Source organism: Larus michahellis, chromosome 1 (genome assembly GCF_964199755.1).
Source record: "Larus michahellis chromosome 1, bLarMic1.1, whole genome shotgun sequence".
Lineage (NCBI taxonomy): Eukaryota > Metazoa > Chordata > Aves > Charadriiformes > Laridae > Larus > Larus michahellis.
Genome location: NC_133896.1, coordinates 128,679,925 through 128,824,103, shown reverse-complemented (window position 1 = coordinate 128,824,103; position 144,179 = coordinate 128,679,925). Strand labels below are relative to the sequence as shown.

Genomic DNA, 144,179 nt, shown 5'->3' with positions numbered 1-144,179 from the left:
TTTACTTTCTTCCAGGGAATTCAAGAGCAAAGCAGGACACAAGGCACGCCGCGCCGGCATGGATCCAGCCCTGCCTTGCAGCCACCCGCAGCAACGCTATCTAGAGGATCATGGCGCTACTGCCATGTCCCACCGGCCACATCTGCTGGTTAATAAAATAGAAGCCAAATCCCATCCGTGACCAAAACTTGAGAAAAGAGTTTGGAAAAGCTCCATATTCCCAGGGAATCTTTCTTGCTGAGTGCCCCGAAGAACATAAGCTCATTTTAATTGAAAAAAAAACACCCCACAATGGCAGGAAATCATCAAACTAGTTATGGAAATTAAAAAAAAAAAACAACAGTGAAGCTAAACCTCAGAGCAGGGCTTTGCTATAAACGGATGCATTGATCAAGCCCTGTACGTGTTTGGAGACAGATTCACAGCAGCTGTTACCTGCTGTGCTCCTGGCCAAGGGTGCAGCCAGGCTGCTGGGGAATTAGGTGAGATTTTGGGCAGGATGGCAACGATAGTGGGAGTGTAAGAGGTGGCTGTCTCTTGATTCAGCAGCACCTAGGCAAGTAGGCCCCTTGCATCCCAAAGAGCGGTGACCTACCCAAGGTAGGATGCCAGAACAGGCAAGTGCAGGGTCCCGTCCCCACTGCAATGAACCAGTAGCCCAGCTCCTGCCCTGCCTGGTGGGCTCAGCTTTGGGTGTGAGTGCAGCTTCTGTCCCAGCCTGTGAACCTTGGATACCCCCAGCTTCCCAGCCTCACGTAGTGACAGGGTGGTGAAGCTCTGGTCCTTGGTGGATGTCCAAGGCTTGGGGGCAGACAATGCTCTTGTGGCTGCCATCACCCCCATAAAAGGCACCGAACATGATGCCTCAGCATGTGGGAGAACAGAGTGAAGAGGTGATGCAGCTGTTTGTGGGGGGGCATTCTTAGGGATATAGAGTTTTGCTAGTTCCATGGGCCAAGGACAAGTTGAAGATAAGAGGAGTTAGCCTGGGAAAGGATCTGACTCAGGATCTTGACACATTTTGCCTTGCTTGAGTCTAACCAGTGTTTGGTAAATACGTTGAACCCTGCCCTCCCACCCCATCCTGTGCACTCAGGTACCACACAATCCTGCATGTGGCCTGTTACCGCTTTGCAACAAACCCATCACTATGCGTAGGCAAGGAGAAAAGCCCCTACACACAATCTGTGAGAATAACAGAGAGAGTAAATGCTCCCAGCATTATCGCATCCTTAAATCCCCACTTGGGGAGTTCTTCTCTGGGCTTTCGTTTTTACTGTAAATTGCTAGGGGCTGACTTTTTCAACACAAGGAGAAACACCATATAGACAAGGTACTGTGTAATGCATAAGATATAGGATATGGCAGGGTTATGAAGCATAGGTACATGAGAATAAAGAAAATATCTGCAGGATGTGGCCTCCAGGGTAAAGGTAGCCCTTCCTACCTCTCTTTACAGGGCGGCATCTTGACTGTAGTATCTGGCCCCTGTTAGAGCCGGACATACCCCTGAGTCCCAGTTAGCGCTGGCCTGTGTCATTTCAGATGCTCGATCCTGCCGTTCTTGAGCAAAACTGTCATTCAACTGCATGGGCATTTTTCCTGATTCACAGCAGGATTCACAGTTGGACCTCTTGGAGGTCGGATTGAGAAACAGTGGGGAAGAAAGCAAAGGTAGCACTCTCTACCTCCCAATGCACCAGACCCTCTCAGTTCTGCAGCCTGGCAGAGCTTAATATCTCATTTGTCAAAGCGACAGTCAAATCCCCATGATAGATCATATAATTATTAATTCTGTTCCCAGGTGACATGCACAATTTGGAAGTTTTCTGAATGCAAGGCAGTAAGATAACGCTTCAGGGAAAAAAAACCCAACCCCCCCCAAATTCCCAGTCCGCTAGAATTTCAGAGGTAAACAATAAAAGTTACAGCAAAAAGATACTGCACAGACCAAAATATTCCTCACCTCAGGTGAGACGATGGCCTGTTGTACAGAGACCTAATACAAACTGACCCAGGCAAAGACTAATTAAAAACTGTTGCATCTATTTGTATCCTCTGTAACTAGCTTGGCTGGTAACGGTTGGAGTTTAAACTGCAAATAGTTTAATTCCTCTCTTTGCACAAAAAGCTCCCCGCTTTTGAGAGGTTCAGCTTTCTGGCTGACATTATCCGTACTCAGAAGACAAGTGATTCTAGTCCAGAGCAATGTCACTCACATGGCTTTCTACTGGTTAACTATTCTCCAGCTAAACCGAAAAGCTCGACGCTTTTCTCACCGTTACAAAAGGGCTCTAATGACCCGTTTCCAACCTGGTTTCTGAAGGCTGGGTGAACTGTAGCAGAAACTTTGCAAGAAGGCGTAGGACTAGTCATATGCTGCAGTTTGGGAGGTGGTGAGAATTCAGAGATACGTGACAGGAAGAAATCCCCTGCCGAGCGTGTTCGCTGGGCATCGCTTTCTACCCTTTCTATGGCAAAACCAGCAAAAGCGATTAGGGGAAGGAAAAAACCTCCTCTGCAAACTTGCAGACACTTTCACATGAGCTCTTGCAAGGCTTGTGTTTTCCACCAACTTTCGGGCAAATGCAGTGGTATCACTTGTGCAAATACTGGTGAAAAACAACTATAGGCAAATCTTAGGGTTTTCTCTGAATGAATGTTCACAAATAATGTTTTGGAGAACTTTCGGCTGGAACAAAATCTATTTAGTCAGAATTTCCAGCACAGCTAGGGACACTAGAAGACTAAAACAGCAGATGAGTTGGAAAAAACACCACTCTACCTACAGAAATGTCATGGGGACCTTCCGTGACCCTCCCAGTGATAACGTAGCAGAAATAACTAAGCGCATAAACCCGTAAACTTCCATACTGGGAATTCTGTCTCCTTGAGCTCTTCCTTGAGAGCGCGTGCATAGGATATTGCTGTAAACGGGGCAGCGCTAATGCATTCGTTGATCAGGCAGGATGTACCCACTTAATACTGCAGTGCGGGCTTTCCATTTGTTTACCCTTTCCTACGTTTCAGTGGCGTTTTCATTTTAAGCAAATTTCAGCATAATCACTGTATTTGCTCAAACCTGCGCATGTGCGACAAAGCTGCTCCTAGCCCATCTGCTCTGGCAGCCTCTGCCATGTAAAATGGACACCTGTCTGTCTGTCCAAGGCGTTGGAAGCAGGAGGAGGGATGCCCCGTCACACGTGAACTGGGGACGGAGGCACTGGGGGGTTGTTATCACCAGACACGAAGAGGCACGTGCTTCGGAGCCAAGGTTTTACACCCCTCACGCATGCATATGTATTTTACCTCATTATTGGCTTCAGCTGTACTTATTGTTACCAATTTGTGTCACGATGCTCTTTTTCTAGGCAGCCTCGGTGGGAGAGACTTGAGTGCAGAGCAATATTTGCATTTCTGCAAGCCTTTACGGGTATACATATTGTTAATACGCACATAAACAGGATGCCATTCATATTTAAACAGTGCTTTTGGAGTCGGATGGCATCACAGCTGAGGGAATGGAAATGCTCTGATTTGTATCACTTATCTCAGTGGAGGTTGCTTCCCTCACATATTCTGACTTCTGCAGACCCGCTGTAATAAGGTAGTTATACTCGTATAGGATGAGACACTAGGCATTTAATAACCCCTACTTCCTCCCCCAAAAGCCTAATAAGCTTCCTTTGCCAGCTGATCTTTACAGTCACTCACCCCTCCGTTTTTTCCAGACTACTGTGCTGCCTTTATACTTCAGCTCTTTTTTTCATTTTCATTTGCATATATTCAAGGCCCTAAAGAAAAACAGCTCTGCATTAAAAGGCTATTACAGAAATATATGCTATTTAAGTAACAATAGAACATGTTTTTCATTGGGAAGGAAAAAAAAAGAGGATATTTCAGTTCCAAATAAGATTTAAAAGGATGTCACGTGATTGTTCAGCATACTTTGGCTCACAGAATTTGTCCTGCAGTTTGTTGCGGCTTCTGCTTCAGTCAGTTCATCTCTTTCTCAGCAACAGGACTGTAACAGGACTGTGTGTGCTCAGACATGCCACCTCCCTCTTCATCCCAGGCTTTCCCCAGGCGCAGAGGACCCGACGCTTCGCTGCACTGCAGCCTCTGCCGCTATTTGCTCTTGCACTCGAGGGGGGGGTGGGGGTGTAAAACAGCATTTCCCGCTGCCTTCAGCAGGCTGCAAGGAGCCTGGCTCAGCAGGTCTCATCCCTACGTATCAGTTCCAAAAGTTCTTTGTTCCTAGAAGTCACGGCCGTGTCAGGAGGGATGCTCCTCCACAAGATGAAGTGCCAAAAGGGTATGCGTTTGCAAAAACATGCGGTGAAAAAAGTTTGATTACACAAATACTCCTCCACCCCCAAATCTCATCAGTGCTTATGTGCGTGCCTTGCGGGGGGGTCTGTCTCATCATCCGTGATGGGTTTAATGGCCAGGACTGAGGCAGTTCTTGTCCCAGCTCTCCGCCGTGGCCTTCTGCTGGCAGTCACCGTCACTCAGGGGAACCCGCCAAGTGGGACAGGTGTCCTCTCCACAACTTTCTCAAGGCACAGCCCTGCAATTGGTCCAAAGATGACTTTGCCACCCAAAAGGATGATGGTGCCTTCCTCCAGCCCAGCTACATGTTCCTGGTGCCCCCCCTCACCGCTGCTGCTGACCCTGCAGCAGCACAGGCAGCGGGAGCTGAGCACTGACGGAATTGAAAGCTCACCCAGCAAAAGGAGAAAAAGATCCTTTTTTCCCCAAGTCTGCAAGGCGACCTGTCCCACCCTGCAATGAGATGGCTGGGAGAAGTGGGCCCTCTCCCTTTCGTTAGTCCATTTAGTCATTAGCTCAGCTAAGCTGACGGCAAAGTCGCAGTTTGAGTTTACAGCTCGAGCGCTCATTTCATCTGCTGTCTGTTTTCCTTTCGCCTCAGCAGCGGGGGCTGGCAGTGCCGCAGCCGCAGAGACTCGCCAGTGCCCCCTCGCATTTGGGTGTACAGATGCGGTGTTACCCATTCCCTTCAAGACTCAAGCTGGCTTTCAGGCAGGCGCTTTGCTTTTGCCCAGGCTCTGTGAAGGACTGAGCAGGATACATGAAAAATCTTAACCTTTTCCCCCGTGACAGAAGAACTAAAGAACTAACGCTCTAAATGGAAAAACAGTTTGGCTGTATTTTCAGTACATGTATGTATTTTTTTGTGCCAGCGAGTGAAGAGGGAGCTTCTTCACAGGTTTGAAAAAAAGAGGCAAAGGACAATGAACTTTTGCTTCCATCCCTGTATTTTAGAAAGCAGTAGACAAATCAAGCGGCTTTTGAATGCAGGACAAAAGGTCCTCCAAACAGAAATGTGCAGGGCCATGACTTTTTGGTGATATCCCCAGAGAGGATTCAAAAAAAAGAAACCCTAATGACATATTTGCTAAACTTGTGTGTGAAATAGCAGGAGCAACTAATTTCTCCACCTTTATGCAAGGATTTCTGTAGACCATTTTTACCGGGTATCCAGGGCAGAGTCACGGATAACCGCACTTCATCATTCCACCAGGAAGCTCATTCAGACTGAAAGTTGGACTATTGGTTTTTAATTTTAATGCAGTTTTTCATTTTGATAGCTCTTCCACTTGACATGGAATTTCCACGGTGCAAATTGAATACAATAAAATTGCTAATCAGCCCATTAGAATATGTTGATGGTATAACATCTATTAGTTGTTGAATAATGTCTTCCTCCAATGTACTTTGAATTAAGTCTGCATGATAACAAAATTAATCCAGATATGCGTACCTACCCATAAACACAGCGTGCACGTGCATGCGCAGCCTTCTCTTGGAAATCCATACAACTTGTTAACACGCTGACAATCCCATACAAATACCAGTGAAAAAAAATGTGTCTTCAAGTGGTGAAATAAGCAATTAAATACAAAGAAATTATCCGTGAAGTAAGGCCGGCTACAGCTGTTTGCTCTGAGCACGTCTTCCATGGGAACACAAAGCCTAGTACAGGCTCCAATCTGACATCATAGTGAATTTCTCTGACTTCAAGTGCTTCTTATCCCAGGAATACCTCCCACATTTTACCTCTCCAACAGTCAAACCGCTCTCCTGCATCAACATCTTCTTGCCCCGTTTTCTCCTGCTTTTTTCCAAGCTCTTGCTTGACAGGTTCTTAGGTCTTTAATTCTAATACCCAAAGGCTAGAAATTTTCTCAGCACCCAAAGAAAAAGAGCCCTTAGTCTGTTTCTGTTAAGGTCTCATTTAATTTTTCTACCCCAGTGCGAGTCTTCCCTTGCTCTACTATTGCAAAAACCCATAACACGAACTTCTTTTCTTGGCTGTCGCTTCCCGGGGAAAGATAATTTCCTACACCGGCAATTTCCCCTGTCAGCATCCTCTGGTGCTACATCCCGCGTGGCTGAAAGCTGCCACACCAAGAATGCCTTTGAAGCTGAAAATAGACGGAAAGTAGCAACGAATCCAAATTTTCTCTTATTTGTCTAATAGGCTCTGCCAAAAGCTCCTAATCATTATAAATTCATAATTGTTGAAGTTGTTAAGGGGAAATTTATCCCTGTCCACACAGAGGTTCTTTATATTCAGCAGAAACAGCCTTTATGGTAATCTTCTAAAAGAAACATAGCGGTCCTCTTGTAAAGCCCTATAATTTGGGGGAATTTATTTTCTGATAGGAATCTTGGCATTTTAAATGGGTCAAAATCCAGACTTGCCCAGTAATATGTAATAAGAATGCAATATCATAGTAACTTTCTCATAAAATGGTACAGCCCACTATGAGAGCAGCTGTGGTCAAAACCTTACTGACAGTTTGATTTTTGTATATTGGAAATGATAGTCCAGGAGGATTTGTAACTTTGGGCATTCGAGAAAAGCATCCCTTGGCATCTCTGCATCTTTATGCATCTGAATACCCGCAAGGATCAGGTTGTCAATGCACCTAAAGCTCGTACAAGCCAGCATCTGTGTCCCTTATGGCACGGGTTTGAGAGTAATCTACTTGCAAGAAATGTTAGGACGCTACCGCAGGCAGATAAGAAAAGGAACAATACCGTTGAAATGGGCAAAGATTATTCAGTTCAATCTGAGGAGAGTTGCTTTGTATTCCCAGACAGTTGAACAATCCTTTCATCTTTCAAGGAAATTATAACTGTGATTCATTGGGACAAAGTTAGCAACTTCTCTTTTTATCTAAGTCCTATTATTGGTGCTTGTCACAGCCATTCAAGGACCTCCTAGGAATCAAAATGGACAATTGCATCCTCCTCTCTCCGCCAGCAAGAGGCTGAGTATCATTAACAATGCTTAAATTAAGAGCGAATTTTGGAGGGAGTAAATGTACCCCTGCAGGAAACCACGGATGAAGAGACAGGATATACATTTCAGTTCAAAGTCCTGCCTGTGAGTGGAGGTCAGTGACATTTTCCCGTTCAAAATTAGACATTCATAAGTTCACGGCGGCAAGGTGCACATTATTGTTTTGGTCTATGGAATCAATAGCTGTGAGGAAGGGGGTGGAAGGTGGCTTTTTAAAAAAAGGGAGTGTTTTTCACAATGGAAAGAAATCCATAATGTGTAATAAGTGGCTGTAGGTGGTTCCCTGCCCTTGCGCTTTTTTGTGCAATATAGGTTTCAGGGCTCTGAAAGGAACTGGAACACAGGGTGAGGTCTTTTATCAAACTTTGTATTGCCGTGGATAACATAGCATCCAAATTTTGCCAGATTATGTGAGCAGAGGAGATGTGTAGAAGCAAAATAGCTTGAGCTTAGCTTAGGTAAGGTCAAAGCGGGGCTGGTAAGCGGAGGGGAAGCCTGGCTTGTGGCCAGCTGCAGCCCGCCAAACCTTTGTGTGCAGCCAGGCAGAGGGATTTCATATCTGCGGCCCAGAGCCAGCTGATCTCGGAGGCTGCGGTGATTCTCCTTGGTGGCATCGGACGAGGGGCCGTGCTGGGATGAGTGTCCTGGCACTCCAGGGTTGGAGCAATAAGCCGGTTCGAGCTGAACGTGGCCTCACCTCTGGAGTTACCAGAGCTCAGAGCATCCTGCAGCAGTGTGTTCCTGCCCCTCACTGCTCCTCCATCATCCCAGGTAGACTTTATCTGGCAGCGAGAAACCATTGCAGGGCTTGTTTCGTGGGTGCCACGGCACTGAGGCTTAGAGGACTCTGTGCTTCCATGGGGGACGGGAGGAGCGGGAGACGTCTAGCCCAACAGCCCCTTCTCGGGGGCCCAGGGGGCTGAATTGTCCTGAGGGCTGGGAGGTGTCAGACTGAGGTAGTGCTCACCCCCCGGCTGAACTCCGATCCAGAACAAACACAGAAAGTTTCTGAATTTATGTTGTTGCCACTGCATCAGATGATAGACAGAGAAGTACTTACTGCACTGCAAATTACTTTTGTTATATGACCCGCCCCGCGATGCTCCATCCACTAAATAAACAAAACTCTGTGAACAATTGGTCTTGGGGCAAATGCTAGAGTTATCCTTGCACCTCTTATAATGGACGTACATCCAGTCTGGGGGTACGATGGTGGCATCAAACAGAACCCACCACTGCTATGAGACCAAAAGCAGCAGTAGCAGTATTTAATGCCTTTTCTCACTTAAGGCGGGTCAAAGTTGTTATATTCATTCTTTTCTAAAGTGAACTAGAGTGGTATAATGTACATCTTTGTAATTTGGAGGCTATGTAACTGTAATACAGTCTGCCTAGTTTCAAGATCATAAACTGAGATAAAAGAGAACATTAGATAATCTGCTCCATCTTCCGTCCCTTGCAGCATCTTTCCCTCTTAAGTCCCACTAGTGCTTTGTTGTATATGTTTTAAGTGTCCAAAATGACAGAACTTCTACTCTTCAGAGACTCTCCAGAGGGAATTTTCTTGTTGTTGCTAGTTAGTCTTACATTTTGTCTTCTTAGAATTAACTCCAAGTCCCCGTTTCACCCTAAAAATGTTATTTTTTTGACCTTGGCTCCTTTCACAAGAACCAATGAGTTCTTATTAGCATCTTCAGAAGCTGAGAGTGACCTCAGCCAGGATGAGTCTAAGAAGGACTAAGTGTAGGAATGTGCATTGCTCTAAGCACCTGCCCCATTCCTTCTTCTCGGTCAGGAAACATCTAGCACAGCCTGCTACTGCTGCCAGCAAGCAAGCTGGCTGAACGTTAACAATACTGGCGAAATGACGGCGCATCATGTCAGGTCCTGATTTAAGTAAACTCACAATGACTGTTTTGAGCACATACCCGAATTAAACTGATTGCCAGGCTTCAGAATCTGGAATGGCAATGCTCCATCCGATTTGTGACTACCTGAGCAGTAGCAAAGTCCTCCCCGCCCAGCCCCACTCGTCACCCACCTCAGTGGCACCAGCAGGAAGTACTTGCCAGTACTTGCTAAACTGGTGCTTTTCTAGTTCCTCCGCGTTACCCTTCACTAGAGCATCTTGCACCGTGCCGGATTCACCTCTTTCCAGTGGTATTTACATATTTCAGAAGCGTGTTATTGGTTATTTTGTCACCCTCCTAGCTGTCACTTTGTTGAAATTTACATTTTTCTATTGTCTCCTCCAGTCCCAGCTGAACCGAGCTCAATTTGAGTGACCTTCAGCAGATATCACTGTAATTATAGCCTTCTCCTCCTGACCCTCTTTTCACACATTTTATCGCAGACTAACAACATTTACCCTTTCTTTAGCAGCTGAACACGCTGATGAGCTCAAAGCGTAAAAACAGAGGGTCTTCTCAGTGTACCTCAGCGAGAGGGGGTCTTGGAGGTAATAAGAAGGATGTAATGCATGGCTTTGCCCCCTCTCTGAAGAAAAAGCTAATTGAAAAACAGTTGTTTTCATGCTGTCAAAGAAACTCAATCAGTAACAGGCAAGAAATAATCCTCTTATATAACAGGTCAAATAATAATATGTCATCAAGGTGCTTTTAACTTCATTAAAATTTGTCCCTTGATAAGTGACATTTTAATTATGTGATCAGGTAATAAAATAATACATGCCTGAAAACTTATGTCCAACCCACACATCATTAATGGTCCTAAATTAACCCTGGATGATAGGGTAGAAGTTAATCTTAGATAGCAAATACTCTACAGGATATTTTTCACATGCCTGTTTTGGAGTTCTGAACTGATGGTTCAATTTGGCAAAATAACTGACATGGTGACATTAATCTAGCCCGTAAAATAAACAATAAAGGTAACAAATGCTTTTTAATCTACACTGGAATGGTGCCATAATCCAACAAAATGTCAGGAATTTGAGGATTAGACTTTTATATTGCTTTAGCACAAGTATTCCCCCAAGGGTTTTGGCAGGTCATCTAGGTCTCTAGCTGGGAGATGGGTCCCAAAATGGTGTATGTCTCTCATGAACCGAATAAGACGGCCACTCTCCTGAACTGAAGCACCCTTCTTTCAAGACCGGATGAATTTGTCTATACGATTCTGATTTCTGGCCCAAGGCAAGCCAGGCAGCTATTTCTCCTTCTTTTTGTTATTGAAGAAAAGACATCTTGTTTGCTATTTTTTGAACCACAGTCTTGCCCCGTGGTTTCTCCCTTACCGCTGCTCAGAGTACATGTGGTTCCTTGGCACACCCTTTGGCAGGGTGCTCTGCACCACCGGCAACCTGGAGCACGGCAGCCCCGGCAGGGGCAATACCCACCCGATAAATCTTTGCTGTTGGAGAAAATGCTATAAAACGTGGGGAAGCTGACTTACTAGGGGAGAGTCTAATGCAAAAGGAAGAGACTTATACTTCCCAGTAAAGATGAAGCTATGGTTGGGGTAGGGGTTGACCCAGAAACAAGGCCTTAAAATCCAAAGCCAAGACCTATTAGCAGAGCTGATTAGCCCTACAAGAGAGCAAAGCCAGCCTGGGGTGTGTGAATGCTTTGCTTGGGGGAAATTACAGCTGCAGCAGTTTCTCTCCTTGGAAGACCAGTGCTCACCTGGCTTTCCTTCCCTCTTCTGGTAGCCTGGCATAGGGAGGTCTCAGATATCAGAACTTTTAAAAAAGAGTGGAGGCCTGGGTGTTGGTTGGAGAGGGATTTGTTTCGCCTCCAGCAAGCCTGCTGCGTCACTGGCCGGATGGATTTTCAGCACCATGGGAGAAAAGGTACAAGATGTCCTCAGGGAGAAAGCAAACACCATTTTAACCTTGGGTACAGTTGGATGAAAGTTGCCTGGAGAGCATGTTTCAAAGGTCTAGACTTCAGTTATAAACTTGCTGCTAATTTGTGAAAAAGCAAACCAGGAGTGTTTTTTTCAAGCACTGCTCTGAAACAGAGATGTAGATTACATAGATTTAGGCATGAAGAGACTGATCTAAAGACAGTGTTTGTGTACTTTGATGTGTGTATCAAATATTTGAATATGCCTGTCTGATAGGAAAGTGATCTTAGATGATCTGAAGTTTTATTTAGTGACCTTTAGAAATAAAAAAAGGATTTAAGAAATAAAACCAATCTGTGCAGCAAAATCTTAATCCATGAACCTTTAAGACCGCTTGCTTTTAGAGCTATTTGTTGGAGCAAAATCCCTGAAAATAAAAAAGAATGAACTGCGCTGGTCAGAAAACTCGGTGCAAGTCCAAAGGCACAGCTCCAGAATTCAACCACTGTGTCCTAAATAACACAAGTCTCATCTAATGTATAAATGTCTCCAAAGCATTTATCACACTAATATCTGGGCCGTGCACATAGATTTTTGGATATAGTGGGGTCTGTCTCCAGAACTGACAATCAATTTCTCATTCATCTTCAGTGCTGCCCTTTGGCTTCACCATTACATTTAAAATAATGGAAGTTACTCTGTGATCACAAGCATGTAATTCACAAATGTGGTGTCCTGACATGATTTTGATGCCAGCATTCACATAAGATTTACTGGGGTTTAGATTTGCTTTTCTGCAGCTCCCCAAAGTTTTCCCAAGGGTAGAATCTCTGGCTACGTTGCTCCATTCATGTCCTGCTCCTCCCAAAGATCAAATTTGGGTATTAGCATCCCCAGGAGTAAAAACAAACTGGGACGAGATATGTATACTATTTCAAAAATGTCCAGGTGCATCTGTCTCCTCTTTTATCCTGGAGAACGGGAAGCTATAGAGGAGCTTTGATGTTCTGCAGGGAGACATAGACCAGACAGAATCACAGAATCACAGAATCTTCAGAGTTGGAAGGGACCTCTAGAGATCATCTAGTCCAACTCCCCTGCTAGAGCAGGATTGCCTAGAGCACATCCCTCAGGGCTGCATCCAGGCGAGTCTTGAAAATCTCCAGAGAAGGGGACTCCACACCCTCCCTGGGCAGCCTGCTCCAGTGCTCTGTCACCCTCACCGTAAAGAAGTTTTTCCGTGTATTTGAACGGAACTTCCTATGTTCCAACTTGTGCCCATTGCCCCTCGTCCTGTCACTGGGAACCAATGAAAAGAGTCTGGCGATGGGACGCTACTGGCCTGGCCTGGCCTGGGGGTTGATCTCTTTTATGCCTAAAGGGAGTATAAAAATTCCCGTACCACCTGGGAACCAGCAGAATCTGCTTTCTTCCAGCTTCCCCAACCCGTGATATTTCCTCTAATGGCCTGTCTCTGATACTGGGTGTAAGCAAATGCAATGTTCAGATGCTGAAAGATATGGAAATTACCCCCAAATATCCAGCCTCAAATGGCAACCTGTACGTGCAAGAAGACTAGGGTATACAACACAAGAAGGACATGGACCTGTTGGAGAGGGTCCAGAGAAGGGCCACTAAGATGATCTGAGGGCTGGAGCACCTCTCCTATGAGGACAGGCTGAGACAGTTGGGGTTGTTCAGCCTGGAGAAGAGAAGGCTCCGGGAAGACCTTATAGCAGCTTTCCAGTACCTGAAGGGGGCCTACAGGAGAGATGGGGAGGGACTTTTTACACAGGCATGTAGTGATAGGACAAGGGGTAATGGCTTCAAACTGGAAGAGGGGAGATTCAGCTTGGATATCAGGAAGAAATTCTTTCCTGTGAGGGTGGTGAGGCACTGGAACAGGTTGCCCAGGGAAGCTGTGGATGCCCCATCCCTGGAAGTGTTCAAGGCCAGGCTGGATGGGGCTTTGAGCAGCCTGGTCTAGTGGGAGGTGTCCCTGCCCAGGGCAGGGGGGTTGGAACTCGGTGGTCTTTAAGGTCCCTTCCAACCCGAACCATTCTATGATTCAATGATTCCAGGGTAAATTTATGCATTAGAAAGAGGGTCCCCAAGTGCCCATGTGCCACTCCTGTGGCAGTGCTCCTTCAAAAATGAAGCAAGCAAGCAGTGAGAATCAGAATGGTTCTGAAGTGCAAAGCATATAATATAAAGTGTTATTTATTAATAGCGCTGCAGGAAACTCCCTGGGAACCATATCTGCCAGCAGTGATATCTGCATGTCAGTCTAACTCTCTCTTTTTATTCTGTAGCAAAAAAGCTGCATCATTGCTCTTGCTGCTGTGATCCCCTCTCAGGCTGCTCTTATACATCCGTGCTTTTGGGATAAATCCCCTCCCATGCCATCTGTCTTACGCTCCAGTTCCTCTTCAGCATCCCCCTCTGCTTCCCACACACAGCCGGAACCAGAGGCTCCGTAGCACCTTGCTGAAGCCTGTGATGATTAGCCCTGTGCTGAGGGAGGTTTTGGAGGTCACCGACACTTCTGTTGGCCCAGAGGACCTAAGTGATGTGGCTGAGATAGTGAGGGACACTGATGGAGTGTGTCCACGTCATCCCTGTGGGCTCAGGCTTTGTCAAACATAACAGTATCCCACGGGTTTCCTCTCCCCCGTGCAGGGCTTGCCTGTCCAGAACAGCGCGCTCACCAACACTGGCATGGGATGCATCAGGAGGGTGTCAGGCAATGACAGGACCTGGTGTTTACTCCACACCGTACCCTGTGTTTGCCCCCCGCTGTTTTTGAGGACGCTGCCCACCAGTGAGCTAACGAGACCACTTTGACCTCAGGGGACTGGAAGAAAAAGGTTTCATTAGAGAGAGTGGCTGCAGAGCGGTGGCACATTTGGCAGGAGTGAGGAACATGGTACTGTCTCCAAAATCAACCAAGGTTATGGGGTAGCATCTTGTTAAAACCCTTACAGGAGGGCAGATAGAGTAGGATTTGCTGTTTTTCCAGTCAGCACCATCTAGCTGGTGGTAGGCCAGTTTGGTGCCCAGCTTATTTCCCTGTGCTTGAAGTTTTTTACTAGACAGCCTCTTCCAGGTGCTCTCATCCAGACACTGCTTTTGGATGCATTTCGCCAAATCAAGTTTCACACTTGGCTCTCCTCGGATATTAACTAGCAATCTGGTGTGCTCCCGCAGCCAACGGGCAGCGCAGGGGAAAAGGAGTTTCCATCAGAGCCTGCGTGATGAGAGCTGGATGCTGCGGAAAAGGAGCAGACCTCATGGAAAGCAGGATCAGAGCATCTCCAAGGTACAAAAGCCAGCAGGTAGCTCCCCGCACAATGGACGCAAGTGAGGAATGGAAAGGAGTAGGAAGTATGAGCCTGGGCCAGTGCGATACGACACCGGGGAACAGTGATAACTGCAAACGCTGCCCAGGTTTGGGTAGCAGGATCCTGCGGGTGAGGGGCACAGCGCAAATGAAAGCGTGTTTGATCTGGTTTCCTTTCAGACTGCAGCTCTTCGTCAAAGCCTGCCGAGGCTGGGGCTGTGTTTGGCAGGGTGTCCAGCGAGGAGCCAGCGCCTCGTCACACGCTCTGCCTTGGCAGGAGGTAGCCAGGCAGACGGCACAGTCACCAATTAATAGCAGACAGCAATATTTAAACTAATCATTACGGGGATCAGCATAAAACAAAACTCTTATTAAAATTAACAACACAGCCACTAAAACTGATAGCTGTTTCAAGCTATTCATTACAGCTAACAACTGAATCTAGCCAACAGCACTTGACGTGGGGCTGGTGTCGGTTTTAGTTTTGTGTCTTCTGGAGACAAGGCTCACCTGATTGCAAATGCTCTGCGGGCACATCGGCATAACCAACTGGCGTCATGCTGAGCGGGAAGGACTAGTTCATTTTGCTGCCTCCCATTATGCTTCCAAAACCACGTGTTCACATACATCACATCTTTACTAGCTATGAAGTCTGTGCCAGTGCGGTCTGTGGTGCAACGCACCACACAAATTCAGAGCACCAACAGCTGGCAGACCTCCTCTCTACTCTGCAAGTGCAGCACCCTGGGTGGCCCGTCAGTGCAGGACTCCAGCCTTGGGTCCAACAGGTGGGAAATGGTCCTGAGCTGGTCACTGCTGTGATCAGACGGATGCCTGGGTGCGACCGCAAGGCTCAAAGTAAGGACACACGGAGAATTCAGACCAAGAACCCCTCCAGCACACTAAGTTGCTGAGGTAGACGCCTGTTCCTAATAACTTTTGAGTACTTTGGCAGGGCATGAAAGGCTTTAAAGTTAGTCAGGCTTCAAAATGTCTATGTAAAGGGGCAGATAGAGCCTTATTAATGTCCCCACTGAAGGACAGGCTGCAATATGAACTTGCACCTCCTCTGGGAGGAGAGAATCCACACATGAGAGCACCCTCAAAACAAAGCTGCCCTGAGTGATCAAATTAGCACAGACCCATCCCTGGAAACATTCAAGGCCAGGCTGAACGGGGCTCTGACCAACCTGATCTAGTTGCAGATGTCCCTGCTCATTGCAGGGGGGTTGGACTAGATGACCTTTAAATGTCCCTTCCAAACCAAACTATTCTATAATTCTGTGATTCTGTAAGAAATGTTTGTCCACTAAAAGAGGGGGTTCCTGCTGCTCTTCCCTGCTGTTTGTATCAGCTGTCATGATACAAACCTCCTCTCCTGGTCTGAAAATACACAGGGAAACATGTGCTTGAAATGCTTTTATAATTTACCTTGCATTTGCAATGCTCTAGAAGTGCATGCACCATTGTTTACCATGTCTCTTAAGGGGAAAAACCTGCTCAAAAGTGATTTCCAAGAGACTGAGTTGGTACAACAGCAGATGCTAAACTGGCAAAGAAAACTGGCATCGGATTTTTTTTTTAACCTTTGTATCTTTCTATCTATACCCTTCATTTGACCTCCCGCTCTCCCTCCTGTATGCCCTTAGACTCTCCACTTTTTAATCCTAACTAGGTCGCACTTTTGCTTGGTGGTTTCAGACCCGGCACTCTCCCTGCTGACCTCCAGCCAGCTAATTGTTCCGCTCCTTCGCGTTCCCAAGGTCGCAGGATGTGTCACCGCCCCCCTGGCCTCCAGGCCACTTTCCATCTCTTATGAGTTGAAGCGAGCAGCCACCTCGGTCTGAAACCTCCTCCTCAGCTGTACTGCAGTAGCATCAGGAGGACCCAGCAAGGATCAAGGCCCCATTGTGCTCAGATCTGCATAAACACCCAGTGAGAGACAGCTCCTGCCCTCCTGAGGTGATGGGCTGAAAGGGAAAGCAGGCAGAGCAAGGCGAGCGGGACACATGTAAGCAGAGTATTCGCGGTGATGCTAGTCACATCTTTTTTTAGTCTCTCTCTCTTTTTTTTTTTTATCTCCCCCCCCGCCCAATGAAAATAAGTTGTTGGCTTGGTTTTGGGAGCGTTGTAAATGACTGTTTGCAAAAGCGATCATCTGTTTCCGTCCACCGTGGTTCCACGCCAACGCCGCTCCAGGCCGTGCTTCCTGAGGAGGTCCTGTGGCGCTGCGGGAATAGTGCAGCATGGAAGCACCAGAAGACGAAGGAAAAACACTTGGTCGCCCACCAGAGATGGCTGCACTCTAGCAATAAGCCCACCAATGGCAAGCCGAACACAATGTAGCCCCATGTGTCCCGTTAGCCACCAGCCTAGGGCTGGAGAGGAGGGAGGGACTACATCCCTTCACTTACCCCTCATTACGACACGAAAGGGAGGGAGCATCCCAGCCAGTTCACAGAACATAACACCTGCCAGGGGAGAAGGCAAGTTTTGAGAACTGGAAAAATTGCTCTGAAGTAGGGTACAACATCACTGCGGTCTAACCCTAAGGAGAATAAATTATTCTCCTCTTTCGCGGGCAGAAGAAGCGTACCAGCCTCGCAGAACCGCAAGGACAAAGGACAGCCTGTCCTGTCCTGATGCAAAAAAAGTCCTACCCTTAAAGTGAGGCTTCAGAATGGTGTGTGAGAGTTTGATTTGCATCCAGAGTGGAAACATGCTTGCCAGCCATCAGGCTGACGTGATTTGAAGCAGCTGAGATATTAAATGCACTAAACCAGAATGTATAATAGCCATGCTGGCAGACCTTTAATTATTGTCGTGCTTGTGGGCACTGATATCATTCAAATTAAAAGCTTTCCCCACTACTTGCATTTTTTTAATACGTTGATGTACTCTGCACTGATGGATTGTCCTCTCTTGTCCTTCTCTCACAAAATGCTTGGCACAATTTGCTTCAGTGCAGAAATAAAAATTATTGGCACCCACTTGCCACATTTTTGGTGCTCTTTTTGCTTTGTTTTAAAGCATGGACCCCCTAACGAGGAGAAAGGTTTGTCGAGTTTGGAGGGGCAGCGTTAATTGCTCAGTCACCAGTGCTCCTTTTCAGGAAAAGCACGTTATTAAAAGCGCCGTGAAGCGCCGGCGCAAGCTTCCCTAGAGCAGTGCCTTTGATGGTGCTGGCTGATGACATAGCAAAGTTTCCTTGCTGTGTGCTGCACAGATGCTCTAATTTTCCTCTCCCAGCTGGTCCAGAGACAGATATGTTGGGCCAGCCCAGTGCTCAGATACAGCAGCAGAAAGCTGGAGAAGCTCCTCTGAAGCAGCTTCTCTGTTTGTGCTGTTGTCACTGACAGCAGAATCAGGCTCCTTGTCCAGTACTGTGGTAAGGCTGCTCGCTTGCTCAGGGTAATTTTGGAACAAGTGGAACTGTTCTAAGCAGAATGAGCAAAGTACAAGCACAAAATATTTATCAGAAAAGTTGTTCACACCCTCTCCTGAGATGGAAAAAACATAAGACAGGCAGAGGAATATTCTTACTTATTCCTCTGGATGACAGGCATAACACGTCGTATCTCCATCGTATGGAGAACTCATTTGCAGGAGATGCGGCACTCGTGTCTTCCACGCTGCTTCCAAATTACGGCCCCTGATTTGCCACAGCTGCCACAAATCTCCTTTCAACTCTTGCTGCTTTCTGCAGCTCCCCTTGCTGTCCACGTTATGCAGCTGGTTTTAGCTTTGGGGCGGTGATGGAGCGCAGTTAGAAAGGGACCGGGGCTCAAACCAGGAATGGGAAAGGGCCTGCCTGGCCTGGCAGTGCTCGCCCCTAATTCACCCCTCCCTTGCTCTGAGCATCAGCCTCGCTGCAGACCCCAGAGCAACGCTATTGCTGCCGCGGAAGATCACGCCTGTAGCCTTTTTTATCCATTGGAGACTCGGCCTAGTTGCCTGCACGCAGAAGCAGGAGACAGAAAACTCCTGCGTTTACGTACTCTATACTTGACTGCAGCACTAAATCTTTCACTGGCCTTGAGCAATTCACTTCACCTTACTGCCTTAGTTTCCCCAGGTGTAAAAGTGAGATAACGCTTCCTTTCCTCCCAGGGATTTTGCAAGGATTAATTAGTTAACTGAGTTTGCTTGAAAGGTGAAGAACATTTTACACATGTTAAGTATTGTTTCTTTGGGACAAAAAAAGAACCCTCCTTCCACTTTATGGAAGTGATTTTAAAAGCTCAAAGCCAAAAAAAAGAAAAGCTGAGGATACCGGCTCACTCAAAACCAGCGGGATGTAGAATTGCTGAGGAAGGGAGATCATCCTAACATGGAAAGGTTTGCAAACATGAAACCTTTCGGCCCTTTGGAAGCCAGATGAGGTGAAAACGAGCAGCATGTAGTGGACAAGTAGGGTCTCTTCCTTGGTTCCCTGCTCAAGCCCAACGGAGTCAGCAGCCAGCTATCCTGACTGTCTGGTGGCCTCTGAATCCAGTCAGTCTGGCAGCTGGCATAGCATAGACCCTACTGGAGAACACAATATCCCAGCTGGGCTTCCAGAAGAATAAACAAGTTCAGCGCTGCCTCAGGTGTGCTTCTGAGACAGACCAAGGAAAGGCAAGGAAATTTGCACTTTCCCTGCCCAGGCTAGACCTAGCCGTTGGGATTAAGGGTAGGATCACGCAGCTATTCCTCCTGCTTCTCACCAGCATTAAATTAAATTAAAAGAATTCAAAAGTAAATGCCCACGACACAAAAGGAGCTGCTGCCACAAAGACAATGAGAATCTGCTCAGGAGATTTGGATGAGTAGCAGCACTAGCTCCTGACAGAAAAAAAAAAAAAAAAAAGGAGGGAGGAAGTAAATGAAAAGCATCAGGTCTCCTAAGGTGCCATTTAAAGAGGTAAACTTAGCAGGAAAAAATCAATTACACTAGTTACCCTTGGACGTGCTGTTCTGCAACTTCTCAAGATGCTGTAGCTGTTTCGGCATAAAGGCAGCATTAACCGGGTGTCTACAGCAACAACCAGCCAGTCTCTTCTGCATGTAGTAATGTCTCTGGGAGGCATCCTGACCCTCAGGCCCGCCTCCCCACCAGAGTGTGGTCTTTGCAGGTGTGCTGGAGGAGTAGCCCATGTGTACGTTTTCTATCCCACAGCAGGAAAGGTCAGACATAAATACTTATTTCGCCTAAAGTAAAATGGGGGACGTTTATGCAACCTGTTTTCCCGCCTGACCTGTCAAGAAGAGATTTAAAGTCTATCGGCTAGGTGCTAAAGAGTACTTGCTCACTGACACAACTGGATCCAAAAGGTGGCGTCTACTTATAGCCTGAGTGATGTGAGAGCTAGCAAAGGTGAGGCTATGTCATCTACAGCTGGCAAAAGAGGAGATGCGGGTGTTGCAGTGACGCTGCTGTTTTCTAAACGGCATAGCCCCTCGCATAGCTGCCACTCTGCTTCCTCACGTCCGTCCCATCCCCCTTCTCTCCTGTCCTGTATTTCTACCCACTGTGCCAAGATGTACTCGCACCTGAATTGCTACACACATTTTGGCTCTAAATGCAGTTAGTGGTCCTGTATCTTCTTGTTTTTATATCAGTATAAGTCAGGAGTAATCCTAAAGGAGATTCACAAGGGAAAAATCAGCGAAAAATGAGTGGAATCAAAAGGAGGTCCAATTTATAGAGGCTGAAAGCTGATTTTCTTTAGGATGGAGGCTAAGCCAGCCAAAAGTAAGAAGCTTCCAGATTTCAGGACTTCTAAGAAAGAAAGTTTTTAGATATAAAGAACCGATCATTCCTGGCTGTCACAGGTAGTGTAGATGATGAAAGCGATGGATGTATTGACTGGCTCCAGCTGAGGATCTGGCCAGGTGGAATTAACGCTGTTCTAAAGAACAGCCCTGCATGAGTTTACAGGCAGAGAAAAGTCCACGTGACAGGCCTTGGTGTAACCTTCCAGGGGAAGCGTGAGCCTGAGATGGGCTCCGTATTCACAGGCAGGAAGGGCAGACGGGCACTGGCTGTGAGGCATCTGCGCGATGTTCTCCCCATTCTGGTTTAGCCTAACAAACATAAGTGTTTGTGGACTCCCGTGTCACTGATATTAGCAAACAGTTCTTACTATTGCTCAGTGTGAAAGAAGGAGGAGAAGTTAAGGAGAAAAAAAAAAGAATATACATAGTATTAAGACGCTGCTGGAGCCTGAAGTCAATATTGCCTGCTGTTCACAGAGTTGCTGCTTCGTTTGAAGGACCCTGCACCTCTCTTCCTTTATCACTTTTGCAATTAGCTTTCCATACACATCTACTCCTGACCTTAAAATAATTTCCCCTCCATCTCCAAAGGAAAATGATTTTGAAAAGAAATTGCTTCCAGAATCACAGTTCTTTCCCCATCCTTCAGTGGCTTTGGCAGGCAGTCTCATACATCCCAGCTTACTCCAGAAAGCACCCGTGCCTTGCCGAGCGTCGCATTTTGTGGCCAAGATTTTGAAGAAAGAAAATGGGACCGAAACTTCAAGTCCATATTTAGGCACTTGTGTAAATGCCCTTTTTTTCAGCAGTGCGTAGTAGCTCCAGCTGACTTCCCTTCATTCTGCTCCTCTTTTTCACACCAAGTCCCAACATAACCATGGTGCTTTGATACAATGACAGGAGTACATGCTGCCTGGTAGACTCGGATCTGTATTTCTGCATCCCGTGATGGCACTTTTCTGGAAAGGCTGAAGGGCAAAAAAGTGAATATCCCTGGATCTCATGGCCATTTAACACAAACAGAAAGCCAGAGCCAAAGCAGAATATTTCCGTGGCATTGAATAACTTGTTTTGCTGCCTCCAGAGGTGCTTTCATTCACTCCTGGTTTTGTCCTATGCGCTAATCACATTCCGCTAAAATTCTCAGAAATGGGCTGTAAAGGGGACTCATGTAATGCAAAAGGCTCTTGCTGGTGTAGAGAAGTTTTTTTGCCAAGTAACAACGGGATCTTGGTTAGTCCTAGCGTAGACAGATGAGCTTTTAGTCTTGCTTACTGGATTTTTTTCACCCTGGTTTGTTCAGCACCTGCCCTGGTGTCCGGGTGCCCTCGGTGGCCGCAGAAGAACCCCTGCTACCCCGCAGTGCCCCACCGAGAAAGCCAGAGCTGCTGGAGGCATCGGGGACCGTGTGGCCAGGAGGGAGCCCCTCAATACGGGCACGGAGGGAGAGGACTCAGAAAAAAAGGCTGGGAAGATGGAAAAAACAGATTCAGGTTATCTAAAGGAAAGAGAAACTACAGAACGCTGATAGCAGAAGACACACTGGGCGACAGAAATTCATCCCCGATGTGACTTTTATTTCAGCTGGTTACCCAAGAGCTGGATTTGGCCTGCCTGGCAGAAATTGTTTGGTTTAGCCAGTAACGTTAATTGGAAAAAGTGAGCAGTATTACTTTAATAGCACAAAAGAGAGGGAGGACAGATCCCATTTCAAATTTCAGAGTAAGGCTTTTTTTTAAGGGGGGGATAAATATTAATACCGACGCTGGGTTGATGAGCTTTAGGGGGGTTGCTTAGCAACACGGCCCTTTGTCTATAGCCCAGGCGATGCTTGGGAGGGGACCGTGTAGGAATAAAATTCATATGGCTTCTATAGAAACACATTTTTGTAGCTTTTTTTAAACAAACAGAAACCCAAATCTGTCTCCCTGACTTACTTTTTTTTTCTTTTTTCACATGAAAGACTATCTGCTGAAAATGTAGTAACGGCTGCAATTGGAAAGCATGTATTTGCAGGATGTTGTGAGCCCGACAGCAAAGTTGGGGCAATGTGCACACGTTTTTAACACAACATCAATATTCACTCAATGTATCTCTAAATAGGATGTATTTTTATAAACTCTCAAACTCGGACCTGTGTACTAATTTGCCGTTTATGGCACCAACCATTACATTTTAGTCTGTCCATTATATTTTGTTTTTTCCAGGTCACCTTAAGGAATTTCATAAATGTATCCCAGCCTAGCACAGAAATGGAATAGCTAATAACATATTGTTACGTAACTGATAAAATAAAACTACACATTTCCAGATATTAAAATCATGTATGTGTTGGTCTAAGCCTTGTAGTAAAATTCAGCTCCACAATCCTTCGAATTCAATATGTTCATTTTTATTTAAAACTTAGAGCTCAGGAACAGCTTTTGATTTGAGACTCGCAGAGAGAAAATTATATTTTATTAAGTTAGTGAAAATGCTGACTGCAGACAAATTTTAAATAATTCATTTAAAAAAAAATGAAAGTATTCTTATGTTCTAATATGAAAGAAAAGCTAAAGCTTTGCTGTTTATATAAGGGACCAGAGGTGAAAAGGGGTAAACTCGGTGAACTGCTAATAGTCAGTGCCTTTCTTCTATGATTTGTCCTCCACAAAACATATACAGCACACATTTTTAACTACTGAAGCCATATTATTGCAGAAAAATATAAGGTGGACTGGAAGAGCCCACTGTGCTGGCAGGGAGGCTGTGGATTTGGTATTCACTCCATACAGCATATGCCATCGTGACATCCTCTACACATGGACGTCTCAGAGCAAGACGATGTCCCTACCCAGAGCAACAGGCTTGGGAAAAAAATACTGCTCTACTTTTACCTGAACCTCATGAAGAAAATGCTGGTTTTGAAAGAAAGGGAGCGTGCACCATTGCTTATTATTGCCTGTCCCAGGGACACAGCAGGGCACCTTGCCAAAGGTCCAATGGGAGCCAACTATGGATCCCAGCTTCTTCCCTTACATCCTGGGTCCCCAAAATCACAGACATCCGAGCCGCCTTGAAAGAGACAGGGGCCAAGGAAACAGCTTAGAGCTGCTACTTTGCTGTCCGCCGAGTGCTCCAGCTCCTTCCCTATTTACAGGTCAAGTTCTGGCCTGTATCACAGCCGTACGTTTGCTCCTAAGGATTTTCCTGTGGTGTAGGCAGAGCAAGCAGCTCACCCAGGCTTATTAGGGTAGCATGCAAAGAACGTTCTTCCTTTCCAAACCCACTGAGATTTGTAAGAGCCTGGTGCTTTTACAAGTGGAAGCTTATAGTAAAAGAGGAAGAGATGCAAACCTCAAATGAAAAGAGCTGTTACTTCATAGACAATTACTAAGACTCATAGAGAAATATAGAAAAAGAAACTGTTTCTCTGTTGATGTGGGTTTTGCCATTGAATCTACATGAGATCCAAAGGCAACCATAAGGAGGTTCTTCAGAGGATCATTGTCCATGTTGCCAGCACAACAGCTAATTTCACAAAACTCAAGGTGAGTCCACCACTGAGCATGCGGGAACCACTGGGGATATTAGTGCTGGTCATTTTGGTTTTTGTTTTTAAAACGAGAAGTTCTCCTTTACAACAAGCTGATCTCCCCTGCCTATAGGCCCACTGTGAAAGTCTGATATAAAAAAATTAAATGAGGTACTACTGGACTACCAACAAGGTGATGGATAGCCCCGTGCTTGAAGAAAATGTTGACTACAGACCAATACCAAATTTCTGATTTTCTCAGAGACAACCAGACATTGCTTTTTATGATCACTCTATGTAAAAATGTAATAATGGGGATATGGTCGTGCACGGCCTCATCAACAGCAATAGTCTGTCTACCTCAGTTTCGGGGACCGTGGACTTATATCAAATCTTCTGGTATCTGAGACAAATTCTCGTAAGATATATGTCCGATATCTCTGTTATGAGAATTCAGCTTCCTTTCTGCATACGTAACTTCCCTGGCTTCACTTTCCTCCTTTCCCATCTCCCTCTTCTGCTGTAGGCTGTAGCAGTATCAGAGAAGTCTTATGAGGCTTTTGAAACTCACAAGAGCATTTTTAAACGCATTGGGCTGGTGGAGGTGGCAGACTGGATCATGAAGCAGGTAATAATGTGCAGCCAGCTGCTGAAGAATAGCATTCCCAGAGGCTTGATGGCCTGTAGCCCCTCCCCAGAAGCAGCACAAGGCACTGGACAGGGAACATTTTGTCTTAGGATCCATCTCCAACATACAGCACCCAACAGCGAGCCAGACCCAGGCTGTCAGAGCTTGGCTTGGAATCCCTGCCAAAAACGACAGTGAGCCATGCTGTTCTCCTAGATCAGCCTACAAATTGGGAAAAAAAAAAGGGTTTGATCTGAGGATTGTCTGCTCAGACAGGCAAGCAATTGGCCTGGGGAGAACAACACTGGGTAACCTTTCCCTGTGTGCTGAGAACAAGAAAGAACAAATTTCCCAAGTACTTTTCAAAAGGAGGTAGACCTAGCATCTGCTTTTCGCTCCTACCTAGCAGGTATCTGCATCACTCAGTCTTCTGCCCCAGCATGGGACTTTGGAGGTGGTTCAGAGCATGTCTGTGAACACTTTTCCCAGCACCCATCTGTGCGTAGCTAGCCTCTTCTGAAATCTTTTTGACATGCATTCAGATCAAGCCAGTCAGTCTGGTCTGGTCGTGAGTCAGCTCTGCTTTCTTTGAGGTGTACTGCTCTTCAGCTCGGGGACGAGGGGGATGCCTGCAGATGCCAGGCCTAGGATGAAATAAGCAGTCTCTGTGCAACCCACAGGATACCGTGTATGCAAATATTAATTCTGTTTATCTTTTCTTACCTTTATGACTGCATTCATATATGTTAGCTATAGACAGCATTGTTGCATCATCAGAAACGGCTTAACAGAGCTGTGTTCTGCTGGTTGGTGAGGAAGAGGAGGGTACCAGCGCCTGTCATGGTAGCTGCTGCAGCCATGTTGTCATTGGGAAAATATATGCATGGGGCTAGTTGTCAAGGTACATTATGATTGGTCCTGAGTTTAGAGGTGGCTGGTTGCTGAGCACATTTTGGTTGCTCAGTGGTCCCAGTTGCAAAGTTTGCCAGTAAATAGTAGAGCAGGACTTTCAGGGGAACGGAGGACACACTGACTGTGAACACCAAATAGCCAAGCACTGCTGCAAAGTGCTATGGTTAGATCCCCCCTTCAAGGATTATAGTGGGCCTGGGGCAAGCCTTGTCTCCACAGGAGGCCAGCTGCATTTTCCCACCAGTGAGAATCTGTGGGATTCCTCTCTGGTTTTACACCCTGTCAGCTGGTGGTCATCCTGGTTTTGGCTGAGATAGAGTTGACTTTCTTACTAGCAGCTGGTATAGTGCTGTGTTTTGGCTTTGGGGTGAGAATAATGTTGATAACACACTAATATGTTAGTTGTTGCTAAGAAGTCAAAGCCTTCTCTGCTCCTCATACCTCCCTGCCAGTGAGCAGGCTGAGAGCGCACAAAAACTTGGGAGGAGACACAGGCGGGACAGTTGACCCCAACTGACCAAAGGGACATTCCATACCATGTGACGTCATGCTCAGCATATAAAGCTGAGAGAAGAAGAAAGAAAGGGTGGACATTCAGAGATATCATGCTTTGTCTTCCCAACTAACCATTACATGTGATGGAGCCCTGCTTTCCTGGAGATGGCTGAACACCTGCCTGCCGATGGGAAGTAGTGGATGAATTCCTTGTTTTGCTTTGCTTGTGTGTGCAGCTTTTGTTCTACCTATTAAACTGTCTTTATCTTAACTCATGAGTTTTCTCACTTTTATTATTCCAATTTATTCTATCCCAACCGGGGAGAGTGCGCGAGTGGCTGTGTGGTATAGAGCTGCCAGCTGGGGTTAAACCATGACAGTGAGACAAGAGGGTCTGCTCATGGCATAGGATAGGTCCTGTGTGTGCTGCGGAGCTCTTGGAAAGGTGCACTGGAGGTTGGGAAAGGAGAATGTGGGCCACATGGCAGCCCCACGTTGGGCTTGTGGGTCCTGTAAGTGAACGTCGGGGGCATCCTACAAGATCCGGGTAGCCCAAACATTTTGCTCTTGGCATTCTCCTGTTGCTGAGGGTGCCTAAGATATCACTCATGGCCAGGGACTGAGAAGATACTGAGTGCGTCATCAGGGTGTAGGTCCACAAAGTGGGTCCAGAGTGGGTCCACAGTAGGTCCAGTCAGCAAGCATGAAACGGACAAAATATCTCAAAAGGTCACGTGTGTCTTCAGGCTGCTGTACTGTTTTCCTCTTTATCCTTTTCACACGCTGGTATTCTCATTTAATCAAAACCAAATGGTAAGGTAATATAAAATAACATGGACTTCTGCTGGCAACAGCCCTTTACTTTGACATAATTCTCATTTAAGGTTGTCTAAACCAGCCCTGAAAACTGGACTTATTAGGACCTGTCCACATAAGGATGGGTACAGATCCAGCTAGAACCTATCTCCTTATAAATAAGAGCGACGGGGAACAAAATTTTGATTTTTGCACTCTGTGTGGCTAGTACAAAATCAGAGCTCTTCCATAGCAACATTATGGAATTTCATATCACAGTAAGTTATATGCAGAATCTGTGCATGGGAAAATTAGAATATGCACGTATTAAGGCTTTGAATTCAACTTACCTCAGGCAGAAGGGACTGCATTTTACATCGGAGCTCAGGGTGTGTTGTGTATATCAGCTGCAACGCACAATTCAAAACTGTGATAAACAAATGACAGGTGAAGAGCCAAAATATAAAGTGTTTTTCCCAGCGAAGATGTATCATGTGCTTTTCTTCCACCTATATATTATCTGCTCTACAAAAAATTCAAGAGTCTTCATTATACCAATTCAGATCATTTCCTTTCTTGTAGCAAAGACACTTGTTCAGAGAGGCACATCCCTCCTCGTCTCCCTTTTGACTTGTCTCAAAGGAGTTTTCTGCTAATGTTGTAATACTCCTGGGCCTGTCCAACAGCAAAGCGGACAGATGGTGAAAGTGGGAATCTTGCTCAGCAACCCCTGTCTAGAACACTGGCAGCTACCTGCTAAGGGACTTCCTACTAGTCAATGTGAAGAACTGTCCATGCTCTAAAACCCACTCAGGAGGAGGTATAAAAGAACATGCAAATGGTCTGCTGGGGCTGGAAAAGCTAAAGCAAAAAGACCTTGCAGTGAAGAGGTGAACCATTTCATCTGTATCCTGCCAGCCTCTGACATCACTTCACTGATGAGGAATCCTTTTTCAGTACTTTTGATCAACGATAAGAGGGAGAACTAAAGGTTTCTAGATGCAAATACAGCAGATTTTCATAATAAAAGCACATTTATTATCTTCCATTCTTGTCTTAAATACCTAGGGCAGATGCAGAATATTGTTGATTCATACTACCCACTTAAGCAATAACAACTGAGTCACGGGGCATTTCCTAGGGATTAACGAGTAGCTGGGAGAGTTGATGGCCCAAAGCAAACTGGAGGGCCATTAACCCCAGCCAGCCATTAATTCCCTGGGAAATGCCCTATGCCTCAACTGTTATTTGCTGCTATGACCTCCATCCCCTTCTTTATGCTGTTATACAGAGGAAAAATAGATCTTGAGCAGGGGCAATGCTAGATGCTGCTCCCACCGGAGATGGATATTTCTCGGCCCGGGGAATTCCTTGCCAGGCCAGGAGATACTAGCGGCACATTGTGCTCAGTTGTGTTCATGTGCTGCAGCTGCCAATCAAGAAATATTTCTCTAGATCTTTGCTGAAAAAGTGCTTGTCTGTCCAAAATACGCAGAGAGCAATGGAGTAAATTCTTCTGTTTTGAAAGACAAGCTTATGAGCTACAAGGAGTGCAACGGTCAGTGCTCTAAGAGCTGGGCAAGGACTACAGAGCCCACCTCACCTGAAGTGCAACAACATGCTTTCCAGAAGAGAGCCCTTAGACTTAGTTCTTGTTTCTCCTTTTTGGAGGTGCTGTGTATGTGTCCCACATTTGGAGACTCAGAAAAAACAAGGAGATGGGGACATCTTAGCGCTCCAAAGGTGAACGCAGCAGCAGCAATGGTAGTAGAAGAGATCCATAGCATCTTCCCTGCTGCACGAATACAGAATGCATGTCGTGCTGGGTAATACTAGCTGGAAGACAACTGCTCCTATAGGGCATGTAATGCTATGGATCACATGGTAACCTGCTGCACACAGTGTTTATTCAGAGCACAGCAGAGCATTTTCTGCCCCTCTTCCCCCTTTAGGCCCCATCCTCCCCCTGGGACACCACTCTGGAACAGTAAAATCCTTAGGTCGAAAATCTTCCAAAGCAGCTGTGGCCAGTTCCCTTCCCCATAAGTACTGGAGCTCAAAATACCCTCCTCCTTCTGGAGAACGAGGTTTCCAGGTCATTTTAATGCAGTTCGCTGTTTTTCAGAGCACAAATATTGTGCCAATTCACAACATGCATAATGAGTTAAATTAGGGGGCCTATCCAGAACGCCTCTGGATTTTCTACCCTCCCCGGTAGTTGACATAGTGGACAAACCCCCCAGTTGCTTAAAAACTAAACGACATTACATGAAATAAACACTTAAAAAATACACATATTTAAATTAAATGTGAAATTAAAACTATTCATATGAAGGCCTAAAATGATACCATTCATTAAAATAACATTCAGCAACATATTGCTACTGCTGAAGTTCTGGTCAGATGAGTTAGGTGGGTTCCGTGGGACAAATGTTTGATGAAGTAGAAAACCAGATTTGGAAGCAGTAGCCTCTTTGCGCATACAGAATATAGTTAGTTCCATTCAATAAGTTCATTTCAAGTTGAAAAAACCATAGAGAAGTTAAAAAAAAAGGAGGACTTGTTTTTCGTTCTCCAATCTATGAATAAAAATGCGTGCAATGAATTCTGCAATTTCTTGGCTATGACTTACTTCAGTGACTGATAAGTTACTTAATTGTTAATAGTAACAAACTGCTTAGTTACTTTTAAACTTAGAAAAGCATGTCTTTTTTTAAATTTTATTTTCTTATGAGATACTACTTAAGGTGGTTTATTTAAGTAACAAAGAGTAACATTAGGCTATTTTGGGAAATTTTGATTGAATTTTAGTTTTCATTCAAACATAGACTCATAAAAACAAGAAAAAAAATTGTAAATAAACGAACCATCTTTCATTTTCCAATTAAAAATATGGCAAAATTAAGAACTGCTAAAGTGATTCTTAATTTATCATAGATAAATACTTCTGGTTAACAAGAAGAAAGACCTCACTGAGTACTATCTCTTGTTATAAATCAAGCTGTTCTAATGGTTCCCAACCCATGAAAGCTAACTTTTCTTTCCAAAAATAACGAGCATAACTTACGACTGCAAAAAGAGATAAAATTATGTAAACCAAGATTTCTTGCGTGGTGGTTTAATTCTTGATTTAAATCAGTTCATCGTGGGTGTTGGAGTTGGCTTACAGCTTCAAATAATTGTAGGGAAGAAAAGGAACTGCTGAAACACATGCTATAAATGTAGTATTTGCTGGTATCTGAGATTTCAGTGACGTCTTTACATTCAGAACCTCTGGGTTATTGGCATTAGAAGACTGGGTAATCCCTCTGAATTGCACTAAAATAAGAGGCTGAGACTATGGAAAGCCACAGCAATTGGGTACTTGATTATTTTAACATTGACCTAAAATGGTGAGTATAGCTTTTGAACACTGTTTAACACCAATCTGTTGGTCAGTTACCTTCCAAATTTGTCTTTCAGTATAGGACAGATCCTGTGACGCCAAAGTTTCATGGGCAGCAGATGTAACCTCCAAATCATGAGACCAGCACCCATTAGAATTGCTGCGGGATAGCAAGAAGAGAAGAAGAGAAGCAGAACCATACACCATAAAAGAAAAGTATGGCTCCAGGCGCAGACAACTAGAGAAACCAGCAAAATGGCAGTTCATAAAGCATATATATAAAGACTGAAAACTGGCACTGGTAAAGTAAGGTGTTGTAATCTGCGTCTTATCATTTTCTTCAGTTCCTGCTGAGCTGACTCCAAAGAACAGTATTTTCTTCTCTCTTGCCTATGTCAGCAGCCTCCAAACCCACACAGACAGCAACACGCCTACAGCTGGCGTGTATGCTCAGGAATAGCTTCCCAGTTTATCCAGTTGCTTGAGTGCTTAGCCTGAATGCTTTGGATGGTTGGTGCTACGTCCTACATCTGTATTGGTCTGCTTTTTAAAAGCATCATGTCTTACTGTAGTTCTCAAACAAATCTTCGTCAGTGGTGTACAAAAGCTAAATGTTGGCTACAGGCGCGTTCAAATCCAGTTCAAGAATGGCTGGTATCCATTTAACTTAAACCAGCAATCACCGAGATTAAAAAATTTATTACTATGAATTGTTTTAAAACCAATTTAAGGGTTCACCGGAATTTACTTTCAAGTGGTATAAGACCAGCTGTGATTTACCAGATTTACCATGGGTTTAAAAGAGATACAGCATCAATACTATCTGGTGTAGTGCTAAATCCCAGTCTTGTGATGGTGAAAGGCTTCACAACTGCAGAATACTTCCCCTTGCTTCCCATTTTCCCCCAGTTAATGTAGGAGACCTGAAAAGCTCTACATTATCCTTACTGGGGTTACAGTTGTGTTGGTATCCAGATGTGATTCATTCTGGTAGAGATGTTTCCTTAGGGGACAAGGAACAGCTTACGCCACTTATTTACATATAACTACATCTACAATGGTATTTTTTACAGATATGACAACACTGGTGAAAAGTCACCCACACAACTGACATAGTTACTTGCGTACAACTTTTCAGCTCTGACAAGGGCAAAGAATGACCACATCCAGTCAAATACTACACAGGTACGATGCCTGAAGTGCAGTTTGTGAGGAAGCAGTCAATAACAGCTAGGGAATATGGTATCTGCCAGGGAGCACTCCTTCTCACAAAACTAAATCTGCTTTTCTCAAAATCAGATGGCAATCTGACTGTGGCTATACCGAATGCCAGGCATAGAGCAACATTCATATTACTCCATTCACCACGGAAGGAGAGATAAAACTTTTTCAGCTTTGCCTTTACATTGAAGCTTTGACAACTGTGGTACAGAAGTGATAAGGGTTTTTTTGTGTCTAAAGAAGTGGAATATTTGTTGATGCACAGCTTAATCAAGAAAAGAGCGTTCTTTCTTTTTAAAAATTCTGCACTGCTTGCACACATTTTATCAGTTGCACAAAACCATTCTTTGATGTAACTAAATATCCGTTTTACAAATGGGCGTGCTGTGATACAGGAGGAGACTCAGTCACACAGTTGCTGGTGCTAGATGACCTATAAAACACTTCAGGTTTGACACATGGATATTATTATAACTGCTCGACCAGGCTACCTACCATCTTAGGAATGCAAAGGTACATTTGCAAAGGGGTTTGAAAATACAGCACTCACTTGATATAACAGCTGAAGTCAATGGAATTTTTTAAGGTCAATAGACCCCAGAGCATCTCACAGGCTGCAGCCCATATTCATTGCTCCAGAGCTCCTCAGAAAGGCAGGTGGACTGTGCACGAGAAATGGATCTTCTCACTTTTCAGGTTTGCAGGAGGACTCAGTGGAATGGCCAAACACATTACTATTTGATGGGATCCACTTGGCTGGAAAAAGCTTCCTCTTCCTAAAGGCTTCTCTTTATAGCAATCTGCCTTGGCTGTGAAGGTCTGTAGGAGGCTCCCTATGGAGCTTATCTATGCTGCTTCTTGGCTGCTGCGTAGTGAAGTAGGCTTTCCAAGCCTTACAGAAACATGCTGCGAAAAAGTCCTTTACCAGACACTCGGAGCCCAGGTGACAGTGCTAACCCTTCTGGGTCAGCTCTACAGCTTATCCATTATTAAATTTCAATCCTTCATTGCTTGTGATAAAACAGAAGCCAGAGGGTGGATACACAATGAGCATTTTCGAGAGCCCTACTTGTGTGATAGTTTACTCTGTGGTGGCTTAAATACAGACCAGAATGAATGCTTAAATCAAAGCACAAACTTTTTTGGCCTCAGGGTAAAAAAAGGCATTTTAAACATTGCTGACCTCAAGGTATAAAAACAAATATTTGCTAAACTTCCAGACTTCAGAAAGTTGGCTTTTCTAAGGCAATTCCTTATTGCTGCTTCTCTGGGAGGGTTTTCCCTTTCTCTGCTTCCCACCCTTTGAGAAGAACACAGGCAAGGACAAGGAGCACAGCCTCTATCTGCAATTCCCTCTGCTCCTGTGGGATGACCACCTTGGTTCCACACGTGTCAGCCAACACTGAGAAGCAAAAGGAAAGCAAGATGAGACAAATACCATCCTCTACAGATGGTTTAGAGATGGCTTGCGTTGTTCTCATGGACTTAGTTCACTACACAGACCTCAAGGAAACACTGATCTCATCACATCTAACACAGGATGAGGAAGCTTGCTGGTACTATATGTATGCTTTTCTGTGCCTGGCACAGCACACCCTCTCACTCGGTGAGAGGGCATGTGTCTTGCAAGGTGTCAAGAATGTAAAAATGAGACTAAACAAAGACCGCCACCAGCACCTCTCTTATCTCCTACGTCAAGTCAAGACCCAGGATGGGATTAGGCATGACACAGAAGTTGCAATTTATTTATTTGTTGTCATCTTTTAGAGCCTTTCCAAAGTGTCAGCTTGATCATCAGTTCAAGTTAACCTTCCTCCACCTCCCTAAATATTATACAAACAACCTGCTGGGAATTTAACCTGCCAGTGCACCTTGGCACCTGGGCATGGGCTCAGGCATAAGCTTAGCAGCAGACTGCCCATTAACTCAGCATTTGACCCAGTCCCCTCATGGCTGGAGGCAAAGTCGGGAGAAAAGGAAACCCTTGTGTCCCGGTTTCCGCTGGGATAGAATTAACTTTCTTACTAGCAGCTGGTATAGTGCTGTGTTTTGGGTTTGGGATGAGAATAATGTTGACAACACCAATATTTTAGTTGTTGCTAAGCAGTCAAGGACTTTTCAGCTTCTTATACTGGCTTGCCAACAAGAAGGAGGGGTGTACCCAAGAAGCTGGGAGGGGACACAGGTGGCACAGCTGACCTCAACTGACCAAAGGGATATCCCATACCATGTGACGTCATGCTCAGTGCACAAAGCTGGGGCAAGAAGAAGGAAAAGGGGGACGTTTGGAGATATGACATTTGTCTTCCCAAGTCACTATTACGTGTGATGGAGCCCTGCTTTCCTGGAGGTGGCTGAACCTCTGCCTGCCGATGGGAAGTAATGAATGAATTCCTTGTTTTGCTTTGCTTGTGTGTGGCTTTTGCTCTACCTATTAAACTGTCTTTATCTCAACCCACGAGTTTTCTCACTTTTACTCTTCTGATTCTCCCCCCTCAACCAGCCATGGGGGCAGTGAGCAAGTGGCTGCGTGGTGCTTAGTTGCTGGCTGGGGTTAAGCCACGACACCTTGTCATAGTTTGATGACCATTTCCTTCAGCCTCAGTGACAATGAGGGCAGCCCCTGCGCCTTGCTGCTTGTTCCTACACCGTGCTACTCTTTGTGCCAGAACACGGAGCCATTCTGTGAACCAGACTGAAGAACTGGTGCGAGTTACAAACAACCAATGCAACAAAAAAAGAGGTAATTTTTAAACTAGAATGGTTCCCTGACCCAGCTGGGCCAGCACACATCATGCTGTTAACAGGCTGGCCAGGCCACACCTTCCACAGCGTAACGTGAGATGTGACATTGATTTTGCACTGCATCAGCCACCACAGCACTGCAAGGAGGTACAGACTGTCCCGCCAAGAGCCAAGCGGTTAACAGAGAATTTGAGCATCTGATACCTGATACATGTCCCATGGGGGACCACAGCTTGCCAGACAGATGGAGATTAATGTCACAGGGAATTAAGTGGCAACAGGTCCTCTTCCTTCACCAAGTGCAAACCAAGCATTTCAGACCAGGAATATCCCAACTTTTTGAGAGGAGAAATTAATTTCAGTTCAGTTTTCATCCTGAGTCCAAGTGAAAGCAGATTTTAAACATCTGAATAAATTTGAGCAAAAATTCTTATTTTCAGTGAAGTAAGGATTATATTTATACCAAGTATAAATGACAACAGAGACAAGTAGGGTTTGCACAATGTATGATGCACAAAGAGGATGAAAATCCAAGGATCAAAAAGGTATTACCATCTTTACACAAATCTTCTGTAAATGTAATAAAATAACATTGCAAAATGTAAAACACTTAACAATGGCTATACAATATAATACGTCGTCATACTATATTGTCATATAATAGTCATACAATGTACATGTAACAATTTAGAAATTGCACATATGCATATAAAATATTCACTACTTGCTCCTCTGATACTTCAGTATAATTCCAGTATTATTTTTATCATAAACACTCTGAAGTAGCTTTTGGGAAAGACTCCAGAATATGAGAAATGTTAAAGAAATAACTTAATTTAAAGAAAAGTGTATGTAAAGGGATTGGTTCTGCTACTGTAACGTAAAAAAGGATTTTGTTAATTTGGTCTTTTTAAAATGCTTTTTTAACAGACAAGTAGCTTAGAATTTTATTGCCAGTGATGGAAAGTCTCAAATATTTTACAAAAAAACAGAAATATCTCCAGAAAAGACAGACTTTCTTCTTTCTCTAACATATCTTGTCGTTCTCTTGATCAAAGATTTACTACTCACAGATATAAATGCTTTGTATGGGAAGTATTAGTGCTGTACAAGGATTTCTAATGAATCCATATGACTATACAGATACAGTCATTATGCCACAAACATATACTGAACAGTCGACAAGGTATTGAGGAAAAGCTAGGAAAAAAGAAGTTACAGCAGGTGAGAAGAAGCCAAGAAGAATTTCTGGATGAATTACAGATTTACAGAAAATAGGGCTGAGGAAAAGACCACAAGAGCTCTACACTTGGACCAGGAGGCAACACTACAAACATTTCTGACATGTTTGTTTATTCTCTCTTTAAGACCTACTTCCCTAAGTAATCTACCATAGTACTGTCAATTCTGCCCTCTTACTATGGGGCTGGGAGGAAGACTCTGCTGCTACAATGTGAGACCCTTGCATCCTGCCCACCCCAGCCCAGATTTGGTGAACACACTCTTCCTTTTTCTCTTTGCAACAGATTTTTCCACAGTATTCAGGGATTAAAAACTGGGAAGAAGGAAACTGTCATAGAGAGAAAAAAGGTCAAACGGGACAGACCTTTAGGGAAAGAATAGTTGAACGTTATTTATCCAAAATAAACAAAATGACTTTTGAGCGAAAGCCTGGTGAGTTACTGAAGGAATGAGTGGGGGAAATAGCAAAGAATCAGAAAGAAATAAGATCCAAGATATCATGGAATGTAACTTAAAAATTGATTGTGTGAGAGCAGGTGAAGCAAGTACCTCCCGAGCAAGAACGGAGGCATGATGGCATGCTGAAGCCTTTGCTGGAAGTGAGCAATTAATTATTTTTTTTAGCATCAGTGATTTTTTTCTCTTTGGCGTGCTTAGGATAAAAAGTGCTCAGATACGCGCACAGCATCTGCTTTGCCCCATTGTGCTCAGATGCAAAGGGAGAGTAAACATTAACCAAACTTGAGAGGCAAAAATTTACCTTAAAAAACCTCTGTCTGTGGGCCTGGGTTTAGAAATCTCTGCACTTACTAGATCTGTGGGAATGACCCATTTTTATGGAAACTACTCAGCGATGTTCACTGGACGGTTTCTTGACTAAAACACACGTGCCCAGAAAAATACTTTTTAATCAAAAAACCTGCTTTATCAGAGTCTGCAATAGGTAGGACTGCAATAAACTAAATTAATGGTATACAGTCCCAGTAATAAATACTGGTTTATGAAGAAGATGCCACACGTCTTATCTCTCAAGCTCTCTGAATTATGGATTTGTCTGTACTGTTGAGGGAACTCCTGGAAACTGATCCTTGCACGGGAAGGACAATGTGAGGAGCCCACGCGGCACAGCTTTTTCACTCAGAGTCTTTTGCACTGGGAGGATAATCCTTGCAAACTCTGAAGCTCAGAGCCTATAATCAATGGCTTGCCAGTGTTATTACCACCCTTTTGTGATCTGCTCTGGGAAAACAGTTGTTCCCGCAGCCCAGCTCCAGTGCTGCCCAAGTCCACCTATATACAGGAGCATGGAGCCAAAGGCAGAGACTGAACCCTGTCCAGGGCTCAGGACTGACATTTCGAGATGTCCCTTCCTCTCTTCACAGCAGTGTTCAATTCTCATAGAAGGTACAGAAACTGAACTTGAGGAAACTACACCTCCGCATTTCCCTGGATTTCCTCCTCTCTTCCTCCCTGTGGGTGTCACAAAAGTCTCAAAATTGCTTGTGACTTGCGGCACTTTTCCTGTACTGTCTATTGCAGGTATTTGAAAAGGGGGGAGGGAGGGAGGCTGAGATCTGCGGTAGTATTTATAAGCCTAGGGAAATCATTATAACGGTGCTAACCTAGCTCAGGACCAGCTGCCTCTTGGAACAAGAGGTCAGAGTTTTAACTCCACAGCTTCTCCTGATTTCACTGTTTCAGAAACGCACATCGTGTTAAGAAATTAGGAAGCCGTGTCTCCTTCTGTCTCAAGGGATTTGGCTTTGTTCACCATTCCGGCAGTCCTCTGTGTCCTTCAAAGAAAAAAACAACCCTCTCGTACCTGCCACTATTTTTAGTGTGTGTTTTTGAAGGAAGAACTCTGTCTATATCAAATAGATCCCTGAAGACAATCTCCAGTGCAGAACACATAGTGACACAGGAAAAGGAATATAATGCTCTGAATATCGTGCCTCTGCTTCATAGTCAAATTCTGCAAATCCACCACTATTTGTGATTCACAAAAGTTTACCTTGTCCTTTGACACAGAACTCTAATTCCCCTCATTCCTGCATCAACCCACTGAAACACCAATTCTTAAGGAATGTAATATTGTCTGTTTGCTGATGTAAAAGGCTCCTGGTATGAAAAAAAGCAGCTTTTCCTCTACTGCCATGCAGCAGGAAGCAGGCTTTGCAGAGCAAGGTGATGTATTATTATAACCAGCAAAATCCACAAAATTCCTTCATGAGATTGAAATAAATTCTGTTTTGTTTGTAACTGTGTTTGCTATTCTCGTTAAACTGCCCCCTCTCAGATCCTATCCCAAGAAGAAATCCTGTCAAGAAGGATTATTTTTGGCCAATTCTCCTTCAAAGAGCCACAATCAATAGTCTCTCTTATAGAAGGCAACCTTCGGGAACACAATAAAGGATGTTAATGGTAGTTCCTATGGACATCTCACTTTCTCTAAAGGCAACAAATGAAATATTAAAAACTAAGTAGCATTTAAACGAGTCACTCACCATGAAGTCTGTCTCAAAGCACACAGAGTAATCAAAACCAGAGCAACACAAGGGACCCTGGCTTTATAAAACTAATCTTTCCTCCTATATCATCAATTTCATAAAAGGCCTTCAAAATCCACAAGAGTAAAACTGTTTCTCACTTAGAGAGGAAAAAAATAAGTGTGTGAGCATTTCAGGCTTTTTAAAGGAAGTAATGTGGCAAATTGTAGCCTTGTGTAATTCCATTTAAGTAAGCCAAGTTAAATACATATGGCCTACAAGGTTGTGGGGTGGGAATATGGTAGGCTCTAGAAATTCAGAAACATTACAATCTCCTTACTGTCACCTGTAAGTGGGATATCACTCCATATTTTTTCAGCACTAAGTGGTTTATCAATACAGACTCTCAAAGAGGACCTTCAGATTTTGTTACATACCCTGAAAACCTTCACTTTGAAACAATGCGCGCTGTTTATCAGTCAGCATCATAACTACATATACAAATACATACGTGTGTTTTTGTTGAGAAAGCATAAACTGAAACACCCCATAATACCTTTCCTGCCAACATCTGCCTATAAAATTACTATGAACCTTGCGCAAATGTGGGTAGGTCTGTGATCTGTCAGGTATTAGAAGTAATAGCTGGGGTTGTTTGCCTCTGCGGCTGTAAGCAGTTACAGGAGAGGCTGGCAATGCTGGTTCTCAATACTTAGGCCACATATGAGACATGCTGCAGCAAACTGCCTTTTGCTCTCCTCATTCCCTTTCTCACCCCACAGTGAAAATACTGAGCTTCACTGAATCAGGAGCAGGCCTGCCTCTTTGCTGTGGGAGCCAAGGCACAACCTTTCCCGTTACAGTGGCTGCAGCACTGGCAGCCATACAATGAAGATCAACCAGAGCCAAATTTTGTCTCTTACTAGACAGCAAGGTACCACAGATCCACCTCTCTTTTACCTCAAAGAGATGGCAATGACTTTTCCTTCTCCCTGCTCCCCTTTGCTCCTGGCTGCCCTGCGTGGGTTTCTCTGCATCTGACATCTGTATAGTCCACGCTGTGTTAAAGTCACTAAAACTGCAGGCAGAAAAGCAAAGAACTACCCAAACAAGTACAAGGGACGGCAGCCTCCAGCGAGAGTCCCTCCTGTGCAGCACATCAAGTGCATCAAGTGATGGAGAGCCACTGTTGCACTGCATTTGTCAGCCAGAACAGGACTTTAAATACTCCAGACAGCTTAACTCAGACTACAGCTAGCTACAATTTCACTATAACGAGTGTTATATACATATATATATGCATATATATATATATCTCCTGCAGTCCCATAGTTGTGAAAATTGTTCCTATGCAACTGTGCTCTGGCATCTCTGTTTAGCTTTTAATTGTGCTTCTAGCTTTTTCATTGTGAGGACAACCTAAAACCCATAAGCTGAATGCAAACTGAGACAGCATCACTGTCAGAACCTGCAGGAAACCACAGCCATCAGTCTGAAAGGCCTGACCTGTCCCCCTGCCCTCCCTGGGCACTGTAGGACTGTAGCCCTTGGTGGCTGCCCCCAAACGCAGCCACGATCACGGCGTGCTCTCCCAGACTCTGGCTCTTCTTGTGCATGGCTGCTTCGCAGGTGAACCACAGAAGATGTGCAGAACGCTGTAGGCAGCCCAAAGGCAGCCTGTTCGGGTGTGTGCAAAGGGGTACCAGGACACCAATACCTGGAGATACGGTACTGTAGGGCACCCTCCCACTACATGGGAGGCTATGCTTCCACCTTCACCCTCAGCACTAACAGGCAAATCTGACCACGTGAGTTTGCACAGGGTCCCTTTCAAGAGGCAGCAAAGATATACCCAGTGAGGCCAGAGGCCATGCAGTGGTCACCCTTCCGGGTTTGGCTCAGAGCTCGCCACCCTGCTGGAGCTCACTGCTGGGACGTGCTGGGGCTCTCTCTTTCCCTGACCTGCCAGGTCCTTCCCACAGCTCCCTGCATCTCTATTTGCAGGCACAGACTGCTTTGCAGCATTTGCACTGCAAGGATGTGTGGCCTGAAGCAAGAGAGCTGCAGTCCACTTTGCCACAAAGATCAAGAGCAACAGAAGCAGGGGATGGCAAACTTCCTTGCCTTGAGGTTAGTGCAGCAGCTCTCTGCCACCTGGAGGGCAGGGGAGATGACTTCCTAAAGATGGCTATGAGCTTCCCACTTTCCTAGCAATGTGAGGAACACGTGGAGAACACTGATGAGCCCAAACCTGAAAGTCAGGAAGGTGCTTTGCTGAGAACAGGTACGCATTCTCCCTTTTCAAGGCATGGGGGTCTTTGGATGGGCACAGGGAATGAGTCCTCAACCCCTCTACTGTTCCTGATGGAGGGAAAAGGAAGCTTCCCCCCACTCCAGCAAACAAAGGAATTTACTGGACTCCTATGTCACCTGTTGGAATTAGGAAAGAATTATTTGCCTAGGACACTTGACGGTAGAACTTATACCCCTTTTAAGCCTAAGCATGAAAATGCTGTATTAAAGTTCAAAGCAAAACTAACCAGCAGCAAATTCCTCACTGACAAACCGTGGACCAAGAATTATTCACAAGAATCCTTCTGTTGGGACAATTTCAATAGAAACACTTTGCATTTGACTATTTGACTTGAATGGAAGCAGACCTCATCCTTTCCATCCAACTAATTAAACAGGCCAAGAATATAACAATCATATCAACAACGTGGGCACAAGGTTGGGTTGTTTAAAATTATTTTAAACAAACTCATCATTATTAAGGATGTGGAAACAAAATGTTCTGTTATCACAAACATCATAACATCAGAAGGAAAGACAAAATTAACATACAGCAAGTATTCTGGTACAGCTTTCCAGGTGAAATTTGAATGAGGTTGGAGACGATACCAAACGCGCTGTGCCCGCCAGCTATTTGCACATGTGTTCAAACGGTAAAGAAAGCAAGCAATTTGACTATATCATCTTTGCTGATGCTAGACAAACTGATCAATCATGGTTAAAACTCATTCATAATCCGGCATGTGAGTTGGTCTCAAGTCTCTGCATGCTGCAGAGATGTGTACGGCTCTTAAAGCATGTGTTGACCTTACTGCATACCTAACATTACTCACATTCTTAACTTTAAGCATGGGAATAATTCCTTTAATATGAAGTATTTGTGTGAGTATTTGCAGGACTGGATCCTAACTCCGAGCTGGTCTTCACAAAGATATTCCGGAAAATTAATCCAAATTAACTAAAGGCTTAATTTAAAGCAGATTAGTTTAAACGCATTTAACCCTGTAAAGACTTTTCAAAATTAAAGTAGTCTTAATTCAGCTTTGTATAAAGCTTAATCCATTTTCAATTTATATTTTAAGTGAATTTGTACTAATTAAGTTGAAAGCCCTATGTAAATGAGCCTGAGGCCCCCGTTCAGAACTGTGTCCAAGCACAGGTATAAAACTACCCCTATTCAGAAAAGCATATCCTTGAAATCAGCTGTTTTCAATAAGATGCATACGGGTACTTAAATACTTTCTCGAACCACACTCTTAACTATTTTATATTCTGAAATTATTTGAGAACTATAGTTTGACGGTAAGGAAAAATCATAGCCCAAAGGGTGGAAAGGCAGATAAATATATTTCATTTACTGTCCTCCAGATGATACCAGTTTCTCCAGTGTGTATGCAAGAAATCTTCAATCATTGTTTTCTGTAGGAAATCTCTGATCGACACAGAATTAAAAACTAGTTCTTCAGGCTGGAATTATTTTTTCATTAGAAGGGAAAAAGAAGATTAACCCTTCATTTTCTGGGAAGACTTCATAATGGAGTATTGTTTTCTCAACCCAAACTGGTAAAGCACCCTATCCATTCCCAATGGAAAAGATGAATTTCTGCAATTGTATTCATCTACAATTTTACATCTCAGATTTGACAACTCTTCTTTCAAAGCTCCCTTCCATGGAAGTGTACTCGAAGTGTTTGAATCTAGATTATTTTCTTGCTGGATATGCAGAAAGAAACTGAGAAAAAAAACAAGCTTTATAACAAGGTCTGAATAAGCACCTTACTTCATATGTAAGTTTAAATATTCAACATTAGTTACATACGAGCTTAACTACTTCACTGAAGAGAAGTAAAACTGTACAATAGTATTATCGCTAGTGACGTAGCACCAAAGGCGTATTAAGTGGCAAGTTGTCTGCTGGCTACCTAAAGTGAACTAAAAAAAAACCATTACCTCCAGAATAAAATGTGCCAACCAAAGTAGGCATAGAGCCAGAAAGGCTATTTACAGAGGCATGGAGCCTAGGCAGACATCCCACGTCTGCTTAGTCAGAGTGGGCTGGAGAAGTCAGCTCACACGTGATACAGCTCAGCTCCTGCTCCATCCAACTTATTGTCCAAATAGAAATTCCTTCAGCTCCCCCTGGTATTTGAATAGCCATATTCACACAGCGCAACAGAGCATAGGACAGCAATCTCTAAGATACTAAAGAACTGAGATGTTATGATGTATATATGATGTGCTGTATCCTAACTTAGAGAACCAGTACAGCTTCATGGCACTGTGCCCAAGCAAATATTCTTCACGTCTCAGCAAGACAATACCGTTTCTGGACAGAAGCTGGCACAGATACAGCGGACTCATGTATCTTCACCTGATCTCCCTCTACCAGAATGGGTATGGGTGGAAGTAGATTGAGTATGTCTGCACTACCACATACTCACAGTCCACCCAATGCAATGATGCAGTTACGAGTGATGGTCACCCGATGGCCACAACAAACCTGAGATTTGACAGCTCTGTACATCAAATTCACCAAATGTCTGTATTTTGGTTAGTCTTCCACAAAGGGAAGAGTCCAAAGAGATGACTTCATCTTTTTCTAACTCATGCAGTGAAAGAGAATTTTACCCTATGTAGGTTCTTCAAACATACTTATCACTATGTTAGCTGTGCACTGTTCAGAAAGAAGAAGAGGAGGTATTGCAAAGAGATCCAAGGGCAATTACTACCATCCTGCTCAATGACTACCTAATTCCTGCTGCCAGGAACAGCAACTTGTTTGGCCCTCCTTTTTTTTACTGCCTTTCCTTGCATTATTTTTCTACTTTCTGGCGAAGTTACTACTACCATCTTTCCCATTTTGATTTAAAAGGTGAAGAAAAAGATATTCACAAGAAAATGGACACGGTTACCTTCAATAATGCTTTGCAGAATGGCTGTGTTCTGAACATGGCAGTTAGTAGCATAATGTGGAGGGGGCACTGCTTGTAAATGGGACTTCTTTTTAATTTCACTATCATCGTTTTCAGAATTTCCATGGCTCACTTTTAGTTGAAGAGATGTTTCTGCCACACTGAGCTAAAAGAGCTTTTTAGATGTGTTTGAAGGCTGTTAGCCACCATCACATGCCAGCCATTCTCCCCTTGTGCTTTGTAGCTGCTTCACAACAAGCACCCAGTGGTCTCTGCACTTGCTGCTATCTCCTCTTGAACCAAAAGCTTCTAGTATTCTTCAGTTTGCAGATGTGGTCCAGATGAGGACCAGTGCCTAGCTGATGTGTGTACAGTAAAATAATCACTCCAGATACAGAAAAACAACTTTTCCTATGCACACATTAAGCTGGCAGCATTTAACTGGCACCTAGACAATAAGGACATCTACTTCATTGCAAAACATGGTCGGGACTCGCAGCCATGAAATGGACTTGATAGCCTTTAAATTCTGTTTTACTGTGCTGGCATACAGAGATGGCTTGGAGCCGATGTGGCAGCTCATTAACACTCAGTTAACACTTCTCTATATAGCACAGCACTGACTTTTACATTTTCTTATATTCAGGGGAGCAATGCATGTGGAATTAAAGGGAGGGCATGTGGAATTAAAGGGAGGGGTAATAGCTTAAGACACACAAAATATTATGAACAAATCAGTTTTAAAAACGTTGAAATAAAAAAGCTACGGGGGTGTGTGTGTCAGTACTGGGTCCAGTCCTCTTCAATATATTCATCAGTGACCTGGATGAGGGGACAGAGTGCACCCTCAGCCACTTTGCTGATGACACAAAACTGGGAGGGGTGACTGACACACCAGAAGGCTGTGCCGCCATACAGAGAGACCTGGAGAGGCTGGAGAGTTGGGCGGAGAGGAACCTAATGAAATTAAATAAGGGCAAGTGTAGGGTGCTGCACCTGGGGAGGAATAACCCCATGCACCAGTACACGTTGGGGGCTGACCTGCTGGAGAGCAGCTCGGTGGAAAGAGACCTGGGAGTCCTGGTGGACAACAGGATGACCATGAGCCAGCAATGTGCCCTTGTGGCCAAGAAGGCCAATGGCATCCTGGGGTGCATTAAGAAGAGTGTGGCGAGCAGGTCGAGGGAGGTCATCCTCCCCCTCTACTCTGCCCTGGTGAGGCCGCACCTGGAGTACTGTGTCCAGTTCTGGGCTCCCTGGTTCAAGAGGGACACGGAACTGCTGGAGAGGGTGCAACAAAGGGCTACCAAGATGATTAGGGGACTGGAACACCTCTCTTATGAAGAAAGGCTGAGGGATTTGGGTGTCTTCAGTCTGGAAAAAAGATGGCGAAGGGGGGACCTTATCAACACTTATAAATGCTTAGAGGGTGGGTGTCAGGAGGATGGGGCCAGGCTCTTTTCAGTGGTGCCCAGAGACAGGACAAGAGGTAACGGGCACAAACTTGAGCATAGGAAGTTCCACCTAAACATGAGGAGGAACTTCTTTACTTTCAGGGCGGCAGAGCACTGGAACAGGCTGCCCAGAGAGGTGGTGGAGTCTCCGTCTCTGGAGACATTCCAAACCCACCTGGATGTGTTCCTGTGCAACCTGCTGTAGGTGACCCTGCTCTGGCAGGGGGGTTGGACTAGATGATCTCCAGAGGTCCCTTCCAACCCTATGATTCTATGATTCTACTGAAAGTACCGCTTGTGAACATAGAGTCCAGTAGAAGCATTACTTTTATCTCACCAAGGTTCCAGTGCACATAATTTCTGAGAGTCACAGCTTCAGGTACTAGAGACAGACAGAGCGGCTTGTTATCCGAGAGAACATGCATCTAAATCAGCTTCTGTTTTCAACCTTATAGCAGTACCTGTTTTATTTAAAAAACCTATAACCGACTTTTAACTGTTAGGCTGCAAAACCTGGCAGAGTACAACTAACTTTCTTTGATGCTGTAGCCTTCAGCTCTGAAAGACAGAATCATCACTTCTTGCAAATAAAGCAGTAAAAGAGGCAGTAAAAATATCAGGCTGCGTTTGATTGCCAGAAAACTGTTTCCCATAACAAAAGAGAGCAATCCCCATGAGAAACGGGGATCTTGTCTACTTATTGTCTCAGACCTCAGACAGCACAGTGAGAGCATGCAGGAGATTAATAGGCAGATTATCTTCCAGCCCTCCCTACTGCAACATCTGTCTGTGCTAACCAGTGCCTTTGCACAGAATGCGCTGAAGTCCCACTTAGGTTGCTCTCCATCGGCATGAACCCTGGTCTAGCAGCCACCCAGCGTCTAACAAAGGATCGGCAAGCACCAACCTGCAAAGCGACTAATGCTAGCCAAGGAGGAGGAGAGCGTGCCAAAGGTGGCCAGTAGATTCACTGACAGCCTAAGCAGCTCCCCAGGGAAATCCCCTCTTCCCACCTCAATGACTTTGACCAGACATCCTCTCCTGGAGTGCTCAGCAGAAACAAAAGCTGCTTCTCTCTGCACAGGACTTTGGCAGGCGGCATTTCCACTCTTCCCCCGCCAAGTCAAGCCTGACAGGAGAGAACTGTACTTTTCTGACAGAAGGAGGTACCCCTCACACTCCCCACCACCTTCAGGAGGTCACGAGTCTTTCAAAGGTCCCTTTCTTGCTAAGCCAGGCACTCTGTGGACACCGGGGGCTTAAGTGTGCTGCACAACACCATGCCCCGCAGAGCTACCGAACTGGTTTTAAGAGACCTAGCATGGTAGTAGGGGCAATATAGCTGCGTTACTGCAAAGCTCCACCTGGCCCAATTAGCCCCACTGGAAACCACTTTGGGTGTCTCCATGTGGCTGTGCGTTGTGCCAAGTAAACAAATACATACAGAACGTTTGCAAAGACGGCCTTTACAACTATGCCAGAAATGTTACATGCACAGATTGAGTCATTAAGCAGATTTCAGCTGGATGGCCGTGCACGAACCCTGGCGTTTTGCACACGGAAGATGGCAGGCAACAACTGAAGAAGCAGCTCCTGGCCTCTGACGGGGGCTCACCTCTCAACAAAGTAGCAGTCCTACCTGTGGAAGCTAAAAGGCACTGAGCTTTCTTTTGGACATGTGATTGTCAACGGAGATGGAAAGCAGTAGAAGAAGCAGTGAGAGATGATATGTTCGGACAGCAACGTCCACAATGCCCAAGAGGAGCGCCTCCATGCAATGCAATAAATTCCTCTTTGGTGAGGGGGCAGATGGGACAAAGGCAAGCCCGATGCAACCTGCTCATGAGTTTTGCTCATATTTACAAATGAAGGAAGTGTAAAGAGGACTTTCGATGACCTTTACTCTTCCCTTTTCCTTTCTCCCCAGATAGCCCTAAAAACATTCAGCTGCAGTCATCTTCCTAGTTGAGCAGTGAATGCCGTGTCTCCTGAACGTTTTCTTCCCAGGTATTTGATAAACTGTAATTCATCATAATACCATCTTTGGTTTTATTTTTTTCAGATCTACCACTAATTCAGTGGGGTATATTCCATCCTTGAAAAGATGTAAAATCCTTCATATTTTTAAACAATAAATATTAAATGACACCTTATTTTCAAATATTACGTCACATATATTCAAACACTAATTTCAAGTATTGATCATGATGTAAGTTAAAAATTTGACATCTCTATATTCTACATTCTCTCTAATTCTCACCTACCTTATCTTCTGGACATCGAAGATGCAGAGTTTCCAGCAGGAAGAGAAAACATTTTACTTCCCCCAACCATAGAAAAAGCAAAGTAATTTCACTGAACATTTTACATGAAAAATACAGCTTTGCATCTCTTTTCACACTCCAGCACATCCCAGATCAGAAATACAAAATATTTAGGGGCTCATAAGTTGGACAAATATGACTCTTTGTTACAGCAAAATAAAAAAGCGCACCTTGCCACAGGAATGACCTCCCCCATTTAACATTGTGTCCCTGCTATGGAAGCATAGATGCACTGAATTTCTTATATAGCCTGAACGTAAGCTGTTTGGCATAGGGAAAAAAAAACACTTTTATAGCCAGCCTCATTTTGAAAAATGGCTAAAGTATCTTGTATGAAACCTCATCATCCCTGTCTCCCTCCCACACAAAAAAAATTATAATCAACTTGGGGTATGTGGAACAGAAAATTGCAACTACAACGGTTAAAGTTTGGTAAAAGGTCTGAAAAAAGGGTTACAGTGGGAAGCGTCAGGTGAGCTTAAGTGAAGGAGTTACTACCTGCTTCACCTGTAATGTCTTCATTATTGGGGCCTTGGATATTATGGTGATAGCTGCTACTAAAACATCTCAGACTAATATCTCTACATTAATCTCTTTTGGTGATATTGAAAAAATGCCTGTAAGCTAATAAGTGTTCAGCACATGGGAGGATCAGATTTGATATAAGTGAAATATTTTTTTCTGGGGCTTTGGCACTTAGCTACATACATAAGAAGCAGAAATAGGACAAAAACGCCAAAGTAATATGAAAGCACACGATGGTGGTTTATTAAAAGACTTACAGCTGAAGAATATGAATGCCCCCTTTTTGTCTCTACACATGATGTACCAGCCCCTCTCCCATCGCTCTTTCAAGGCAGAGAATCCAGAAGTAACAGCTGAATTCTCAAATCAAAAAAGCCAATGAGCTGGAATATTCCCCTCGAAAGAGATGATGGTGGCTTTATTGAAACGACTCTTCAAGAAGTGGCTGGCTCCCAGAGTGTGGGGGAGCCAGCCATCTCTTGGAACAGATTTGGCATAAATGAGGAATAATGCAAGGCAGTATCCATGCCAGGCCTCTTGTCATCAGCCGACGGTGCTGATGGGGTGTTTGGTCTCAGGACCCCTGACTCCAGGAACACAGCCTTCCCCTCGGCCAGCGGCTTCACTCCTTCTCACTCAGGACAAGGAATCAATAGTAGCACAACCAGGAGTTTCAAGAAGGTACTTGGTGGGGTGTAATGAAAGGGAGCCTGAGCCTCAGGGGAGAGACTACAAGGCAGCATTGCCAACTAATGCTGCTAGAAACAAAGCTCTTGCGATAGCATCTCCTCTGCCGGGAATGAGCATGACTACCAGCCAAGCTTACATTCCAGTAGACTGCAGGGGTATTTGAGCAAAAAAGCCATCATATACTCTGAATGGAAGATCATCTTGCTCTTGGCAATCTACCCAATGTAGGTGAGCTGCTATATTTACAGACGCCTTGGTTTAGAGAAAAATAAAATTACTACAAGTATCTGCAAAAGCACCACCACATTTACCCAGTATAAAATAACTAGTAACAAACACATCTTGCACACAAACTGTTGCGGTTCTTTAGCATGCAGTACTGTGGCTCATGACCTTATAGAACAAAAGAAAACAAGAGCACTTAAAAGGACCGTATGCTTGTTTCACTATACAGTATATATAACACAAACTTTGCATCCAAATTTAGCAATGAGCCTTTATTGCTTTCTGCCATGTAAATTGACAAGTTGCACATCCACAATTGCTTTAGTTTCAGAGAAAGTTGCACACAAGAGGTGGAATTATTTGCAAAATAAGATGAAGTGTTGATGATTGTGTCTTCCCATAGGAGAAAAGGATATTTCACTGAGCTTCAGGATGCAGAGTAACAGCATGGTCCCTCCTGTGATCTCGCTCAGGGAAAGGTCAGCTAGCTAGAGAAATTGTATTTACTTTTGGAGGATTCAGCTACATAAGCTACCAGCTGTGAAAAAAGTGTCGAGTGACTCAGAGGGAGATGCTTCTACACCCCCAACATGAATTGAAGTTACGAAGGGTTAACAATGAGAAATGGTGGAAGACGGTTCAATCAACTGATCTGTGCCCACTGTTCCAAAAAGAAAGCCCAAATATTCCCAAAGTGGGGAGGATTCTCCAAAGCATTTAAAGCCATTCTCTATTGCACAGATGAAAAGGTGCGTACACATCCATGTTACCATGGAGAAAACTACATCTTTGCTCTCCCCTACTTGCAGATTTCAGGCTTTGAGCTTTAGATTAATACAGGTCATTTTTTACCTTCACCTACCCTTCACCACAACACTGACGGTCTAGAAACTGAAAAGTAAAACCATTTACTAATGGACCCATAGGGTTAGATTCAAACCCCGAACATTACACTAAAGCTCTCAAACCTTTGGCATATTGAAACCTAGCACTGCATTTTGCATGGTACCTACTTTTTCTAACGCATTGGATCAAATTCTGAAGCTCGACCACTGGGGCCAGATTCAGATACCTTTCACAATGAGTAGCATTTTTTTCCCTTGAAGGCCCCAAACTAATAGAATTTGTATGGAGAGAGACAGGATTGTAACACTTGCTAGCATTAAAAATCTGGATTCAAATTCATATTTTACAGGTTGGGTCTAGCGCACAATCCAACTAATTTGGCAACAGTTTTTCTTCTAATTGAGATATATAGTTCAGCATGAATGAAATACTTCCTCAGTTAAAGATGACACTAAAAAGCCTTTTTCCAACAGTTAATTGAAATTAATTTTAAAGTAGTAAAAGTCTGATTATAGAATGATGTCATTTGCATGGACTAACTTCATTCTACCATTAGGCTAAGTCAAAAGAACAAAGCTAATGAAGGTAAGAAGAGTAGTAGTCGTTTTAGTTGAAACTAATACTTTTAGCACTGTATGTTAAAATAGGTAATATTCTCCTAATCTTTACTTTGATATGTGCTTTATTTCCATATACACATTAGTGACAGGACACCAGTTAATTAGTAAAACGAAAAGAAAGATCTCTTAGGCAATATTAATATTTAAAAATTCAAACATCATTGTTCCTTATGCTGTTCTCTTTAATCTTAAGTTTTACACTTGGAAACTGAACTTAACTTCCCCAATGTATATATTGCTCAGGGCCCCCTGATGCTAATCTGACTGATGCCATATCTGGGTTTCAAAAAAATGAGAACACCTCAAGTATAAAAGCAGTACAGAACAGACACTATGCAAAAACGGTACTTTCTCATTCCTCACGCACCAAACCAGCCAGGGCAAGGGAGCTTCCTGGCTGAAACACACACTGTGAATCATTCCCCAGCTGCTCCCAAGGGACCTTTTGGAGGGCACCATGAATGCACCCCTGCCCCATCACCCACAGAAGCCACGGCTCATGCAGGGCTCAAGAAGGGAGGGGAGCTTCCATGTCTCCCCCCAACATGTAGTCAAGGCATCATCAGGGTGCTCATTCAGAACCAGAATTTAGGACTTGCCCTTGGATCCCATGGTTTAGATGTAGCCTGCATCTACCCACTTTATAGACAAGAGCAGCTGCTCACCACTGCATCCCCAACGCGCTTCAGAAAATTCTGATCTGAAAAAATGAGCTAACTTGTATCCTGAGTCTTGCTCTATCAATAACATTTTCTGTTAATAACAGTGGAGCAGAAAAGATCTCATGGGTCATTGAATTTGAAGTCCTTTATCATAGAAACTACATCACAAAATCTCTTTCATAAAATTACCAAGCACAGTCTAATAATAACCTAAATGTTTTCCACCACCACTCTTCCTGGGACACTTTTCCAGAATCTCACAATTTGGATGACTGGAAACCTACGTTTATTTTCTAGCTTTAATTTATATACCCCTGGGGATTTTTACTACGAGTAATAATAAGCAAGCCAAAAAGAGCTTAGTTTAATTCTCAAAACCAGCATGAGCAGAGAAGAAAAGTCATCAGGAGAAAGTACCTCTTGGGAAGTAAGCAAATTAAAATTCGAAGGTATAAGAGAAAATAAGCATCCGCTGTTCTCATATTCACCACTGACAGGTCTTAATTTAATTTTCTGGACTTACATAAACTTTTATCTGGTTTGGTTTTACTACCAGGAACATGGTCCTATTATTTGGAACCGGGGGAGGCTGTACCTCCAACCCTCCTCTCAGCACCTAGCCAAGAACACGCACTTTGTATTTATGGATACCAAAGATCTGAATGATGTTTCTGAGGACCATTACAGAAAATCATAGATATGATCCAGCCTAGAAAATATTCTGATTAAAAATGTTTGTTTATTTACAACAGAAAGGGGCGCACACTTTCACAGATGAAAAGCGCCATTTTCTAGCCGCTTCTAATTGCAAGCAGGAAAGGATATAAAATCTTGAATTTAAGGTTAATTTCTGACTTTACAAGTAACTCAGCCTGTGCTCTCACACCAGCCCCTTATCCTCTCTCTGTCTCCATTTCCTCATCTTTAAAATATGGGTAATAATACTTCTGTATCCCTTGAGTGTTTCTTAAGCTTAATTAATTCAATGCTTTACTAAGTGCTTTCTGATCCAGAGATGGGAGCGCTACACATATCCAAAGGATTCTATTTTAGACCATTTGTAAATAAATAAAACTGTACTTTCTAGATCTTATTTTTAATACAGAATTGGAATGGCCTGGCCTCGAGCGATCTTCTCTCATGGAAAAGGCATTGGAAGCCAGGTCTGCAGCCAGCGTTTTCTCCCAGGTCAGTAGTCCTCCCTTGCCTGGGGAATGTGAGAACGTGGCTGCAGGCCAGGCCTCTCGTGCACGGAGGGAGGGAATTGGAGCACCAGGCCTCTGGCCAGCACTTGCCAACCGCGGCTGCGCTTTTCTCATAGAAAGCTAATGGGAAAATGCATGCGCGCGCCAACGGGTCTCGCTGGGCTGGGAGCTGTGCAGCTGTCCTGCTAGGAAATGGACGTGACACAGGGGCAGCGAGTTGTACAAGAGCTCAGGGGCCCCTTGTACCTCGAAGGAAGGGGAAGCAGAGGTCAAAAACCCTGGCTGGTTTCATACTTCATTAGGACTACGGCTCTGCAAATCAGATTGCTCGAGGTACAATACAATTTTTGGAGCTGATGCTCCACTGCAAGGCTGAAGATGGGAAACCTCGGATGGGACCGAGGTTTTTCAACCAGGGTTAAAGTGCTTACATGTATTAAGCTGCAAATGTACGTGGGCTAGGGAAGGAACAAGAATTATTGGCCTATTACTTCTTAGTCAGGAAGGGTCTATTACTCTCTAAACTAAAAGTAACCAGGGCAACTAGGATGCTTTTTCCTGCAACACATCTGTTAAAGTTGGTTTTGATCCTACACATTATGGTGAAAATTAATCAGAAGGTGGCTTCTGACTAGCTGTGATGTTTCTTTAAAATGAATGACTAATTTGTCATGGAAATAGCATGGTCAAGTGGTTAAGCAGCAAGTTCAGGCTCAGGAAGACCAAGGTCCATTCCTTACCCTACCAGAGGCATGAGAGTGCTATTTGTATTTTCTGCAGAACTCCTCATTGGGAATGCAAAGTGCCTCGCACTATTTTAAGTCACCCCATCTCTGTGTCTCAGTCCCCCATGTGTAAAATGGGAGACAATAGCAAAGAAGTCTCACAGGGACTGTGAGCTGCTCAGATGCTAAAGAAAGAGAGGCCATATGTGTTCCTAAAATAAGTAATAGCATGGATAGGGCTATTTTGGGACAATAGAGCTGCGCTAGCTTTGCATGCAACTGCCTCCACCACAGCAGAAATGAAATCTATAGGAGTTTAAAAAAACATGTATACACATATACACACTCCCATATGTTATGTTTCTAATGATTTGGGGTTTTAGACTGCTCAGGTGATAGCATTCAGAAATTCTGGGAGTCACTGAACTCCACTTTTAAAGTGATGTAGATAATGCTGTGAGCTAATGTCAGGTATCTCAAGAGTTACGGCATTACTGGTTGGTAGTTTTAAGGGTGACGTCCAGGGAAGGGGTCAGTGGTTTGGTGACTGCCTGGGGTGCCCGGTGTACCCTCTCTGCCCACACAGGCAGGGGGAGTGCCATGTGCAGGACCAGGGTGGTGCTGTGAATAAGCAGTGATGGTGTTAACGTCGTCTCATTTCAATAAGTTTCTGGCTGACGCTCTAAATACCAGAATTAATCACCTAATGTGCCTAGTGGTGGCTTATGCCCTCCTGCTGGGCTAACTTTTTATACCTACCTCTGAACGATAAAAGATAAAAGCTTTGAAATATATAACTATAAAAAAAAGAGCATGTGGGGTGCATATATAGCTTATGGCTGTTTGCCGTAATTAAGGTCTGCATAGATTTGCTTTTCCTTGTCAGGTACAGCCATGCCCCAGACTTTGCCAGAATCCAAGTAGCAGGGGGAAAAGAAGACGCCAGACAGCATCACTTGAGCTTGTAAACAGCCCTTCAGCAACTGGAGATGAGAGCAGGTCACAAGGGTTGCAGAATGTACGTCTGGCACCCAGGTACCCCATCACCCAGAAACAGTTTAGGTATTTATTTAGATACGGACCTAGCAATTTGGCTAGTGTTCAACATAGAGATTTAAGTCTGATTTGATCAAATATCCCAGAGTTTCACCTTATAAATTGGTCTTTTATATGTGTGTATTAATACATATACCCATATGATACATTTCTCGTCGTTTAAATCAGAAATGTCTCAGTGATATTCACTGCTTTTTAAATCCATGAACAGATGCAAAAACTAGAGGATTGTAAAAAATGTTGAAAATTAGCCATGTTTTCCCAAATCTCAAAAATACTCACATTTGTGTTAAACTGCTTTACATATTCTAATTTATTTGCTCTTATTTATGGGTAGTTCCCAGGCCTCTTTGCCAGCAAATAAAGTGTATAGGTATGTGTACATGCAAGATAAATTATTAGACTGAATTGCTACAATCATTGTAATTTTCACTCAGGGCTCAGCTCTGAAATGTGCTGAGCACCGTAGCCAGACGCACTTGAAGTCAAGAGAACAAATGGGCTCACAGAGATCAGTGTAATATACACTAAAGACAGAGATAACTGGAATGACTCACTATATTGGGCATAATTGCAAGGTTTTGATAGGAGAAAGGGCTGCAGGGGTGACCTATGTAGGAGGAGATGAGGGGCTGCCCTGTGCCGGTCACGGCTGTTCCCAGCTGGCTTTGCAATGGACAACACCGACCAGTTGTGCACCAAGACTGAACCAGTGAGAAGAGCATATGGTGCCTCTGCAAAAGCATATTTAAGAAAGGCAGTAACTACTAAACGAGAAGAGACACCAGAGAAGGAGGGATGCCAGAGCAGGCACACAACAAGAACAGGTGCCCAAGCAGGGGCAAGAGAGACACCAGAGCAGGGGAGACACTGGAGAAAAAAGAAAGATGAGAGGACCCCGGTCCAGGTCCAAGCAGGGGCAGAGCAAGAGGAGAGGCTCGAGCAGGGGTGAGGAGTCTCTGGAGCAGGTACGCCTCGGAGAGGACTGTGGCCCGTGGAGGTACCTCATTAGAGCATTTGAGTAAGAAACAAGGAGCAATGAAGGAAAACGAAAAACCACGCACTGACCTGGGATGCCCATTGCCTCATCAAAGGGACGAAGTGTGACATGCAGTGAGGGCACTGGGGATGAGGAAGGGGAGGAGAGGTCTCACAGAGGGAAGCGGTATTTGTCTTCTTTATTTCTCAATACTGGAATCAAGAATTAAAAGTTTACGTTAATTGCAATAAACTAAATTCCATGAAATTCCCCAACTCAAAACTGCTTTTTTGTCCACGACACTTAGATAACACAAGAATCATCCAAAACCTTTATTCCAAACCCGAAATAACTACCTACAGTTTAGCAAAAATGAGAACCTTCCCCTCTGCTGTCTTTCTTCGTGTTTTCACCGTACTTACCCCAGATCCAAACAGGCCTGCATTTTGTGAATTGGACAATGCCCAATAACTATGGGAATTAAAAGATAATAATGTGCTAAAACACTGACTGCCAGAGCTAGACAGACACAAGGGACAAGAAGAAATGTTTTTTTCCCGACTATCCAGCTGCTTTGAATTCAGCTGAAACACAGCCTCTCTCTCTGAGAAACCAAGCGAAAATGGCTCGCGCTGTGCGAAGCTGACCCGCCTGCTCACTCGGGAGGGACTCAGCCAAGCCAGGACATGGAAGAAGTGACATGAGCTTTCTGAGGAGGGGGCCAGATTGCTCCCCATGCCAAGATATGCTGAGCCCAGGAGAATGGATGGGATGCTAGGGAGCCCATACTGATTCTCAGATGATGCTGGCCCTCGCCCAGGCTCTCTCATCACGGGGCCCTTGAACTTGTGAGAGCTGGACAGGATTCCCTGCAGGGCTGGAGCCAGAAAAGCCCCAAGAGAATGGATTTTCTCCCCTTCTCCAGCTTCGTTTCCCTTGGCGTGGTGAGAATTCCCCATTGCTGGACTGACCAGCCCAAAAGCGATGAGGAGTTTGAGAACGATCTCTGATTGTTGTTTAGCACTCACAACAGTTAGATAGACCTTGGAGCTTCCCACTTTTTCCATCCTAACTGCAGGAGTACTGCAAATGTTAGAGTTAAGGTAAACTCGTATTTTAACCAGAGCCCCTGCAATTCTTCCCCATATAACCCATTTCTACCAAACAGGTTCAAACTTCTGTATTTTGTGGACAGAAGCTAGAAAGGACCAGGAACTTTGCAGAAAGCTCCTATGGATGATTTATGGGCAAACCACTGCTAATTCATAAAGGATGTCCAATTTTTAAGTATGATTGACTTTTCAGTCACTCCACACAGCTCCAGACGGAACAAAGGCTGGGATTAGCACTTTAGGGAATGTATAATCAACAATCAGCAAGGCTGAGGTATGCAGACACTATTTATCTCAATGAAACTCTTTTTACATTATGATGACCTGAATTTAATTACATCAGCTTCATCCATCAGCTGACATGCAGTCTCTCCAGCTATGTTGTCTCTCAGAGCATTGAACTTGCAGCATAACCAAGAAGACATCAGCCTTTAAATCATCTTCTCTAAAACGTGGAAACACAGAAGTTCTTTTAGGTAACAAAATATTTTTTTTTCTTTAGTAGGGCCTCTTTGTTAGGCATGTTGAGTCTAGTATACCCATGTCCTGTAAAACTTTACTGGCTTATTTGTTTTGTGCAAAGTAGCACAACACAGCTGCTCTTTATGGACTGAAACTTTTACCTGGCACTGAAACGATCCTTGGCTTCATTTTATAAAGCTGTGGAAAACCTCAACCTGTGATTATTTTGTTAGCTTTAAAAATGACTTTTGTTTTCACATGCCTCTAGTACTCTCTAATTGTGCTAGGGAGTTAGCTGCATAATTTCCCTGTGTTGATTTGGAAACTATTCTTTCTGCCATAAGATCCATGTGTGTGTTTGTAGCATGGAAAGTTCCAGTTTGTGATTCAAAAGCTGCCATTCAATTAGATATGGACATTTCAACTTCAGTCTGGCAAAAACAATACAGTGATTTCCCAACATCACAGATGCTTTATCTGCACACAAACCCTCCAGATGCTCATGCTGTGACATACATACCATTGAAGGCCATCCAACAATGCTCCAAGATCCTAAAAGCATTTACAAAATCAAGCTCAACTGCACTCACCAATGGAGAAATCACACTGAAGTGTGATGAGAGTGAGGACATTGCAATAAAAGCAATGACCACGATGGCCAGGCACCAGCAGGAGCTGAGCACCTCTGGACAATTAGCTCTGGGTGGAAAGGGACCTCCAAAAGTCCCAGTTGTTTTGTTCTTCATTTTGACGACCAATCCTTCATGTGATTTTAAAACAGACAAGAACAGGCTCAAAGCATTTAGGGCACAATACAGAATCGGAAAGAAAATGCCATTGCTGTAGGGGTTGGTGGTGTAGGTCTGTGATGTGCCTTTGAGAAAACATCAATTAAAAGATTATAAAATACAACAAACTGCCTAATTTCATGTGGAAAACTGTTTTCTAAAGCTTTATTTTTCATGAGAGTTTTAATTTTGCTTGTAGCCCTTTCTATTTGTTTGAAATTTTGCTGCGTGTATCCATGACCTAGACCTTAGAGCTGAGCATCATTACGCTCAGCTGCAAGGAACATCCATCACAGACAAGCCCCCAGCATTGCCCAAATCAAACTCTGTGTTTCTTAGGCCCCTCAGAGAAAGACCACAGCCTCACCCTTGTAAGTAAAGAGGAAAAAAGCACTTGCCATCGTGATGACAGTTCAGAGCAAGATACAAGGAAGAAAAAAAAAAAGTTGCCTGTTTCCTGAACCCATCCATGGGGAACAGGCAGTTTCTGCTGGGGTTCTCTGCAAGGAAGGTCACCACCACCATGGGGATTTCCCCTACAGCAAAAGAAATAATCCCCAAACCCTCCCCATTGAGACTGCACTTCTGTTAAAGGCATCTCCCAGCGGAGGAATGGAGCAGCTCATTGCCTCACTCAATACCAACTAAAGGGAGACAAGAATTGTCACTCGTTAGTTCCTAAGCTCTATTTCTGTCAGGGAAAAGGGCTCTGGAGCATTCTCTGGGCCATCAGTAAAGGAGGGTGGGGTTTGCTGCGAAAAGGAAGCAACGAACAATCAAAATCAGTCAAATCACATAAGAACAGTCTTTGGAGGAGTTTTCGGAATTATGAGTGGTTTGTTTCAAAATTCCTTTCAATGCAATGTGTTGAGAGAGAAATAATATCTGATGGAAACACCAGTTCAGCAAAACTTTAAAAGGGTACTTAATGTAAAGTTAAATATAAAATAAAAATTAATTGAAGGCAAGTATAATCCATAAACTTCCCATGACTCCTTTCAGCTACTTCTTTGCATGGATTTATTGCTTTCTTGACCCAAGAAACCACCATATCCAATCTATTCCCATTTTTCTTTCCTAGGAATGGGCAAAAACCGTTTTTCTTTTCCTTCCCTAGAAAATTACATTAGTAAAAAAAGAAATATTCCCCACCCTCCTGCTTATGGAGAAGATTTTGGGGTTATACCATGGACTTCAACAGATGCTTATAATCACACAAGTGTTTTCCTGAACCAGAGTTTGGAAAAGAAAATGGTATAGAGCAGTAGAATGCTAATTATAACATACTGAAGTCACTAGAGAAGGCCTGGCACTCCCATGGCTGAATTTGGTTGGGCATACACATATGTCAAGGGTTTGTTTTAAAAGCACAATATTACACAATGTCATAAGGACAAAATTAGTATACTTAGATATATTCTTGTCTCAGAATGCTATGCACAGGTTATGCAGTAATGAGTTTGATAAAATCCCTCAGGTTCATCTGTGGCATCCTGTACTCTTTAGAAGCACAGGGAAAAATATTTTCCAAAGCAAGAGTAATAAATTTTGGATCTGAAAAACATTTCGCTTACAGGACAGTAACTATACATGCAGATATGAAGTAGAACTGAGACCCAGGTCAATCTGATCAACTTCATGTCAGCCCCAGGGTGGGAAACCTTTTCCTTGTTGAGGGTCAAAGAGACCCGTCTAGCCCCACTACCACTTACCTTATCTAAAAATGAAAAGAAGCCCACAACATGAAATTAAGTCACAGGTCACAGCCAGCTAACAGCCAGTATTTCCCATCCTTGCCCTAGATGAAGCTTTGTGGAGCATGAACCTTATCTTCTTGTCTGTAGCTGTAAGCACATATATATCACACTGTAAAAATTGTAATTTCCATAGTGTGACACAAAAGGTTCTGAAATGGCCCACGCTTTTATAACTGCTGTTCTGTTCATAGCCCTGTTTACAGAATGCAATGTGTAAAGATAGAATCATAGAACCTTCATGGTTGGAAAGGACCTTTGAGATCATCGAGTCCAACCATACACACACACAAAAAAAACCCCAAACCCAAATAAAAACCCTACAATCTCCGTCACTAGAGCATGCCCTGAAGTGCCACATCTAGATGTTTCTTAAATACCTCTAGGGATGGTGACTCAACCACCTCCCTGGGCAGGCTGTTCTAGCTCCTGACCACGCTTTCAGTAAAGTAATTCTTCCTAATGTCTAATCTAAACCTCCCCTGCTGCAACTTCAGACCATTTCCTCTGGTCCTGTCATTATTCACCTGGGAGAAGAGGCCAACACCCACCTCTCTACAACCTCCTTTCAGGTAGTTGTAGAGGGCAATGAGGTCTCCCCTCAGCCTCCTCTTCTCCAGACTAAACATGCCCAGCTCCCTCAGCCTCTCCTCATATGACCTGGTCTCCAGACCCCTCACCAGCCTGGTAGCTCTCCTCTGGACACGCTCCAGCACTTCAGTGTCCCTCTTGTACAGAGGGGCCCAGAACTGAACACAGTACTCGAGGTGAGGCCTCACCAGTGCCGAGTACAGAGGCACGATCACTTCCCTGCTCCTGCTGGCCACGCTATTCCTGATACAAGCCAGAATGCTGTTGGCCTTCTTGGCCACCTGGGCCCACTGCTGGCTCCTGTTAAGCTGGCCGTCCACCAGCATCCCCAGGTCCTTTTCTGCTGGGCAGCTTTCCAGCCACTCTTCCCAAGCCTGTAGCGTTGTTTGGGGTTGTTGTGACTGAAATGCAGGACCCGGCACTTGGCCTTATTAAACCTCATCCCATTGGCCTTGGCCCATTGATCCAGCCTGTCCAGGTCCCTCTGTAGAGCCTTCCTACCCTCAAGCAGATCAACACTCCCACCTAGTTTGGTGTCATCTGCAAACTTACTGAGGGTGCACTCAATCCCCTTGTCCATATAATTGATAAAGATATTAAACAAAACTGGCCCCAAAACTGAGCCCTGAGGGACACCACTGGTGACCGGCTGCCAAGAGGATTTCACCCCATTAATCACAACTCTCTGGGCACGGCCATCCAGCCAGTTTTTTACCCAGCGAAGAGTACACTTGTCTATGCCATGATTCACCAGCTTCTCCAGGAGAATGCTGTGGGGGATGGTGTCAAAGGCCTTACCAAAGTCCAGATAGACAATGTCCACAGCCTTCCCTGCATCCAGAAGGCGGGTCACATGGTCATAGAAAGAGATCAGGTTGGTTAAGCAGGACCTCCCTTTCCTAAACCCATGCTGGCTGGCCCTGATCCCTTGGCTGTCCTGCACTTGCCGTGAGACCTTACTCAAGATGATCCTCTCCATGATCTTTCCCGGTACCGAGGTGAGGCTGACACGCCTGTAGTTCCCCGGATCCTCCTTCTGACCCTTCTTGCAGACGGGCGTCACATTAGCCACCCTCCAGTCATCTGGTACCTCCCCTGTTGACCAAGATTGTTGATAAATGATGGAGAGAGGCTTGGTGAGCTCTCCCGCCAGCTCCCTGAGTACTCTTGGATGAATCCCATCCGGCCCCATAGATTTATGTGCGTCTAGGTGCAGAAGCAGATCATTGACTACTTCCTCCTGGATTATGGGTGGGTTGTCCTGCTCTCCATCCTTGCCTTCCAGCTCAGGAGGCTGAACACCCTGGGGATAACTGGTCTGACTATTGAAGACGGAGGCAAAGGCGGCATTAAGTATCTCAGCCTTTTCCTCGTCCTTGGTTACAACTTTCCCCCCCGCATCCAGTAAGGGATGGAGATTCTCCCTGTCTCTCTTTTTGTTGACATATTTATAAAAGCTTTTTTTGTTGTCCTTTATGTTAGTGGCTAAGTTGAGCTCCAGCTGGGCTTTTGCCTTCCTAATTTTCTCTCTGTATAACCTAACGAGATCTCTGTACTCCTCCTAAGTTGCCTATCCCTTCTTCCAAAGGTGGTAAACCCTCCTTTTATTCCTAAATCCCATCAGAAGTTCCTTATTCATCCAGACTGGCCATTTTCCCCGCCCTTTAAACTTGCGACATTTGGGGACAGCCTGCTCCTGGGCCTTTAAGATTTCCTTCTTGAAGAGTGTCTAGCCTTCCTGGACCCCTTTGCCCTTCAGGACTATCTCCCAAGGGACACTCTCAACCAGTGTTCTGAACAGGTCAAAGTCTGCCCTCCGGAAGTCCAAGGTGGAGGTTTTGCTAACCCCCCTCCTTACATCACTACGAATTGAAAACTTGACCATTTCATGATCACTAAACCCAAGACGACCTCCGACCACCACATCTCCCACTAGTCCTTCTCTGTTTGTGAACAGTAGGTCTAGCGAGGCACCTCCCCTGGTAGGCTCACCTACCAGTTGTGTCAGGAAGTTATCTTCCATGCACTCCAGGAACCTCCTAGCCTGCCTGCTCTCTGCTGTGTTATATTTCCAGCAGATACCTGGCAGGTTGAAGTCCCCAACCAGAGCAAGGGCTAGCGATTCCGAGACTTCAGACAGCTGCTTACAGAATACTTCATCTGTCTCCTCATCCTGGTTGGGTGGTCTATAGCATACTCCCAGCACAAGATCTCCCTTATTTGCCTTCCCCTTCATCCTTACCCATAAGCACTCGACTTTATCATCACTGGAATCTAGCTCTATACAATCAAAACATTCCCTAATGTACAGAGCCACACCGCGCCTCTCCTTCCTTGCCTATCCCTTCTGAAGAACTTATAGCCATTCATCGCAGCATTCCAGTCATGACAGTCATCCCACCATGTTTCCGTGATGGCAACTACATCATAGCTGTCCTACTGCACAATGGCTTCCAGCTCATCCTGTTTGTTGCCCATGCTACGTGCATTCATGTAGATGCACTTGAGCTGGGCTACCGATTTCACGCCCATCCTTCCTTGGCCCTTTATCCCTAGGCTCATTACTAGTGGGCCTGGTTTTATCCCCTTCCCCCTTCGATTCTAGTTTAAAGCCCTGTCCATGGGCCTTGCTAACTCTTGGCCTAGTACCCTTTTCCCCTTTCGGGATAGGGTTTTCCCATTCTTAGCGAGCAGGCCCGGTGTTTGAGAAACCCATACTAATTTATTGTCTATTATTCTATCACCTGATCATCCCTCCCCACCCAAGAAGGGGAATCGTGAAAAAAAAAAGGAAACCCGAGGGTTGAAATATAAACTGATTTAATAGGATAAGACTAAATAATTAACATTAATAATACTAAAGAACCAGTATTGATCCCGACACCAATATAAGATATACAAGGATTATACCCAGCCAGTTCTATCAGCAGGAAGCTGTGCACTCCCAGTGGGGGACAGCAAATGTCAGACACTGCGAGTGCTACGTCTTCGAGAGAAAGGGAAGGGCTCAGGGGTCTGGCACCGGGGCAAGAAGTTCTCAGGATTGCAGCCATCATAGAAGAGGAAAAATCTTCAGCAAATTTATATTTATATTGAATGCAACGTTCATGGTATGAAATAATCCCATTGGCCAGCCTGGGTCAAGTGCCCAGGTCTCACTCCTCCTCATCCCTGCACCTGGCAAGGCTCAAAAACACCAAGACCTTGAATCCTACATAACATGTCTGGCTATAAAGTATATATTTTCACAAATTCAGAGACTAGAGTCTTCTAAAAATGCAGTTTTCCCAAGCATTAGAAGAGAAATTAGTCCTGTGTCATTCAAACCAGGACAAAAGACTTTCTGCAGACTTAGAAAAAAAAAGAAAAAGCATGACTTAAACATTTAACTAGCATAAAGATTTCAGAATGAGGCGAGAATTCTTCCAGTCTTCCTGATGTAATTCCTTTATTTGCCTGATCTACAAAATAAGAAAATTAATGCTCACTCTTCCTTTATACTTCACTAGGCTGCTATGAAGCCCATACACACAGTACACAATATGCAAAATAGTATTTAACTGTGATATTTGATCTCGCATTCAGTAATCAGAAAAATATGTTCCTTTAAATTCCATCTAATTTTATTGGAAAATTATTTGCTTCAGAAAATTTGTTTCTGGCACTTTCAAAAACTGTATTGTGTGATAACTTTGTTTTATTCTCATCATTTATTGGCTTGTTAAGCCATTTCATTTAGTGTTAATGATGCAAACCATCTTGTTTAATGCTTTGATGCTGCCCAACATATTATTGCTTTGGTCTGCAGAATAGGGCACTTTTAATACCTCTCTTTTAAAAAACATTATCATTATTTAATTTTTATTACATAAGTTTTGCAAAAATGCCATCTCAGAACAAGTAATTTATAGATTAACTAATACCACAACAGCTTTTAAAAATCACTGCAGTGTTCCAGAGCATTGGCCTAAGACATCATAGCAAGAATTTTATGAGCTCTTGTGTTTGGGACAAGTACTGTGATTTATCCACACTACAATGTCCCTTTTTAACAGCCAAATGCAGTACAGTGCAATGCAGTGTCACCGCAGCATCACTATGCTGGAATGCTGTGTTTATTGACACAAGAATGTTCTTGGCAGAAGTTTTCCAATGAAAGAGGCAGCGTAGCTTTGCGGGCAACCTTTACCTGAACAAAGGTCCTTGTTCTATGTTAAGAGAACGTGACTTTTCTGATTCTTAAGAGACTGTTGACACTAAAAACACAAGCTGGAGCAAGCAGCAGTGGCAAGCTGAGCTGCTTCAGGGAGATACTGCAAAGCTTTTTTATGACTACTACCAACCTGCTGGTGGGGCATCAGCTGGACCACACTGAGATCTCAGCAACAGAATCACCAAAGAATACAGTCCTCTCTCTGTTATTACACATAAGACTAAAATCCCTTGCAAACCTACATGGGAGAAAGAAATGGGAACAGGTTGAAAATCCAGAACTCCTGCATGGTGGCCTAGAAACATAGCAGAGGTACCTTGCTATACTCTATGTACTCAGGCTGTACTGTCCCAGCCACCCCTCACAACATCACCACATAAGTTAACTTCAGCTAGAAATTTCTTGTTACTTGAGTAGTTCTTCAACTTCAGCAGGTAATTACAAAACCTCTTTGGCACCAGAATTACTGTGACACGCTTCAGACCCGTTGTTCTGACCTCGTTTATTCCTTTCAGGCAAGTGCCTATGGCATCATAGACTGTCAGCCCTGGATTAACAATGCTGCTGACATTTCTACCCTGTTCCTAATGGATGTAGCAGTTCTTTGGGCTTCATTTATGTTTTGAATGGTTTATAAGGAGGTAAATGTTTTTAATGGGCTCCAAGAACAGACAGTATCAAGATTCAAGAAGAAAAAAAGACACTGAATTCTGCAAATGCAAGTGCAACAGACATTCTCTATTAGACGATTAGTATACATAAAAATATGTGTGTGCAGCATACACAGGTGCAGCATGGGTGCCTGTGCAGCAGGGTCCCCAAAAAAGGAACTTTCTATCAGCAAGGTCCTTGTTTTTATAGTTCTTACTGTATTTTTTTTTCAAGAAATAGGATAAGCAAATTTAATCAGAGGAGACAGTTTAAAGCATGTTTTACCCACCCTCAAAGTAGGTTGTATGTTTCTTTTGGTGCTTTGTTTTGTTTTTTTTTTTTTTAATCCCTTCCCCCACTATTCCAGGTTACAACTTTTTCTTTTCCATTCCAATTGTTCCAGTAACCGAATTGTTTACTTCAAGGCTCTATTTCTTCCCGCATGATTCTCCGCTTTTGTTGCACCATTATATGAAAGATATTTTTGTTTGAGATTTCACAGAGGCTTATGAGAATAATGCACTTCATGCATCACCTTTGTATTCCATTTCAAGCAACTAAAAGGTAAACTTCATTCAACCCCATTGAGGTTATCTGTCTTATCCGAAGTCCACGCTGGCTAGGAGAGCTCTTTCACACAACTGCTCAGGCAAAGCCCTGCATTTTCCATTGCTAAGGCTGCTTCCTCACCCACAGCTCACAGCCCTTTTGACCAGTTTCTCTCTTTCACTATATGAACATATATTTTTTTCTTTTTTTAACCACAGGGGACCCCCACAATGGTTATTTCAAATCTGACAACAGCTCTCCAATAACAGACAGAAAACCTTGAGATGGAAATCAGCTGAACAAGTCTATAATCAGTTTGGGAGACCACTAGGGAAAGTACTCAAAGCAAGCACCAAAACTCACTTATAAAAATTGTTAAATGAGACAAAGATATTGTAAGCTTGAAAAGCCTTTCTGTGGCTTACAGTTCAAATGCTGAATCCTTCTTTACCCTCCCAAAGGTGTATGTAGCTACATTGCGGTTTCAAATTCCATGAGGTAAGACGCAATGGGAAAAAGGTCATTTTCTCATATGGTATATTACCAAACCCATTCTTATTATGTCCCTTAAGTTCACTGTTTGGCCTTACAGATGTTAACTATTATGCTGCCATCCCTTCATCTCTGAAGCATGCTATCTCCTCCCACAACAAGTATCAGTAACAAACGAGACCCAGGACGCAGTGCAACTGTGTATGAGTAGAACTGCCCTGATTTTCCCAAACATTAAGTCACTGCTAAAGAAAGTGTGATGAATAGGAAAATGGTCAGCATGTTTGTATTTAGGTATCTCATTTGGAAGCCTGATTTGAAGAGCACAGAAAAGAAAAATCTGGCTTAAAGCTATGGATACATAGTCACTTAATTCAGGTATGAATCCGCACTGGTCCTGAGATGGTCCCACCTCCAGCCAGTGGCTCCTGCCTCACTACTCGAGCATTGTGGATGTTCAGATGGCCACACCACGACCTGATGGTGATCTCACTGAGGAGTGACCCACCCCAGAGGAAGAAAAGCTGCTTCAACTTGAGCTTCAGCACGAGGGAGACAGCACAAACAAGGGGAAGGAACTGGGAATTTTTCTGGCAACAGCAGCAACTGGATGAAAATGACTGTTTAATCATGGCCCCTGACCTAAGACATAAGGCCAAGAGACGCAATGCAGCCTGCACTAATCAAATGCTATCAGAGCACTGAACCACAGAGGACCCCACTTTCCCCGATCCTATCCACGCACTCCTGCCTCTTCCCTTGCCCTGACTTTGATACTCATCTCGCCTCCCAACAAGTCAGTTCAGCTTCCTGAGGTTTAAGAAAACTGACTCCACAAAAGAGCTGGGTCAGAATAACTACACAGTAAACTGAGAGTGGACCCACAGTAAATACAATACAGTGCAGAGGATAACCAAACTTGGGGGAGAATAGAAACATCATCACCCCTTTCAAAAGCAAGAAGCTATAATCTTAGCTCAGCAATCTTTACACTAATGGTTGCAATTATTACCTTCAAAATATAGGACATATCTAAAGCACCTGGACTCTTCAACAGGAGCTTCTATGGAGCTCAGGATGGAGATAACATAAAAGCTTAATGACAACAAATTATACTTTAAGTTTTAACTACTCCATTGTTAACCATTTTATTAGAAACAGCAAGCTAAGGTGTTTATCTGCTGGTAGTGACTTCTCCCCTGTGTGAACTTCAATTAAATCTCTTCAAGCATAGGGGGAAGAATGTCAAATTTAACTCTCTCTCTCTCACCGCATCCTAAATCTTCTCAAACTGGAAGAAGAGGTGCACTTCCAGAACGGCTGAGTAGTCACAACAGGATATTAGGTTTGTGGGGCTGCAAAACACAAGAGGTGAGAGTGGAGAGGCCACATTAACCAAAAGTATAAAAGATCATGTTTGTCCTTCTCAGCTGGAGAAGAGATCAAGGTAGATTTCAGAAGCCAACTGTTAAACCTGCTAGCTAGGGAAAAAGCGTAAAATAGCTTTACCCTTCACCAAAAGGGAGCCAAAGCACCCTGCCCTGCTTCACAACTGTAGGTACTGCTGAGTTGCTGACCTGCTGGAGAGTCACTCCCCAACTTACTGTGTGACAAGTGGCTGACATGCCTACACCTATGAGCTCAGGTTGGGGTTTGATGTTAGTATTAGGCAGTTGTGCAAGAGAAGGGATAATGCTCTTGGTACATTCTGTATATTCTGCATTTAGACAGGATGGAGGAATGCCATTTCACAGTACCTGGTAACCCAATACCCCAATGTCTCCTCTCTAGCTGGTTAGCTTCTCTGGTTTCTTGGAAATTGGGGGAAATCGTAGAAACGAAACCAAGTATCAAAGTTGCAGGTGGGAGACCAGGTAGAGAAAGAATTGGAGTAGGACAGAGACTTTTGGGGAGAAGAGAATTAGCAGCATTTCCCTATTGCATATGACCAAGCCCTCATTCCTGCTTTATGGCCTTCCCTCTCCAGACCTCAGAGCCATGATTGAAACGATGTAGGAAGGATTTAAGGTCTTTCTAGAAGGTGCTAAGAACCTATATGAATGGCTGTATGTCAAATAAAAACAGTCTAATTTATTCTTTTAACTTTTGGATGACTAAGGTACCAGCTTCGGTCTTTAACAAGAATTAGGAATAGAGATGCTTTAAGCATTGTCAGCTAAAATGTGTGAAGCTCCCTGCGGTGCAGCTTATGAGATTTTGCAGATTGTCAGTAAAATTTAGCCTTGCACTATTGAAGGCAAGTTCCCCCTAATAAGCTAATAAATTGTTGTGAATGGCCTTCTTACCTCTTATGAAACCATGTAGACTCAAACAAGTGAGATAGAATAACTTAAATTCTCCACTGACCTGGAAGGAAGCAGTGAACACTTATTTCATCCCAGTTCCCACCAAACGTTTGTGTTTCCTTGTTCTGACTCACTTTCTGACATCCGCTTCAGTGATGCTCTTAGCCGCTGTTTACTAGAAAGGCTGGGCAGTGGGACAGAACAGGAACCTATAGAGGGGACACCAAACGAAGTACCCCCGAGAAGCTGCGGTTCATTTAACTTTTGGTTGGAGCATGAGAACGCAAAGCCAGCGAGGCTGCAGCTGTATTTTCGACCACCAGATGGTGCCAAGAGTGCTCACGATCTAGGGATGCTCGTTCAAAATGCTTACCAAGGGCCGATGGCAAATCTTTGCTTTGCTTAAGTCCTTACTGATAAAATTATTAAGAAAAGTTGAATGCAAATGTAATGCACAAATCAACTACAATTCATAGGCACCACACAGACACACACCTTAATTTCTCTACACAATTTCAGGAAAAGACTGAGTTTCTTTCTCCTGTGTTGCCTTCCTCATTAGTGCTACAACCTCAACATACAGAAGCTGTGAACTTTTAATTATATCGAATATCCTTAAAACCATAGTCTCCCCCTACTTTCAAAGACATTAAAATAAAACATTAAAAATATGTTTTGATTAAGCTGACTTAATTAAAAGATAGTGATTAATGTGACTTTGAAACTACTTAAACTAAGTAATCTCTTCTGTGTGGATTACAGATGATCATCTTCCTCAGAACTATTACGTCAAAATTGTATTCCTAGCGGACTGCAGTGTCGTGTACGGGAACAAAATGTTTGTAAAACACATTTCTAAAAATTGACTATGATCACTGAAGGCTGAGAGATCCCTCAGGGGCTGAGAGGGCAGCACAGGCTAAAGCACAGGCAAGAGAGGCAAGGTCCTCCTCATCCTTCCACTGATCTGCTGTAGGAGCTTAGGCGAGTCAATCACCTCATCGATACCCTGCTCCAGCCACTACCGCTACTCAGACTGCAAACTCCATGGGACGGGGACCTCCTTCTGCAAAACACGTGTATGGTGGCACTCTTGCCTTCAGTGAGCCTGGAGGTGCTGGCAAAGTCATAAACAAGCCCATGGAGAGAACTGTTAGAAAATGTCAAGAGTCCACAGGAGCTGCATTGCAAGATCACAATTCTGACATTGCGACATTTTTACTGATACACAAAAGAGATGTACAGTTGTCTTTATATGATGTGCTTATAGAATCTAGCAAAAAGAACCTGAAAATGGGCTTCTCATGCATATTTGGAGGCCTTAACTGTAGCTCAGTCCCACAGATGAGAAAGCCAGCAATCTTCTTTAAGCCTACAAAGTCATCCATTGACTGACAGAAGTAAAAGAGAAAGGCATTTTTCCCTCCTTTCACAAAGAGGTATAGAAGACATCTCCACCTTTTAGAGAGGGCAGCACTTATATTTTGCTTACGATTTGAGTCTTCATGAAGTTGGCTCTGACACAGCCTAAGATTTATCTCAGTGACAAGTTTTTGTTTTTTTTTTCTTTTGTTCTTGTTTTCAGTGTTTTTTTTTCAGTAATTCAGAAATTATTTGAGTTGTCTTTGATTAATTTAGACTTGGTGTTCACATTTGTAGGAATGACAACTGTGTCTGCTTACATAGATGGAGTCTGCAAACAGGGACAGGAGAGCTGAGACCACAAAGCAATTCAGCGGCAAGGACTAACAACTTTTCACGAGACCCATCTGTCAAGTTGCAACTAGTATAAATAGCCAAGCCACGCACAATTGTCTCCAGTCTCTCACCTCCCAGTTTCCTGGTATGCCAGGAGCCCTGAAACTAACTGCCCAACAGAGAGTCATTCAAACTTGTCCCGTTACCCCACCACTAACCGTACCATGTTAAACACATGTTCCATTAGCGTGTCAAGGTCAGAAAGCATCACAGAAAGAGTTTTATCTTCTCAATTTAATTTTAGAAGTGTACGCTTAGCTTCTGTGCATAAATTTGCTGTGAGACTGGAAAGCCTACTACCAAAGGGGATATTGCTCACTCCATGTATTTCTGGACCTGGTAACTCCAAATGGTACCTGGCACCGGGAATTCATTCTTTCCCGTAGGATATGACTGGCTTGGTGTTTGCAGCATCTAGGCAAATATTCTCCAGTTAAAGCCCCATTTTGGAAATAATGGTTGAGACAATTACTCCTGCTAGCAACTACACTCGATTTAGTAGTGATAGAATGAAACCAAATGACAACGCAGAAGTCCAGTACAAATGGCTGGCTCTTTGACTTAGCCTTTTCCTCACATTCCCTCTTCTACCATCATTTCATCCGCAATGCTGTTAGTACAGACAGGGCTCTAGGCAAAGGCAGCATCCAAACACCACATGAGCAATTCCTGCCCAAGACATTTTTGCACAGCACACTGCTAAAAGAGCCAGTGAATACTGGTATTTTGCCTACAGCTGGCACTTTGATTTTGTGACTGCTACTAGCAGTATATGGCTTTATAAAAATTATTTCTGACCTAATGTGCATGTTGTCTCATTTTTTTACTTGCCCTGAGCGGAAGCTCAGAATGAAATCAGTTTAACAGAATTTTACTGCGTGTAGATTTTGTCACAAGTATTGCTTACAGGATTACAAAACTCACTCTCTTCAAAGCACAGCTGGGATCTAAATTAAGCCTAGAGAAAATAGCTAGAACTCTGCCAGCCTGTAAACTGATGGTATTATTCTCTTATACTGGGCTTCACTGACATACAGATATACCCAGTGGGCACTGAAAACCAGTGTACAGAGTTAGTGAGACTTGACTGTTTCATAATAAAATTTATTGCTTCTATTTATTATTTTCCCAAAGAAGAAACCAAGATGAGAACAGGAAAACATAAGATAGAAGACAGAATTCTTCACAAACCATGTTTCTACTGCGATTTCAAGAAGAAAAGCAATTCAAGTAGCAGAGAAGGAATATAAGAATATCCAAATGCAGAACTCTAGTTTCTCTTCTGTTTCTAGAATTAAATTATAGTATTGCCAGCACGAAGAGTTCGGGAAAAAGAAGTGGAATGTGAACCCTACATTCCCGAAAATACAGTTCCTGCAGCGAATCCAAAAAATAAGATGACACTCTTTGGTTGTTGCATGACTTCCAGAGTGAATGCTTTATGGAAAACAGTGTCAAGACAATAAAAAAAATTTGAAATGATTGCTAACGGGCATAGATATGAAACACAGACACAGTAACAGATACAAGAGAAACAACTTCTTTGAAACAGTCTTATTCATCCTGCCCTCTTCTTTTACACATCATATTTGTAAGAAATCTGTGATTTAGATGGAGAAACTTCTTCCCTTGCAAGCTCCTTTCCCTGTTCTGCACTTTCTGCTACATTCCCATCTAAAACACCACCACATCCACCTAATGCCCTCTAGCAGTTTCACAAACTTACTGCTTTGAGCCACCCTTCTTATTTCTATGAACATTTTGGGTGTAGACCCAATCTGCAGAGGGGAGTGGGGGTAAGGAGGAGGATGCAGCTGTACAGCTCCTACTGTGAGAAGGCAACGCAGTGTATACCCATATTTGATGTCCTATGATCACCTACTTCAGACTACAAGTATCTTGGTGCGGGAACCATATTTTCCCAGATAGATAAAACTTTGTGAAATGTTGCTAAAATACACACAGTAAATAGCACACTACACTCGTCAAGTGAAGCGCCCAAGAGCCAGTAAATCCCAAAAATAAGGTAACTCACATAACCTTAATCCAGAACCCATGGGCATACATGTTGTGATATCATTGTCAGTTTACAGGATAGGATACTTTTTTTTTTTAATATCGTCCTGCCTTCCTCAGTGCACAAACATGCTGGGCTCATTGAAAAAGCAATCATTCAATATCTTTGTTGTTCAGTGATCCAGGCCTTGTCTCTTGTATGCTCTTCTAATCCTACTCTGAAGGCAGAAAAGCCGATACGGAAACAACTATTTTGATCATACTCTTTGCTACAGTATCCAGGTAATCTCACAAACCTTTGTTTGCATTTATTTTACAAAAGTTGTTATGTAGTGCTGGTTTTGTAATGCACAATACAGAGTAAACAATAAGTGAGTATTAATTTGAAGTGCTCATACCTTGCCTGGCTGATGAATTCGAGAGTACTCTACATATTTGGCATGGTTTTCATATTCAAAGTATAGTTTCCACCTGAGAACAGTGGGAGCAGTAGCTCCTCTTCATTTATGCAAATCATCTCACAGACAAGGAGCAGACTATTATTGCCACCTATGAAAAGCTGGGTATGAGTGATTTGCCCATCGTCACACACTATCACGTGGCAGATGCAGGGATATAACTTTACTGTCTCAAATACCATTCTGATTGTTGTACGCACATTTTACTACCTGCCATTCTCCAACTCATTCACCGATTCTGAAATATGCAGCCCCTTTTTTTGGTACAGAAACCGTGCTCAGGAAGATTTTCAGAGTATTTCTATAGTTGGCTGGAATTTCTAAATACATGGCAGAATAACTGGTCAGATAGCTGCATGGCTAGTAATCTCTGGCACATTCAGCACATAAATACAGTCTTACCATGTGGATGTGACAGAGTTGCTGTGTTCCAGCAAAGCAGGTAAAATACTCCCTAGCACTGCTGGATTTCCTGTGAACTTACACACGTTACTTTCTGAGGAATCCAGGACAGAAATAAAGACAGTTTTAATTATAGATGTTCTCCACAATAAATGGAGGTCTTAACCACCTATGCTACATGACAATTCACCCTCCAAGCCCAGTTTTCTCTGCCTCAACTTGCAGAAAATCTCCTCAAGATCCCTGAACCTAAAAATGTAAAAAGACCCCAAGGAATACTCTCAATTGTTCATGGCATATTACAGGAATACTACACATACACTGAACAGCATGCACCCAGCTGCCTGCTTCTGTTACCAGAAAAAACAGCTGAAGTGAGATGAGCATGACTGCGGCAGCAAGTACGTATGTTACTGTAACTGATCTCAACAACAAACCTTCAGGGAAATGGGCAGGAACTTTCCAAACACTTCATCTCAAGTTGCACCAGGGGAGGTTTAGACTGCCTATTAGGAAAAATTTTTACACCGAAAGGGTTATTAAGAATTGGAACAGGCTGCTCAGGGAAGTGGTTGAGGCACTATTCCTGGAGGTGTTTAAAAGACAGGTAGACATACTGCTTAGAGATATAGTTTAGATTAGTGACAGTTTTTGTCAGAGTTAGGTTGATGGCTGGACTCGATGATCTGAAAGGTCCCTTCCAACCTAGCAATTCTATAATTCTATCTTGGCCCCTCTCCTCCACCAGTTTAGTAAACCCTCACCAGTTTAATGGACCCAATCGAGACCTTGAAGGCTGCTTCCCCCATGAATATCAAAACCACATACTATACGGCAGTGCCCAACTCACGGATTCAGCTCCGTTGCTTGCCTTTCAGGGGTGAAGTGCTGAGGCACGCATCAGGCATAAACGCAAAAACTTATTTTTTTTTTCCCCATTATTTCAAACCCCATTGAAAAGAGAAACAAAAAGGAAAGCCAACAACGACCACTCTTCCCCCCAAAACAAGCCCCCTCCCCCCCTTAACATGGATTCTTGTCGTCCCCTCTGTGCCTCCTCAGGTACATCCAGGATGAGGGCGAGGGCGAGTGCAAGACGAAGGGCCAGGGCCAGGGCCAGGGCCTACCTCACGGCCAAAGCCTCACAGCCACACCCGGCGCTACGGAGGTGCGAAGAAGGGGGAGCAGACGCCCTTGCTCTCTGAATGGTGCATTTAACTGTCAATCAGAGCTCCTTCCCTCCTCCCCCCTCCAACCGCGCGTCCCGTCGCCGTCATGCTGATGAGCGGTGCGAGGGACAAGGCCCCGATCCCTCGCACTCCGATTGGCCGAATCAGCCGTCAACTCACTCCGGGGAGGCTCCGCCTCCTCACCGGTCCCCGCTGAATCTACGGTGCGGCCAGGAAAATGATGCAGAGATCTCTCACGATCCGATTGGCCAAGCGGGAACGCCACTCAAGTCAAGACCCCGCCCTCCCGGCGGGACGGCGCCTCAGCTGACCGGTCAGCCCCGTGACAGGGCGGGGGCGGGCCTCACTGCCGAATGGTCGGTTCTGTCAGTCACTCCTGCAGCGTCCCGCCCAGCCGCCCTGAATCTCACCTGCCGATTGGCTGCGGCCGTTGTCTGTCACCACTGCCTGGTGGGCGGGGCGCTCTGGCTTCTCTGTCCGACGGTGCGGCCGCCGGCCCGGCGTTTTCCCAGGCGGGCGTCTCCTCAGTGCGGCGGCCTGCCCGGCAGCGCGGCGAACATGGGGCGGCGCGGCGGGGCTTCCTGGGCCCTGGAGGTGGCGGTGCTGCTGCTGGCATCGGCTTGCTTCGCCGGTGAGCCGGGGCGGGGGGCGTGGGGGAGCCCTGCCGCAGGGGGCGGGCGGGGGCAGGGGGGCTGCGGAGGGACGTTGGGCGCCTCAGCGGGCCCGGCCGCAACGGTTGGCGAGGGGCGCGCGAGGCATTGCGGGCGGGGGCGGGGGGCGCGGGCCTTGCGGAGCCGGGAGTGGGGGGGATGGTGACCGGGGAGCGGGGTGTGTTTGTGTGTAGATACACGCCGTTTTGTTACCTTGTACGAATTCTGCCACCTTTTACGAATTTTGCCATGGCTGGAGGCTTTTCTGTCAGACGTTGCGAGTCAGGCTCCCGCTCTGAGCTTCAGGCGGCTAGGCCGCCTATGTAGTTTTCGGTCAGCCTACCTCAGTTCTTCGGCGCAGGCCCGCAGAGGCTTTTGAGAGCCGAAGCTCTCCCGAGAGACCGCTTCGGTATGGTCAAAGTTTGATTAAGTTTTTTCTGTAGGTGGCTGGGCAGCAGTACACAGGATGAATTGCGTCTTGGAATTTAGTCTCTGGACTTCACTGAATATGCGTCCCAGTGGGATATTGTGGTCAAGGAGTTATAGCGTGTCTGAGGAAAAGGCTTGTGTTCCCAACTTCAGATTTAGCTTTGCTCATTGAGAACTTGCAAGGCAAATTTAGTAAAAAAGGGTGACGCTCTGATTTTATCCACCTGAGCAACCTTGTCCCAACTAAGCCAATAAATAACATGTGTGACTGTCTTACAAGCCTTGTGGAAAATTAAAGCAATGTGTGAAATCCTGCACACTAAGCAAAAATGTTTGTAGCAATTTTGTAAATTCCTTCATAAGCAAATTGGTCTAGAAACACTTCTGTTCTCCAAATATGGGTTGGTACACCGTTAAAATTGGTAGTAGGCCATCCAATGAACACATATCAATTTAAAACAAAAAAACACCGCTTGAATCTGCTCCATATAGGTCAGTTGGTTTGGCCTGTTTCCTTCCGTTTGCCACTGTTCCCCAACCTGCATCTCAGGACTTTGTTCCTTTAGTATGTTTGTCATAATATAGCTCAGGTTTACTGTCAACATGTGTATGCATGATCATGATCCAGGCATTAAAACAGCATTTTCAAGGTCAGATTGGTTAAATTCATGTTAGGGAAGATTATAGCTGCACAATACATCAGTTTACTATTGCATTATTTTTGTAAATAGCCTTTAGATTTGCAGATGCCCTGGAAAACTATTTTTATATACCTGCTTGAATTGTTAACTAATTTCCAGTGATCATATGAGTAAATACTTGTTGTTGGTTTTTTTAGAAGATTATCTTACTCATGTAATTTTGGAGTATGTAGTCAGACTCATTGTAAAATTAGTACTTAAGCTTAGATGGCCTGCAAATATTTATTGTTCTCCTAGTTGATTTTCTTGAGTCCTGTATCAGATTAGTTTTCTTGTAGAAACATACATAGATTGCTCATTGGGGTGGGATATGTCTGAAGCTTTGTATTGTGCATGTTACTGCTTATATTCACCAAATAAGTCTTAAAATATATTTAGGCAATTGTTTGTGCACACAGTATTGCAGGTATGCTTAAGTGACTTAAAAATAGGAAGCTAGACTGAAATTAGCCCATCTCTTTTTTTGTGGAGTGCTCTCTGACTTTATTATGCAATAAGTTACTGTCATCATAATACAGATTAGAAATAATGCTTTTAGTCAACTTTGCTATTCATGGTAATGGGAAAGAGAGGGTAGGAGGGGTCACAAATAAGTGAAAACCCAACATGAAAAGAAGTGTTACAGATTGTGGTTTCACAAAATCAGCTTAGGTCCAGTACCTGGAGGAGGTAAAACATCTCTCAATATCATGTGGTTGAGAAGGCAGAGCAGAGACACCGGAGCTGTTCTGCAGAAGCCAGATCATTCCTGGCAGTGCTCTGTTTAAGCCGGCACTGACTCTGCTGATCCTCCTGGCTCTGGGTTCAGTGGCTCAGGCTGTTGTCTGCATGAAAAGAGATGTTATGCCAAGCAGTCCTGGAAGCAAACAAGCCGTGTTGGTGCAGAGTTGCTTGTGAGCTAATAGGATTTTGGAGTCTGCCTGGCTCTACTGAGAGTTAGCTTTCCCAGGTCAGAACTGGAACGCTGCTCACAACCTGCTAGTGAGTACGCAGAAGTGTACTGTGCTGTTGCTTGAATAATTGCCCTGCTTTTGTTGATGTGGTTTTGTCCTTCCTTAGTCATTGCTGTATAAAAACTTATTTTGTATTCCAGAGCATTAAATGATTGGTTCTCATTACTTGTGTTACATAAATTGATAGGTATGAGAGGGAGGAATAAGGAATCTTAAAAGCTCTAATATGCTCTTTTTCTGTGATGTAAGAGAAAGATTGTGAAAACCCTAACAGCTTTTTTGTTTGTTTGTTTTTAGGTGTATGCGGTGATGAATTTAGTGTCTTACGATCACCTCAGTCAGTTGTTTTTCGAGATGGAAGTTGGCCCATTCCTGGCGAGCGGATCCCAGATGTAGCTGCATTATCCATGGGCTTTTCTGTTGAAGATGTACGTTTCAAGTCTTGATAAAACTAAAACTACAGACCTGATCACTTAACATGCAGATCTTCCTGTCATGTGCTGGAATATGTAAAATATCATCCTGTTTTTCTTGAGGAATGCATGACTTATCAGAACATGGTTTCCAAGCATAGAGCTCTGTCAGTCATATGAGCAGCAAAAGGCTGTGCTAGCCGGCTAATTTGAATCATCAGCTACAGAAGGAAGGAAGCCTGTGGAGTCTTTACTGTGATATTCTTCAGTACCTCTGAGACCCAACTACATGCTGTATCCTCCCATCCGTAGTCACATACTGAGAATCTGTGGAAACCACTGTCACTTCTTGCCTATGAGCTATATCTACAGGGCTCTGCTCTTGGGTACTCTGACGATTGTGAGAAATGGCTTGGCTAGGCAGGCATTTTGTCAGCAAGCTTTTCTGCTGTGCATAGTTAACAAGGACAAATAAACCGAATAGTTAGGAAGTAATCCAAAGACTTGCAAACCTAATTTGTGGTAGCGTTTCCCAAATTAGGCTTTGGAATATAGCTTTGGTGATGTTTAAAGCAGGGCACATGAGTAGGAGCTCTTGGATTGATTGCATCTTGCCTGCTGAATTTTTTGCTGGGCTTCAGTGATTGTTGAAGCAGTATGTGAAAGCTTAATAGCCAGGCATTTTTAGCAGTGTCTGTGTGTGACCAGGTACTTAAAGCTACAAGCTGGAATATTCTCACAATGCTAGTGAGAGAGGCCAGTTCCCATTTCTTTCATACTGCAGCTAAGCAAGAGGTCAGATGACTCCGGTTTGAATACAGGTCTGTTTAGCCTGTGTTTTGGAATTTGTCTGAAAATATCTTGCTGTCAATTAATTATGCTTTTTTGTCATTAAACTAGTAACAGAAATTCATATGAGTAGTAATCCTAAGAAGTATATTTTGATTATTTTATCAAGAAAAAACAATACATTAGATGGTATTGTGTGCATTGCATGTAAAGACACCCAGCAAAACAGTGGGTTTGGGCCCGGTTTGAACAGTAGCCTTTTGGCATACTGATCATCTGAAGGTATAACATCGTTATCATGGACAAAAAATGTTTTTCAGTACTCATTCTGTGCCTTTTCCAAAGTTTGGAATTTGCTGTGATGGGTCCGTAGCATCCTTTAAAAATAGTTCTCTATTAGTGTTATTTTAAATCCTAGAAGCAGCCAGGGAAGGAAGTGTTTAAATTACTCTGTTCAGTGAAGCGCTAAACCTGAAAGTTATCAGCATTGTCACTAAGGTGGAGATCACCGTGTAGGCAGCTTCCAACCCTGGTATGGCAAATACTGCTGGGCCCAAATGGTCATTTTGCAGTTTACGTCAAGGCTGTAGTCTAGGAACATGAACTGACAGCACAGTGGGTGCACTGTAGAGAATTTAGAATTCTTACTGCATTACGTTGGAGATTCTCAAACACGATCATTCAGTATTCCTCCCTTGTTAAGGCAAGATTAAAAGGAACCCCTTTTTTGTTCCTGATGATGCTTTAAAAGGTTTTTCTTTTGTTTCTTTGAGGTGATACAGATCATAGTGTCGACGATATTTACTTCTAAATACCAAATAAATTGTTTTCATAAAACTTAAGTAAGCAGTTATATTTTTATACAAATGGAGAAATCTCTTTGGATTCATTCCAAATAAATGAATTTGTACTTCGTGCCTGAATAAACCAGCCAGGTAGCTTTCACTGTGCTCTTACTGATACATAACTGTAGTAAGCTACTAAGGAATCTTCTTGTGTTTCTATGCAAATTTATAAGTTTTAGATTAGTAGGCCATTGATACGATGGACACTCTTCTGCCTTTCCCTCCCCCATTTCTTTCTGGTACTGAAAATATCAAGATTTTAAATGTTTTAATGTACCTAAACCTGTTTCTGTGGTGTTTTGTGAAAGGGTTTGGTTTTGGTTTTGTTTTGCTTTTTTTTTTTTTTTAATTCAGCCTTCATTATTAGATACAAGCAATGATATTTCTAATTTAATTATGGGAAATAACTCTTGATATATCCAATATGTGTAATGCTTTCTCAGTGTAGACTTTGCTATGAAGTTACTTGCCGCTTTTAAACCAACAATTTCTTCATGGTTAACTTGAGGCAGCATTATTCAAGATGAAGGCATTCTGGTATTAACTAACTTTGCCGTGAAATTTCCAGTAGGCTGTCCTGCACAGAGATATTAACAACGTAGTGAGTTATTTTGCTGTAGTGGTGGGGGAAGGCTCCTCTCTTTGTCCCTGTGAAATACAAGGCTTTTTTATCATTTTGTAATAGGATCTTTCCTGGCCTGGGCTTGCAGTGGGTGATCTGTTTCACAGACCACGAGCTACTGTGCTGGTAACAGTGAAGGGAGTAGACAAGCTGGCATTGCCTGTGAAAGGGATTTCCTACCCTATTGAGAACGTGAGTATCCACGTTTGGAACTGTTGCGTGATTTCTGTGGCTCTTATGATATAGTGAGAAGTACATGACTCTCTACTGTAGCCCTTGATGTTCAGTTATTTCTTACTTCGCTTGCGAAGTTCACATATCACTCTAGAATGATGGGTCAGGCTGTACAGATAAATAATCCAGTCAGACTCCTGTACAAGGTGAGAGGCCTTTAAGATCACCCACCCAGGTAGAGAATCCACTGCTTCCTATGGTAACTTTTTGATTCATAGTCAGAATCATTAACTTTTTTACTTTTTTTTGCTTCAGCTGAGTGTGAGTGGTAGAATTTTATATGATGACTCTTTGATGTACTGTATAGCCCTCTAAGCATTCTGAGTCCTCAAGTATTTGACTGTGAAATACAGCACTTTGAGACACAATTCGATTATACTGTATCAAAAAGACAACAAACAAACACCATTACATTTACCTGTCACTGTCTGTCTTTGCTGAGACTCTTGTCTCACACTTGTCACAGCATGACAGAATCATTTAGGTTGGAAAAGACCTCTTGAAGTCATCTAGTTCAACCCCCTGAACAAGCAGGGTCAGCTAGAGCAGGCTGTCCAGAACCGTATCCAGTTGGGTTTTGAATATCTCCATAGATGGAGACTCTACAACCTCTCTGGGCAACCTGTGCCAGTATTTGACCACCCTTACAATAAAAAAGCGTTTTCTTGTGTGAAATATAGAATTTCCTATTTTTAAATTTATGCCCATTGTCTCTTCTCCTGTCATATGATTTTGTCCACATGCATCTTAATGGGAGCACAGTAACTTGCGAAATATTGGTAACTGTAAAGTGTGTACTCCTTTATAAATACATTGTCTGCTTTAATCCATTTCGCTGCAGTATTGGACTGGTTGTTCATGTTGAGTTGTTGTTTGTCCAGCATGAACCCGCAAACCCTTTTCAAATAAGTTGATTTTCAGGTTATCTCTAGTTAGTTAATTCTGCTTCTGCCTATCTTGGAAAACTTTGTTTTGCACTAGTTCACAATGCTTTTTGGCTCTATGCAACTGCTGTGCTCCTGTTAAGAATTATTATTTACCGTTTTATTATTTCAGTCAAACTGTGGAATCATCAGTGACAATGTTGAATAGTGTTTTGTTTAATATTGACACCCTGTTGCACACCCCAGGATGAGGTGATGACTCCCCTGTGAAATTACTTCTGCAGCTATCAGGCAGGCTTTTAATCTGTTTTAAAATATCAGCATTTAATTGGAATGTTATGTGGCTTTACATTGAACTCGAGTGAAATTCAGCTTAACAAAGATCTGCTTTCACATCAGCTTTCAAGCACAGCTCACTAGTTCGGGCATAGTTACATGTTGGCATTGCTGAAATGGTGCCTGGACCAAAACTGGTGTAGGATTGTCTGCACCTGACTGTAGGCGCTGCTAACTTGCAGAAACCTTAAATATACTTGAAGTCTTCAGTTGTATTTGCATTTGTAACTTTGATAAAGTTCTGATGTGTACATAATGCATATTTTATTTCCTATTAATAGGAATTAATAATAGGAACTAATAGGAATAATAAAGTTAACTGCTGCAATGCCCCAAATGTATGCTGGCACAGCATTGGTTCTCCGATATTCAAGAATAGTTTCAAATGATCATCAATGAGTCTATGTTTGGGACCGCTGGGTACAAATTATCCTAGCTTACAGACTTACTAAAATTTGTTAGAAAAAATATTTTTATGCTCTTTAACTAGTGAATGGAAATGTGCCGTTCTACTTCTTTTTAGATGAAACCCAGAAGTAAGTGTTTTATTAGCTTGCCAGTAATGGCGCTATACCATGATAGGATTTCTTTTATTCTCAGTAATTTTTTATATGTCTCTCTTCTTTGTTGTTTCAGCAGTTGATCTTTCTACTGGTATATTTTCATTCATCACTTTACTGTGGTTTATAACTTTCCAGTTGCACTAAGATTGGTTTCCTCTTTTGTATTGCTTCTGTATTTGTTGGTCTTGCTTTACTGATAAACAAGGCTATACTCTTAGCTTAAGTAAGCCTCTTAATTACACAATCACGGCCCCTTGGACTTCTTAAAAACATATCGTGTCTGCCATATGTACAAATAAATTGTCTGTTCATAGATACACAGTTGATGTTTTGTTTTGCACATTGACTCCTATTATTTGTTATTATCACTTTGGAAATATTCATACTCTTTGTTCAAAAAGAGGTTGTCCTATTTTTTCCAGACTTCTGTAGTTAAGCAAATTATCTCTTTCTATATCATTAGTCCCTGTTTTACCCCAAAATCTAACTAGATTTTTGTGTTCTAGGCTGTGCCCTTCAGTCTTGACAGTGTTGCGAATGCTATTCATACTTTGTTCTCTGAGGAAACTCCTGTGGTCTTGCAGCTAGCCCCCAGTGAGGAAGTGAGTATTGCTTTGCTGCTGATTCCAGATGTTCTAAATAGTAAACCTCTTTCCACTTGTGTGGCTGGAGTAAAGCCAGTTGATTATATAAAATATTTTGCATTGGAGAGAGATTGCAAGTATGATTGATTATTAATGTGTGCCTGGAAAAACTAAAAACTAACCTCTGTTTTTATTAAACAATGGCAATTATTGCAGAGAGTGTACATGGTGGGCAAGGCAAACTCTGTATTTGAAGATCTTTCTGTCACACTGCGCCAACTGCGAAACCGCTTATTCCAGGACAACTCCATTCTCAGCTCCCTTCCTCTCAATTCCCTCAGCAGAAACAATGAGGTAAAAAACTTTAATCAGTGGGAACTCTTACAATTTTTTTTCTGATGTTCTTAGTTATCTTGTGCTTTTCCTTTTTTTTTTTTTTTTTTTTTTCTCCCCTTCCCACCCCCCACCCCCCCCCCCGCCCTATTTTTTCCTTTTTTTTTTCCCTTTGCTTTACCTAGGAGAGCTCACTCTAATTTTTTCTAACTGAATTTTAGGAACTAAGTTTTAAGGGTTTTTTGTAAGTAACTTTATCGAAAGAGTAATTTCCTTCTGGCATGTTCTGATGCCGTAGAAGACATAACCTGCCAAAAAATACTGAGACTTGCAACAAAATGAGACTTCCCTAACTTTGGTTTCATCAAAGGAAATATCTGTCTCTCTCTCTGCCTCTTCCCCCAGGTTGACTTGCTTTTTCTGTCAGAACTACAAGTCCTGCATGATATTGCAAGCCTGGTAAGGTTTTTTTGAAACACTTTCCCCATCTTGCGTCACAAATTTCAGAGATCTCCTTAAAGGTAGAGAAGCCCTAGCCAGGATACTTGGCAACCAGTGATATATATTCAAGTATGTCATCAGTTGGTTGCATCAGTTGAAATAATTAATTCTCAAGTTATTTGTATCGTCCCTGTCACTGGCAGAAGAAAATGAGAACCTTAATCATCTGTTCATTCTCTTGTATTGTGTTTGGTGAGAACAGGGGGAGTTCTGAGCTGCTATTTCTCCATACCTAAGACACCAGGAAGTACTCAATGAAGAATTCCTTGTTTTCTTACTTGAGAAGTATAATGGTAGTTAAGAACATGTTCTTTGCCCTGTCCACCATTTTACTTCAAAATATCACCATAATATTTTGTCTGAAAAGACTGCAGTGACTTTTGTAGCATGAATAGTGATGGTGATAGAAATATTCCAATGGAGGGGTGACCTTTTAATTCTTATGATCTTTTTACTAAGAAGCTACTGCCTTTTTGCTGTGGTTTAGGTTTTGTTTTGGGTTTTGTTTTTTTTTCGTTTAAGCTGCAGCCCTCAACTACTTAAAGTGAAGGAAACAGTCATGAAAAACTCAGAAGTTCATGTTAGGTGAAGGGCTGGTGGAGAGAAATGGGACTTTTAAGAAAATGAGGTAGAACAACTTGGTTTTGTCTTGCGGACTAGAAATGCTGTAGTTAAAGTAGATGGGAAGATAGGAACTGATTAAATTCCTTGCTTTCAGGGACTATTCTCTTGTGCAGGCAAATGTCAGTGCTGCAGCTTCACACTTGTAGAAGTGCAAGAATATCACTATTCTCCTTTGAGATAATTTGGATTATATTGGTTGGGTTTTATGACAATGGGATGATACTCCTTAAGTAAACTACTTTTGTACACAGGCAACAGCAAGGTAGAAGTTGCAACCTACTCAGTTTTGCAAGGGCCAGCTTCAGCGGAGGGAATAGTAGTATCCAAATGTTGTAGTTACGTGAGATTTTTTTTCTCCCAAGTTTTATTTTTACGGTGGTTACAGAACAAGAATTCTGATGTGAATAATTATAATGTTTCTTTTTAGTAGAGCTCTGTATTGCATGTATGTAACATGTACGATCATGTGCTTTTTTCTGTAGAATAAGAAAAGAAACAGTTGTGGACATCTTCTAGTTAAGTTGGCAAGAAATTCCACTTCCTAATCAATATGGAATATGACTGTGGAAAGTGAGGCTGAATTAGTCCCAGCAAATTGATTTTGTGAAATGTGTTTTTAAAAGTAACCTGTGTATTAATTAATTTCTTTCTGCCCTCAATGGTGTGCCAAAGCTGTCTCGACACAAGCACTTAGCCAAAGATCACTCTCCAGACCTGTATTCTCTGGAATTGGCTGGTTTGGAAGAGGTTGGAAAACGGTATGGGGAAGACTCTCAGCAGTTCAAGGATGCTTCTCAAATTCTTGTAGACTCTTTGCAAAAGGTATGCTTTCTACCTAATTAACAAAACTCACAGGAATACTAAAGAAATATTTTTTTTGTGTTAACTACAAGGGGTTAGTTTATTGACTATCTTCTGCTTTGAATTTTCACTTCATTAGTGATGGCTTGACTGATGCTTGTTTTTGTTGTTTTGTTTTCAAAATGTAGTTGTTCAGTTATAAAATTGAATGTTATACTTTGTCACTCTGGAAAGTGTTGACATGATTCTACAATGTGTTAGATATTCTGTATAAAGTAGTAGGAATATACTGATGTCAATATGACTCAGTGTGTTTGTTTTTCCTAAATAAGTATCTTGCACTTAAAACTGCCAGTATGTCTCTCAAAAACTGGCTCTCAGAAATGTGGAAATATCTTTATCCCAGGGTACAGTCGTTAGTTTCTCCTTGCCCACAAAGCTATAGGAATCTAAATTTCCAGGCCTCTAAAATAACTGCTGTTCATCTTATCAAAAAGCTCAAGAAAGTAATTCTTTATCAGGTCTTTTGTAATCATTAGAAAAAATCTTAAAGGCTGGTCACTTTTGAGAGTTTCAAAAGCACGATGGAAAAGTGTTAAAAGCATGAACTTGCCAAGCCGAATAACCGTTTTCTCTAAACATTACTCTTTGGCCTCTTTGCAGTTAAGCAAATATATTTAAATAATAGACATATTAGTCTTCGTATGAGATTAAAATATTCAGGTTCATAATTTCCCATTGAAAGGCTGAGAACCTAAATATTTTGTCGAAACTGACAGACAGACAATTGGAAACTATATGGTGATGGACCTTTTGTAAAAGGGATGAAAGAATGAGTTTCAGCCCAGAAAGCAGTCACAAGCTACAGTCTGCTGAACAGTTTCTGAGGGGTTTTAAAGAGATGTTATAAACCAGGTGAAAGTTGGCACTTTCATAGTGGAATTCTAAAATAGTGTAAACTTTTACAACTTTCCATAAGCTTCTTATTCCTGAAGCTGTCATCTTATGGCTTAGTGCATCTTGCTAACAACGCTCTACTTAATTCCTGGCTACAATGTAGGTTTTAAATTAAATCACTTTTGCTTTTCCAGTTTGCAGATGAGATGTTTAATCTGTACAGCGGGAATGCAGTAGTAGAAGTGGTGGCTGTAAAGGCATTTAATTCTCCCCTCATGAGGAAGACTCGCTCCATTCTCCAGTCTTCAGAGGTAGTAGATGCACATTTTTCTATATATAATTTATTAAAAGTGATCCATCACTACTTTACTGGAGCGTAACTTTTTTTTAAGGACTGACTATGATTTAGGCACAGGTGCAAAGAGGTCAGCTTACCTGTCTTGATCTTCTTCTAATCATATAGTAATTTAGGTTGAAGAGGGCCTCTGGAGGTCATCTAGTGCAATCTACTGCTCAAAGCAGGATTAATTTAGTAGTTAGATCAGGCTCCTCAGGTCCTTGTCCAGCCAAGTTCTTGAAAAGTCCACGGCTGGAAGTTCCACAGCCTTTCTGCACAGCTTGTTCCAAAGTCTTAACCACTTTCACTGTGAAAACTTTTTCCCTTATGTCTTGTTAGAGTTTCCATTTCTGCTGTTTTCTCCCCAGTAACAGTATTGCATGTGAGTCTTGCCTCCTGGGTGGGGAAAAAATTGTTTTCCTTGACTTGCTGCCTGCACTCCAGATGCAGTCCAGGATGCAGTTGCCCTGCATCATTGTAGGGGCACGCTGCAGACTCCTGTTTGTTCCCCTTGTCCACCAGGACGTTTTGGTCCCTCTCTGCAGGGCTGCTGCCCAGCCAGTCAGTCCCCAGCCTGTGCCGTCACGTCGGGTTATTCTCTCCCAGGTGCAGGGCTTTGCATTCGTCCTAACTGAATTTCATGAGGCTCCTGTCAGCCCGTTCTTTTGGATTCCCATTAATGTCGGTCACATAATCACTTTTGCATTTTGTCCCCCAGCACCAAAATTGTCTAGACAAAAATGTATCTCTCCTATTCAGATTGCTCAGATTTTTGATTGCTCAGAATGTGTTTTGTATGCAAGCTAACTTTAGAGTAATACACATTTTTCTTTATTACAGAGCAAAAAGGAAAATCCGTATAACCTTGCCTATCCATATAACTACAACTACTCTGTAATCTTCAACATTATTCTGTGGATGATGATAGGTCTTGCTTTAGCCGTGATAGTTATCTCCTACAACCTCTGGAACATGGATCCTGGGTATGACAGCATTATTTACAGGATGACGAATCAGAAGATAAGAATGGATTGAACTGCACTGTATTTTGGCTCAAGGCAATGATGAAGAGTAAGGTCTCCTTCAAACTGTGTGGAAAACAAATATTCTGACATGGTTAATTGTGGAATTTTTTTAAAGGTGTATTTATTTCTACGTATTTTTTTCCCTCAAGCCTATTTTAAATGTTAGTAGTAGCACCAGATGGGATTTAGAAATTGAAATCTGCTTGTTTAAAAAAAAAAAAAGAGCAGTCCTCAAAGTAATTGTTATTAAAGTAACATCATTCCATTTTTTTAATCATGTAACATGAGTTTTTGAAATGCCCTGTACTGCCTGTGACTGTGTGCAAAACAGATAAATTGAAATTATGATAGCAACATGTTGTTTGAAACTTTTACACTGGAAGATTAGAAATTATAGCTAAATTGTTGTGTTGTATATTATGAACCAGTTGTAAATGTTTGATGTAAATATTTATAATGGCTATATGTAACTTCAGAGAGGATAGTAATTATTCTTTAGTAAAATACTAAATATAGAAATATTTCTACAAGACTACAATTCTCGTGGCACAAATGACATTTTGATCTCATGTTGATGGCTCAGAAAGATCCTTTACCTAGAACGTCAATGGTTTGGAGGTAAATAACACTAGTGTGGCTGGTCTATACAGTGGAGAGACTATAAATATTGAAGTAGCACCAGTCTGATCATGGTCTAACGTCACGTATAGTTGAAAGTTCCTGTTATGATGCTTCATATTCCTTCCATTTGTGTTGATGCTATTATTAAAAACAAAAAATCAATTCTTTTTGATGATAAGAGTGGACCAACACTTGATTTAAGTATACCTGGATTATTAGTCCTGCTTCAACTATTCAATAAAACAAAGAACGGTCGTTCTTGAATGCATTTACTCTTTGTGGCTTCATAGGTGTGGCTACTTCTGTTAACTATTAGCTCAGCTGAATAGAGTGGGTGCTGGCAGCCTCCTTTATGTGGCAGTGGGCCTAAGTCTATAAAAGTTTAGTTTTAACTGTCTTTCAAAAGCCAATGTTGGAAGATCACCTTGTGTGGATTAAATTTCCTAAACCAAATAGTGTAGTTAAAACAAGTGGTTAATCTGTGGTATGAATCTTTTTTTACTTTTCAGAAACTCGTTTGCTCTTCTGGTAAAAGGAATTCTTCAAGGCTGCAGCAATGAGAATGGAAGCTACTTTTTTCATGTTCTAAGGACATTCTCTAATGTCCTTAACTTTGCCTATTGTTAAGACAGATTTGTTCCACTTCCAGAAAAGATCTGCTCATTGAATTTGTCTTATTGGGAATGTCAGATTTGTAGGGGTTGAAATTGTTCATCTCTTGGAGATCCTGGACAACGCTTCATGTTGAATTGAGTAACGTGCTGCAGCTTTGTCCAAGTCCAGAAAAACCCAGTTTAGTGTATGTTATAATCATTTGAAATTACTTTTACTGGCACTTTAAAGTTAATCTGGGTGATTAAGATCAATAGACAGAAAGGAAGAGTTGCCCTGCCAGTTTCTCTGACAGGAATGTGTAGTCTCATTATTGAACATTCTGTAACACACTTTTGGTGTTTTGATGAGAATCAAATCCATCTGATGAAGTGGTACAACTTTATTATGAAAACAATTAAAATACAGCTCATCCCGTTTGATAGGCACGAACCTTAATGTTTTAAGTAAACTATTACGTGGTGGTCTGTTTTTTTTTTTTTTAAATTTCTTTGAGATTGCTTAATATGGAAGATGTTACCCCAGAACTTCAGTAGGAAGCACGATGTAGGGTAAAAAAGGGGCTAGTTCATTAATAGCAGAATATTTCCAACTAAATTATACCTTAAAAAAATTACATATGCAGCAGGAGGAAGAATGACCACTGTCAGGTTACTGCCAGATTGCAGGGAGCAGTTTGCAGAGAAAGGTAAGGCAAAGGTAAATGCTCTAAGAATATTTAGAAGTTTGCCCTGTTTTCAGCTGTCTTGGACATAAAGCAGTTGAAAAAGAGTAAGCCGTTTTCTGGGATTCTGCTTGACCTAAACAATACTAAGAGGTTTAAAATGTTAAAATATTCTTTTAAAAAACAGTGCCGCAATGGGTTCCCTGATATTTTAAATCACTTTTTGAAGCTTCTAATTGCCGATTTACAATCGTTAAGTCTTTTTATATCAATTCCCTTATTCCTTAAGGAGATGCTTAAGCTCCATTTCTGAGACTTGTTACATGAACTTTCTGGTCAATTGCAACACTTGCTACAATGTACAGCAATCACAAAATGTGCTAAAGTGACCCTATGTGCTATTAGGAATGAGCTCAGCTCTGCCACCAGAGTAGAGCTGCCGTAATTCACTTAAAGGAAACGGGAAGCGTCATTGTGACAGACTCTTTCTGAAGAACCTTTTGGCGAGGTTCTGTCAGAGGGAAGAACAGTATCTGCAGTAAAAATACGCTACATTGTGATTCTGATAGGCCAAGCACTGTAGTATCAGAATTTTTGAGAGAGTTCACCTGCTTTTATCGGCGATAAGTAGCTAAAATTGTGGCTTTGTAGAGAGTGTTTCAGCAAGGCCTTTTAAGGAGGGGAAAAAAAAAAAAAGGGTTAAAACATGTTGGGCACCTACTATCTAGTACTGGGACTTCCAATGTTTCTGCAAGATTAGGCTGTCTGGGCTATGGGTTCTTCATTTTAAGCAAAGAGAAGTGTTGATTGCCTGATAATTAGTCATTCTATAGACTTGATGAGGATTTACTTCAGCTTGAGCTTCTCACTGGTCTACGTTGAATTAATGCAGTCCTAGTTTACTTAATTCAGAGTTTTAATTAGATTAATAGTCCACTTCAGATCAGGTGCAGAGTTTTACAGGAACTAATTGTTTAAAGTGTCTGTGTAATTAAGACTGTAAGTCTTTAACGACTGCATGCCAGGTATACCTAGGGTAGCTATATTGTAATCGGTCTGAAGTTGGCAGTGTGGAGTTTGTTTAAATGCAGGACCTGCTGTGGAGGTGGTCATCCTCTCAGCTCTGTTTCCACTCTGTTCTTGCTGCTACTGTAGGCTCTAATGTTACTTTTTAAAGCTGGTCTTAGACTGCTTTGAAGGGCACATTTGAGTTCCCACTTCTCGTGTTAGTACCACATTTATTCGTTCTCGTGGCTGCAGGCCCCCAGCTGGTACTAAAGGCGCTTTGGAGCGCTCTAACGTGCGCTATTTCTTAAATACCTCTTGCTTTGTGTAGCACAAGCTACTTTTTGAACCACTCTGAAGCCACCGTGCTTTAGTTCGAGCCAGGTAAGAAGACACATTATATCGTACAACAGTACTGGGCCTTAACTGCTAATCAAATAAGAACTTACAATACGAATCCCCGAGCCAGGAGTAGCCTTTTCATATTTAGAATTCAGTTAATTATGATGAAAGTGCTGTCAACATCATTAGACCTGCTATTGATCATTCTCTTTAATCTTCCCAAGAATATAAATTGTAAAAAGATTTATGTGGTATGGCAGAAATTGTAGGTTTTGCGTACAGAGCTAGTAGGAAAGCAACAAAACTGTCATGCGAAGCTCTGGGGAGGAAGACGACAGAAGCCCCCAGTTTTGTTTTCCAAAGGGAAGTTATCACCGTTCTTCTGAGGCGCTCCTGCGAGGGCCAAGGGAGGGAGAGGGGTGCAAGGAAAATGTAGCCTGTGTCGGGATCCTGTCTGCTCGAAGTGAGAAGGGCAGGAGAGTCATCATGCAACATTCATCAGCAAGCACCTTTCGGCCAGGCCGGGAAAGGCTTGGTGCGGTGTTGCCTGTAGGACTTAGGATGTAACTGCTGCAGGGAGTGTTGATCTGGTCACCAAAGAGAGTTTTTCTGTGGGGAGCTTGGCCTCCGGCAAAAAGGGTGAGATGTATTTGACTGGGTTTGCTTCAGAGCTTAGTCGTATGGTGTCCAGTATTTGGATCGGGGAGTACCTGGGGCCCGGGTATCTCTTCTCGTGAAGTGCTGACATTTCTGAAAAAGGAGAGTGTTTCGAGTCAGAATTGAAGCCTGAGCATCGCTCTTGATAGTAAGATGGAAAAGAGAAAATAAGCCGTAAAAGAAAGGGTTCTTTTAAGAGCCAGTATGCTGCTTTTCCTAGATAATTCCCCAAAGTCTAAACTCGGCAGAAGGGAGCTATAACCTAGGCTTTGCCATCGCCTCAACTTCCCAGACTTCTCTGTGGCAGGCATGGCAGCTTTCTGAGTTCTTCCAGCTAACGCACTGTTGTTGCAACGTACAGGCACGGGAAACCTAAAGCAGATCTGCGACGTGCAAATGTTATGTTCGTCTTAAAAAGGAAGTGGAAATGAAGAAACCATGTTGAAATAAATGCAGATGTTGAGCAACCTTGCAAGTGATTGCTGGGATTTATAGGTCAGCCTTAATGGAGGCGACAAGGACACTGCCAGAGCCTAGTGTAAGGAGAGAAGCATCTGTCTCAAAACAAAGCAAATCAAAACCCCCACAGTAACAATGACCTTTGGAATCCTATTACTGTCACTATTTTTTGTCTATGGTGAAATGCGTTTTAGCTTTGAGCTAAAATTCACAAATATTCTCGAAAAAAAAATTAGATTCCTTGTTTTAGCAAGGGTTGGGGACTGTCTTGCATTTTAAAATTTTCTCTTCTGCAGGCCCTGAACTATATTCTTCGGAATTTAATCTTTGTAGAGATGAGAGAGGGGATCCACACAAGTATTGCAGGACAGAAAAGGAGGCAGATCAAGGAAGACGGAAGTGGAACTGTAAGATTTCAAATCCAGCAGAACAAAAGAAACGGGAATAAATGAGGCACCCAGGAGCTTATTTTCGGTCCTGTTCAGCCAATAACAAGGTGTTGCTGTGGAGGGACTACAATTACTTGGAAGGCACTAAATGATAAAGGGCTTCTGCAGCTCACGGCCTGAAGGATGGAAAAGAAATGAGTGAGAGATGGGTGCTGTACACAGAAGCCGTATCCCTGCAGGAGCAGGGCTGGTATGTGGTGTGTCACTGGATCGGAGAGCGGAGATTCCAAGAACTCCTTTTGTGAAGAGCTGGCACAGATGCTGGCGCCACTGCTCCCAAAACCTCTCCAGGCACTGCTTGCAACCACAGACCGCAGCAAGTCTCTGAACTGTGACCGCTCCTGGGCAAGCCGTTGGTCTTGTAAATGTCTGCAATCTCCTGGTCCAGTGACAAATTTGGGTCCCTCAGCTTGGGTTTTTTTTTTTTTGAGGAAATATTTCATAGTCAACGAAGCACTAGCAGATGTTCCAGCACTTCCCATACTTCTCAGAGCAATGCAGCTTCTGTGAAATCACTGTTCTTTCTGCTCAGACTTGTCCTGCCTGACCAATGATGAGGTACAGGGCACGGAAAGCCCAGGTGACCACAGTCCTCCCAAATAAACGGAGCAGAAGCTGATGGATGGCATGAAGCCACGCATCCAAATAACCTGCTCCAGTGCACTTTCCTACCTGAGCTGCTGGAAAATCAACTGCTACTGGTGGTGTCTGTCTGTGACGGCAGGGTATGGGTCTGCTGAAAGGCTGTCTAAAACCAGGAATGGACAGGTGGTGCCCTGAAACTGTAGAGGTTCTGATAGATGTCTACAACAAAATTATTAGGAGTCCTTGTCTAGAATAGGTCAAAAAGGCACGCTAAATTGCATCTGTCCTCAAGAGTGGTTGAGGACAGCTTTTAGAATATAAACCCCATCTTTAAATAGGGACTGACTTACCTTCCCAGTGCACTTTCAGAGTTTAAAGAGATTCTTCTATTGCTGAAGAACAGCTTCACACTAAAGGACTCCACCAATCCAATTTAGTAATGCCATCAATGTCACCCAGCATCACCAGAAATACATAGCTACGTTCTTGGCATGAATACACATCATAAAATATTTAGAGTGTTTCATAAGGGAAACAAAATTCATGGTTGCGCCAAATGTTTTTATAAAGGCAGTCAAATTCCACTTTAATTATGTTCCAGTGCATGAATTTATGATGACAAATTTACATGCCCTTAATCTAGTGAGCATATGCTTTTCATTAGGCAATGGGAATAGAAGCAATATGGCTAAGATGATAAATTCATAGTACTTTAGCTGGTAGCTTATAGCCAACACTGTAAGGTCACTGACTTGAAAGAGTTCAGTGCTGCCTACCTACTTATCTGCTTAACTCCCTTACTTTAAGTACTTCCTTAAAACGCCACGGTCAAAGTACCCCAGGAATTGATAAAAAAAAAAAAAAAAGTCTGGTGCAATACCTGTGTAATCAGTTACAGCATTTGGAACGCAGCACAGCTAAACGGGAGCTCTAACTACATCCTTCGGTAGGTCATCAATCAAAATCTTGACTAATCTACAGCATCAGCTTGGAAAGAAAGAAAAACCTTTAAGTGATCAGACTGCTCTCAGCTCCTAAGAATCTATTTCTGTCGCGTTCAGCCTCTGCTGCAGCAAAAAAAAAGGGAGGGAAAAAAAAACAAAACCCAACCATAAAGCCAGCTATACTGATTATTTTCATGCGACCTATCTCCAATGTTTCAGCTAGTTGCCAGAGTCCAGAGGAGGCAGCTCGGACTCCACCGCCAGCGCTTCCCACGGCTGAGCCGCCACCTCCGCAGCTGCTGGAGCACCTCTGACCGGGGCAGCCAACCCCGGGAATGTCATCAGCTTTGCAAAGAGGTGAGCTGGTGTAACCGAAGCCCCCTTGGCGAATGTGCAGCTCTGTAAATCTTCAGGGAGGTGAGCCCGAGGTTATTGTATCTGTCCTTGGGGGCAGAGAGGCTCTGTTTCATGGCTGAGTGTCGTCTTTATTTCCAAGGGAAGCGAGTCAGAGTAGCTCTGGGTGACCTGCAAGGAAAATGTGCTAGAAAAAGGAAGGGCAATCACCTGCCAGTCATGCAGAGCAGCAGATGGGGTGAGGAGGCATAACTGCAAAAAGCAAAAACTAAGATAAGCACTCTCTATATACAAACTGGTCTTGATGTCTTCCTGCACGCGTGCACACGCACCGTTATAATGGTCTTTACAAATGTAACGCTGGAAAAAGAGGTTTCCTCCCCCTATTCAAAAACGTTACTTTTATTAAAAAGTGGACATATTTTTACATTCTTTCCATATTTTAAAGGAGACTAAAAAAAAAAAAGTATGCTCAATATTTTGTAAAAATGAGGATTTATAAGCTCATAGGAATACACACATCTAGAAAGATGGCCAGTAAAAACATCTGCAGGAAAACTGTGCCCATACCAGAAAGATCCCAAAGGTGCTGTGGAAACTGGCTTTGATGTGTGTTACTTTTGGAGAAAAACAAAACAAGCATACCAAAAATAAGCACAAGCGAATCAGGAAAATAAGCGTGCCGGGGCACAAGCGGTACAGTCAAAGCATAATGGCCTCCGTGTCAGCCTGCAGCACAGCGGTCACTTTAATTTTGCCTTTGTCCCCTAACTACTGTTTTTTATCCAAGGGAATGGGAGAGTCAGTACTAGAGGGAACACAGAGGGGGTCACAGGAGCCAGGCACAACACTGAAAGCCACGATACCTCCTGCAGGCAGCTGCAGGTGCCGCGGGACGCGTGCCAAGTCTGTGGCCACCAGCCCCCTCCGTCCTCTTTCCCAACTTTTAGGGAGCTCAGGGGCACAAGCTGCCTGCACCCCGCAGGGACCCCACGCTGCTGGGCACAGGCAGCCCCCAGCCCGCTGCCCCCTCTTCACACTTCCCCACAGCAATGCCCAGGAGCAGCTCGTCCCAATGGCAGCGGAAAGCCTGAGACTTTAGAAAGTCATTCCAGGGCAGCGCTCCCTCGAAGTCTGTCTTCCCTGGAATCTCAGGGCAGAGCTGGAGCCTCCCGTGCTCCCAGCAAGGAGATTGCTGCTGGGACAAACTGCTCCATCCCAGGAACTTTGCTTGGGAAAGAAGCCTCTGAACAGGTTGCCCAGAGAAGCTGTGGATGCCCCATCCCTGGAAGTGTTCAAGGCCAGGCTGGATGGGGCTTTGAGCAGCCTGGTCTAGTGGGAGGTGTCCCTGCCCAGGGCAGGGGGTTGGGACTAGATGGTCTTTAAGGTCCCTTCCAACCCGAACCATTCTGTGACTCTATGATACTATGTCGCAATAGGAGTCATGATCATCATCATGAGACCGGCTTCCTTGTCTTGAAAGGACAGTCTAGATGTAAGCATCACAAACAACCATTCTGCATTTTAGTTCCTCCTATGCTGCCCTTTTTTTTTTTTTAACCTTCTGTTATCCCAGAGCTTCCCAGGAGTTCATCCACACAAATCACCTTTATTTCTCCTTTCCACCCTGTGTTTGGCCACTTCCACACCACAGACCTGGTTCTTAACAAATTCCACAGCTGCTGAAATATCCAGATTGTTGGCAATGGTGAAGGAAGTCCTGGTTGCTAGCATTTCCAGCGCTGTGGAGGAGTCATTAGTTACTGTAGCCTAAATTAACTATCTGGCAGAGCGGAAAAAAAAAATCTTAAAATCCTGTCTTTAAACCCTATTGCCTGCCAAATTCCTTTAGGAATTTCCCTGCAATGTGCAACATAGCCTTCGCTAGAAAATAAATACATTTACTTTCTTACCTTCATTTTTTTCCTCCTCAAGCTTTTCTTCTCCAGTCTGTGTTAAAATTTGGTTTCTGTTTTTCAAAGCATTGTAGCCTCTGCACTCCTTTCCTTCAAGGACTTCTTTGTTATCAGCATCTTTTACAAGTACAGGAGTAGCACAAATAGACAAAAATATTCTAACTGAATCAATTATAACCACGTAAAGAAGCGACTCATTTTCCTCATAGCTGATGTCTAATGTGAACCTGTGTGTTTTCTAGTCAGAAATAAACATTTCTGATCTTGGACTCTCCCATAAACTGCAAAAAATAACTGTGGTTCAATGATTTTAAAAGCACAAGCTATGGATCAGAGTCAGGATCTAGAAAAGACCAAGCTACAGAAAACACCTGGAACAAACGGGTTACGGCGCTGGCAGGTTCTTTAACACCTCCCAGTGTTAAAAACCACCCAGGCTGTGACTGGCCAGCTTCTGGGACTTTGCCATCTGAAAAGCCGGCATTTTCCTAAATGCTCTTGTGAAAGCGGTGGCTCAGTGAGAAGCAGGACGTGGTGTGAAAGATCCGGTTGTTTCCCGGCCCGTCGAAGTCAGAGCAGCCTCCGACGACCCCGCTTGGCCGCAGCACGGACCCAGCCGCCCATGGCACAGATCATTCAGTCATCGTCTCACCTTGTCATTTACACCCGGAATGGAAATGTGGAGCCCCCCCTGTCCCCGACCAGAACAGGGGGGCAATCCCAGCTGCCCGTGCCCCATTTTCAGCTGTGTCCCCCCAGCACCTGCCCCAGGATGGCCTGAGCCCCCCTGGGGCAGCTCCCCCCGGCCTGCCTGCACACGCAGGGAAGGTGGGCAAAAGAAAAAAAGAAGAAAATCGGTTTGCAGCCTTACAATCAAGTTGTCCTTGAGAGCAGCGAGGCCGCCGGGGACGCCGGCTCCGAGGAACGCCTGCTCGGACCTGGCAAACCTATGGCTGCCCTGAGAAACTCCCACCACCAGAGCCATTCCTGGGAGCAGCGATAAATTTATGCCGTTCATACGTGCTGGGGGGGCAGCGCTGGGCCACATCTCCATGCTCCATGAGTGTTCCAACAGTGGGAGAGTCCAAAAAAATTTCTGCTGTGTCCAACAGTGAAACACCAGGAGGATTTTGGTGCTGAGAGTACAGGGGGAAAAAAAATAACTAAGTTTCCCTGTCAGAAACAAATTTATGAAGATAATCTGTGAAATTAAACAAAGGTTCTCAGATGAATGTCTATGAAATGCCAGATTTTCTCAGGATGGGGAGGGATGGAGGGAGGTGACCATGCACAACGTGGGCACTCTTCCCCAAAGTGGACAAGGAGAACAGAAGTGGAAAACCCCTCCAATACACAAAGCTTGGTTTCAAAATGCTGAAAATATTCCATCTGAAGGGATGCTTCCATGTCCCTCCTGAGTATACAGCGCAGCTGGACAGCAAGTAACTGTCCTATATGAAACAGTTAAAGGGGAAAACATTCATTTTCATTTTCTTATGGATCCAGGTATGTCCCAAGTACCCAAGAGGTTAAAAGTACTCATATAAATTGAAAACCTGCTACAAATTTTAGGAAAAATATGTGAAACGAGAAAGCTAGGCTAGAGGATGTTTTTCCCCAGAAAAATCAACACTTACTTTGTTTAAAAGAACATTTCCACTGTCATTATAAGAACTGCTGTTTAAAACAACAACAAGGAAAAAAAAAAACCAACAAAAACCACCCCGCTTGCTAAAGGTAAAATTAGATTTGTTCTATCAAATCATCTGTGACGACAGAAGAGTGGAGGAGGAGGAAATGCCACATTTGCTAAAAGCTTTATTTTAACTCCCGATCTGTGGAGGAAAACAAGCGAGCGCTGTGCAGGGAGGAGGGCTGGGGGAAGCTGTGAGCCAGACAATAGCAGAGACTGTCAAAACCGGAGTCATATTTAGAGCAGGAAAACGGGGTCCTGACGGCACGGTTTTTGTAAGTGCACATCCAAAACTAAAGGTCAGAAATTACCAACGTGGGCAGCGGTTCACAACCGAACCCCAGCTATTAGTTGCTTTTTGTTCCTAAAGCTCCCACGTCAGCTTCTGCCCAAAGGTTTCAAGACGCAAGAATGAAATAGAGGCCTTGGGGGGGCGAGGGGGAGGGCAGGAAAGACCCAATTTCTCTGTGCAAAACATTATCAAAGCAGTCAAACACAGCCGAATTTGGGATAACGCTGTGAAGTCCAGGGCGTGGGTTCACCTAAAGTAAAAATAAGAGCGCGTGTGTGTACATGTATGTTTAGCATCCTCCCACAGTTTGAAACTAAAGGGTTAAACGCATTTTCCTTTCAACCTAGGTTCAGAGCCACTTTTTTATTTAAAAGAAAGAAAGAGAGAGAGAAAGAGAGAAAGAGAGAAAGAGAGAAAGAAAGAGAGAAAGAAAGAGAGAAAGAAGGAAAGAAAAAAGACAGAAGGAAAGAAAAAAGAAAGAAGGAAAGAAAGAAGGAAAGGAAGGAAGGAAGGAAGGAAGGAAGGAAGGAAGGAAGGAAGGAAGGAAGGAAGGAAGGAAGGAAGGAAGGAAGGAAGGAAGGAGGAAGGAGTCTTTTCCGAAGTCAAAGTGCTTATGGAGCTCAAAAGGACTCCGTGCGGTCCTGGCCCCAGACCTGTAGGTCTCCTGCGGTGCGCTCCCGCGGGTGCCAGCCAGAAGCAGGCTCCTCGGGACACCTCTCGCTCAAGAGGACGATGTGGATTCGTTTTCCATGGCTGGCCTGCACCCGCACAGCTTGCATGATCTTCGTTTCATCAGCTTTAACCTGCGCTCTGCCAATCCCCGAACCAGGCGAATCCTGCATGTTGTAGCAAGCAGGGCACCCTGGCAAAAATTTGGGATGGGATGGAGGGGGTTACTTTTATTTCTTTATTTAAACGTCTGTGCAACTCAAACTGTGAGGAAAATTTGGAAAATCAAAGAGAATCAGAGTAAGATTTTGCTGCCTCTCCTTAAAAACTAAGGTATGAAAAGCACTGAAATAAAACAATGATACAGGGTGGTCCGCCTCACTTTCTGTTTGGTGTTGTTGATTAGCACAATGTCGCTGTATTCAGATTTGCAACAACACAATGGTGTTCACATTGAAAAAAACCTGAAACCCAAACAACAAAAGCCAACCCCAAAACCCAGTACCCCTGTCTCAGCTATCTCCACTGGAATTAGACTTTGCATAAGAGACTGATTTCGTAATAATCGCATTCTAAACTTTTAAAATGTTTAAAAAACTTTAAATGTCTGAACATTTCCTTGTAGTGTTAAATCAAACCATGTAGACATAAACAGGCTTTCAAATAATTACATTCACTCCAAAACCCGATAATGACGTGTTGGCTTCAGTATTTTTTTAAACCATTTCCTTGTAAAAGCTTTGCTAACCTAAGTCCTCCAGAGTTATAGTGTGATGCATGCAGAATCTCGACTGTAAGAAAAAAGGCTCCAAGAAACAGTGGGGGGAAAAAAATCAGAGAAAAATAACTTCATAGAATCATAGAAAGGTTAGCGTTTGAAGGGACCATAAAGATCATCTAGTTCCAACCCCCCTGCTATGGGCAGGGACACCTCCCACTAGACCAGGCTGCTCAAATTCCTTTTAAAGTCCTTTTTTTGTGTTTATTTTGTTTCGTTTGGTTAACTGAGGAGCCCTGCTGCTGGCAGAGGCTGGTAAGAAGTGTCTGGGAGCGCTGCCTAACTGCACCGAGGAGCGAGAGAGCAGCTCACAAATGCCACCAACGGAGGCAAAGGCGAATGCCTGAGGCCTTCCCTGCAAAATTGCTAAGCTCGACTAGAACAAGAGAGTTGTGAGAAGATGGAGAACATTTCTCATACCTTTTGGAGGGGCTCCAAGTTTGTCACATGGCAAACCAAAAATCTGCCTTTGCTTGTGCAGACCTTCATCAGCAAATACTTTGCCGAAGGCCAAACAAGGAATCCTACAGAGTGATGTGCCCGCTGCTTTCCTAAAACTAACCTCTCTGAAACGATATACTGAATTCCACGAGGAGGATTGAAGTACCTTCTCAGGCAGCCTCTCCTGCTCTTCTAGATCTCTTGAAGTCTCTCCTTTATTAATTCCTGCTCGATTTCATTTACTTGCACAGAGATCAAGCACCCTCCCATCTCTTCTTGCAACCCACCTCATGGATCTGCCTCCTCCTGTGCAGGGACAACCCAGCCCGATGATCTGTCTGAGGCATGAAGAGGAGAACGGGACAGGCAACGCCAGCCCAAGAGAGACGTTCCCGCTCCCTTCCAGTTGCAGGGAGGGCGCCCCAGCACCTGGGCCGTGGAGAAGGGGAAGGAGGGAAGCAGCAGGGACAGTCCCTCTACCCAGCCCATGGTGGGTCCTCCCCAGGATGCTGAACACTCCTGGGCCAGCCTGTGCTGCAGTCCTTCCTCCAGCTCCCTCCACTCCTCCCTAACTTTAAGCTAGGTTTTTAAGAGAGCTGTGGCCGGGTGGGTTTTGCTGTTGTTGTTCTTGCAGGAGAACAAGTCAAGATGCTTCTAAAATCACGATTTAACAGCTGCTGCCTGACTGTGGTCCTAATCCTGCCCAAAGGGACTGGAGTTCAGCAACAAGATAGAACAGGGGCATGTTTCTCCTTGGATGCTTACAAATGTCACCTCATGCTCACAGATTTCTGTGCCTGACATAACCTCTGTAGTGCACCACAAAGCTCAGAGCAGTGAGGATCTCAAAGACCCTCCCCGGGGGATACTGAGCAGACTTGTCAGTTTAGGCCAAAGCATCTAACTTTAAGATGGAGCCTGCTAAGTTCATAAAGAGCTTTTTACAGTGTGTTTTCCTGCAATGGATCTGGGTTTGGAGACACAGGAGGCCACTGCCAGCCCTATATATCTCACTAAATGCAAAGCAGAACCCATTGGTTTACCTTTTTTTATAGCCGTATGAGCAGTCACACCTCTGGCACCTTCTGCAACACGCACAGTGAATCGTGGGTCTCCCTCCCAAACCCTTTCAGCCAGGAGGAAGAAGAAACTCATTTCTGCAAAACACATCACTTCATTGCGGCCTCCGGCCCCCCGGGGAGGAGGTGAAGAGCAGAAGCAGTGCCACCACAGGGCCACGACAGCTCTGCACCCAGCACCAGTACTGCTGCCCACAAATAACTTGTGTAATGTGGGGCTGTATGTGTAAGATAAGTAAGACATTATGAAAGAAAGGAGGACTCCTTGGAAATACTCTGGTCAGGATGACCTCTGTGACTTTCTGCTGATCTACGTCTCTGAGGCAGTCGTAGAAGTTAAAAAGATGGAGGAGCGCTGCTGCGTCCCACCAATCTGGCCCCAAAACTTTCTTCTGCCCACAAGCTTGCTACATCTGCACAACAAAACCCACATGGCTGATGGGTCACCTTGGGCATCAGCATCACTACCTGACCGTGAACGCTACTGCTGTTTCAAGGTCATATCATCTGAAGTAAAAGAAACAAACTGGAATAATCCTCTTCCCAGGATGCCCAGAATGTGCTGTTTGCTAGTTAACAGCATGTTTGAATAAAAAGGTTGATTCCTTCAGACTTAAATCTGAAGTTTTGAGCAGCTGACTCTTCGGTAAGAGTTGAACGTGGATGGTACCATCCTGCGACAAACCGTGCAGCGAGCAAGAGGCAGGAGGTTGTATAGGCAAACATTAATTTTTTTTTAGCACCCGTCTGCAACAAAACAAACTCAGAAAAACAAATGCAGAATTGTGTAAGAGAAGAAACTTGCAATTCCAGTTTCAGCCCCCGTGAGTGTGCTTTCAAATCTAAGATGAAGTCAAGCTGACTACGACAAAATGTGTATAGACCTGGATACCTGCAGCATAGAAAAGAATGAATTTATTTATAAAGTTTGCTCTGCTCCCCATTTGTGAGATGCCAGGAGGGGAAAGACACCACCCAGCACGGCAGTCGCTCCCAAGGTAAATTTCAGCCCACAGGAATCAAAAGGAATTTAACATTTCTGACCATCCAGAGCTACCCCAAATACACGTTATGCCCATGAGTTCAGCATGCAGCTACATGACAGTGAGGGACTGCACCTGTGCTGCTGTGTGAAAGGAACAGGACCCATCCTGGGCCCTTCGGACGAGTGTCCCGGACTGACTCACACCCACAGGCGTCCATACCCACCCTGAGCAAATTCAGCTTGTGGAGAGCTAGCCGGAGCGGTCCCGCACAGAGCCGGCAAGTTTGCTAGCCAGCAGGCTCTGCAGGTCAGCATGGCAAGCCCGGGTTTGCTCCTTGGCCCACTATTATTTAGTAGGGGGAAATGCGCTTGAACTGAGCCCACCCTTCGGAGACTCCTGCTAAGCAGAAAATTCAATAGGGTGACCGCTGTGGGTTTCCAAGAGCTGCCCGGGGAAAGCTGAGGTCTGTGGTTCGGTTTCCCCAGCCGACTCCTGCATCCCTGCTGGCACAGTGCGACAGGCTGGAGAACACAAGGGGTGTTTTTCCAGCAGCTGCCAGGAGGATGCTGCTGGGATGGCTGCTCAGCAAACAGCTTCTCTTATGGTGTCCTTACACGTTAACCGAGAGCTGAACTGGAAAACTGTAACCCAAAAGCGCTCAGCAGGTGGAAAGGGCAGAGCTGGGTTCAAATACAGATTAGGGCTCAGCTGGCGGAAAAGCTGGCAGCTCTCCCCTGGGCACTGAGGTGACACCTAGGCAGGACTCGGTGGCTAAGATGGGCTCAAGCAGGCTGCTTCCCTGTGTGGGGAAAAGGAGGCCGAGGGACCAGCTCATTGCTCTCTGCAGCTTCCTGAGGAGGGGAAGCGGAGAGGGAGGCGCTGAGCTCTTCTCCCTGGGATCCAGTGATGGGACCCATGGGAATGGTTCAAAGCTGCATCAGTCAGGGGAGGTTTGGACTGGACAGTAGGAAGCACTTCTTTACCGAGCGGGTGTTCAAACACTGGAACAGCATGTTCCTAGAGAGGCAGTCAATGCCCCAAGCCTGTCAGCAAGCAGTGATCGCAGGTTCCTGCCCCCCGGCCAACCCCCGTTTCAATACGGAGCACGGCATCTACAGTATGGAATATTGCTTTGGCCAGGTTGTCCTGTCTATGCTCCCTTGCAGCTTCTATGGGAAGATGAAAAAGTCCTTGATTTAATACAAACATTACTTAGCAATGACTAAAACAGTATGTGTTATCTTCATTATTCTCGCACTAAATCCAAAACACAGCAGCCACTAGGAAGAAAATTAACTCAATCCCAGCTGAAGGCAGGACACTATTCTACTCTACTCTGTGCAACCTCGAGGAGCAAGGCGGGAGCTCCCGTGCAGAGCGGCACCGGAGACGCCACCGGCAGCTCCCAGCCCTGGGCCAGGCTGGCTCCGGCCCCGCTTTGCGGGATCGACATTGCACGGATCCCCGCCGAAAGCAGAACAGGGCCCAGCCGCCCCCTCCCTCCCTCCGCTGCAAAACCAGCTTCAAAGGACGGGGAGCGCTTTGCTCTGTCTCTTTTAAACGCAGCACTTAAGGTTTGCCTCCTGCTTTGCAGGCTTGCCAGCTGCTTTCGAGGCTGTATTCCTCACAGAGGAAGTCTTTATTATAAAGATGCAGAAAGGAGCGTGCTGCCTGATGAGGGAGCAGCCCCCGCGGCAGCAGGCAGGGCTGTGGGCAAGCCAGGCTGCAGGGAGGACGGTCCTGGGCTGTGGGGTCCCTGCCGGCAGGACCACTAGGGCCACCAAGCTGGTGGGGGGCTGCAGGCAAGAGCTGGGGGCTGGGCTCGCCTGCACATACACAGCAGGTTACGGCCATGTGGAGATGCAAGTGCTTGAAGGCCGCAGTGCAGGTTTCCTAAGGGTAGGGTAGGAGTCCTCATTTAGCTTTGATTAGCTGCAGCGACTCGCAGAGGGATTAGGCATCAGGGAGGCAGGCGCATCCCTAGGTGGGGCAGAGGAGATGGAGGAGAACTCTTCTCACCTGGCCTCCCTCTGCCCTGAGAGCTGCCTGCCTTAACACGTGCCAAGGATGTCAGCAAAACCCTTCCATGCCTCAGACCACCTTTTCTGTACACACACCCCTTTTTTTGTAGCTTCTGACAAATTCCCCCTTTAGCCTCTGCTCCCCAGAAGAAAGCCTCAGGTGCAGCTGAAGCTCCCCCCTCCCCTCTGGTATTTGTGGCCTCGATAACGGCCTTTTAAAAACATGCGTGGTGGCAGGGAATCACAGGAGGAGTAAAAACAGTCAATGACAAGCCTAAACATCTTGCTTTCGCACCCCCCTGAGAGCCCTATTTCAATAGCAGAGACCGTTTTCCCCACAGCACTCGCTTCTGCCGGTCGCTCCTGGGTGCCTGCAGCAGCTCTCCAGCAAAGCGCGAGGGGACGGTGCTGCTCCAGGGGGCTCTGCCTCCTCAGGACCCTCCCAATTCCATTTCTTGGGGCAGGAATTCAAGCTGTCCAGGCTTAATCTGCCGTAGCTTTGTGCATCCATGCTGCTCTGCGCAGCCCCCAGCCAACACATGTACAAACCCCTTCCTTGCTCGGCATCTCTTATCTTTTGGAGCAGCAGCCGGACATTTCCTGTAAAACCTATTACGTGGGGTCATTTACCAAAGAAGTTAATTACTGCTCTGGAGGAACGTGAGGAGTACACGGGGAGAGCGTCACGCAGGTAAGGGGCAGCACAGCACTGCTTCCCGGGCGTGCCATGCTCCCGGAGGAAAAGTTAAGTCTTAAAAACATTCCCAAAAATTATGGCCTACCCCTTGAATGCCAAACCTCCAGTGGCTGTTGGAGGGTCTTAGGAAAAACCCCGCAATAGTTGAAGTCAACGCGATTTAATCTGAGTACAAAACTCTCAATTATGTTGCTATTATGGGGTTACACGGCAGTCGCAGCTTTGTTAACTACAGATGCTACATATGGTTAATACATTTCAATTACACATTAATTTATTGAAATAGATTCTTACCTTAAAAACATTTGAAATTCCGCGGTACATGGAAATTCTGGGCCAGGGGAACAACTATAACCACTTGAGCTGAAATAACCAGTATAGCACAACTTCTGAAGTGACACCTTTGACAGTTTAGTCATAAGTCTGATTAAAATGACCCAAATATTCTCCTCATAGTCTATCTGCTATTTCTCATACAGAAGATTTTGCTTTAAAATGCCCGCTAACTTGAGCAACTTTCAACTAGTAGAAGAGACTGAGCACACACTCAGTTGATGAGATAAACTACAGCTCTTGAAAGAAAAACAGGTTCTAGTTGAATGGAGCTTTGTTTCGTCTCAGCTACTTATTATCAGAACTTGTTTCCTGCAATCTTTGTAAAACATCTGCAGTCTTAAAGGCAATCTGCAGGACACTCCAATGTGGAAGGATAGCAACTAATTTAAACTTAGTTTCAAGCAAAAAAACCTCCAAACCTCACCTCGATTCAGCTCCTTGTCAGTGTTTGCCGGGCTCAAAAAAAAAGCCTCTCCCCTCACTCCTATATTGAAAAAAAACTTTTAACGCAACTTGATAAATATTTGTTATCCATAAAGCCACAAAGTCTATTGCCGTCATCTGGGATGGCTTTTTGGACAGTTAACAAGTTGTGTGTTCCCAGTTGACGCTGTCTGACATTGCTGTGCCAGATCTGTGGATCAGTCCAGAACAGTCCCTCTCTTTCACGCTTGTCCCACAGGCCGGTTTATCAGAAACAATGTACAGGTACCGCAGGGTGTGCAGCCGCTGCAGCATTTTTAGTGAAATAAATGGATAACCAAGTCTCCGATAACAATTAAAATCTACAAATGATCCCAATGCAGCAGGTGGGTGTAACATTTGGCTGCCAGAAAACTAGACCGAACACATGGAAAAATGAAACTTAAAACTGCACTTACAAATACACGGTGTCATTCCTTTGAAATGAACAAGTGGCACTGGTCAGTGGGAAATGCTTCCTTTTACTAGTAGTGTTTTCCTTGAGAATTTAATTATTTAGGATAAAGGCTTAAAATGTGGCGCATGTTAAGAGAAGTGGTGTATATATGTAAAATAAAATTCACGAATCTCCCCACAATCTCGGGTTGGGAACATCATTTCATAACCATCTGTCGTGAGTTTATGTATTATTATTGTTGCTGTTATTATTTTGTTTTCTCTCCGCCCTGTGGGGAGACCTCCCCCCTCCCCTTTACTTTCAAGTCCTGAAGCTCTCAAGGGGGTGGGCCTTTGCCCGCCAGCACGTTCACTCCCCCTTAGCACAAAGAACAGCAGATACTTCTCTGCGTACCAGAAAGCTGCTTTTAGGCATGGGAATGTTTCAGACCTTGAATCCAGAGTAGTAGCCAGCAAAATAGCCGGTCTTTTTCAGACATACTTGCATCACCTCTCAAGTTTAAAACATCGGTTTAGTTGCGAAAAAATAAAAACACAAAATCTTTCCAACTGCGTAGCAGCAGCAGCAGCATTTAGAGAGTACCAGGGTTTTCACTCCGGTGGATGAGTTTTGTATTTCAGAACCAGAAACCGTACATGCCGTTAATTTCAGAGAGTGCAGTTAGTTAGAAGAGACTTGATTGAAAAGTGAAATTACTGAAGAGAAAATTGGTTCTGTTTTCCTTGAACCAGTACACCGTCTGTTAGATACACAGAGATCAGAGAACTACTGACACAGTACCAATACCCCAAAACACAGGTTCAAGGCTGAAATCTGAAGTGGACACCAACCAAAAGGTTATTTCTAATGGCAAGAGCTTTGAAAGAGACTCATTAATTCATAGAGAAAGAAGGGTTGTGACAGTTGTAGGGGCAATGGGCAGCCTTACAGCCAGCAAGGCAGGCTAGAATACATCCACCAAAAGATTTTTAAAACTAGTTTACAACTGAGCAGGAAGCTGACAGAGCTGTGCCAAGGGCATGAGGCAGCACAGCAGAAAGCTCCTCTTGCAGGAAGTCAGGAACTTGACTCCTTGAACTCAACAAAACAACTTGAACTCAACAAAAAAACTTGAACTCAACAAAAATTTGAGAATACTGATCCATGAAGACAAATGGTTAAATCACAGAGTAATTCCAGAGGATGGAAATTTAATTCAATTACAAGAGCCTTCAGTCATCACTAAGTTACCTACATACATCCAATCAAAAAAGTTCAATGTGAGGTTGTTTCTTTTTTATATCAGCCTCTGCAATTTCATGGTATACAGTCCAAGCTTCTACCTCACCTGCCTTTACCATAAGACAAATAAAAGCCTATTACTACAGAGGAGTCTATAACTACAAACTCCATAACGGATGAAAAAAGGTTCTTTCGTCCACTAAACTTTGCTTTTGGGACAGAACAGATGTAGTTCCTTATGACTGTAAGAAACGAAGCATTGTTTTAAGTAATTACTGGTTATTTATACAATCAGGAAGATGAACAAAGTTTTTCCCTATGACTTGGAACAAATCAAACCCACAGAATAAATAAATAAGGTTTTGTTTAGTTTTAAGTTAGCAGCACCTCTATGTGCAGAAACGAGATCAGATACAGAGATAGCCAAGTAAGTGTGAATACAAGAGATCTGGCCAGTGGCTACAGTGGAGAGGAATAAAGTTTAAGATTATACAACATTAAGATTTTTTAATCCAGTTTATTAAATATTGCTTTTTGGGGACATGTTTACAACAAGCCCAAATAAATTGTTTAAGGATTCAAAGCAGTCATATTAAAATACAGCTTCAATATAAAGTTTGTCACAGTTTTACAGTATTCAAAAATGACAGACCTGCCTTAAAAAAAGACTATTACACCAAAACATAAGAAAAAACAGAAAAACAAACAAGTTTGGCATTTTCATAATCTTTATAGTATAAAACAGAATATTAAATCTATTACCAGCAAGCTGATACTTCAATCTGTTACCTAGTCTGAAGTGTCTCCCATTAAAACACACTATACAACAGCACTATACAAAAGTCGTGGTGATACTCATTTGATGAAAGTGCATCCCTGAAAGTTTGCCAGTTTATTATAGTTAGCTCTTAATAAAAAGGTAAAATTAAAACGTCCTCTTTTAACCGAAGGCTTTACTATTTTTTTTTTTTTTGGATTTTTTTTTTTTTTGCCGTTTTGTCTCACTTTCAGCCTTCTTTTAAAAGTGTCTACGGACGCCCACCAGGGGGCAGCGTAAGATTAACCATCAAATCACGAACGGCTGCAAATATTGTGCATTCACCTGGAACAGGGAAAAGAGACAGGTTAGCATCACCTCACAGACAGGACCTCACTCTAAAAACCTCGCGAGGCAGCGCGCTACACCGACTCCCACTGCGCCGGCATGGCTACTGCCTGCTACGGGTGACCACAGACGGGTGACCGCCACTCGCAAATCCCAGCCACCTCCACGGATGTCAGGATTTGTCACTATTTTAATTGAAGGAACTCTGGCTTTCCCAGTAGGATTGCTCCTGTTGGTCATGAAATTGCAAGGAGCTCTTAACTTTTAAATAGCTTTGGAATGTCAGGTTGAATCTATGCTAGAATTTCTCATACGTGGCACTGCGATCCATATTTTTATTTATGTTATTAATTAAAAGCTCAACATCTTATTAAAAAAAACAACCTTTTTCCAGTTCTATTTGTATTCATTAAGAGCAGAAACAAAACATTTCAAAAGACTCAAGTCTGAAACAGCTGGAAGATGGTTTCTGTCCTAAGCCTAGTTTTGGAAACATTTCTAATTCCAAGACTGGGCAAAAGTGAGAAATCTGTTTCTTTCACACAAATTGCTCTGGCTCTACCCTTGACATCTAAACTGCAAAATAAAACACAGAGCAAATGCAGTTTTGTTTCCAACAGCTGAGTTCTAATACAGAGAGGAAAAACTAGCCACAGCTGTCTCAAGTTTTGAATACCAGCATTTTTTGACAAAAAACACACACACATTCTGAAACAGCTTAAAAAAGTTAAAACCGATAGAATCAGAAGGGTTTAATTAGAACAAAAGGTGAAGTATTAGGTAGCTGTGACTTTCATATACTGTTTCCTGATAAGAGAATACAATTAATAGCCACTATTGCACCCTGGTCACTGCAGGCTGAATTTTTCCTGCATATTTCAAGAAACCTCCATTAGAAGACACTGAATTTTGTTGCTGAAGGAGCAACAGTGTGAGCAAAGAGATAAGAGCAGAGTCTGTTGGGATGCATTAATCCTAACTGCCTACCTAGGGATTCCCAAGATTATTTTGGGCAGGTCATTATCGTATCAAAGCTACAAATCTGGACTAAATACCATCCCATCCACCACATCACTGAAAATCAGACACTGAAAAATGCTTAGTCGTGAAGTGCTTTAAGAAATATCACGAGTCCCCTGAGCTCCTCTCTAAGTGTCACCTCCAGCACCTGTAGGGACATTTTTTCCTTGCCAGATTGATGTCCACTACATAATGCAGGTCGTAGACTTGCAGCTCAGGTTTAACCCTATTATTCCAGGGCATTGATTCCATCGCAGTTCATGTAATTATTTCCCAAAAATAAAATATTTTTTTTCCCCATGGAGGCATAGGTAAAGTGATCTCAGAAAGACAGCGTACTCACAATGAGTCAATGTTTTACTGTTAAACACAGCAGAATGTGTCTGCCCACAGGTCTGAAAAGAAAACTCTTCCAAAAGAACTTACTTTTCAGGCACTACCATTTTATTAAGAGGAAAATTAAGCTGAATACAAAATACTTCCTCACGAAGAGAGAAAGGTAAAAAAGATACAGCCAAAACAAGGCAACACTGATTATGGGTTACAATGAAAGTGCCAGTAGTATCATACGTGCATGATGGGAAGCCCTGGTCTTTTCTGACTGAAACAGTGAAAAATTCACTTAACCAAGCAAATTGCAATTAGTGCAGCAGAAGAGCTAACGGCAGGTAGGAAAATCCTGGGTACAGCACGATAGCACCACAAGGGAAAGCATATGCATCTGGGATCTCCCATGTACCGCTCTCGTAAAAGAAGCCTCCCAACTATCTACTTTCATCTGTTGGCTCCCCTACCACCTTTCAATGGCAAAGAAAAGAAGGTATCTTGTTCTCTTTTGTAAGATATAATAGTGTAAGTTTTGACAATAAAATGTAATTTCCTGTGTTCTTAAGTGTTCTCAGGGAAGATCCTATTTTAGCTGGGTGGTGGTGCTAGAAATAAAGAAACAAATAAATCCAGACTCATTCTTTCTTTTACAAGTCAGAGGATGGACTACTAGAAATGTCCTCTGCTCAGCTAGCTACATTCTTATTTGCCTGGATAAGGTCCTGCCTGGGGCCACAAGCGCTCTTCATATGCGTTTTTTCTCTGTCTATACTCTGCTCCCTGTACTGCACTCCCACACTACTTCAAAACTTGTGTGACAAACAAAAATTGTCTATCCTGATCTATCTAATGATCATCAGAAGACACCTCACCTGCAATACTCAAGAGTAGCTTTGACAGTTACTCCCTAAGCTGTGGTACTTCATGGAGAGTTTACCTGAAAACACAGCTTATGCAATAACAAACACCAAAACAAGTATCTACCCTTCCCCGCTGTGCTAGGGGAACTCAGTGGGGAAGCACCTTCCTAAAAACCACCTGAAATTTAGTTCACGTTATCTTGAAATAAAAGTGCTATACAAACAACAGTTCTGTACCACATACAGAACTCTTACAGGTAACCCCACATGCCCTCAAGGCTATTCTCTCTCCCATTTACCTACACTATTACTATATGTTAACCAGAAAATGCATATTAATTTAATCTCATCACTATTTTTCAGAAATGTATGCATATCCACACCAATTTAAGATAAACATTGCTCATGTTTTAGCAATCGAAATAAACCATCGAGCATAGTTAAAATTACCGCATAACAACGAGATTAATAGTTTTACATAAGAGAAGTGGAATTCAACCTCTGGATTCACAACTTCAATCTATTCACTGGGTTATTGGGAAAAGTCTGTTTCTTAGCGTGTAGATACAGCAGAACTGAAAGTTATTGTTCTTATGAGCCATCTGTGCATTAGGACCCCAAACCACTGCTTACAGACAACATGCTGCCCAAAGAACCTGCTGCTGTTGTTCTACGTTTCAGATATCAAAAAATAAATAAATAAAAAGCATGACGAACACGAGGGAAAGCAAAGCACAACATTGCTCACAGCGCACTACCTACAGGCCAATGAACATTGAGAACAACCTATTTAGCTCAAGCACTTCACAGCACGTTTGGTGGACAGAACTATATGCGCCTTTGTTAGTGCACACACTGACAAAGGAGTATACAATCACTCCAGTTACTTTTTAATCATTCACAGCACGTGGACAAGTTCTGATAATTATTTTTAACATCCCTTTATATTCTACTGTTAAGCTCAATAACCTCAGAATTAACCATGAAAACTGACACTTAACCATAGCATATTTCTTGTGACTCACTCTGGGCCATTTGTTAAAAACTATGACTCCCACCATGCAGCCAACAAGAGGTGCATTCTATAATTTTGGCAGAATGGCAAAATCCAGCCTCAATCATCAGTGTAACCCTCTGGCATAAATGTCTGCTGTGTTGCCAGTACTTGCTATTATGTATCGTCTGTCACATCAGGAGTTTTTAATCGCTAAAGAAGTATGATAGAAACCAGAAATCAGACTTAAGAGAGATTTAGTTTTACACTGGAGATTTGTCACAGAAGTCTGGGTGAAGAGAATATATCTATTGGACATGTACAGTACCTGGTCGTGGTGAATTCAGTTCAGCAAACCTCTTTAGAATATTGCTAACCATCATTGGAGCAGCAACAGAAGAGTTCTGCTGCCTGGGAATGTCAGCCTGTTGCGTCGTACCCGAAGCCATATCATAAATAATTGGGACAATAATACTAACAGCTTCCTGTGGGACTGTTGTTTTCTGTGTTAGCTGGAGCTGCAGGAGAAGCAAAGAAGTGTGTTAAATTGAATGACCACATACTTCAGCACAACTTCCGATACAGTTAAACACTTTAGACCTACAGACAGCATGAACTTCCAGCCTGTCAGTTTTCAAACATCAATTCTGTAACAGAGAAGTCAATCGGGTGTAGACTATTTTATTCTCAAAAGCACCCTACAGTAAGCATTGCCTCAGAGACGACACTTAGGTATTTGTTCTAAACGTCTCATTCCTGCTACCCTTTCCCAGCACCACTAATGTGTGTATCACTTAACCTAGGTGGTTTTTGCCTCAAAGAAGAACAAAATACCCAGAAGCTGAGCGTTCAAAGATACCCACAACCCAAAGGAACTGAACTTCAGGATACATTGCCAACATCTCTCCAAAACCACAAAACACAAAGAGTTGTTGTGTTTTTGTAGGAGGGAGAATAGGAATACCATCCAAACTCATTACAAAAGAGATGCACACAAATCTAGGTTTCCAAACAGCAGAACATTTTTAGCTATTATGGTTGTCTGATACGGCATGCTTATGTTTTGCTACTAACTGGTGATGATTTCAAAGGCATGCAGCCCACAACATTTTAAAACAGATAGCTCTACTTACAAAAAACAACATTTTAGATTTCAGCACAACAGCAGGTGTTCCTGGAGGCGCAATTGGCGGTGCACTGGGAGGAATTGTTAAACAAAACTGCACATTCCATTTCAGCTGACTTGCCTGGTCAGGGAACTGTTTAGAAAGAGCAGGACAGAGAAAAAACAGCAAAAATCTCACGTCAGTGACATACACGGCTATGAACTAAGGAAGCGTGAGAAAGTAGAATGTGCTTCTCTAGCTAAACTTGCAGATGTTGCCTGGTTTGGCACAAGTCAGAATAACTCTGAAAGAAGCTGGCATATGGTAAACAAGAATACAATCAGAAAGATTCCAGCCAGCTTATGCACGGGCCCATTGTGCAGTAATGTGCCTGACGTTTCTCAAAACCATCAGTTTAAAAGAAATTTTGGGAGTTTCCAGGAGAGCTAACAGTAAAATGAAGCTTCTTTTATTAACACTAAATAACATTCATATAAATGTAGAGTAATTTATGTGTTTCTAGATAAAGATACCTTTTTTTAAAAAAAAGAAATAAATACAGTAATTTACGTTGGGTGAACTAAATAGAATGGTTAACTTACCAGCTCAAGTTTCATGATATGCACGCAGTCCCTGAGGATATGCGTTGGAGCCCCTAGTAATTTTGTGAAGGCTATTAGAGTGTTCGCTTTAAAAGGTGGTCCTGCAACCTAAAGAAAGACACTATTTAGTACTCTCTATTTAGATAATAGCTATATTATTTAATATGCTAACCAGCGTGCACAGCTGTTAATTTTAAGTTTTGCAGCCCTTACACATGCCAAGCAAAGTCAGCAGAACCACTTAAAACACCAACAGAGACTAAAAGCAATGCACAAAAATATAAACGTTAATGATTTGAGTACATACTCTTGTTTCAAAGAACTTCTCCAAAACTTGTAACTCCTCTGATTTCCACTGTCCTGTATTTTCAGGTGTTACTTTCAGTTGCAAGGTCTGGTTGGTTTTGGGATTGAGAGCAACCCTGCACTTCAGTGCCTCCGTCTTAAACATAATTACACCTGGTTCATTGGAGTTTATTAACTGTAGCTGCATAAAAAGAAGCGTCACATTCAATCGGTCATTCATTAAATAGCATGAACACACACACACGTTCACTACCAAGACTCGAGTGATCAATCTGCCCTCTTTCCAGAAAGAAACGTGACATTTATGTACAGGTAAATTTGCCTTGAGAATGAAGCTTATGCAAGATTTGGCTTCTTTCTCTGTCACTGAATCAATGCCAAAGAAGTGAAGAAGTGGAAGTTGTCTGTCCCAAACCCTAAAGCAACATTCATGACTGAGCAGTTCAGTTATTGTCAATTGGTAACTAATTTCTTGGGCACTCCTGCCAAGTAGTGGCATCCATAGTAACCTTGTGGCTATTCTAGGTAATTCCCAACAGTCACAGTACAGTTACGATCATATAAGTTATCGTATTTCACCTGACCAAACAGGTTTTCCACTTGCAATTTGTGTGGAAAAGAAGTGGAATTAAAAACTTTCTCTAAATTTTGACACTTTAGACGTCAAGATTCAGAAGCATAGCACAAGTCCAACACCACATACGTACTGTATCTGAAGCATTTCAGTTTGTGCCTGATTTGAAAGACATGAAGTATAGAAGCATGAAAAAGAAGCGTTGTGAAGTCATACTCACAGGTCAATATTAAAACAACGTAAACCATACCGTTTCCTGTTGTATGATCCTCTGAAGATGCCTCCTCATAATAACTGATCCAAGGAATCGCTCAAGAGGGGAGCAAAGATAGCTGCCAGCTAGTCCCGGCACAAGCCCAGGGGTAGGAGAGGGCAACAGCAGAATATTCAAGGCACTGTGGGTGAGGATTGTAGGTATGGATGCGGCCCAAGAGCGCTGAGGTAGTTTACGAGGTGGAGGCATGCTAGTTGGCATTGCTTGGGAACCTATTGATATGGAAGAAGTACTTGCAGTAAGGAACGACTTAAACTGAAACTAAGATAAGTTCACTTTACTTGTTGTCACTCTACAAGCAACGACTTCTCCAGATCAAAGTTTAATCTTTCGTATTAAAGAATTTGGCTGCCTAGTGATAGGCAACAGATAGACAAAGTCAAAGAATTAGAGTTTCAACCCTCCACCCACGCAAAGAGTCTCAGTAACATTAAAATCTCACTCCCTTTTTCTCTTTCTGCAGCGTGCCAGCAGACAGCAGGTTTGTACAACAAACTCAATGAGATGTGAAGATGGCTAAATCAGTCGTGCAAGAGCAGCATTGCAGCTCTATGATGCGAAAAGTTAGTATTTGGGTAGGCAAATATACCTATCATTGCTTTCATTCTGAAGAATTTTCTCTTAGTCACAGAGCTCGATAGTTTAAAACTAATTTCTGCAGTGCAACAAGAGGTATCATTCCTTCTGAAGTTTAAGCTATGTGATTGAACTCGTTTTCCAATTTGTTTCAGAAGACTTGAACAAGGACAGAATAAAGGCTTAATTTCCTTAGATATTTTACCGCACAAGGGCAGTAACGACTGTTAGGCTGACACACAAAACTAACAAAAAGAACAGAACTAGAAACATGAGTGTTTCACAGTCATAACACTGATAAAGAAACCTACTTGTTCCAGCTCGTGGGGAATGAGAGGCATCTGGGACAGGTGAATGAAGGGAAGGGTTGGCTGGTGACATTCCAGGCATTCGTGCTGCTGGTGATGGACCAGAGACCTGGGGAGATCCTGGCCAGTTCCCTGCACGCTGACTGGGTGACATCATGGTGTATGGTGAACTTGGGTCTATGGTACCTACAGATGTTACAAGACCATTGTTATTTATTTATTTTTTTTAAAAAAGTACAAGACTTTCTAATCTAGAAATCTAAAAAAAGGCTTACCAAAATTTGTAAAGTAAGAAAGTGTCTGCAAGCTTTTAGAATACATTCTACAACCATATAAGAAACACAATGAGGGAGAGGGGAAAAATAATAAATAAAAAATAAAAATCAAGATACAGATTCAAGTGCTTTCTGATTGTATTTTTTGAAAAGTAAAATAAAATTGAACGTTAAGGCAAATTGGCATGTTCAACACGTAATGGGGTCTAAACTAAAAAGAGCTCTTGCCTATATACTTGGACTTCTACTGCTCCATAGCAAATGAAAGCCTCAGCTAGACTGTTACTTATCTATCCAGTATCTTGCAGTTATTTCTGCAAAAGTATCTTCAGTTTTGTACTCCACTATAAAGACTGACCAGAACAAGCTTCATAAAACAGTCTGTTGTAGATCCATCTCACTTTGTTCATCTTGACAGTTAAATTGGTGTGCTAAAATTACAATCTGAACTGTTCATTTATTGTGATCTTTGGAATGGTTTCCAATGCACTGTGATTACAATACACAATTATTTTGGCAGCTTTTCAAAAAAACTTAATAAAGGAAACAACCAAAAGGCACATTGCTTGAATATATACATATGTCAAACCAGCAAGACTCTGACAACATTTTCAAATTGCAAGTATTTGAATTTCTAACCTGTTCCAGTTATTCTTCCAGGAAGCGTAAGCAGTGAAAATACATTAACTAATCTAACAAGACACAGTGCTCACTAAAAGCTGCAGCCATTGTTCTGCTACAAGACCACACGGAATTTCCCCACATTAGTAAGCAGGAAGGATTGACTGATAGTCAATTTTTAAAATGTTAGGAACACCACAACATGCCATGCAGCTACTTTTGACTGCTGTTAAGAGTTACACCCACATGTAAGAAAACAGCTACTTAAGCCCATTACAAAACACAAAATTTTTCTTAATTAACTTAGGTCTGCTCCGGAAGACTTAATTTCAAGAAGCAAATGTGCTCTCCCTGTCACTATATATAAACCTGCCAGTAAAGAACTCACCATGTGGGCTGGCAAAGTTAGCTGTTTGTCCCATTGTGATTCCCAGAGAGGAAGGTGAAGGAGTTGGACCAAAGGATGCTGGTGATGGTGCTCTTAAAGCTCCACTAGGTGAGCTTGCAGCATGCAAATTTCCTAATCAAAGACAGCACGTCACTTCCACATACATATTTCCTGTTTTTCTGTTATAATTTTTTTTATCAACTGCTACAGCTATCTCCTTTTCAGGGAGACAGCCAACAAGATTCATGAAAATTTGTTATTGCACTCAAAGGCTTTATTTTGTACATGCACAAGTGTTGTATTTTCCAGATTGATTCACCATACAAAGGAAACTTTCCAAGATACTTGGCTTGAAGAATGGCATTTCCCTCCTGCCCAGCCCTTCCCCAAATTTAAATATTTTCAGCTGTTGCGCTATAACAGCCGGGAGCAGAAAACAGAGCTTTGGTGATGAAAAGCTTTTCTGAAGCAGTTATTTAAAATTAACAGATTTTGATCTGAGCAAGTTTTAAGCCATAAGAATGAAACAGTCACAAATATTACATAGCTAAAGATGACAGTTCCACAGAATTATTTTTTTTTGTTAGCTTCAAAATGTACTTTCCGAAACATGCATGGCAGGACTTTGTTTTGATATTCTTCCCCGATACAAGGTGCATTCTCTTGGCTAACTTGGAGCGAAACACAGATGAAATAATAGAGAAAGGACGCACGCACAAAGAGCTGCATGTATGTTACCAGCACATGATTAGCACGCAAACTTTCAGCCATCTTACCTGGTGACTGTGTGTGCATCATAGATGGAGATGGCGTCACTGTGTTGTGATAGGAGGTGGGTGGTGAAGTAAGAGGATATGCTCCCGATGCTCCTGCCTGTTTTGCAAATGGCTGAAATTGTCAACACAGGACAACGAAAATTTTTGATCACTTTGTACTTAAACTAAAGTTAATTACGTGGAGCAGAACACTAATGACAGTTTGGTCCCCACCTATGAAATCTGATCGGTGCATCAACATAACTGATTGATTCTCTATATCACCATGTTCAGTGCTCACTATTTTTTCAGTGACTTTTCGCAGTTTCTCTTCAAGACATAATACCTCAGGCACCTCATTCATTTTTATCTGCCACCCTATAACAGCAAAGCCTCCTGACTCCCCTTCCCATGTTTTATCTTAAACAGTCATTTTCCCTCCCCTCAGTCCTTCACTTCTAAGGCAGCAAGTCTCATGTGACCTTCCAAAGCTGCTGTTCATATGCTATGGGCTGTTTACACTGGAATGAGAAATGGTAAAATAAATTAATACTTTTGCCCCAAGGGGAATTCCACAGCAGAGCAGTTTTATAGTCTCACTTTCCATTTTTTACAGCTAATCCTTTTAGAACATTAGTTCTTAGAAACGTACAGTTGTGGAAGACAATAAACATTTCTTATTTTGCCTGGAGGGTACCTGTTGTTGTGGTTGCTGCGGTGGCTGCTGGGGTTGAAGCTGAGATATCAAAGAATCCATCATGTCTCCTCCAATAGGAGAAGGTGGGTTATCATCTTCATTTACAGATCGTCTTCGTGCATCCTGATTGCTGTCAACAAACATGTTCAGGAATGTCTGTGGAAAAATCAGTTTTGTTAGCAATTTCTCCATTTAAATTTCATTACATAAATGAACACAGTATTTGCTGAGTTTTAATACTACCTTTATCAAGTACCGTACAGAAGAAACACTTGGAAATAGTTGTTCCAGAACAACTCATTAGTATCCGGAACCTACTAATCCATTCTATCACACCTACAACTGCCCTGTTTGGGTAAGAATGCCCAGGACATCTCCTCCATAGCATTCCATTGTACCCAGAGCAATTTGCCAACCCTCTTGAATTACTTCCTCCTCTACCTTCCCAATTTAATTCTCTTATACTTTCCACTGGTATCTACAATCCTCTTCCTCTTCTCATTAGCCTTCCACTCAGTATTTGTGAGAGAGGTAGATGTTCAGGATCAGCTAACTGCAGTACCAGAGAATGAGTGTTCAGTTGCAACTGTCAGAAGAAAAAATTAGCAAACTATCCTGTTTCACAACGGGTCCCCGCTTTCCAATATTTCAGTATAACTAGAACTGGTACAAGCTGCCCTCAGCTAAGGTATTCTGTCAGCATGCACAGATTAATTTTTCAGGAAGAGCAAACCGGCACTGTATTCAGAAGCAAAGCCACAGGCTCCTGCCACACACTGATGGAAACTATTTGAAAAGAGAAGTTTCTGTCTAGAAACATCTAACATGGAGCACTTCCTCATCTGCAAGGTATGAGCACTGTCCTGCCACACAACATAGTTTGTGAGGAGCAGTTGTTGTTAATTCTGGAGAATACATCTAGCCTAGTCACAAAGCTTCAGCAAGTTCAAACAAAAGCATGCCTGAAGTAGCCTCTACATTATTTTATTACATAGATAAGAAAAAAAAGCCCTGACCCTTCATGCTAGTTTCTTAAAGGAAATGTGTTAATTCAAATAAATCAGACAAATCAGAAAATTCTTTCTGTCCTCAGAATTTTGGAAGGACTGCAGCTCTTCACATACATATTTCAAATTAGAAGCTTATTTATTTACAACATGCCAGAAAACGCAGGAACGGTCACCTTTAATCCAGGCGCAGGGTAAAAACCTTCAACTATTTTGCTGTTGTCAAAGAGACTGTACGCCCCATCACGTATCGCTACAACACCACGACTCCGGCAGTAGATGTCAATGCAGTACATATTCCTAAAAGCCAGCCTGATATGCGTGGGCGACTGTGGCAGAATTGAGAAGCACTGATAAGCAGTGTTGGTGCGTTGAGTCAGACCCAGCATGGGCACAGTTGGAAGTTTGTTGATGGCATTTAATGGAGCCTGAGTGTCAAACAAAACCTGAGAGAGAACAGATATTGAGATATGAGGTAGCTTACCTTTAAGTAAAGGTAAGAGAAAATGGGGCATGGGGGGGACACAATCTTCCCCAAGCCACCTTCTGCCAATGAGATCCATAAACAATCATAACACACTTGTAATTTTGAACAGAACAGTTTCATCAGAATTCAGCTTTTAATTATCTTGCACTTTTCTCGAGAGAAGTTTTTAAAACATTACCTGTAACAACTGCACCACATTTGGTGTTTTATTAAACATCTCCTGGAGCTGGTGCAGAATTGTGTTGTGACAGTTACTGCAACCTGAGTTTGGGCCAACAGTTCCCAGTGAAATGTGGAACTTCTGAAGTATGGAGTTCCACTGAATGCTGATCTGCAATGTCAAGAACATAAAATGGTCTTGGAAACTAGAACAACTACAAGCTTATAACAAGAAACCTGGTCTGCTTCAATTTTTTCCCCCTATTTTTCCTCACACCTCAACAGATTCCTAACTCACTTTCCTCAAAAGTTGCTGAGGTTGTGGGGAAAAAAATGCACTATTAACTTTATTATCCATTTAACTAACTGGATTGTTGGCAACCACAAAACCAAGGAATTATTTGAGAGAGTCAACCAGAAAGAAAAAAAGCCTTTTGTGCCAAAGGTGAGATAGACAAAATAAACTCGAGAGATTCATGCTGCAAAGAACTGATTCCTGAGTTGATGGAGGTGGACTGGTTTTCTCAGTTGTATCACACAAAAACGGGAACTGGACATGCTAATATGTAAGGAAGTGGCATGCAAAATCCACACCACTACTCTTGCTACTTATTAACTGTCCCAATAAGATGCACATAGAAATACTTTTAAAAATTCAGCTTAGAACATGAACACAAAAACCTTCCAGGAAGCAAATTTCAAGCGCATCAGCTGCTTTGCAGCAGCCACACACAAAAATATATTCTTAGTCTGTAATAAACACGCACGTACTTCCTCCTCTACCTTGCATTTATGGCAAGAGTGTGAGCAAGTACTCAGTTATCCAAGTAATTAAGAAGATGTAAATTCAAATACTACAGAGTAAGCTAGAGTTCTGAACAAGGGAACAGCAATGCTACAAAATAATTAAGGACCACCTAATTTGAAAGCATAGTACTACATTTAAAACTTTGTTAGAGTCCTTTCTTCTAAGGCAGAATTAGGCATTCAGCTTACATATAATCCATGTATCCCAGTAGAGTAGTGACCAGTAGCAACACTTACCAGAAATTTGTCAGACAAAGACTGTCACACCAGCTTTCATCAATCAGGAGCACGCAACTGTCCTTCCCACAATTTAAAGCATCTTACACAAATTCTCAAAAATTCCGAACATGTAGTGACCTAGCAAATTAGCAATGTGGCACCCTCTATTTCTGTCTTTTCTACATTCGTCAATATTAATTCCACAATAATGTAATACAAGGAAATATTTTGTAGCTCAATTGAGAACACTAAGCCTATCCATTCTGTTTTCAAACACACATTTTAAGTACGCTTAGGAGTTACTTACTGAGCTCCCCTTGGTAGTTCCGTAACAAAGGATAAGTTTTCGGTAATTGTAGATACGAACTTCTGAAAAAATGTTTAAGTGGTTGGGTATGTCTTTGAAGAAAGGAGGGAAAAGAGTTAGACTGAGAAAACCATAGTTATCTATAAACACGTCATTTTAATGAAAAGGAGGTGATTTCTGTACCCGGTAAGGATCGTGCAAACTCCAAGACACATTCATACAGCCGAGCGATACTGTTCCAGTCATTAAGAAACATCTCAACAACTTTGCGACCTCCAACTGGTTCAGATAACTGGTTTTCATACGTCAGGTAAACGTGACGGGTTGGTCCTGCAGTGTTAGAAGATGGTAAATACTGATTAAACTAGTGGTTCCTAAACCGTGGTTTACAGACTATGAGCGAACTGTAGCAAGTGACCAGGAAGCATATTTAAATAATAGAAGTGCATCAACTCAGCAGTCAAAATTTTTATTTAGGTACACTGTAGTTTATTAGAAATCTTAATAGCGGCCAGTTGTCCAGTAACACCAAAACATTAGAACTACTGGAATAGACCATGTAAACCACAAAGAAACAAAATGTACCAGTCTTCATAAATAAAACTTACCTTGCTCCCTGGATGAAGTGCTATTAAGTGGACAGTTTGCAAACACCAGCTCAGCCACCCACGTGCGATTATTTCTACCTTGTAATCGGAAAGTGCAATCAAGAAGAGATCGGTCCAGAGCCTTCTGCGTTTCCTCATTTACACCTTTACAGGGAGGAATTCTATTCACGATAAAAAAAGGTATTTCAATTATATGCAGCACAGTTCCAAAACTAAAAATACTACCTTCTACCATTTCCTGAAGGATTTCCAAGTCTGGACATGAAAGAATGGACAAATCAACAGCAAAGACAGCTGGACTGCACAGCGAGATATCCTATTCCTCTTCAAGGACTGTAATAAGCATGTTACAAAAGCACTCTGAGTTAAGACAGATTTTTATATGGATTCAACACCTGCAAATTACAGACTGTTAAGGGATCTGTTGAGTTGCCCTGATCTCTTGGTGAAGTAAGAGCGTACCAATATAAAGCTTTTCTATGGAGAAACAAGTCAAAAGAGATGAAAATAAGTAAGTTCTGTGGCAACCTGAATTCATGAATCAGTTCCCTTTCTAGAACAAGCTCACTCTAAATGCAGTGAGCAACCTCACAGTTATCTTAGTACCCACTAATTTATTCGTACCCTGATGTGGGAATTGAGCTCAGGGGACAGACTAAATAAAGCGTAAGTAAAAACATGCCAAACTTTTTCAAATCTCTTGAGAGTCTATTCATAAATTTCATGTGCCACCCTTAACTTCATCTCAAGTTCTCAGTATTTCTCTGTTCACATGTAAAGTTAAAAAAGGTAGGGCCTGATGCATTTAGAGACCGCTGCCTTTATATCACTACACATTAATGCAGCATAAAAGAAGTTTAGAAGGTTTTACTCTAGAAGGTGTCTTCGGGGGTTGTTTTTTTATGTTTTAAACTGATATAATCTGTTTTACTTCATAACACAATCCAAAGTTTAACCGGTGAGGCCTGAAGTAAGCTCCAAGAAGTGTGAAAAACTGGCTGAACTGCCAGGTGGAAAGCGCTGTGGTCAACAGCTGCATGTCCAAGTATTGGCTGTCATTCCTCAGGGTTAACACAGAGGCCAATACTATTTAACAATTTCAATAACCTACATGATGCAAAGGAATACCAAATTTGCAGATGACACCAAACTGAAGGGAACACTTAACACGCTGGAGGACACGGCTGCCATTTAGAGACATCTCAGATGCTGGAGGAACGAGTTAACAGGAACCTCATGAAGTTCAACGAAAAGAAACGAAAAGTCTTGCACTTGGGCTTAAATAACCTCAAGCAACAGCAGAGTGGGGACCGACTGGCTGGGTAGCAGCTCTGCAGAAAAAGAACTTGGGGGCCTGGGAGACAGACTGACCAGGAATCAGCAGCATGCCCTTGCTGCAATGACAGACTGCACCATCCTGGGCTGTATTAGCCAGGCAATCAAGTGACTACTCCCCTCTAGTCAGCATTTGAGACTGCTGTGCCCAGGGAGGACACAAAAACCCTTGGAGATTGGAAAATGCAGCTGACGAGCCCTGCTTTAAGCAGAAGGTTGTATCGGATGACCTCCACCGGTCCCTTCACTCTTAAACGTCTGTACAATTCTCAGATGCTTCCTCTACAAGTTTTTTACCATGCAATTGTCTTTTCTGGGATTCCTTGCATTTTCCTCTGCAGTATCAGATACCGGTAACGGTCAAATAACATCTGGAATATGCAGGCCTCTGATCTGATCTAAAATTGCAGTCACACATTCACGAACCATCACCATATCTTCCTTAGTATTTCCTGGATTGTAGGATTGAGGACTGTCAGACTGTTTTCAGAGCTCCCCAATTTAGGCCAATGAAGGAAACAAATTATAGTTGGCTCTGTGTCTACTCTTACTTCCTCTTTCTCCAGCACTGCATCACAGGATAGTGCAAGACACACAATAATTTAAAACAAACAAACAAAATACCCCCTGAAAAAATCTCCACCCACCTCAATATTTTTAATGTTACTCTCCAAACAATGCTTTTTTTTTCCCCTCAAGCATATGTACAGAAATAAAACAAAACACAGAAACATATCCTCTTACTTTAATAAACGTATTGCATGGCTGAAGCCATCTCCTTCTACTTGTACTCCTTGGTGAGGAATGTCCATATTAGATAACTAGGAATGAACAAGAAAATGTTATCCCAAGCAAAAAGTCAAGAAAAATGACTGTAACTTTTTCAAGGATTTTTTTTCCCCTAAGGGTGACAGATGTTTCACATCCTCAAACACTGGAAAGCCGAAAAACAGTCTGTGCAAATCTGGTATGAAGTTGTCTCCCACCCCCTCCCAAAAGTGCGTCTTTCATCCTCTCATTTTCCTTTGTTCCTCATCTTTTCAAGCTTTTTGCAGTGCTTGGTATTAGAGGACCAGCTCTAACAAGACTAGAGCAATCCAGTGTAGAACATCAGTCACCCAGGCTCAGCTGGTGGGGAAACTCCAAAGTGAACACATGACCACAAGTTTGCCGAATAGTTGCATCTAGACAATAGAATCAGGAGTAGTAGAAGGGAAGGAAACAAAATATTTTTTAATACATACCTCTATACGGAGCCCTATAAATGGCATATTTGTATCACACATGGCTACAATATGAGCTAGCACTTTATTGAAGGCACACATTTCTCCCGACCGTTTTGGCTTCTTAGGTTCTATGGAACATGGATCACCAGACAACTAGAATTAAAATAAAGACAAATGTACTTGCACATTTGGAGTAAACATTTTGAAAAGATGTCAGAGAATACTCTTATTCAACCCAGTTTTAAATGAGTCGTACCCTGAGCACAAACTCCTGAAAGGATATGGTCCATTTCAGGACTGAAACAATTCAGTTAAAGTAATTTTGTAATCACCTTCTTCCTTGAAATTGTACTTACATATCACTAAGCCATGTCAGCCTGACCCTAAGAAGTAACTCTTATCAGACCCTGCAAGTCTTTCAAAGACTACACCTACATGGCACAAAACCTATCACGCAGATACCAGTGCTCTGCGTACACAAGCTACTCTAGCTACCTCAGTGTGGTGCTCTGCCATGGCTCTTTAGAAGAGCTGAGAAGGCCTGGCATGAATTAAAAGACAACTGTTGCAAAATAGTTTCCCAACATCTCCCTAGGGAAGCAGTCCAGAGAACCAAGCCGCAATGCAATTAAGATGTCAACCATACAAACTTTTGAAACAACGCTACTAAAGCTGGTATTGATGCCCAGAACATGTTTAGCTTTCACGCTCTATAACTAGCCCAATGGCTTTTGAAGGACATACCTTGCGCTTGACACCACTTTTCATTTGTTTCCCACTTTTTGTGTCCAGTACCAACTCTTCAATGTTTGGTTTGAACTGCTGTAGTAAAAGTGCAGTAGCAGGGCTGTCATCTCCTTCAGCATAGCTCACAGAGAGAAAATGGTACTTGTACTCTAGTTCTGTGGGGTTGCCAGGAACATCAAACATCTCTACAACCTATGTTTAACCAAAACAACAAATTTAGAAGACCCTCAAGCTAAGAATATGTCTACATCAGCTCCTATCCTCTCCCCTTCAAGGAAAAGACATTAGTCTTTTTCAAGATATTAATACTGTGGCTAGGAAAGGGATCCAAGAAGAGAAGGAAGACTAAACTTTCGGGAAATGGAAAGAGAATGGGAAGGTTGCTGAGAAATAAACCTTTATGTCCCCCTCCTCTCTATAAGCCTGACTGCTTAACAAACCCACTGAGTATGAGAAAAGAGGGAGAGGGGAGAGTCAAGGATTACATCAATCACTTGGTTCCAAATGTTCGAGTCAACAGTACAAGAGACAAACTGTCTGGTATACCCACGACTGGGAGCAAAAGATAGAAGCATTTTTCAGTTACTTACAATGTAGTACTGTGGAAGGCGAGTGAGTTTGATAAACAATTTGTGTTTGGAAAGGTTTCCCACTGGATGGCTAGCATAATTAGCTAGTTGAAGAGTTTCACTGCTCACTGTAGGCAGATGTTTTATAGACTGTTTGCAACGTTGCTGTCCAAGCCAGAACCTTGCATTGAAATAAAGGTATTAGTACCCTGAGACTGTTTTACATTTTTCTAGTAAACTGCTGTTTAGAGCATTAGTGTCAAGTTAAGAGTCAGTCATATTCTAAGTCAACAACTATCATTGCTGCACGAGTTATATACAGAAAAATCACACAGCAAATTTAATGAGTTTATATTTTCTTACTATTATCTTTACATATTGTCTTCAGCTTGAGTAACAGACAGCTGTTAATTTAAGAGGAACAGCCCTGAAATTACTCACTGAAGGAATAATTTTTTTTATACACAATATGAAATTACAATATAAAAAAGAAGGGACAAATTAAAAAACATGTAGATTACAGTTATTTTACAACTTGGAATCTTTGATTATTTTTTGGTATAGAAAAAACCTTTGCTCCCATATGCTCGTAAGCAATACAGCAAGAAGAGTCACCAAAGCTGGATGTCACTCTGGATCATGTTATAAACAAACTCATTCACCTGAATAAGTTTGGTCACAAAGAACCACATGCAAGACACCAAATTTATTCTAATGTTTGGAATTAAACTTTGTCCTAGTGGATTTTGGCTATAGTGACAAGGCCAGAAAGCCTAGCTAGGCTTGAAAGGGGCTCAGAAATGCGTGACTTGGTTTTTCAGTCAAACTTCCACTGAAAACAGCAGTGGAAAGTGTGGTTGCTCAGTATCTCTCCGTCATGACACACCGCATTTATTCTCATAGATACACATTAGATATAGCTGTCCTAAAAGACATTTTGTGGGACTGCCTAGCTTCCTCAGCACTACCCAAGCCATTATCTCGAGTACATTATTTGTAACAAAGGGAGGTTGATTACTTTCTCCAGGGTGCCAGTGCTTCATGCGTCATCATGCTTCTTTTAGAAGCAAAATTCCTCAAATAGAGGTTTCACCCTGCAATTAGCTCACAGTACTGGGAATTTCCAAAATGACAGAGCAGGTGGAACTTAGTTTTCATGCAGATGCAAACCATATTTGTATTATCTGCTACAACCTCTTATGGGAGACAAATGTATTTTGTACTTAAATCTCAGGGCTTTATGGAAGGAAGATTAGTTTAAACCAGCAAGGGCTGAAGTGTTAGAAGACAAACAGATATTATTTAGATCATCCTAGGCCACTTCCTGGTTTTTCCTCTGCATTGTGAGAAGAGAAATCGCTCTTGCCGAGAAACAAGCAGAGTTCAGCTGTAGAAACAGAGTGGAATAAAGGAGATAGAAGATGAACATGATCACAAAATGAGTTCCTCAGGAAGCAAGTGGTCTGCTACTGACTTAAAGTGAAAGGACTTCATGTGGAGTGTGCACATAGCAATGCATGAGGCTATGTGTAAGAGGCCAGACTAAAGGAGGATTATGGAATCAACTCCAAGCAAAAGCAGAATTTCCTCCACCCATTTAGAAAAGATGGCAAATATTCAAGGTTGCTAAGAACAGTGAGAAAGGATATCCCCTACTGTGGTAAAACACAAAGCCATGAAAGTGTGATCATCCAAAATACGAATATGGTGATTCATTCTATGCAAACTAAGTGAATTACTCAAGTCACTTACTTGAGTTGCTGAAGCCAAGGAATGATACGCTTCATATCGTCATTAACAGACTTCTCTATGTCATCGAGCGTCAGTTGATCTGCAAGAACATTAGTTGAGTGAATGGTCTTAACAGCTGCTCTTCAAACACAATTTTGACCTTTTAAGGAAAGTGTCTCATCTAATTTAACAATTAATCACAGAATCATAGAACAGCCCACTTTGGAAGGGACCTCGAAAGATCATCTGGCCCAACCCTTTGTGGGAAAGGGAGCCTAGATGAGATTATTTAACATCCTGTCCAATGGCATCTTGAAAACCTCTAGTGATGGGGATTTCACCACGTCCCTGGGAAGGAGGTTGTTCCAGTGACTGATTGTTTTCATTGTAAAAAATTTCTTTCTTATATTGAGATGAAGCCTTTCCTGGTGCAACTTGTAATTGCTGCCCCTTGTCTTCTCCATGTGGCTCATTGTGAAGAGAGAGATTAAGATACACAATAAATGATCCATAACGCTTGTAAAACCACAGCAGTATGTTATTAGGCAAATAACCTAAAATAATTTGTTTTCCTTCTTTTCTTAAGTAATCTGAAACTTGAAGTTAAGACTTGAACAGTAACTCAAGATGTACAAGGTCACATAATTCAATTCTCAACCAGGTCCATATGAAACAACCACATCCATTAGCAGCACAACCCAGGAATCGTGAGTCATAAAGAATATGCATTGAAATGAAGCCTAGCAATATTTAGTCTATGGTCCTCTTAAAATATACCTAACTGCACCGTGACCATGAAGCACAAAGACCCACCTGTCCATTCCTCAAATTCAAATACCTAGATGATGACCCAAGTGTTGATTTGCACTACCCTTATTTATTTACAGAACTTCACAGATTTGACAGACCTGTTTACACAAAATTACCTTGAAATGCAGGATTCTTGCAAGATATTAAATACAACCTGGTTTTGCTCCTACTTACCAACACCATACAGCATCAGTTGAAACATTCCAGAATGGAGATCAACAAATACATGCAGGCACTCTGATCGACCACATGGTTCCAAAATTGGAATTACAAGAGTTGGAAGAGCTGTCTCAATGAATGCTAAAAAAAATAAATAATAATAATAATAAAAAAATAAAATCGATGTTAATGATTTGACACAAAATTCAAGCTCATCATATTAAAACGTAGTCCATTATAACCACAAAACTTTTGTTCTCATAGACGCATCTTCGTTTGCACATTATTAGACTGTTAACATCAAGAGGGAACTGAATGTAAAATTATCTCTGTGAAAACAGCCCTAGTAACAAACCAACAAGAAAAGACAGACCATATTTGAAGGAAACTGTTAATCCGTGAATGTCTTTTAACTCACTGCTTCACGATAAGCTCAATTCAAACCACAATAGTTTCAGCAACAGTTTAAGCAAAGTCTCCTCCAAAGCTAGCTCAAGACAATGAAGGATTTGCTTTCAATTCTGAACACGTGCAAGTTTTACAGTAGACAGCTTTTAAACTTTCAACCCAGACTATAATGTTCTACCAGCTTCATCTATTATACTGCATTTAGAGGTATGAGTATTTTACAGTTATCAACACAGAATAATTTAAAACTAAGTCTTATTAATTCTGAATACATCTCCCTTTGTTTTTTCATATTTTCATTTAAATGAATGAAAACAACAAGAAAAGAGGAAATGAATCCTAGGCACAAAAAGAAATTAACTTGAAACAAACTTCAGTAGAAAATACATACAATTGTCATTAACGTTGTAGCTCTTAAGAATGGCTTTCAGCTCCTGAAGTTTTTGATGAGATCTTGCATGGACACTGTCTATTAGGAGTTTTTCTATTGATAGGTGGTCAATCTGTAAAAAAGGAATGTACTTGAGCAAATTCAAATTTGATACGTAGACTTTATGCATTAGCACACTGGAACAAAGCTACTTAATAAAACAATCACTTCAGAAAGAATTTGCTTAGAACTGTAGTGAACCAAATGAACTATTAAGTTGAGCATTTGGATTACTATAAAATAGAACAAACTAACATAAGATTCTGTCTGTGCAGCAAGCAGTGTGAGGGTTTTTGAGAGAAAACTAGAAGAAAATGGAAAAGAAAAGAAGTTTCACAAACTATGCTGTTACCACTCCCTGTGCAGACCTGCTTGTTCAAAACAACAACGAAACTCAAAAAACCCACACTCTTGGAATATGGTTGCCTCTACACAAACACATATGTAGCTGCAGCATGACACAAAACACACGAGTTGTAGTCCTGCTAATAGGGTAACAATGCAGTGAAGATGCAGTGGCCGACACTGACCCAGGAGTATCTAGAGGCTTGCATTTAGAGGCTGTTGCCCTGCCAGTGCTGAAGCTTATGTCACCACTTATATTCACTGTAGCTTATTTGTCCAACCTAAATTAAAGCATTTGCATTTATATCCATTCACATTACAGTCATATTATTTACATATTTTGCATAAGCAAAGCTACAGAGTACTGCAAAACCTTTTTCGAGTTAACCTCACACTGCTTTGAAAACTGTTCAAGGTGAATTACACTCAAATTTTATTCTAGCATAAAAGATAAACGCAGAAGAAGTTTATGCCAGAATAGAATTTCAGTGCATGCCTTCATATATACCAGAACAACCTTCCCCTAAAGACTGGCTTTCCAAGACAAGGCCTTAAAAATGTTTACCCACCCACAAGAGCATTTCAACTCAGCAGCTGCTATGAGTTAAATCTTCCTCACAAACAAGCAACTACAGGTTCTGTAGCTACCTCCAATTTTCAGTAGGTTAATGTATAATAACCTGCTTAGATAAATATATTTGTTCATGGCACTGTTTTATACAGTATCTTAAATATACAGAAACACAATGCACTATCTACGTCATTACAGCTGAGATCATTATTCAAACACTAGAACAGCAGTGTATATACTATAGCTGATAATTTTTTTAAGCTCAGAGCAAGTAGTTATAAAGGGAGTCAGCATTAACTTTGATAAATCTCAAATTTACAGCAGCCTCGTATCTTAATCTACAGTCTGTAGACCTGCTTCAGTGAGCTCAGATTGCGTCAGCACCAGTGGAACTTCAGCAGATGTTCTAGATAAAGCACATTTTCCTGGATTTAGGCATAAATACAGTATCTTCACTAAATTAACTGTATATTTAGTAGCCTAATTATGCTAATTTAGGCTATTAAATGAGTAAATTTAGTATATATGTACTATACTAATAGTAGAATTTCTACTCTAGAAGTAGAGTAGAAGGCTACTATGCTCCACTAAGTTTCCCACATTCCACTGTAGCCCAAACACATGAAGTTCTTGACATTCACCATATAGAGACTTGTCTGTCAGACCTGGTAAACAAGATGGGCCAAGAGGCTCAGATACAAAGTATGTACAGTAGGTGAATGCTATCATCAGTAGAAAGTTCTGTAAGACAGGTGAAGAATCTGAGCTGGGGATTTTTTCCACTGTGGAAAAACTGTACTGAAAGTTTGAAAACTACACCATTCACTCCATTTTGTTAACTCTTAAAAAACTCAAACACACATCCTGATACATCACAGCCAGACCTGCTGAGGATCTTACAGAAGACTTATTATAAAACCTAGAATGCAGTTTCTCTTAGATATCATTAACTAAGATCTATAATTATCACCAGTGAAGCCTTATCCCAGTAGGAAGTTGACTGCAGTTACTCGTTTTGGATCATTTCAACAATCCCACCTTTAACATACATGAATTTGAACAATACAAAAGCACATTCAAATAGGCCACATGACATAATCTGGTTAGTTGTGATGTAAAACCAAGCTTCACCTAACACTTGTAACAAGCAAGACACGTTAGCTCTTTCGCACAAGATGTCCAAATCATAACGTAAGATTTTTCTAAAGTGAATACCACTGCTGGGTAGCCAACTCAAGTGACATAAGGAAGCTGATTTTCAGAGGAAGTTTACACAGCATCTCCAAGACAGAAAAGGGAAGAACTGGCTCTCTATAAAGCATTTCAAGCCAAATGCTAGCCATAGCCGAAAAACTTTGCTGTTGTTTCCCCCCAGCCTCAGCATTCTGTCCCCTAAGTGGTACATAATGCACTGTGAAGTAGGTGTAATTTTTAAAATGAAGTCAAGGCCAATAATTTGTAACAATAACTTTATGTCCCAACATACAAACAGCACAACTGACAGTAACTGATGACTAGAAAACTTCGAAACAGCTCTTTAAATAGAATCAAAGTGAAGCAAACTGACACTGCAAAGCATTTTTAAGTTTTTGATTTATAAAACTAGACACCTCTTGGAAAGCAAACCTTTACCTTCATGGCTCTTTCCATCAGTTTGGAATCACAGGCTGGCAGTGGAGGCTCATGAGATATTTGTAAGGGTTTAGAGACATCAGTCTCATCAATTTTAATAGTGACTTTATGAAGAGATGCAGTCCCTGTTTTCCTGCCAAGCACCTGTTGACTTAAAATAAAGAAAATAATTAAACCATGTAACTGTAATAGCTACTGAAAAACGTATTTTCTGCTAATCCTTGATTTTGAGAGTTTTGGTTAAAAATAAAGATTATGTCAGCTGAACTGAAAAAAAAGCATTTGTTTTAGTTTACATTTTAATGCAAAACTGTTTGTAAACTATAATTATATAAAGAAGTTGTAGATGGCTGCAAATTCAACACAGAAGAGCATCTGGATTGCTTTTTAAAATTTTATCTGGTCCAAGTCAAGCAATAAATATAGTAAAAGATTGACAAAGGACTAATTTATTTAGCTATCTGCACAAATATGATATGATTTATAACTGTATCCATTGTTCTCCTGTACATTGATGTACCCCCTCACTTCTTTGCAAGTCAAGCAACATGTTTAGGTACTTAACTACAAGAATTTAGGAGTCTCACATCAAAAAGAAAGCACATTTCTGAAAATTCTGTCTCAAGCTTAGTAAATGAAAACCCTCCTATTATTTCGTTTACTGTTTGTTAACAGCCCCTTTAAAATTAACTTACTTCCAAACAGAGAGCGAGAGACATTTCCCTGCATGATACCGCTCCACTTGCACAAGGTCACCCCAGCGCTCTCGAATCAGCATTAGTGTTTGTGAATGCAAGACTTCCAACTGAAGTGCTAAGCAGAAGGAGTCTAACAGAGTTAAGAAAATACGAGACCTCCAAAAAGTCTGTACACTACATAAATCCATTTCCATACACTACGTAAATCCATTTGTCACAGAAGTCAGACAAGATGCTATCTGAAAACGCACTAATGTACTAATCCAGAGATAAAGGCATATTAACAGCATCAAATATTTCTCAAAGGTTGTTGGGTTTTGTGTTGGTTTTTTTTGTTTTTTTGTTTTTTTTTTTTTTTAACTCTTATCTACAGCAGGACTTTAGACAAGAGCGTCACAATAGCTTTGTTTTATAGATTTTAAATCTTTTCGGGAAAAGAAGATGACTAACAAAGAAATTCAATTCACCCTATAACCCATCTCCCATGGTCACCCTAAAATAACATGGTTCTGTCTGCTTCTGCAGAAGCTCACTGAAAACTGTTTCACATTGTCAAGCAATGTTCCTTTTGCATGTAAAAATCACTGCGCTGCTTCCTTCACGTGCTATATCTCATGTTATTATTCACACAGGTGCAATACATTTAACACACCATCATCACCTCACTGCAGTTCTTGATAGCAAGAATTGTCAGCTCCCAATACCTTCCAAGTCAGCACTGTATTGTCTCTGAAATTAGCACATGCAGCCAGCTGCTGCTGCACTGACTTACCACACAACCTGCTGTCTTGAGTACCTCACCTTTACCTTCATTAAGTGTGTAAAATCAAATTTTATGTGCTGGCACCTGAGAATAACTGTTTCCAAGGCCATCACTTTTACTCCACATCCAGACATTTCCCCCTAGCTTAACAGGGAATCCATCTTTCTTGACCTCCAGCTACTAGGAATAGTAAGGCTACATTAAACAGCTTATTTGGAAGCGACTTTCAAAAGGATACGCAAACAACTGTACATGTCCTGAAGTGGCTTCTCATCAGCAAACAGCCGTGACTGGACCAACTGATGGATGAAGTTGATCTGCATGCTGTGAACCAAGGCTCGACCATCTTTCATGAATTAAAAATAATTCAGATTAGACATCAAGAAACTAGGTAGTTAAAATAATTAAATAAATTAATAAATCAAAAAGAAAAAAAAAAAAAAGATACAACTGTATTGAGCAATTTCCACACCAGAATTTCTAACAAAATAACAAAACCCTTGGTTTCCTCTGGAAACTTCAGTCAGTCTACTACACTGTCACAGTCTACCATTGTTAAGGTATTAAAAAATATAGAGCAAGGTGAAAACAGCACAAGTATATACAGCTTCATTATCTTAAGATGTGATATGCAAAAGACCCAGTATAAACAAGAATTATACAGCATCAGATATGAACATCATGTTAAAAAGAAAGTGTAAAGGTTTGATTTTTTTTTTTTTTTACCACCAGTTTCTTTGTCTTCAACCAAAATTTCCAGTTTGAGAAGGCGCCAGGGGATGTCGGGATCATCACCCATCACTGTCAAGGTGGCCTCAAACTCACCCTCAACTCGGAACTTCACACGGCCATTGGCTAAGGAACAAAAAAATGTTTTATTTTACTCAGTCTCCTAAGATACCTCAAAGTATCAGCGTGGTAGGCTCCTGGCACTCACGATAGATTACTTCCCTATGGTTTCTGCTCTCTGAAGACTTCACAGTTACTTCTGCAACGGAACCAGTGTCAATAAGCAGCATTTTGCTACTGCAATACAGAGAAACATTGAGCTAACTACCAGCCTGACAAGTCGCACAAACAAAACGTCTTGCTTAATTCTTCCAATTCTTTGCTGTATCAAAAATGAATACTTTAAGCAATATGCAAAAGAGGTCCAGACACGATCTCAGCCCCAGCTGAAATCTAGCCCTGGAAACACATCTCACTGCAAACCATTTACTTAAAGTACTGTAACTCCATTTTCATGGGAGGAAGATATTCTTTTGCATAACATATATATGCACACAAGCAAAGATTATGCACACTATTTATCTAATTGACATACATATCCTCACACCTTTGCGAACAATGCTATCAGTTTCAAGAGCTGGGAACAAAGACTGTGAAAAATACGTAAGCAAGGTCATAAAGAGAATGAGTGGCATAGCAAACAATTTAATACAAGTCCTTACTATAACCTGTGGGTCAACAAAATATGCCATATACCTTTACAAGCAGACATTAATAGACATATTCCTATTGAAATTTTCATCGTTTTAACTCATGAAGTTTCATTCTCAAAAGCATCCCAGACACGCTCTTAAACCAAACCAAACCCCAAACCAGAAACTATTAGTCATTGAAATGTTTAGTTAACTGAAAAATCTGAAGAGCTCAGACACACATCCGTTTACACTTCCGTTAGGCAAAAATGGCTTTAATACTGATATTGCAAGCATTCACATAGGGACCAGTGAAAACTATTACCAAGATTTTTCAGAAACATCTTCAGTCTGGGTCTGTTGGGCTATGGTTTAAATGTGGCTAACTTTGTTTTAGCTAAAAGCACGGACTAGGTCCATTCCAGCCCTATTCTCTGCAATTCTGCAATAACCTAGTACAGTTTATAGACATCCTTCCTGTAAAAAAAAAGGTAATCTTAATGAATACCACTACTTGGGCTAAAGGAAAACAGAGATCTGAAAACAGATTAAGAGATCTGGCACTGCAGTGAGCCACAGAACAAAAGGTATGCATAAATATGAACAAATTCTATGCATGAAGATGAATACCAAAACAGATTATAAAGCAACATTGGAGTGACTTGTTTAAGCTAAAGTTCAAAGAGTTTCTACAGAAACACCTAGCAGATTATTTAAATTGCATTTTAAAATTAACTTAAGATAAAGCAGTTACATTGTTAGGCCTAAGACTAACATAACACGTTTGCTGGAAGAGCAAGACAATGTCTACAATCTTTTGCCATTACCTGCACAGGATTTCTTCTTGAAAGTAAATCATATTTCAGGAATATTATCAGTGCTCTCATTTTTCAATAGGGGAAAACCAGATATTTTCATGTCATACAGAGACAGGATCCCAGTCTTAATAGATGAAGCAACGCCTAACAGTCTCACTTAAGCTATCTTTTAGCTTTACTTTGGCACTAAAGCAACCATTTTAAATCAGTCTGCAATAGTAAATTCTTCAAAAAGTAATTCCAGTTCTTACCAACTGTAAGATTTGCCAGCTGTGGAGGGAGATCTGTAGTCACTAGTCGATGCCGAAGAATCTGGTTTAGCTGATGAAGCGTGGTTTGCTTCTCACTCTTGGTTATTGGGTCAGGAGGGATTATTTTATCCTGTTAAAATAAACACAAACAAGCCTACATAGCTTAAATGTGCATAATACATTGACAGTATCAGTGGTGAAAACTAACCAGACTAGAAGTCTGAAAATACTATAGGCCATTACACACAAGAGAAGTTTTATATCTTACACTAAGATTTGTTTTCTAGTTGACTACGTTTTACCTGAGACCAGTGACTGAATAGAATTGCTCAACTAGGATCAATTAAATAAATTCAGGACCTTACAGCAGGCTAAACTTGTTTTTGAATACTAAGATTTGAAAGCCAATCCTTATCTGTAGCTATAGATCTAAGTCACAGGTTTATATTACTTCACAAAATCCTGTAATTCTGCATTTTAACAGTAAGAAAAGCAGCATTAAGAGAGAGCTGTTAATTATTTCAGTCCATTTCCAAATACAGGCAAAACCTCTAAGAACAACAGATGTCAGTATCTCCTTTTCACACTTGATTTTTCTAGAATGGTGGCTTAGCACATGCAAGTACTTAAAGAACCAAGAAAGATGAGTTGCTACTATACTCATCCTAGAGCAGAACCAGTTTAAATGGAGAGAGTGTTTTACTGGGAAACCATAACTTGTTCAAGTAGGAAGTGCTCTGCATGAGAAATTGACACTGGAGAGACTTGGCGCTAGGCCTGCATTAAACTACAGTTCCATTTGCACACAGACAATTAGTTTCATTAACATGCATTTGATACTGTAAAGGGGATTTCCCCACCCCCACAAGACATACGGTAGCATTATTTACCCTAATGCAGGTTGGCAGACGCGGGTATGATCCAGTTGTTAGAACATCAATAGCATACGGTATAGCAAAACTAGGCAGACGAGCGTGAACCAAAGCATCTCTAGCTAGCGATGCCAGGCGGTCAGCAGTGTCCACAAACAGAATGGCTTGCTGATCTAAAAAACTTGATATCATCTGTGGAGGACAAGGAGGAGGGAGAAAAAGAAAAAAAAAAAAAAGTATGTTTCCAAAAAAATGCACAAATCAACGCCCCTTTATATTCAGTTCATCTAGTGCACACGACTGAAATGATTTTTATCTGTCACTTCCAATTCAAGTAATCACACCTATAAAACAAAGAAAGTTTGGTCATTTCTTACATTCGTATGCAAGGACACTTTAAATCCGCATGCCATTTCTGATGCTGTGGAGGATCTGTAAAGCCTCACAGCTCTTTCTTTATCTGATGATTGCTACTGGAATGCAACCATACTTGTTTGTAATCACTTGGGGCTTGTTTTTTGCAACATTCTGGACTTTATTCTTATTTAAACAAGAGTAGGATGAAAGTGATAATAAGAACTAACACACCAAGACCTGTCCTATCACCTAACCCCAAAGCGCTCCTGAAACTATGTGCAGACAAGTCTTTCATTTTTTGCCGCTAATGAGATTTTGGGAACGTGAACTACTGAAAGACAAGATTATAAAATTTCTAAATAGGAAGAAATTGGTTATAATTTAATATTTATTTGCCTATAAAATAGTCTTTTTTTAAAAAAAACACTTCTAGAGTAGCAAGAAGTTAGGCTGCACCAAAATCCCATATCACCTAGAGATTATTTCATACCAAACTCTGTTGCTAACTTACCGCACATTTTTCCACCTTTCCAGCATTATTAGCCCATTTGACTAAGGCTAACAAACGAACAAACAGTTGACGAGTGCGACTTGCAAACTGCACTATTTCTATTTTTCTGTAAAAGAACAAATGTCCATTAAGTCAGTGCTCAGATAAAGCAGCAATTTAACTCCGCATAAATAAAAAAGCTATAATGATAACTTCAAAGTGTGTTAATCATCACTAATATATGGCTTGTTTGATTAGAACACAGGAAAAAAAAAAAGCTCACTGTTCAGAATACCTAAATGCTAACAACACACATGGATTCTAACCAATCAAGGCTGTTTGGGGAAACAAAAAAGCATACTCACATGAAATAATCACAAATTTTAAGAGAAGCAATTCCCTAGTGAACTCAATTGAATTATTTTAATATCTTTTACAGGATTTTCCCAGGGCTTATGATTACATTTAAAGTAGACAAGGCAATATACCTAAGGGTTACAGGACCTGGCAGGAACGTTACACTGACATTCACTAAAAAAAAAAAATAAGTAAATCAGATGCTAAACAAAATGTAACTGTAGTAATTTTAAGATGTCTTTACACCATATGTTACAATATGCTACCATTTTGCCAGGCAACACGATGGTGGTGGGGAAGACCAGAAAACCCCCCACCCTTTTACTTTCCTCTCCATTCCTGCCTTTCAAAGAAATTGGGGTAAGGAGAAATTAGCAACAGTCAATATTTCTCCCACCCTGCTTTGCACGAAATAGTCAAAATGAGGCAGTGTATAGCTGCATGTCTTAAGAGTTAATTTTCATAAGAGACAATGTAATAGGATCACACCCAGATTTCCCTCCTTCATTATAGATCTACGTTGTAGACAATACACACAGATCTACAATGTAGATCTGTACTACTATACACCCTGAAATACCATTTCGTCTGCTGTTTATAGAGGTTTTCCTCCCTTTCTACACATTCAGTTCATTAATTTCACCATGATTTTCCAGCTACTTTGAAAAAAAAACAACCACAAAGCCAAGATGTTTTCCTGATATGCTTTTCTAAAGTAACAAAAGCATTTGGACAAAAATAACATTAATCAGTGCAACAGATATTGGCCTCTACCAAACAGAAGTTGCATCTCCTTCTGACCCTGATCTGTAGAACACATACTCATAACATAGATAGAGCCTGTTTTTGCTGAAAGTGTTGGTGTAATGAGGTTAACTCTTTTGTGCAATAAGTAAAGCATAATCTGCTTGTAGCAGATGAACATTTAGGCCAGACGCACAACTAATACCATCTGGTCTGGTTTCTTGCATTATATACTACAAACCTCATCTTGGGCATTAAGCCAATAACTTCTCTGTATTCTAGAGCATATGTTTTAGAATGGCATTCAGCCTGGTATTAAAGATTCCAAGTGGTGGACAAGCCACTGTAAGTACATACTGCTCTAATAGTAATCACACTATGAAAAAAAGATACTGAGAATTTTGAAAGATTCAGAAAAAGCTTTATGGGATTTGAAAGATGTCTACAGCGAGAGTTCAGAAAGCCCGTAATCTCTCAGACAAACTCCACTTAGAAGTTGCTAAAATCTAGTAGTTATGTCAATCAAACTTCTGTGGTGAAAAGAGCACAACAGAAAGAAAAATTCAAACCGATGTTCTGCGACTGGAAGTCAAAGGTAGATATCCCCTCCAACACCCCCCAAAACGCAGGAAAAAGCACAGCAATATAATAACGAAAATTATTGATAAAACTAGACACAGTATTCCAGTAACTGTTCCATTAATACCACACGTATGAAGTTACAGAAGACTTGTTCCTTCTACTTGACAGAATCCCGCTTCCAGAACTGCCACCATCATACCTGAATAACAATTGTATTGGGAACTCACATCCATCTACTTATCTACTAAAAACCCAAAGTATTTCAATTTTGCTGCGTCTCTTTGCCCTTAATTATAGATAAAGGACCTTATGCTGGGCTGCACAAAAGTTTTTATTCAAGGAAGATGAAACTTAAGGAAAGAGTACATTTACAAGGCCTATAAAAGCAATGCAAAGCACACTAAAAAGCTTTCTAATGACCACGGTACTCGGTGCATTCTGTACCTTGGGTCTTTATAGGCAAGTTCTGATCTCAGGGGTTTCAGATCCTTCAGACTGGTAGCTGAGTCTGGGGGAGTGAAGCCTTAGCTACAGCAGAAGAACATAAAGTTAAGGACCACTTAAGCAAGCTTGACATACAAAAGTCCATTGGAGCGAATAGGATGCATCCAAGGGTGCTGAGGGAGCTGACCCGTGCCACTGTAAAGTAGCTCTCCATCGTTTTCAAAAGGCCATAGTGATCAAAGGTCTTGATCTTTGATGACTGGAAAAAGGCAAATATCATGCCCTTCTTCAAGAAGGTCACAAAGGATCTAGGGACCTATAGGCCAGTTGGCCTAAGCTCAGTTAAGAAGAAAATTTGTAGACCAAATCTTTCCAGAAGCTACGTCCAGATAAATAACGAACATGAAAGTAGCCTGGGAACAGTCAGCACAGATTTGCCAAAGGCAAACCATCCCTGATCAGTGCAATTGCCTTCCACAGGACGAACAGCTCTACGATCAAGGTGAGAACAGAAGATACATTTACATTGACTTTTGCACAGCTTTTGACAAGATCCCCCATAGCATTCTTGTAGCCAAGCTGGTGAGATACGACATGGGTAAATGGACTACAAGGTAGGTGAAAAACTGGCTGCACTGTCAGGAATAAAAGGCTGTGACTGGCTACCAGATGGATTTCTTTAATGCTGGTTACTAGTGGTGTTCCTTAAGGGTCTATACTGGGGTCAACACAATTTAACACCTCCATCAACAACGTGCATGATGCGAAGGAACGCACTCTTTGGAAGTTTGCAGGTGATGCCAAATCGGTGGGTGCAAAGAGAGGGACCTCAGCTGTCTGGAAGAACTGGTTGACAAGAACCTCATGAAGTTCAGCAAAACCACATGAAAGGTCCTGCATCTGGAATCAAACAATCTTGTGTAACAGCACGGGATGGGTACCGGGCAGCAGCTCTCCAGAAGTGGACCTGGGGGTCCTGCTGGACAGGTGAACAGGCATCAGCAATGTGCCCTTGCAACAATGACAGGCTGTGTTAGCACCAGGGCAGCCTAGGTCAAGGAAGGGGATTGTTCACCTTGAGTCAGCATTTGTGAGACTGCATCTGAAGCGCTATGCCCAGTTTTATACTCCCTGGGCAAGAAAGATCCTGCTGTACAGAATTGGGTTAGGGGCTGGAACACAATGAGGGGCTGAGGAAGGTATGTTCATTTATGCTCAAGAAGAGAAGGCTATGGTGAGATCCTACTGCTGTCTTCAGATACCTAAAGGGGTGTTATAGAGATGATGGAACCAGACTCTTCTCAAAAGTGCAAAAGGCTGAGGGACAACAGCCACAAACTAAAACAGTGAAAAACTAGTTAGATATCAGGAAAACAAAGAAACACACAGATGGTCAAAGACTGACAGAGGCTGCCCAGAACGGTTACAGGATTCCCATCCTTCAAAATATTTAAAGCTCAACTGGATATGACCCTAAGCAACCTGAATCAACTTTGCAACTGTCTTTCACTTCAAGTAGAGCGTTGCACTAGGTATCTCCAAAGTACCATTGCAACCAAAATAATTACCCGTGCCTATGAAAGAAGTAAAGTAACAGTCATTTTGTCATTAGAAAAGAATGGAACTCAATGTTTCACAAAAATTAGGTGTGCATTTGCACTGTAGCTGAAGTAATAAGTAACATGTTTTTACAACAGCTCTGAATGCCTTTTTTAAAAAAAAAAAACAAAACCCCAAACTTCTGTAGCTGATAGAGCGTTTGCTGCAAGTTGAGAAGTAAGAGTCTTGTTCAGGAACTACTGCAAAATCAGTACGAAAACAGCCTGTTTTTAGGAAAACAGTACGTTTATGTAGTTCTTGGAAGTATTTTAACAGTAATTCTCTTTTAAATACTTCTCAGTGGGAACTGTTCATTCAGGAATGCAGGTGTAAGGTTTTACCTTTCATTTCTCCACAAGAGAAGATAGGGCCTTGTAAAGTCATTATAATCCAAGTTCCAGTTAAATCTCATGCAGCCATTACTGTATTTAGATAAAAGTTCCCCACATATTACACTTTATTGGAGGATAAAAAGGAAAAGATAGAGAATACTGAGCAAAAAAAAAAGGTCTCCGTTATCAAGAAGCAAGCCCCTGGATTTCCCCTAGAACTCAGCACTATTAATTTTACACCACAGTACTAATGTTTTTTTTTTAATCCAACGACTTCTTTCTTGTTGCAAAAGTTATTTATTCCTATCATTGAAAACTAGTTGTTGCTCCAGACCTGTGTGCCCAAGAAAGTAGATTCCAGCTTTACCAAGAAACGCTAAACATTTAAATGCGACAACCCCCCATCCCCAGTACAAGGGAGCTCTGGACTTAAGATCAATGTAATTTCCTCAGCAAATAGAGTGATAATTAAAAAACAATCAGAAAACCAACAAAAACCAGTTTTTTTTTTCTCTTCATAAAATATTATGCATAAGGAAAAGGGGCACAAGGAATCATCCCAGGTTATGACTCGCTGAAAATGGGATTAATTCCACAACACGTTATTAGAGTTTTGGAAGATTTAAGGTAACTGCATTAACGATCATCCTGGTACACAGAATTCTTTATTAACATTCTTAGGAATATCATAGCTGCTGTATGTCTCCAAAGAAAATTAGGTCAATTAGCATGTCAATACAAATAGCAAAGGAAACAGTTTTCTGACTACTTCCATAAAATTTATTCAAAGAAACAAAAAATCAAGTTCTTTCACCTTGGTGGGGGGAGGAGGAGCGGTTAGGGTAGTGCAGTGAGGGCAAAGAAAAAAAAAAAAAGGCCTTTTCTGGTCTCTTACATTTGTTTTCTAATAATTTTCACACTTCAAAAACCCCACTGAACAGAAGCAGAAAACAGTGTTCATGATAAGAAAGATTAAGTAAAATGGAAAAAAGCAGAAAAGAGGTTTTTACCTTGTTTTAGTTGTTGAACTGCTTATTCTGACCAAAAAGTTTCTTTATCATACCAACTAGAATCTATTTAGGATCTCCAGTTCCCTTTCACATCAGCTTTACTGTCACTTAATTGCTTCAAGATTCATGAAGAAAAAAATGCCTTTAACAGAGTTCCCCTACTGTAACAGCAACAGTATGTTACTGAACAGTGCAACAACAAAAAAAAAAAAAAGCCCAAACAACAACAAAACCAAAACCCAACAAAAACTAATATTCCCGCTGATGCTGAGAAAAATCTTGAAACTATGTAGTGACAGCAAGACAGACAAGGCTTACTTTCTTGCATAAAATCTAAAATTAGGAGAGAAATCTTTTATTTAAACAGTTCTATACAATCTTAACATCCTCAACAAAGTTCTATATTTTAACATGCATTACGGATTGTCTTATTGTAACTCACCTTTCCATATCAGTCTTTCTTGGTAATCTATATTAAAGGGGGAGGGGAGGAGAAAAAAAGAAATGTGCGTTATATATTGTTCTATTACATTTCAGTCTACCAGAAATTTTGTTAGTAACCTTCAACTAAGTACATGAAGAACTTCTACATACCTTTAAAGAGCATTTCAAAATTTCTATGATTGCAAATGTGTACTAAATACAATGAAATTACGTATTTGATAAAGGAAGTAGCTTGACAGCTCTAGAAAGCAACCTAGTTAAGGAGGAAAAAGAAAATAAAATCAAGTGTATAATGGCACCACAGGGTACCTGCCACTACTCTGTACCACATAAACTGGAACTTGTCAAATTAATTTAAAAACTAGACGAAGGGTGCTGAAATCCCAAGATTTCTGCTAATCTAGTAAACCACATAGTATCACTGCTTGTGCTTTGTAATTGATGAATCTCACTAAGCATCCATGCCTATGGATTAAGCATACTCAATTCATAGTAGCAACCCTAGAACATCTGCAGCAGGTGTTAAAATTGGCTGTTTCCTGACCTGCCTGAAATGAGTTTGTCTTCACTTTTTAATGAATCTAAAAGTGGAGAAATGCCATACTCCAGAACTTTATCAGTGACCCGTGTGACAAGTATTTCTGTAACATTCTACAGGTATCACAGGCATCTCATTTAAAAAGTTTCTGGGTTTTTTTTATTCTAGGACTACGCTGGTGCTGGTAAAAGAATGAGGAAATCATTTTGTTGGAGGGAAGGAAAAGAACACTTTCCATCTGAGCTTTCTACTAGCCAAATCCATACTTTAGGGAGAAATACAATGGAAAAATCTAGCTCACTCTGCTTTTGGAAGGGACGTCAAATAACCTATAAACTGCTTGGTGAATCAAAGTGCCCAAGGCATTCTCCACGTGTTGTTCACACTACTCATTTTATTTTGTACCTTAATCACATACTTAAGCCAAGCGGACCTGTTCTATACCTTAAAAAAAGAATAAAAGACATCACAGGCACACACTCCTACAAGAACGCATACAGTACCAATTACTGTCTGCACATATCATAAACACACAGGAAAGACCTCTTGACTGACCTTTTGGAAGTTCTTCCAAAGCTAACTAAAATTCTAAAACTCCTTGTCCTTTCCAGAGTTTGAACACTCTTAAACCCAAGCCAAGCAACACTCTGTTTTCATACTTATCAGACACGGTATTTTGCAAGAACTATACCTATATTTTCCACTTGTTCTGTATGTCACTTCTTAAAACATACAGGTTCCCCACAAGAACCTCTAAGGTTAAACAAACTAAAAGGGAAAGAGGTTTATTCAGAGTCCAATGCTTTCATTAAAGATTTTCTTGGCCCAAAAAACATTCCTTTGTTTTGCCACTTCAAACACAACAACATCAGCACAGCAGATCGTAGAGTAAATGTAAATAACTTATTTTCTTTCCCCCAAATAATCAAATGGTATTTTAAAGAGTACACAGGTAACTCAAGGACTTGCAGCATCTGAAATATATCCGTTTCACATGTTACAGTTTAATGTATTTTGATATCGGCACAGCCACTGCAGTTGAGTTTTTTTGACAGTAACTCAGGGGCAAATTTAAGTGTTTCATGAGACAACCTGCACTCAGCTGCCCTGCATTCCTCACCAGCATCTTTGCTCTTAATGACAGATCACCCAGCAGCTTTCGCTAGGCCCCTCAACACAGCCCGATGCAGAGACAAACCAGGGCGTGCGTTTCCCCAGGGTGGGAGAATGGGAAGGAATAACCACCTCCCCTCCCGCCAGCCCGGGCCGGTGGTCCAGGGCAGATCCCTGGCGAGGCCTTCTCATCCTCCCGGGATGCCAGGCGGCGGCACCCCTAGCCCTAGCAGCCGGACCGGGAGAAGGACGGGAGCGGGCCAGAGGGAATGTGGGGCACTCACAGGTCGGCCAGCACGGTGAGCTCGGCGTAGGTCCGGTGTAGGAGGAAGTCGATCAGGGTGCTGAGCCGGTAGCCGGGGCTGGCGGCGGCTGTCACGGCCCCGGGGGCCGGCGGGGCCGGGGCTGACACTGGGCCTCCGCCGGCCGGCACCAGCTGGTTGCTCTCCAGCTGCACCGGCGCCATGGCGGCAGCGGCGGCAGCAGCAGCGCCTCAACCCCGGGCAGGAACCGCTGGGCAGCCCAGGGCGGACGGCGCTCCCGGCGGCACCGGCACCCGGCCCGACTCACCCCGCACGGAGGGAGGGGGAGGAAGCCGGGGGCGGGGACGGGCGCGGGCCCCGGCGCTGGAGCGGGCGGGCGGCGGCGGCACCGAGGGGGGCTCGGCAGATGCTTAGAGCCCGCTTGGCGCAGGGGCCGCCGCCATGTTGGGGGCACGGAACCGGAAGCGAACAGCTGTGGCGGACCGGAAAGAGAACCTTTCCGGGAAAGCCTAAGGACCTTTCCGGGGCGGTGGCAGGGGGGGCCGGGACCGCGCTCGAGCGGGCGGGGCCGGCAGTTGGCGGCGGCGGCGGGGGGTGCGCGCGCCGGCCGGGAGCCGTTGGGGCGGGGCCTCGCCCCCGCCTGAAGGCGGTTGTGCGGGCGGGAGCGTCGTCCGTCCCGGCACACCTCTTCCTCAGGGGCCCGGGGTGCAGGGGGAAAGGCGGCTCCGCGCCGGTCTAGTGGCGGGGAGGTTTTGGAGGGGGGCCGAGCCCGGCTGCCTCGTCGTGGGGCACGGCCAGGGGTGAGGCGCGGCGGCCGGGAAGGGAAATGGCGCTGGGCTCGGGGGCGAGCTGACGGGTGAAGGGCCGGAGCCGGCCGCCTTCCCTGAGCTGCCTGCCGGCAGCGCCGCGATTGAAACATCTGTAAAAGATAACGTTGGGGGGAAAACGAGGATGGTTCTCGCATTGTATCTGCCTGCGTTGATGGAAATACAGGGTGAGGGAGAACCGGATTACAGATTTAGCGCCTCAAAAGAGCCTTTGATGCGGTTCTTTGGGCTGTCAAGGAAACAAGGATCTGTGTTAGGCGTTGGGTTGGCTAATCCCTTCCTAATGACTTGGGAAATGTGAGGCATTTGTGAAGGGCGCAAAGCGATGCCGGGTAAGCGAGGCTAGAGGTAGCTACTATACATCCTCCTTTGAAGTCGCTGGTAAAGCTCGGAAAAGGGGCAGTGAGCAGCAGAGTGGTCGGTGGGATCTGACGATAAACATAAAACTATGGGAACTTTTGGATATTTCTGTTTTCCAGATTAACTGACGCTTCTGAAGGGAGATGGGGAGAGGGAAGGTCTGTAAACTATTGAAAACAGATTTTCTGTTTACTGATTACCAAAGTCGATTGAGCAGGGAAGGAGCGGCATACATCCTGAGTGTTTTGTATCATGGTTAACTCGAATGTTAACTCATAAATTCTTGCCTTGTGATTGCAAAGAAATTCCCAAAAGAGGCACATCGTAGACAATAAATACCCAAACTTTTCGAAGTTTAATAAAAAGAAGAAACGGTCCTGCTTATTTTGTATTAAATGTAGACTTTTAAAAA

The 144,179-nt window shown here is 42.7% G+C and overlaps 2 protein-coding genes across 2 annotated transcripts; one reads left to right on the top strand and one right to left on the bottom strand.

The window, feature by feature from the left end:
• The first annotated feature begins 73,250 nt into the window (after nt 1-73,250).
• On the top strand, nt 73,251-86,327 carry ATP6AP2 (ATPase H+ transporting accessory protein 2). The gene is made up of 9 exons (XM_074603818.1): nt 73,251-73,548; nt 75,948-76,078; nt 78,383-78,511; nt 80,843-80,938; nt 81,137-81,274; nt 81,659-81,712; nt 83,051-83,200; nt 84,271-84,387; nt 85,254-86,327. The coding sequence occupies exons 1-9, from the start codon at nt 73,476-73,478 to the stop codon at nt 85,446-85,448; spliced, it is 1,083 nt and encodes a 360-aa protein (XP_074459919.1). The 5' UTR covers nt 73,251-73,475; the 3' UTR covers nt 85,449-86,327.
• Nucleotides 86,328-105,638: 19,311 nt separating this feature from the next.
• Nucleotides 105,639-143,046, bottom strand: MED14 (mediator complex subunit 14). Its single transcript, XM_074603807.1, has 31 exons — nt 142,602-143,046; nt 140,665-140,691; nt 135,176-135,281; nt 134,326-134,499; nt 133,436-133,565; nt 131,672-131,800; nt 131,184-131,291; nt 130,180-130,312; nt 129,485-129,635; nt 126,898-127,009; nt 126,114-126,239; nt 125,151-125,229; nt 123,420-123,579; nt 122,827-123,021; nt 122,101-122,235; nt 121,601-121,677; nt 119,522-119,682; nt 119,097-119,243; nt 118,914-119,005; nt 117,600-117,752; nt 117,111-117,380; nt 115,928-116,083; nt 115,252-115,363; nt 114,476-114,607; nt 113,195-113,377; nt 112,284-112,519; nt 111,461-111,640; nt 111,154-111,261; nt 110,579-110,704; nt 109,774-109,963; nt 105,639-106,241 (listed from the first exon to the last, which is right to left on the bottom strand). The coding sequence occupies exons 1-31, from the start codon at nt 142,781-142,783 to the stop codon at nt 106,168-106,170; spliced, it is 4,344 nt and encodes a 1,447-aa protein (XP_074459908.1). The 5' UTR covers nt 142,784-143,046; the 3' UTR covers nt 105,639-106,167.
• Nucleotides 143,047-144,179: the final 1,133 nt, after the last annotated feature.

Coding starts and splice junctions, on each gene's coding strand:
- ATP6AP2 (XM_074603818.1), top strand. CDS start 73,476: ATGGGGCGGCGCGGCGGGGCTTCCTGGGCCCTGGAGGTGGCGGTGCTG. Junction 81,713..83,050: donor TGCATGATATTGCAAGCCTG/GTAAGGTTTTTT, acceptor GGTGTGCCAAAG/CTGTCTCGACACAAGCACTT. Junction 83,201..84,270: donor TTGTAGACTCTTTGCAAAAG/GTATGCTTTCTA, acceptor TTGCTTTTCCAG/TTTGCAGATGAGATGTTTAA.
- MED14 (XM_074603807.1), bottom strand. CDS start 142,783: ATGGCGCCGGTGCAGCTGGAGAGCAACCAGCTGGTGCCGGCCGGCGGA. Junction 135,282..140,664: donor AGAAAGACTGATATGGAAAG/GTGAGTTACAAT, acceptor GTTCTTTTACAG/AAAAATAGAAATAGTGCAGT. Junction 119,244..119,521: donor CACTTCATCCAGGGAGCAAG/GTAAGTTTTATT, acceptor CTAACACTGCAG/GACCAACCCGTCACGTTTAC.